General features: G+C 44.3%; 3 protein-coding genes across 3 annotated transcripts in view; 1 reads left to right on the top strand and 2 right to left on the bottom strand.

The window, feature by feature from the left end:
- LOC121577618 (rho guanine nucleotide exchange factor 25) overlaps positions 1 to 20,088 on the bottom strand; it is a 56,815-nt gene extending 36,727 nt beyond the window's left edge. The window contains exon 1 of the mRNA XM_041891358.2: positions 19,640 to 20,088. Within this exon, the coding sequence (XP_041747292.2) occupies positions 19,640 to 19,733 (94 nt within the window). The 5' untranslated portion in view covers positions 19,734 to 20,088. The remainder of the gene's footprint in view (positions 1 to 19,639) is intronic.
- A 62,896-nt stretch (positions 20,089 to 82,984) lies between these two features.
- Positions 82,985 to 91,105, top strand: LOC121577617 (potassium voltage-gated channel subfamily C member 4-like). Its single transcript, XM_041891355.2, has 3 exons — positions 82,985 to 83,740; positions 89,692 to 90,562; positions 90,663 to 91,105. The coding sequence occupies exons 1-2, from the start codon at positions 83,156 to 83,158 to the stop codon at positions 90,538 to 90,540; spliced, it is 1,434 nt and encodes a 477-aa protein (XP_041747289.1). The 5' UTR covers positions 82,985 to 83,155; the 3' UTR covers positions 90,541 to 90,562; positions 90,663 to 91,105.
- A 1,905-nt stretch (positions 91,106 to 93,010) lies between these two features.
- On the bottom strand, positions 93,011 to 141,650 carry LOC121578775 (sodium-dependent neutral amino acid transporter SLC6A17-like). The gene is given in 13 exon segments (XM_041893158.1): positions 93,011 to 93,020; positions 96,862 to 97,103; positions 97,243 to 97,405; positions 97,635 to 97,797; positions 98,932 to 99,000; positions 99,003 to 99,120; positions 101,638 to 101,830; positions 103,289 to 103,530; positions 103,705 to 103,815; positions 104,225 to 104,406; positions 113,725 to 113,851; positions 123,166 to 123,323; positions 141,304 to 141,650. Coding segments are annotated over 13 exon segments (2,058 nt in total). The 5' UTR covers positions 141,584 to 141,650.
- Positions 141,651 to 144,179: the final 2,529 nt, after the last annotated feature.

Genomic DNA, 144,179 nt, shown 5'->3' with positions numbered 1-144,179 from the left:
ATACTTATATAAATGTGATATTTCAGTTTTCCATTTTCTATAAATTTGCAAACATTTTTAAAAACCTGTTTTTGCTTTGTCATTATGAGGTATTGTGTGTAGATTGATGAGGGGAAAAAACGATTGAATCCATTTTAGAATAAGGCTGTAACATAACAAAATGTGGAAAAAGTCAAGGGGTCTGAATACTTTCCGAAAGCACTGCATGTCAGAAAGGCTCAGTGGAGAGAGGAGAGTGAGAGGGAAAGATGTGACAGGAGTGGGGAAGTGCCAGTGGATGGAACCATCTGATACCACTGAAACCTGTCCAGTCTCTCTTTGAGTCACAGAGCCACAAGGAACCCCAGGACAGAGAGAGACTCCAACAACTGACTCCATGACACACAGTATGATGAGCACACACACACACGCCTTTTTCAGATGCGGTGACTTTTAGCGGCGCTTAGAGCTGGTAGTGACTTCTGAAGCCTAGGTGAAGCGAGTGACCAGGATCATGGTGTTTGTTTGAGATGCTTACGTTGCATAATCAGCATTTGTGTGTGTGTGTGTGTGTGTGTGTGTGTGTCAGAATGTTTTAGTATTCCCTACTCCAGGTGTACACAGAGGAGTCTTAAATCCATCTTGACACACCTATCTAACACGTTCATCTATATATTTATATGAAGAGTACCACTGCCAACTCTAGTGCAATGCATCAAAAGATTGCTCGTTAAATGTATATGTGTGATGTCCTAAAGAATATATCATCAACTGATGATCAATTCATAAACATGCATTATCACCTATAGGCTATACTCAGAGCTCCACTGTGTGTGAATAGTTTCTATTCGATGTTATCCATATGTAGGCAGACAGTAGATAGAAAAACTATTCCACTTTCCCCTCACTTCTATATATAGAGTTTCTGTGTGATGTAAAGGTATGCAGAGGCCTTAACATAGATCAAATCACATATGTTTAGAAATAGTAGGTCTGCAGAGGGATAACTGGGGGATGAAAAAGTGTGTTCCATTTACATTAGTCACGCGCATGCACGCATTTACACACATTCGCAAACACACATTCGTTCCCGAGCACACACACACCGTATGGACCAGTAGGCGTATGTCTTTTGTGCAACAATCAAAAGCTCTCTCTGGCTGACTGCCATGATCTTCCTGTACCCAGTCTGCTGAGAATGTCTCTCTCACACCACTGCTCTCCAGTTGTGGTGGGTTTGATTTCCCATTGATTGAGCGACAGCTCAACTCATGGGGCGGGCGAGGTCTTGTGGGTTTGTGTGCTGTGGCTGAGTCCCAAATGGCACCCTACTCCCTACATAGTGCACTACTTTATAGGGAACAAGGTGCCATTTGGGACGTAGCCTGTGTTTTTCTAATCCCATTGGCCCAGTGCCTGTATCTGTCATGAGTGACTGTGTGTGACTGCTTACATCAGGACCTGCAGCACATCAGCAGCCAGACGGTTCAATCTCTACAGGATTAAAACTTGACCTCACCATCATGATAGACAGACAGGGACAAATCAACTGATAAAAGACAATAATAACATGTTGGCTACTGTGGTACTGTCAATCTTTCGGGAAGGAACTTGTTATCATCTCCAATCATGATTTACATTGAAGCATTGAATGATCCTACATTCTCACGTCCCCTGAATCCTGAATCCTAGTCTTGAGAATTAGAATTTCACAAATGGCAAAGCTCCATGGACCAGGCTGCTGTGGACAGGAGTGATCTGGCTCATGACTGCAGAAACAGGGCATATCAACAGGGCTTATCTGTTCCTGCTGGAAACTGGTCAGTCACACACGCACGCACGCACGTACACAACATACACACACACACACACACACACACACAGACAGATGAGATCCACTTTTGTGACCTACTTAAGGTAGAGCCCTGCTCTCAGACAGCCATGGTAAAGTGGGGTCTTCCCAGTCTAAAGAGAAAGATGGCGCAGGACAGGACTACTACCCATATAGAGCCCTGTGTTACTCAGCAGACAGCTACACATGGCTATGGTCACTTACAGCCAGGCCATGCACAACCCTTATCTATTGAGATAGGTGCAACAGTACACCTACTTACACGACAGAATGACACCACATGGATCCTCACAAGTGGAGAGATGTAGGCCTAAAGTGTACCTACTACAGACAGTAGCTATGGAAATATGTGACAAATGTCCCTTTTCAAAGGGCTATTTAGATCAGCCATGCTGGGTAGAGTTGAATTGGCTCCAAAGTCAAACCAAAACTCTTGGGAAATATGTGGGGTATGATAACAGGGTCAGAGACCAATGACTTATAACCCGTGCGGGCGGGCGGGCTTAGGGTCATGAAATATTGTGTGGCTGAAGGGCGGTTGGGTGGCGGGCGTGTTGAATAAAGAGAAAACAATGCATTAAAAAAACATAAATGTATAATTCTTGTGCAATTCATGTCTATAGGCTACAGGTTTTTCTTTCATTATTTTTATCTGGCGTTAGTGGGTAGCCTAAGCATTAGCTTTAGGGACTAACTGTAGCGCGCCAAATACACACAAATTGCAGGTGTATCATGCACCTAAAGAATCTGAGGGGGCACAAAGTATGTGAGGATGTCTGTGGGGTCGTCCGGAGGGGGGCTTTTTCCTGCAATCTAAAGCCATAATCATTATGCTTAATTCTATGTAAAAAATATGTTTATTTTTCTGCACATCTAAGCATATCTCTTGAGCTGTCTGTATCCTCCTGACAGGTATTTATTTTGCTAAAATCTGGTTAAAGTGTGAGTCTTATTCAGTACATTTAGTAATTGCTTGCTTTTCTAAAGTCTACCAACCTTGCCAGCAGGCATGCCAGCTAAGATAGTTATACAAGCTAGCTACACAAACTTGATTGATAGCCTTAAATGGCTTCTTGGTAGCTAGTTATGAGGTTGGCAGATTGGGAACCTATCTGGGCTAGCTAAAGCCAACTTCATAAAATTGCTAGGGGGCTAGTAGTATTACAAAAAATAAAAACATTTATATATATTTTTTAAACAGGACAAATCTGTGATTGTATGTAGTTTCTTGCAACAGCCGTCTGTGATTTAAATAATAATTGTACAAATTAAATGCCTTTTATGGTGTGACGGAGTTGGCATCAATCCAGTTAGTTGCATTTTATTATAATTAGGAGGTTGGTTTGATAGCTAATACTAAATGTTGTTACTATTACGACAAATATTTGAGATTGTCCCGTCTTTTAAGAATCCCTGAGCTCTAAAACCGCAACATTTTCTCTCAGCTTCAAAATAGCAGGAGATTAGCTATAAAACTGCACATTTTGTGAATTTCAATCACAGATAAAGACAGTAGGTTACTTAAGACAGAAACGATAGGAGGGAGGTTAGTCGGGGAGGATGGGTAGGCGCACAACACGAATGTCTAGCAACTCGAAGGTTGTGTGTTCGAATCTTATCATGGAGGATTTTAGCCAATTAGCAAGTTTGCAACTACTTACTACTTTTTAGCTACTTTGCAACTACTTAGCAGGTTAGCTAACCCTAACCCTAACCTTAACCATTTAACCTAACTCCTGACCCTAACCTTAACATTAACCCTTTAACTACTTAGCTAGCATGTTACCTAACCCTAACCTTAACCCCTAAACCTAACCTTAAAACCTTAATCTTAACCCCTAGCCTAGCTAATGTTAGCCACCTAGCTAGCCTAGCTAATGTTAGCCACCTAGCTAACGTTAGCCACAACACATTGGAATTTGTGTAATGTACACGAATGCGTTATGAAGAAAGAAAATTGTGTAATACACACAAAATACGTTGTGATGAAAATAGTGTAATACACCTGCCTGTTATGAATTTCAAATAAGTAATTTGTGTCTATTTCACAATAAGCTGTGATAGTGTGTTGGCCTTTAGATGAGGTCATCCCCACTGCAGTAAACTGTGGACCTTTGGGCTGCGATGGCTCCGATGGCTAGCTGCTCTAAACTTCCTGTTGGAAAGCTGCCAAGGCAAATACCTCTCAGTCCACACTGCTCTCTTCACCAAACTATAAATATGTTATAGAACAATTTAACCCTTTCCTATCCTCTCCCATCCGATCAGTATTAACTTTGCTTATAGGCACGACTGGGTACAGAAACTGGAAAGCGAGGGATTATACTGTGTTTTATACAGCGAACATCATCATTCTGGTTCACATGACCCTGAGTAATTTAATCTGATAATGATCCTTAATCTGGTACACCCAAATAAAGCAGGACTGTTTGTTTTTGTGACCTGGTTGAATGAACATTGTTTCCATGTCATTTCAATCCAAAAAATATATGTGATGACATTGAATCATCGTGGAAAACTGATTGGATTTGAAATGAGTCATCAATTTAAAGGAATTTCATATTTTTTTCACCCAACTTTTAACCTTTTTGTTGATTTCACATTGAATTCATGTTAGTTGCCAACTCAACCAAATGTAAATCAAAACTAGATGCTGAACTGACGTCTATGCCCAGTGGGTTCTCTAAATGTCATCTATCATAGATACAATGTAGGGCCAGGAATTCTGCCTGGTCAGGATCAGACGGTCAAGAAAAGGAAAAACTCCAGGCCCTGATCATAAACAGTTGGTGTGCGTTAGGAAAGTCTGTGGTGAATAAGTGAATACAACACACTGACTATTGCTTCATCTTGACATTCCATCAAGAGCAGCTGACCCAGAGGAACTCCCTTGGTTCCATCTAACTCACAGCAGAGGCTTTCACACTGACGAGACCAGCGAGGGAGCGCCAGCTCAACCACACTTCACCACCATCATTTCCTCTTTAGTTACTCTGTATCAGGTTTATTTTTACACTTACCGGCAGCGATGACTTCATACACACACACACACACACACACACACACACACACACACACACACACAAACACACACACACACACACAAACACACACACACAAACACACACAGATTGGGTAATTAGTAAGAGTTTATGTGCTGCAGTAGTTTAGGAGTCAGAGAGATGCTAAATTCTCTCTGAGGGCTCTGAGTGTGTTTCCGAGCACGTTTTCCCAAACATTTCCATAACATATTCAGTCTTTCTCACTTTGTGTTTATAAACAGATCACTGATTATTGAGCCTAGTGAAAAGATGGAAGAGAGGATGAGGAAGAGAGGAGAGGAGCGAAAGAAAGGAAAAGTTTATGTATGTGAGTGACAAAATTAGTGAGCAAGTTCGAGGAACAGTCAGTGGCCTGGATAAGTACAGTATAAAAATATCACCAGCCACCGAATTCAGTTGAATTGGCTTGAATTGCTTTCAATCGTGAGCTATTAAAACTATTAATACAGATTTTTCCATCATGAAACTTGATTCTGCCTTATAAGCTGATGACAAAGAGAGAAAACACAGCTAGCACATATCGTTCTGAGGACCATGTTTTTTAGAGCTTGGTGAGAGCTTGATTGTCCTATTTTGCGTACAACCTTCCTACAACTTTCTGGGAATGGTGCAGGATATTGCTTGGCTTTGGAACATTCTCAGCACATTTAAGGAACTTGACAAAATAACGCTATTTTCTTAGTATTTCATTACTTTAACAGAACGTTTCCTAAAAGTTCAAACATGGTTACATCAAGTTACATTTTTGGTAATGTTCTAGGAACGTTCTCCAACTGTTTGTACATTGGGAATATTGTCAAAAAGTTCAGAAAACGTTAAGAAACTACATTCTTCTGTGGGAATTTCAATAATTTAGCATAACATTTTCTACAGGTTTCCTCATGGTTCTATTTAAAGTCATGTTCTCAGAACATTCAGAGAATGTTAAGAAACAACGTTCTTCTGTGGGAATTTCAGTACTTTAGCATAACATTTTCTGCAAGTTCTCATTGTTCTATTTAAAGTAATGTTCTCAGAACATTAAGAAAAAGTTCCATAAAAAACACAAGAAAACATTAATATATGCATTCCTTTCTCAGCCTCAACAAAACTCTCTCTATCCTCTATATTGTTAAGTGTATTCAGGTGTGTTGGACGCACCCATTAATTGGCCACACCCGATCTTAATTGAGTGCTTGTTTCAGGAGGGGGTTGCAGTTCCGGAGCGACCCACTAGGTGTCATCCTCCGGCAACCTTAGGCAGCTCCTCACTCACAGTCTGGACTAATTATTACCCTATTGGTGTCACCTGTGTCTACCTGTTCACCTGTGTATTTATGCCCTCACTTCCCTGTGTTCCCTTGCTCTGTTTTCTTTGCTAGTTTCTCGATGCCAAACAGTACTAATCAATGTCTGATCGCAAGACGTATGTACAGGTACTTGAGAAGTGTTCTCTGTGTTTCATTGTTGTTTTCAGTCGTAGATAGTATTTTGTATGTTTGCTGTCAGCCTGTTTTTGGAGACCAATTTTCTCCTCCTTTATTTTATTGTGACAAGTCCGTTATTTTGTATCCTGGTTTTGGGACCACCAGTAAAGATCCTTGTTTCACCATCTCTGCCTACTGTCTATCCTGCACCGCACCTGGGTCACACCTCACACCAACCCTTACAGGTCTGTTTGAATAGACTAAAATGAACAGCTTTGTTTGAGTTTTAAAAAACATGGCACGCTAGCTCCATCCTGATGGTGCAGAACAGAATATAGAGAACAGAAGATCATAGGTTAGAATCTCACTGACGACCATGCCATAATAAAAAATGTATGTGTTTGCATGGTTAATGCCTAAGCAAATGAATTTCCATGTGTCCTATCTGTGCTTGGAGTTCAAAACAGTTAACCCAAACTAAGAAAGCAGTGTTATTGAAAGTCTTGTTGAAACATTCAGGGAAAGTTTAAGGAAGTTGTTAAAAAAACCTCTAACATTACACAATTTCGTTCAAAACATTCACAAGATTTAGAAAATGTTCTCAGAACATTATTTAATTATCTTCAAATAACTTATAATTTCTATTCTCAGAACGTTAATAAAACCTCGCAGAAAAACGTTCAGGGAACCATAGTAAAATGTTCTCAGAACCTCCCTGCAACCTAAAAATGTAAGTTCCCAGAACAGGCAAAATTATCACTTCCATTCTCAGAAAGTTAAAAGAACATTCAGTTTTACTGGTCAGGAAACTTATGGCTTCGTTCCCAGAACCTGTGGGAAGCCAAAAATGTACGTTCCCACAACTTCCAAGGAACCAAATGTACTAGCTGGGAATGCACTGACATCACTAGGCATTCCCGCCTATATATCCCCCCAAAATTATTGCATCTCTGACCCTGACGTCACTGATAGACAACAGCTGCTGAACAATGTTCACATCAACATATAGAAAGTCACATTACATTTCCTTAGATGAACTGGGAGAAGGGGGGGAGATAAAGAGAGAGACAAAGAGAAAGTGAGGGAGAGAGATGTAAAGAAGAGAGAATATGGTTCTGTTTTGACTCTCTGTCTCAGGTTAATAAACAAGGGAGACGGAGGAGGAACAGAACAGGTTGGGTCACTGGGGTGTTGGGGGAGATTTAATGGTTACAGAGAGAGGAGGTAGAGTGTAGAGAGATAATCAGAGAGATAAAGAGAGAGAATTGAATTTAATTGAATTGAGAGAGAGAGAGTTGAGGGGACTAAAACACGCACCGTGGGGTTGTGAAGGAAATAGAGGTCAAGAAACAACAGGAACACACAGAGGAAGAGGAAAGTAGGAGGTGGAAAGGGAGGAAAGGGAGAAGGTCTGACTGACTATAACCACTGTTCTCCCCTCATGTGTCCTAAGAGTGGAGGATGGTAAGACAGATGAGAGAGTAGAAAGACAGAGGAGAGCGAGAGTAGAAAGACAGAGGAGAGAAAGAGAGTAGAAAGACAGAGGAGAGAGAGAGTAGAAAGACAGGAGAGAGAGTAGAAAGACAGAGGAGAGAGAGAGTAGAAAGACAGGAGAGAGAGTAGAAAGACAGAGGAGAGAAAGAGAGTAGAAAGACAGAGGAGAGAAAGAGAGTAGAAAGACAGAGGAGAGAAAGAGTAGAAAGACAGGAGAGAGAGAGTAGAAAGACAGAGGAGAGAGAGAGTAGAAAGACAGGAGAGAGAGTAGAAAGACAGAGGAGAGAGAGAGTAGAAAGACAGGAGAGAGAGTAGAAAGACAGAGGAGAGAAAGAGAGTAGAAAGACAGAGGAGAGAAAGAGAGTAGAAAGACAGAGGAGAGAAAGAGTAGAAAGACAGGAGAGAGAGAGTAGAAAGACAGAGGAGAGAAAGAGAGTAGAAAGACAGGAGAGAGAGAGTAGAAAGACAGGAGAGAGAGAGTAGAAAGGGGGACAGACACTTACACCTGGCAGTGTTAATAAAGAGCACACACACACGCTCTAAATCAGAACCAGACTAGGTATCCTGTGTCTTTTTGTGTTTTTCCTCTCCTTCTGCCCTAATCACAGGTGTCCTGTATGTTCCTGATTGGTGGTCGTTGGGGTGTCTGCTGATTGCTGAGGTGGACCAATCAGTGGACATTATTGATCAAGCCTACGCGTCTCCAGTTCTGCCTCTAGTTCCATTTTACGCATCTCCAGCTTGTCTTGCCTGATTTGTGCCCGCTCTTCCTCCTCCATTTGGAGCCGTGTCGAGCGGACATCCATCCTAGCATCACTGTCGGACAGTGGGTCAAAACGGGGCAATGTGGCTGGAGCCTCGTCCTCAGACACCGACGGGCTTACAGGAGCAGCAACCACATCCCCTACAGGAGCAGCAGGGTCAGGCGGCGGTAATTCAAGCACTCGCTCGTTCAATAATATCTCTAACACTGCTTTCCTAACTTCTGCTTTCACTAAAACCCTTGATATGGGTACAGAAAAGTGGTCAGCCAAAGCCTGTAGATCCACTCTACGGCAATTCTCAAAAACCTCCCACGTAGGGTTTTCCAAAAAGGCATCCAACTCAAAAGTAGCCATCCTAAACTAGCACGAGCCGACAAATACTGAACACAAAACCAGTTAGTTACAGCTGCCAAGCTCAACACTGAACCAGACACTAACTAATTTGCATGAGTAGCATGGGTATCAATGAGAATGATCCCGGACGAGCCCCCACATTATGTCACGAACCCTGTGGCTTTAAACGTCTAGGGTGGATGGACAAGAGACCCGTAACATAATTCATGCAAATTAGAAGCGTGACATGGAACAGTGAGAACAAAAACTACACGACAACCATAAACTACCGTCAAACATAAAAGGTTTATTTTTGAACACACGGTAAAGGTTTGGAAAAAGGGCTGAGCAGGACCCAAGAAATGAAACAATAGTGTAAAAAAAACCTAAACTGATCTTGCCTGCCTCAAGAACTGCTAAGCTACTGCTAATCATACAAAAATGACAGTGGGTGGTCCGCTCAGGTCTAACTAGTGTTTTTAGACAGTTTTCTTCCTACGGGTAATGTACGCCCAAGGGCAACTTGCTTAAATTCCCCTTTTCCCAGAAACACACAAAGTTACCAAACAGAGTAACCAGCAAATGAGTGAGTACACAGAACACCACAGTATCCATACTCACATACGAAAATAGTCTCTAACAACTGACCGGCTTTTACACAATGGGATGTGTGATTGAAAAACCAGAAACAGGTGGTGCAACGCAGAGGAATGTCCACTGATTGGTCCACCTCAGCAATCAGCAGACACCCCAACGACCACCAATCAGGAACATACAGGACACCTGTGATTAGGGCAGAAGGAGAGGAAAAACACAAAAAGACACAGGATACCTGTATCCGTAACACCAATGGACAGAGAGAGACAGGGGGTAGGGGTATAAGGAGACCCATCCTCTCTCTCTCTCTCAGTATAACAGAGTATCAAACCACCATGATGATGGTGACCTCACTCAGACAGGGTTTATTTTAAAACGCCAAGCAGGCAGCGTTAATTATCACTGTCACATTAACATGAGCACTTTCTCACTGTCTGACAGGCTTTATGATAATTACAGTACAGAAAGATAGATCTTCCAAGAGGAATGGTGGTTGAAAATACACTGAGATCATCATCATGGCTTAGTCTATGCTGTGTGTGTGTGTGGGGGGGGTGCGTGCGTGCGTGTAGGTGGTGCAGTGGCCAGAACCAAAGAGACACTGGGTGTAAGAGATATGCTGTCACTTGCTTGAAAGAAAACGAGGGGGAAGGAGGGAGAGAGAGGCAGCATAATAAGAGTGCCATCCCTAACATAATGCTTTCCTAGTTTACCCATTTCACACATCTACTATTTGCAGTGTCTCTGTCTCTGCAGCATGGATAGAGCTGCACTTTAATCACTGCCTGAGCAACTGGAACAAGAGAGGATTTAAGGGGGGGGGGGGGATTGGGGGAGAAAGAGGGAGAGAGAGTGGTAATCTGTACCACCACAGTACTGACTCCCCAACTCCGTGCACACGCACACACCACTCTGAAACACGTGAGATAAAACTCACATGTGCAAACCAAACACTGTCACAGAAAAAGAGGAAAGGCAGACAGACACTTGCACATATCCTTGCAACCACACTGAGAGATGTGACACACACAGGCATACCCACACCCGCATGGAAACCCACACCCGCACACAGACACACAACCAGAGGGCATTAAACTCTCTGATTGATCAGTATTATCTTGTTGGTGCAGAAGGTATGGTCCCAGTCAGAAGTCAGATTATAACAGCATGATATTCTGGAGTCTCCATCTCCTTCTGGTATATCAGCTCTACTGCACTACGGCACAGAGCAGTTGTTCCTATGGCACTTCACTGCACTTTCATGAATAAAACTAGGTCCGTTCCCAAAAGGAACCCTATTCCTATGGGCCCTGGTCAAATATAGTGCACTATATTGGGGATAGGGTGCCATTTGGGACACAGCCCACTTATTTTATGACCCAAAACACCACAACCTAGCCTGTACTGTAAATGAGCATATTTACTGTCTTTCTGCCTTCTGTCTGTGTTCTCACCCTGTTGATTCCATTACTCTGTATCTATGGCTCTGCATTGGCTAGCTTAATGCTCCTGATGGCTCATACAACAAGCGAGAAGGCCTTATGATGGGAGCAACAACATATCACCCTCTACACTGACGCTGACACTGGACCAAATGTACAAATGTAGGCCTACTAATTCGGGCCAGTGCGAGAATAAAATAATATTATTTTGTCGCACACACAACAATAGAAATGTGTAAAAAAAAAAAATGGATGTTGATAAAGTACGTAGGTCTACAGTGAGGGAAAAAAGTATTTGAACCCCTGATGATTTTGTACGTTTGCCCACTGACAAAGAAATGATCAGTCTATAATTTTAATGGTAGGTTTATTTGAACAGTGAGAGACAGAATAACAACAAAATAATCCAGAAAAACGCATTATAAATTGATTAGCATTTTAATGAGGGAAATAATTATTTGACTCCTCTGCAAAACATGACTTAGTACTTGGTGGCGAAACCCTTGTTGGCAATCACAGAGGTCAGACGTTTCTTGTAGTTGGCCACCAGGTTTGCACACATCTCAGGAGGGATTTTGTCCCACTCCTCTTTGCAGATCTTCTCCAAGTCATTAAGGTTTCGAGGCTGACGTTTGGCAACTCGAACCTTCAGCTCCCTCCACAGATTTTCTATGGGATTAAGGTCTGGAGACTGGCTAGGCCACTCCAGGACCTTAATGTGCTTCTTCTTGAGCCACTCCTTTGTTGCCTTGGCCGTGTGTTTTGGGTCATTGTCATGCTGGAATACCCATCCACGACCCATTTTCAATGCCCTGGCTGAGGGAAGGAGGTTCTCACCCAAGATTTGACAGTACATGGCCCCGTCCATCATCCCGTTGATGTGGTGAAGTTGTCCTGTCCCCTTAGCAGAAAAACACCCCCAAAGCGCCACTCGAGTCTCCCGAGCAGTGGTCTAAGGCACTGCATCGCAGTGCTAGCTGTGCCACTAGAGATCCTGGTTCGAATCCAGGCTCTGTCGTAGCCGGCCGCGACCGGGAGACCCATGGGGCGGCGCGCAATTGGCCCAGCGTCGTCCAGGGTAGGGGAGGGAATGGCCGGCAGGGATGTAGCTCAGTTGATAGAGCATGGCGTTTGCAACGCCAGGGTTGTGGGTTCAATTCCCACAGGGGGTATGAAAAAAAATAATGTATGCACTAACTGTAAGTCGCTCTGGATAAGAGCGTCTGCTAAATGACTAAAATGTAAATGTTTCCACCTCCATGTTTGACGGTGGGGATGGTGTTCTTGGGGTCATAGGCAGCATTCCTCCTCCTCCAAACACGGCGAGTTGAGTTGATGCCAAAGTGCTCCATTTTGGTCTCATCTGACCACAACACTTTCACCCAGTTCTCCTCTGAATCATTCAGACGTTAATTGGCAAACTTCAGACGGGCATGTATATGTGCTTTCTTGAGCAGGAGGACCTTGTGGGCGCTGCAGGATTTCAGTCCTTCACGGCGTAGTGTGTTACCAATTGTTTTCTTGGTGACTATGGTCCCAGCTGTCTTGAGATCATTGACAAGATCCTCCCGTGTAGTTCTGGGCTGATTCCTCACCGTTCTCATTATCATTGCAACTCCACGAGGTGAGATCTTGCATGGAGCTCCAGGCCAGGCGAATAATCACACCAACTGTTGTCACCTTCTCACCAAGCTGCTTGGCAATGGTTTTGTAGCCCATTCCAGCCTTGTGTAGGTCTACAATCTTGTCCCTGACATCCTTGGAGAGCTCTTTGGTCTTGGCCATGGTGGAGAGTTTGGTATCTGATTGATTGATTGCTTCTGTGGACAGGTGTCTTTTATACAGGTAACAAACTGAGATTAGGAGCACTCCCTTTAAGAGTGTGCTCCTAATCTCAGCTCATTACCTGTATAAAAGACACCTGGGAGCCAGAAATCTTTCTGATTGAGAGGGGGTCAAATACTTATTTCCCTCATTAAAATGCAAATCAATTTATAAAATTTTTGACATGCGTTTTTCTGGATTTTTTTGTTGTTATTCTGTCTCTCACTGTTCAAATAAACCTACCATTAAAATGATAGACTGATCATTTCTTTGTCAGTGGGCAAACGTACAAAATCAGCAGGGGATCAAATACTTTTTTCCCTCACTGTATATACTGACATGCTAAAAGGTTAACATGCTCCACAAATAGGTTGTTCGATTGACAATCTGCGTGCATGTATGTTTGTGTGTGTGTTGGCTTGTATTTGAGGATGTGTGCAGGATGGATAGAGGATGTAATCCTCAGTCAGCCAGGCAGCAGATATGTCATTCAACAGGCCTCAAGCCACAGTATCTTTATATTTTGCCTGTGGTAAATTAGGAAATGAATCAAAACAGCGTCGGCAGAGAGAGAGGAGATTATCTCTACACTGTACAAACACACTTAAACATGTACACACACTTAAACAAACACACACACACACACACACACACAGCCGTGGTTACAAGAGTAAAAATATTTTGGCAGGGAGGGAGCTCTCTGATATCCCTAACTCATAGAGAGGAGAGCTCTCCTGTACAGCTCCTGTGCCAGGGCAGGATCACAGCACTGCTAAATTGTGCCAAAGTCAGAGCTTTGAGGAAATGAGAGGACCTCTAGTCAAAAAGAGGAGAGAGTTTCACAACGGTCAAATACCACAATGTTTAGACAAAGGTCTATGTTCTACATAAACTGTAGTAATGTCTACAGCATACTAATAGACCACAGTGGTCAGCAATCTATTATGTTATCTGCACCTAACAACCAACTCTCTGATGTAAAGATATATGTGCCACAGAACTGGACAGTTACCATACTACAGCACCTGTAGCCCCAAAGTTAGAGCACAGCAGCACTTTTCTATCCACCAGTCACCAGCTCTGTGCTTCTTTGAACAGACGATAATGAACATAACATTTCTTCACCACAGCGCCCCATAAATCCCCTTTCTATTCTCGGAAACAGGGTTTCTTTGGGGAAAGGATAGCTGCTCAGAGTTTGTGTGTGTATTGGGGGGAGGGGGGTCAGGGGGTTACTTAAGCCTAGCTTTTTGGGGGAAAGGAATGTTTGGCAGAGTGACTCAGTGACTCCAACGTTTCCATGATCCAATGATTCGAAAGCAGCACATTCCGAGACACTGCAAAGTTCCAGATGTGAGCGTATCGCTGACTCTCTCGGTATCTGTTAAGACCCTACATCATTGAGCAGAGTCACAGTGTCTATGTAAACCTAGCGTCTGCCGAGTCCCCAACTAGATGTTCCTGTTTTCAGGGGAAATGGAAAGAGAGCCTGCGACACGACTTCCGCTTTTGGACGTTAACAAGATGACACTCCATCTTAACTCCTCCTCCACATTTACTGGATTGGCTGAACAGTGCAGACAGTTTTTTTTCCTTCTCGCCAATACCAGTATGTAAGAGATCTAGGTTTCAGCCGTTTCTTTTAGGCCTGCTACGTTAGGTTAATGTAAACCCTACATCACTGAGCAGAGTCACAGTGTCTATGTAAACCTTACATCACTAAGCAAAGAGTCACAGTGTCTATGTAAACCCTATATCACTGAACAGAGTCACAATGTCTATGTATATCCCTACATCAGTGAGCAAATCAGAATCTATGTAAACCTTACATCACTGTGCAAAGTCATAGTGTCTATGTAAACCCTATATCACTGAGCAAATCAGTATCTATGTAAACCTTAAATCACTGTGCAAAGAGTCACAGTGTCTATGTAAATCCCTACATCGCTGAGCAGAGTCACAGTGTCTATGTAAATCCCTACATCAGTGAGCAAATCAGAATCTATGTAAACCTTACATCACTGTGCAAAGTCATAGTGTCTATGTAAACACTACTTCGCTGAGCAGAGTCACAGTGTCTATGTAAACCCTACATCAGTGAGCAAATCAGAATCTATGTAAACCTTACATCACTGTGCAAAGTCATAGTGTCTATGTAAACATTACTTCGCTGAGCAGTCACAGTGTCTATGTAAACCCTACATCACTAAGCAGTCACAGTATCTATGTAAACCCTACATCACTGAGCAGAGAGTCACAGTGTCTATGTACATTTTGCAACCTTAGTTTAAACCCAATAGTACTATATACAGTGCCTTCGGAAAGTACTCAGACCACATTACTTTTTCCACATTTTGTTAGGTTACAGCCTTATTCTAAAATGGATTAAATAAATAAAGATCCGGAGCAATCTACACACAATACCCCATAATGACAAAGCGAAAACAGGTTTGTAGAAATGTTTGCAAATGTATTACAAATTTAAAAAAGAAATAACTTATTTACATAATTATTCAGACCCTTTGCTACGAGACTCGAAATTGATCTCAGGTGCATCCTGTTTCCATTGAATATTTTACATTTACATCGTTTAGCAGACGCTCTTATCCATCCTTGAGATGTTTCTACAACTTGATTGGAGTCCACCTGTGGTAAATTCAATTGATTAGACATTATTTGGAAAGGCACACACCTGTCTATATAAGGTCCCACCGTTGACAATGCATGTCAGAGCAAAAACCAAGCTATGAGGTCGAAGGAATTGTTCGTAGCGCTCCGAGACAGGATTGTGTCGAGGCACAGATCTAGGGAAGGGTACCAGAAAATGTATTCTGCAGCATTAAAAAACCCCAAGAACACAGTGGCCTCCATCATTCTTAAATGGAAGAAGTTTGGAACCACCAATACTCTTCCTAGAGCTGGCCTCCCAGCCAAACTGAGCAATCGGGGGAGAAGGGCCTTGGTCAGGGAGGTGACCAAGAACCCGATGGTCACTCTGACAGAGCTCTAGAGTTCCTCTGTGGAGATGGGAGAACCATCCAGAAGGACAACCATCTCTGCAGCACACCACCAATCGGGCCTTTATGATGGAGTGGCCAGACGGAAGCACATGACAGCCCACTTGGAGTTTGCCAAAAGGCACCTAAAGACTCTCAGACCATGAGAAACAAGATTCTCTGGTCTGACGAAACCAAGATGGAACGTCTGAATGCCAAGCATCACGTCTGGAGGAAACCTTGCACCATCCCTACGGTGAAGCATGGTGGTGGCAGCATCATGCAGTGGGGATGTTTTTCAGTGGCAGGGACTGGGATACTAGTCAGGAACGAGGTAATTATGAATGGAGCAAAGTACAGAGAGATCCTTGATGAAAACCTGCTCCAGAGCGCTCAGGGCCTCAGACTGGAGTGAAGGTTTACCTTCCAACAGGACAATGACCCTAAGCACATAGCCAAGAAAATGCAGGAGTGGCTTCGGAAACAAGTCTCTGAATGTCCTTGAGTGGCCCAGCCAGAGCCCGGACTTGAACCCGATCGAACATCTCTGGAGAGACCTAAAAATAGCTGTGCAGCGATTCTCCCCATCCAACCTGACAGAGCATGAGAGGATCTGCAGAGAAGAATGGGAGAAATTCCCCAAATACAGGTGTGCAAACCTTGTAGCGTCATATCCAAGAAGACTCAAGGCTGTAATCGCTGCCAAAGTTGCATCAAATAAGTACTGAGTAAAGGGTCTGAATACTTACACTACCAGTCAAAAGTTTGGACACACCTAATCATTGAAGGGTTTTTCTTTATTTTTACTATTTTTTACATTGTAGAATAATAGTGAAGACATCAAAACTATGAAATAACACATATGGAATCATGTAGTAAACAAAAAAGTGTTAAACAAATCAAAATATATTTTATATTTGAGAATCTTCAAATAGCCACCCTTTGCCTTGATGACAGCTTTGCACACTCTTGGCATTCTCTCAACCATCTTCACCTGGAATGCTTTTCCAACAGTCTTTAAGGAGTTCCCACATATGTTGAGCACTTGTTGGCTGCTTTTCCTTCACTCTGCGGTCCAACACATCCCAAATCATCTCGATTGGGTTGAGGTCGGGGGATTCTGGAGGCCATGTCATCTGATGCAGCACTCCATCACTCTCCTTCTTAGTAAAGTAGCCCTTACACAGTCTGGAGGTGTGTTGGGTCATTGTCCTGTTGAAAAACAAATGATAGTCCCACTAAGCCCAAACTGGGATGGCGTATCGCTGCAGAATGCTGTGGTAGCCATGCTGGTTAAGTGTGCCTTGAATTCTAAATAAATCACAGACAGTGTCACCAGCAAAGCACCCCCACACCATAACACCTCCTCCTCCATGCATTACGTTGAGAAATGCACATGCGGAGATCATCCGTTCACCCACACTGCGTCTAACAAAGACACGGCGGTTAGAACCAAAAATCTCCAATTTGGACTCCAGACCAAAGGACATATTTCCACCAGTCTAATGTCCATTGCTCATGTTTCTTGGCCCAAGCAGGTCTCTTCTTCTTATTGGTGTCCTTTAGTAGTATCTTTGCAGAAATTCGACCATGAAGGCCTGATTCACTCAGTCCTCTCTGAACAGTTGATGTTGAGATGTGTCTGTTACTTGAACTCTGTGAAGCATTTATTTGGGCTGCAATTTCTGAGGCTGGTAACTCTAATGAACTTATCCTCTGCAGCAGAGTTAACTCTGGGTCTTCCATTCCTGTGGTGGTCCTCATGAGAGCAAGTTTCCTCATAGCGCTTGATGGTTTTTGTGACTGCACTTGAAGAAACTTTCAAAGTTCTTGAAATTTTCCGGAGTGACTGACCTTCCTGTCTTAAAGTAATAATGGACTGTCGTTTCTCTTTGCTTATTTGAGCTGTTCTTGCAATAATATGGACTTGGTCTTTTACCAAATAGGGCTATCTTCTGTATACCACCCCTACATTGTCACAACACAACTGATTGGCTCAAACGCATTAAGAAGGAAAGAAATTCCACAAATTAACTTTTAAGAAGGCACACCAGTTAATTGAAATGCCTTCCATGTGACTACATCATGAAGCTGGTTGAGAGAATGCCAAGAGTGTGCAAAGCTGAAGAATCTCAAATATATTTCTTTTTTGGTTACTACATGATGCCACATGTGTTATTTCATAGTTTTGATGTCTTCACTATTATTCTACAACGCAGAAAATAGTAAAAATAAAGAAAAACCTTGTTTTTGTTTTTGCTTTGTCATTATGGGTTATTGTGTGTAGATTTATGAGGTTGAAAAAACAAATTTAATCAATTTTTGAATAAGGCTGTAACTTAACAAAATGTGGAAAAAGTGAAGGGGTCTGAAAACTGTCACTGTTCTAACTTTATATAACTGTCTAGAGTGATACATTTTCACACACTGCACAGCTCACCTTATCCGCATGAGACTAGCATTGTGTCTGCTGCAAACCCCAGAGCAGAGTGAACACAACCAGGGCCAAAGACATTTCATTTAATTTCCTCTGGAGGAGTTGGAGTCTAAGCAAAACATCACTATCAATTCTCTTCTGCTGTCTCTCCCCGAGAGAGAACAGGAGAGAAGAGTACAAAGGAATGAGGAGTTAAGAGAGAGAAGGACAGACAGACTGATAAAAAAAAGAGAATGAAAGAGTGAGTGAAAGATAGAGGCTGGCGTTCCACACACCTCCTGGAGTTCACCCCCATAAAATTAGGAATTAGAATACTAGATTGGACATGAACCTTCTTATGATGGAATAAAGGTCAGACATTTTGGTCAGGGAGTTGGTCAACCATGGTTTTCCATTTCTGTGATAAGATATTTTGTAAAATAATGAATTTGAAGAATTTATCCGCACTAAATGTTTGTTGGCTAGCTAGCCAGACAGTTTTAGAGGAATGATTCCACAAATGTTTCAAATGAACTGCCAATATGCCAACATTCCATTCAAACAATGCAGTCAATCCACAGCCATACACTGGCTTAAAGCAGTAGATGGTAGGACAAGTTGTAAATGCAACAAGTACTGATATTGTATCATATAATAGCACTCTCAGCTTTCCAAGAAAACAACAATTTAGACATTTATGCATGTTTACATATATTTTTTAGGCTATTTATACAGAACATTTGTATAAAACGCATATAAACTGTATTTATGATTATATGAAATATTTTAGGTTGACAAAAATATTCGATTACACAATTTCTGATATATCACATGCCTTTGTTTTATTTTCCTGCATAAGTAAAATCAGGATTATGCATAGAGTACCGTAGTATGAGTCATAATACCCCAATAAAAATGCTAAATTCTCTCAGCCTCATTGCAAAATGTGTAGAGTAGCATGAGATAAGCTATAAAACTGCAAATTATGTAGAATTGTAGGAAGTTAGCTGTTTGGGGGGCGCTGTCTCAGACCTTGCGGGGGGCCCACGAAACTGTGGTACACCACTGGTTACACTCAGAGTTGGAGTTAGTAAAGTTCAGTCTGTAAGAGGTCCCATATCTGTTGCAGTGTCTCGGTCTCAATATCTGATCACAGAACAACAGACTGGGACAGTGAAGTAGAGTATAGGCTATACTTAATGGTGCCCATTCGCTAGTATTATCTGACCTAAAAACAGATTGAATATCAACCAACGAGCTCTGCTGATTCTCTCTCATCATCTGATCTCAGCCCATCTCGGACAAACCTGTGTAAGTTTACAGAAGCAAAAAACACAGACTTCACAACTGCACAGACCATCTGACCTACAGTATAACTGAGAAAGCAAACTAAACTCCCATCTCATCTGAGACCAGTAAAGTGAAGAGAAGTAGCTAGGTGAAAATGACGGACATAAGGCAGAGATGTACCAACCTCGGACTCGGGCATAGCAGCAGCCACACTTAGCCAGTACTTTTCGGAACAGGTGTTGACACCCACACCCCCGCTGATGGTGACCCCCCTTCATGCTGATCCACTGCCGTTAGTCCCAAAACGACCAGGAGCGGGCATGGCACAGGACACACACACTCACACACACGCACGCTCAAAAGCACACACACACAGGAGGTATTCCTGTGGTAATCCCCAGAAGAGATCAATATAAAAAATTCTGACAACAGGAAAGAAAGCTTGCTCTACTCTCAGTTAAATCCCAAAGCAGGAGGAGGATATCCAAAGAAGAGATAGTCCAGCCTTTTAGGATCCCATGTGGAAGAGTGAAATAGAGAGGAAGAGCGAGTGAGAGGGAGAGAGAGACGTGGAGAAACAATATGCTTTCCACAATTAACTGAGCTCACTCTGTGGTCAGATAGTGGGCTAGCATTCTGTGTGTGTGAAAGAGAGAGAGAGATAGAAATAGAGAGAGAAAGGGAGGGGGAAGGGAGGAAGGTGGAGTCAACAGCTCTGCTCGCTGGCTATTCCAGCATGTAGTTCACTCCTCCTGTTTTTTCCTCCCTTTTTTATCCTTCCTATTTTCCCTCACCAGGTTGAGCTTTCATTCTCATTTACTCATGGTGCTTTTCCAATGACACTTACCCCCACACTAGTGGGTCACCAGTGTTTATGTTAATGTCAGCTCTAGTGTAATTGTGTTTCTATCAGGATTGTGACACTAAGACTTGGGGCGAGCAGAATCAACAACCATCATTCAAGTCAGTTGCTTTGTGAGAAGGTGTTAAAGTTCAGAGTTAGCCATTGTTATTAAATTGAGGCTGAAAAGTACCCAGGGCCTGGGCTTGGCCCCTAGTCAGGGCAGGTTCGCTGGAGCCATGCCCCAGTGAGACATGGGTGCTGGTCCACATAGATGGAAACAGAAAAGTCTGAGTCTGAAATGCACCACCGGTGTCTGCATCTCTCACCCAGACATTATCCTGGCAACCCTGCCTCACTCTTTCTCTCCCTATGGACATTTTGTGGGAAAGTGTATGTTGTTTATAATACTCACTGTTAATTGACCTTATGGTATACCTGTTTACCTTCTGTTCTCCTTCATTCCTGGTAGTGTCGTTAAGGTCTCCATGTAAGTGCATATATATTTGCCTAAACATTTGATTGGAGTATTAGGAATGATACAGGTCAATATAGAATCGGGTGTATATCAAATGTTTAATCCAGGACGATATCTTTGAGGAGGTTCATTTATTTATGTAAACACATGTCCATATCAACAGTGTTCAGCAACACACATTCAAAACGCACGCACGCACGCACACTTGGGGTTAAAAGCCCCCCCTCCTGTAATTCTCACAGAAACCACTTTATGTCACCAACACTTTCCATCTGTCTAAATGTCATCTGTCTAATCTCAACATTTTAAGTCACTCCAACAAAAAGATTTTGAGGTACATTGATCTAATATTTTGTCATTTAGACATTTTGTCATTTACCAGTAATGGAGCCTAAAGATAAATAATCAACTTGGTTAGAGAGAAAGAATGTAATTAGTTTTTAATAAAGTAGTACAATTTAAAGTGAGTATGTTTGGGGCAAACATGTATTTACAGAGAAATTATACACTGCTCAAAAAAATAAAGGGAACACTTAAACAACACATCCTAGATCTGAATGAATGAAATAATCTTATTAAATACTTTTTTCTTTACATAGTTGAATGTGCTGACAACACAATCACACAAAAATTATCAATGGAAATCAAATGTATCAACCCATGGAGGTCTGGATTTGGAGTCACCCTCAAAATTAAAGTGGAAAACCACACTACAGGCTGATCCAACTTTGATGTAATGTCCTTAAAACAAGTCAAAATGATGCTCAGTAGTGTGTGTGGCCTCCACGTGCCTGTATGACCTCCCTACAACACCTGGGCATGCTCCTGATGAGGTGGCGGATGGTCTCCTTAGGGATCTCCTCCCAGACCTGAACTAAAGCATCCGCCAACTCCTGGACAGTCTGTGGTGCAACGTGGCGTTGGTGGATGGAGCGAGACATGATGTCCCAGATGTGCTCAATTGGATTCAGGTCTGGGGAATGGGCGAGCCAGTCCATAGCATCAATGCCTTCCTCTTGCAGGAACTGCTGACACACTCCAGCCACATGAGGTCTAGAATTGTCTTGCATTAGGAGGAACCCAGGGCCAAATGTACCAGCATATGGTTTCACAAGGGGTCTGAGGATCTCATCTCGGTACCTAATGGCAGTCAGGCTACCTCTGGCGAGCACATGGAGGGCTGTGTGGCCCCCCAAAGAAATGCCACCCCACACCATGACTGACCCACCACCAAACCGGTCATGCTGGAGGATGTTGCAGGCAGCAGAACGTTCTCCACGGCGTCTCCAGACTCTGTCACGTCTGTCACGTGCTCAGTGTGAACCTGCTTTCATCTGTGAAGAGCACAGGGCGCCAGTGGCGAATTTGCCAATCTTGGTGTTCTCTGGCAAATGCCAAACGTCCTGCACGGTGTTGGGCTGTAAGCACAACCCCCACCTGTGGACGTCGGGCCCTCATACCACCCTCGTTTGAGCAGACACATGCACATTTGTGGCCTGCTGGAGGTCATTTTGCAGGGCTCTGGCAGTGCTCCTCCTGCTCCTCCTTGCACAAAGGTGGAGGTAGCGGTCATGCTGCTGGGTTGTTGCCCTCCTACGGCCTCCTCCACGTCTCCTAATGTACTGGCCTGTCTCCTGGTAGCGCCTCCATGCTCTGGACACTATGCTGACAGACACAGCATACTTTCTTGCCACAGCTCGCATTGATGTGATGAGCTGCACTACCTGAGCCACTTGTGTGGGTTGTAGACTCCGTCTCATGCTACCACTAGAGTGAAAGCACCGCCAGCATTCAAAAGTGACCAAAACATCAACCAGGAAGCATAGGAACTGAGAAGTGGTCTGTGGTCACCACCTGAAGAACCACTTCTTTATTGGGGGTGTCTTGCTAATTGCCTATAAGTTCCACCTGTTGTCTATTCCATTTGCACAACAGCATGTGACATTTATTGTCAATCAGTGTTGCTTCCTAAGTGGACAGTTTGATTTCACAGAAGTGTGATTGACTTGGAGTTACATTGTGTTGTTTAAGTGTTCCCTTTATTTTTTTGAGCAGTGTATAATATATTTTATATAATAATGTATTTTAATAATCATAACACCATCTCTACTTCCACAGTCTCTTCCTCCCTCTCTCTGTTGTTAATCAAGGGGACAGCTGCCTTCTAAAGGGGATTTGTAGATGTGAATGGACATAGTGTGTAGTCTGTAATGTAGAGCGGCGATTTTAGCATGTAAATCTTGGTGGGGCAAACAAAATAATGTTTTGGGGGATACATGCCAGCAAAGCCACTACACAACACAACACAACATTAAATAATACATGAATTGCACTATAACAGTGACAAATGGTGCCCACAAACTGTTAGGGCCTACATAAAGCTGTCCCAACAGCAGAGTCCCAACAGCAGTCCCAACACCTTACCACTGCTACACCTGGCTATCAGCAGAGCCTTGTCTGGCAGCAAAACAGTTCATTTAGCCTCATTTACTGCCTTTTAAAAAAACATCGCTGATATGGCTGACTAGCTTAAACAAATGTGGTTTCTACTGACAATTGAGATGTACAAACTATGGCATAAGGGGATGACAAGCGGACAAGATGCAATCCGTAATTTCAATGAAGACATTAATGAGCGAGCTAGTACGGACGTAGTCAATATAACTATTTGTTCAGCACTTTTGAAATGTACAGCGACAGAATTCAGAACATGGGCCGTTCTTACAGTGTTCTCCCTGTACACCAAGTCAGAACCGTAGGATAAATAAAGGGGGCATATAAGCAGACAATGAAAGCTCTTACAATATTCAATGATTGCATTTCTCTAAAACAGGTTATTGGCTACATATGCACCACCAAGTCAGAACATTAGGCGAAATTAAGAGGGGAAAATAGATCAAATTATTAGGGTGAGGCACATGGGCTACTCACAGCTTACTACACAACATACACTTAGGATTACTTTCTTAGCTACAGTATACATATCTCCCTGGCATATTAAATCATTTATGCAGCAGCATACAATATATTTTTGGACTCACCTTGTTGTGCTGTGCTCACTTGAACAGGAAGGTGGCGCGACGTTCCTTCGTGCGAAAATTTTGTCATCAAACTTTGTCATCAAAGTCTGGCATTCTCTGGATTTATGTTGCTTTCAAGACAACTGGGAACTCTGAAAAAAACAAGGTTGAATCATGATGACGCCAGTGTTCTTCAGGTCGTAGCTCTAGAAAGAGGCCCGAGTTCCCGACTTACAATTCCGAGTTGGATGACTGTTCAAAACGTATTTTCCCAGTTGGAGCTCGTTTTTTCCCCGAGTTCCCAGTTGTCTTGAACTCACTGAAGTCAGATTTCCCAGTTCTGAGTTAACAGTTGTTTGGAGCGTGGCAGAAATCATGCTGGATTGACAGCATGGCCAATGTTGAATGTTTATCATTTTTAACTTGGAAAAGAGACCCTTAAACCCAGACTTGGGACCACACAGCCACTCCACTGAATAGCAGGCTAGTGATTGCTTTGCAATGCTTGCAGTTAGCCAATGATTTCTTCCAAACCACTCATTGTTGAATTTGCGATTTCCAACTTGTTGTGTAATGTTTATGTCCAATGAGCACCGATACGTTTTATCTATAATTTCTCTTCATTATTTCTCTTCATATGACAAGGATTAAAAAGGATTTGCCAGTAGATTGTCGACTTGATTCATGATGATGACTGCTACCTAAGATTTTGAAAGTATGATGTTGACATGATCAATCCAATCAAAGCTACTGTAGATATAACGTGATTTGAAGTCAAATTTATCTGTGGCCAATGATCTTGAGCCTTCTTGGATGGGCACTTCTAATGTAACTCTATGGCAGCACCCAAGGGGCTTGAATTTTCGAGCTCTACCCTTAGATTTGGCGGTGACGTAGTGTCCCCATGAGTGATAGAACACTGAGCCAATCACGGCGCAACTAGAGAACATTACCAACCCTACGCTTCGTATTTTCCGCTGGCTGCCCCACCACCACAGAAAGCACCTGCATTTTGGAGCTGCCTTACGCAAGAAAGCAAAAAAGAGACCATTTTTGTATGCGGCTTTATTAACTACATGATTATGTTGTTGTTGTTTTTTTTACATTGTTTGCAAACTGATATGTGACATGTATTAATGGCAAAATAACATGCAAAACAGGCAAAAAAATATTTTTTATTTTTTGTTTTATTTTTATCTAAAAATGTGGGGCTCAAAACAGGTGGGGCTCTGCCCTGAATGACAGGTTGCCACTGGTAATGTACATGTCTCCACTCTACAGTATTGACTGTAGATTCTCCACATGTTGGTGGCGGTACAGATGCAAATCACAATGGACTCCATTGCGTGTTTAGACCAAGGCTTATACTGTCAGTATAGAACTCTCTCAATTCAATTGACTTTATTGGCATGGGAAACATATGTTTACATTGCCAAAGCAAGTGAAATAGATAATAAACAAAAGTTAAATAAACAATCAGAAATTAACAGTAAACTTTGCACTCACAAAAGTTTCAAAAGAACAGAGGCATGTTATATTATGACGAAATAAATACAATGGTTTTAGTCTCTCTCTCTCTCTCTCTCTCTCTCTCTCTCTCTCTCTCTCTCTCTCTCTCTCTCTCTCTCTCTCTCTCTCTCTCTCGTAAGCAGCAATGTGCAGGTAAAATATTCCACACACATTAAATAACAAAGCTTGCCTGAGGCCTGGAGTCTTGTTTTCTCTAATCGCAGATAAAGTATTTATGACCAGATGATCTCAGCAGCACAGGTGCGTGTGGCCGTGGTAGCGTTTATTCCATGGAGAGTTACGTGTAAAATAATTTATATGAACCTAGAAATGGAGAAAGACTGCAGCAGGCTTACTGGAGCAGAAATGATAGGAAGGTTGTGAAGAAGCAGCATATTTGTCTCTCACTCTCTCACCCTCTCTGTCTCACCATCCATCTTGCTCTATCCATCCTCTATCTCACGCCCTCTCTCTATCCACTCTCTCGATCATGGGTGGACCAGCGCAACCCAGCAATCTCAATCCACCCAGGAGATTACGGCTATAAAAATATCTAAATACGCTTGGTCCCTTGGCCATCTACTTAAGCCCCTTTAAAAGCCCTGCTTAAATGACGAACCCAGTGAGCTGAAAAGCGTTGATCTTTCTCCAATGTGTGTGTGTGTGTGTTGCGTACTTGTGTATGTTGAAGTGTTGGATCACTGTGTTTCTGGTGCAGTGACCAACACCGAAGATAGGACAGAATTGTTGCTCAGAAGGTAGGTGTAGAGTAGACATAACTATGCTTCTGAAATCTTAACACCCTCAGATCAGCCTTTCCTTCCCAATCCAAACTGTGTAAACATCTGCACCCTGACTCAACCCCAGCCCCTGTACCACTTCTTCCTTTCTGCACTCTCCTGAAACCATTTCCAACTCCTGACCAAGGAAATGTGGCTTGATTTCTCTCCTCCTTCCTTCTGCTCCCTACCCTCTGCTCTGGTTGGGGCTAAGGAGCCGTCAGATGTTTGTTCCAAATTGCACCCTATTTCCTATATAGTGCACTACTTTTGACCAGGGCCTATAGGGCTCTGGTTAAAAGTTGTGCACTATGTAGGGAATATGGTACCATTTGGGTCACACTCTCAGACAGTTCCTCTGGTGGAGACAGGGGAAGGAGGGGGAGGGGGACTGGGGACAGACTGCAGAGCTCTGGCCTGGAGCCCTCCAGTTGCAGACAGACAGGCAGGCCTCGCTGTGTTCACCTGCCCTGTCTGCAGCAAGGAGGGACCCAGCCCAAGGCACAGAGACTGGGTCTGATACTGTCACCTAGTGGTGAAGAAAAGCACTGTATCATATAATCAATTTGGATCCCTGCAGTCCACTTGAAATACTTTTGTGTGACCACCTAGAGTTGATGGTTAATTTGATTCTGATTGACAGGTCAAACTGATCCTTAATAAAGGGATGCTATATTTAACAGCACACCTTCCCTTACCATCCCCACCCTCACCCCCAGTTCCTTACCTCTTCGGCCTCCCAGTTCCAGGATCTCACAAGGTCTCAGTGTCCATCTGAATCCCCTCTCTGGTCTCCTCTTCTGCTCACCAAGCAGCTACCGGTCGTCGTTGGTCTCGGAAATCTTCAACACGAGATAGATTTGGGACAGAGTAACTCCTACAGAATGAATTAAACCAAACACGCTGGATAATTCACGCAACGAAATGACTAAATGAATAAATGTAAAATTAAATAAGACTAAATTAAATCAGACTGGACACATGGCATATGGTCATTTGTAATAATTGTGGAAAGATTACATTTAACTGAGGGAATGTTTAAGCCACTAGGAATGTGTATGCCACCAGCCACCCTCTCTCCCTATCTCAGCCCCAGAATAAGTGGTCTCTTATGTCATCCAGGGGCGCAACTTTAATTCTGAAGTTGCATTTTTGTCCCCCACATTTTTTATCATTGGAATGTGATACAAAAAGAGGCAACGGTGTGCTTTAGGACCATGCGGATGCCTCCGAGCGGTCGGGTAGGCTGTTTGGAGTGTTTATCCGACTGGATAAAAAATACATTATTATTATTATTTCCCCCCCACTTCTAAAACCAAAGTTGCGCCCATGATATCATCTGTGGGAAATACGCTATCTGGATCTTAGGTAAAGTACAGTGGGGGAAAAAAGTATTTAGTCAGCCACCAATTGTGCAAGTTCTCCCACTTAAAAAGATGAGAGAGGCCTGCAATTTTCATCATAGGTACACGTCAACTATGACAGACAAAATGAGGAAAAAAAATCCAGAAAATCACATTGTAGGATTTTTAATGAATTTATTTGCAAACGTTTCTCAATACTTTGTTATATACCCTTTGTTGGCAATGACACAGGTCAAACGTTTTCTGTAAGTCTTCACAAGGTTTTCATACACTGTTGCTGGTATTTTGGCCCATTCCTCCATGCAGATCTCCTCTAGAGCAGTGATGTTTTGGGGCTGTCGCTGGGCAACACAGACTTTCAACTCCCTCCAAAGATTTTCTATGGGGTTGAGATCTGGAGACTGGCTAGGCCACTCCAGGACCTGCATGACAATGATCCCAAACACAGCGCCCGGGCAACGAAGGAGTGGCTTCGTAAGAAGCATTTCAAGGTCCTGGAGTGGCCTAGCCAGTCTCCAGATCTCAACCCCATAGAAAATCTTTGGAGGGAGTTGAAAGTCTGTGTTGCCCAGCGACAGCCCCAAAACATCACTGCTCTAGAGGAGATCTGCATGGAGGAATGGGCCAAAATACCAGCAACAGTGTGTGAAAACCTTGTGAAGACTTACAGAAAACGTTTGACCTGTGTCATTGCCAACAAAGGGTATATAACAAAGTATTGAGAAACTTTTGTTATTGACCAAATACTTATTTTCCACCATAATTTGCAAAAAAATTCTCATTTTGACAGGCCTCTCTCATCTTTTTAAGTGGGAGAACTTGCACAATTGGTGGCTGACTAAATACTTTTTAAGTGCCTCTAAGTGCCTTTCCAAATCATGTCCAATCAATTGAATTTGCCACAGGTGGACTCCAATCAAGTTGTAGAAAAATCTCAAGGATGATCAATGGAAACAGGATGCACCTGATCTCAATTTCGAGTCTCATAGCAAGGGGTCTGAATACTTATGTAAATAAGGTATTTCTGTTTTACATTTTTTATATACATTTGCTAACATTTTCTGAAAACCTGTTTTCACTTTGTCATTATGGGCTATTGTTTGTAGATTAAAGAGAGGAAACAAATAATTTAATCCATTTTAGAGTACGGCTGTAACATAACAAAATGTAGAAAAAGTCTAGGGGTCTGAATACTTTCCGAATGCACTGAGGGAAAAAAGTATTTGATCCCCTGCTGATTTTGTACATTTGCCCACTGACAAAGAAATGATCAGTCTATAATTGTAATGGTAGGTTTATTTGAACAGTGAGATACAGAATAACAACAGAAGAATCCAGAAAAACGCATGTCAAAAATGTTGTAAATTGATTTGCATTTTAATGAGGGAAATAAGTATTTGACCCCCTCTCAATCAGAAAGAGTTCTGGCTCCCAGGTGTCTTTTATACAGGTAACGAGCTGAGATTAGGAGCACAATCTTAAAGGGAGTGCTTCTAATCTCAGCTTGTTACCTGTATAAAAGACACCTGTCCACAGAAGCAATCAATCAATCAGATTCCAAACTCTCCACCATGGCCAAGACCAAAGAGCTCTCCAAGGATGTCAGGGACAAGATTGTAGACCAACACAAGGCTGGAATGGGCTACAAGACCATCGCCAAGCAGCTTGATGAGAAGGTGACAACACTTGGTGTAATTATTCGCAAATGGAAGAAACACAAATGACTGTCAATCTCCCTCGGCCTGGGGCTCCATGCAAGATCTCACCTCTTGGAGTTGCAATGATCATGAAAACGGTGAGGAATCAGCCCAGAACTACACGGGAGGATCTTGTCAATGATCTCAAGGCAGCTGGGACCATAGTCACCAAGAAAACAATTGGTAACACACTACGCCGTGAAGGACTGAAATCCTGCAGCGCCCGCAAGGTCCCCCTGCTCAAGAAAGCACATATACAGGGCCGTCTGAAGTTTGCCAATGAACATCTGAATGATTCAGAGGAGAACTGGGTGAAAGTGTTGTGGTCAGATGAGATGAAAATCGAGCTCTTTGGCATCAACTCAACTCGCCGTGTTTGGAGGAGGAGGAATGCTGCCTATGACCCCAAGAACACCATCCCCACCGTCAAACATGGAGGTGGAAACATTATGCTTTAGTGGTGTTTTTCTGCTAAGGGGACAGGACAACTTCACCGCATCAAAAGGACGATGGACGGGGCCATGTACCGTCAAATATTGGGTGAGATTCCCTCAGCCAGGGCATTGAAAATGGGTCGTGGATGGGTATTCCAGCATGACAATGACCCAAAACACACGGCCAAGGCAACAAAGGAGTGGCTCAAGAAGAAGCACATTAAGGTCCTGGAGTAGCCTAGCCAGTCTCTAGACCTTAATCCCATAGAAAATCTGTGGAGGGAGCTGAAGGTTTGAGTTGCCAAACGTCAGCCTCGAAACCTTAATGACTTGGAGAAGATCTGCAAAGAGGAATGGGACAAAATCCCTCCTGAGATGTGTGCAAACCTGGTGGCCAACTACAAGAAACGTCTGACCTCTGTGATTGCCAACAAGGGTTTTGCCACCAAGTACTAAGTCATGTTTTGCAGAGGGGTCAAATACTTATTTCCCTCATTAAAATTCAAATCAATTTATAACATTTTTTACATGTGTTTTTCTGGATTTATTTGTTGTTATTCTGTCTCTCACTGTTCAAATAAACCTACCATTAAAATGATAGACTGATCATGTCTTTGTCAGTGGGCAAACATACAAAATCAGCAGGGGATCAAATACTTTTTTCCCTCACTGTATGTTTACCTATTGCCTTGCAGTGCTATGATATGGCTCTTAGCCCTTTCCTGCAGTCAAATGACCAAATTGCCCTTTAGTGGCCTCATTGGTGGAATGTTATGAATATTTTTCATAATTAATAACGTAGTTATTTTTTTTACACAGAAAATCCGGTGTTTCTATGCCAAGCGGTTATGTTATATTTCAGTCTTCTGTGATGTATATTGTGTAATATTGGAATACATTTCAACTCTATATCTGACATGGTTCAGGTGTTTTCTTTTGTTTAAGCTCATAACCATGTGTGTGAGGTGTATACCTTTGTTTCAAAGTAGATTTGTTTAAGACTACCAAGAAACACTCTGTGTGACCATGATTTAGCCCACTGCAATAAAAGGTTAAGCCTACAGTAACGCTACCTTACAGCAGCTTACATGGATGAAGATACTCTACTAAATGACTCAAATGTAAATACGTCATTCATATACATTCTATGTTTTCTGTGTATCTTCTCTTCAAACCCTTAGATTATTTTTCCTTCCTTTTCCCAGAAGCCTCTTGCTCTCAGTAACACCACAGTTTCTTCTCACCTGCTCTTACACATATTATTTCCTCTACAGGAGGAACAGAGCAGCTTTTGAACCTTCAGTACAAGCTCTCTATCTCTCCTCTTTCTCTAACGCAGATGGATAATCCAAGAGATCCCATTTGTTGTCTGGGCTGAGTCTTCACTGTTGTATGTGGATCTGGTGGATCATGTTGTTGTCCTTGTCCGGAGAGGGATCTCTCCTCAGTCTGTCCCGTTAGAGAGGTGTCACTCTGCCCCTCTGACAGGCTCCATCAGCACTCACACAGAGATAAGAGTTTTAACAGAACAGGGTTCTCTTCCACTATGTACAAATGTCCATCTAACCAAGTCTATCCTATAAAACCCATTCAAAGTCTAAGAAAAAACAAAACAAATTCCTCTGTCATGTCAAAGTTGTGTAACAGATTTCCATTGGCTCCTTACCCACCCCAACTGCCTTCTTTGGTATTGGGTATCAGATGTCACCACCCATTTCATCCCATTCCTCATCCTTCCCCTCGCAACCTCACTCTTCTCATCGCCTTCTTCATGCCGTGCGTATGGCCCAGTACATCACTGGGGCCGAGCTCCCTGCCATCCAGAGGAAGGCCCTTAAAATGGTAAAAGACTCCAGCCACCCAAGCCATAGACTGTTCTCTCTGCTACCACACGGCAAGCAGTACCGATGCACCAAGTCTGGGACCAAAAGGCACCTGAAAAAGCTTCCACCCCCAAGCCATAAGACTGCTGAACAGTTAATCAAAAGTGAAATGAAAAAAATAACTTGTTTCAAAAAATTCTCAAAAATAAATAACGGAAAAGTGGTGCATGCATATGTATTCACCCCCTTTGCTATGAAGACCCTAAATAAGATCCGGTGCAACCGATTACCTTCAGAAGTCACATAATTAGTTAAATAAAGTCCACCTGAGTGCAATCTACGTGTCACATGATCTGTCACATGATCTCAGTATATATACACCTGTTCTTTCCATAGGACCACTTTAAGCATTACACTCCACAGAGCTGGGCTTTACGGAAGAGTGGCCAGAAAAAAGCCATTGCTTGAAGAAAAAAATAAGCAAACACGTTTGGTGTTCGCCAAAAGGCATGTGGGAGACTCCCCAAACATATGGAAGAAGGTACTCTGGTCAGATGAGACTAAAATTGAGCTTTTTGGCCATCAAGGAAAATGCTATGTCTGGCGCAAACCCAACACCTCTCATCACCCCGAGAACACCATCCCCACAGTGAAGCATGGTGGTGGCAGCATCATGCTGTGGGGATGTTTTTCATCAGCAGGGACTGGGAAACTGGTCACAATTGAAGGAATGATGGATGGCGCTAAATACAGGGAAATTCTTGAGGGAAACCTGTTTCAGTCTTCCAGAGATTTGAGACTGGGACGGAGGTTCACCTTCCAGCAGGACAATGACCCTAAGCATACTGCTAAAGCAACACTTGAGTGGTTTAAGGGGAAACATTTAAATGTCTTTGAATGGCCTAGTCAAAGCCCAGACCTCAATTCAATTGAGAATCTATGGTATGACTTAAAGATTGCTGTACACCAGCGGAACCCATAAAACTTCAGGGAGCTGGAGCAGTTTTGCCTTGAAGAATGGGCAAAAATCCCAGTGGCTAGATGTGCCAAGCTTATAGAGACATACCCCAAGAGACTTGCAGCTGTAATTGCTGCAAAAGGTGTGTCACGCCCTGACTCAGGGGACTCGTATTTGTTGAGTCAGGGTGTGTATTTTCTGTGTTGTGTTTTGCTATGTTGATTTTCTATCTAGGCTTGGTACGTCATGGGAGGAAGGAGAGGGGAAGCAGCGCTCCGAGGTCCAGACCAGACCAGGGGCGCAACAGGGAGGTGGAGAGTAAGTGGTGGTCAGGCCCGGAGCCGGATCCGCCTCCGAGGCGGAATGCCCACCCGGCCCCTACCCTGTTATGTTTATGTGGCGCGGTCGGAGTCCGCACCTTTGGGGGGGGGGTACTGTCACGCCCTGACTCAGGGGACTCGTATTTGTTGAGTCAGGGTGTGTATTTTCTGTGTTGTGTTTTGCTATGTTGATTTTCTATGTTTAGATCTAGAATGTGTAGATCTATGTTGGCTGGGGTGGTTCCCAATCAGAGGCAGCTGTAGCTCGTTGTCTCTGATTGGGGTCCATACTTAGGCAGCCTTTTGGCACTAGTTAGTTGTGGGATCTTGTTTCGTGTGAGGTATGTTGTTTGTCTACCTTGGACTTCACGTTTCGTTTCATTTGTTGTTTTGTCGGTTGTTTATTTATATAAATAAACATGAATGCATATCACGCTGTGCCTTGGTCCGTCCCGTCCTTCAACGAACGTGACAGAAGATCCCACCAAACGAGGACCAAGCAGCGTGCCCAGGAAGAGCGTATAGCGATGTCACAGGTGGGCAAATGGTGGTCATGGGAGGAGATATTCGTGGGGAAAGGGCCATGGGCGAAGGTAAATGCCCAGACAGGAGAGGAACGACGGCAACACGGAAGCCGGCCGAGGAGGAGGCCCGAGAAGCAGCCCCAATAATTTTTTTTGGGGTGGGGCTAAAGGGGTGGTTGGGGAGCGATAGAGAAGAGCCCCGACCACTGCACCCGGTTGGGTTTCGAATTGGGTCCCTACGACCTTGGGAAGAGGAGTGGGAACAGTACTACACTGAGGAGTCGGAGGATGACAACAACGATGAGTGTCTGTTCCCTAACTCGTAGGGGCTCCCGGAGGAGTCCTCACGGGAAGAGGAGTGCCGACGACGGAGACCCGAGAGGCAACCCCAAGAAAATTCTGGGGGGGGGCACACGGTGTGGATGACGAGGCAGCAGGAGGCAGCGACAGGGCGGATCTGCAGGTTAGGAGAGGAGGCCACCAGGTTACGGGGGCTATTGGTTCAGAGGGAGCAGGAGTTATTAGGTCAGAGGGAGGCGCTACAGGAGGCTATAAGGGAGAAGGAGGGTGTAGAGGCACGGCGAGAGGAGCTGGTTAGGCAGCAGAAGGAGCGGGGGTTTATAAAGGAACCCAGTCCCGCTCCTCGCACCAAGCAAGTGGTGCGTGTCGCCAGTCCGGTCCGGCCGTTCCTGCTCCCCGTACTAAGCCAGTGGTGCGTGTTCCCAGTACGGCCCGACCCGTTCCTGCTTCCCGCACTAAGCCAGTGGTGTGTGTTCCCAGTACGGTTCGGTCCGTTCCTGCTCCTCGCATCAAGCCAGTGGTGCGCGTCGCCAGCCCGGTCCGGCCTGTTCCTGTCCCTCGCACCAAGCCAGTGGTGCACGTCGCCAGCCCGGCCCGGCCTGTTCCTGCTCCTCGCATCAAGCCAGTGGTGCGCATCGCCAGCCCGGTCCGGCCTGTTCCTGTCCCTCGCACCAAGCCAGTGGTGCGCGTCGCCAGCCCGGTCCGGCCTGTTCCTGTCCCTCGCACCAAGCCAGTGGTGCGCGTCGCCAGCCCGGTCTGGCCTGTTCCTGTCCCTCGCACCAAGCCAGTGGTGCGCGTCGCTAGCCCGGTCCGGCCTGTTCCTGCCCCTCGCACCAAGCCAGTGGTGCGTGTCGCCAGCCCGGTCCGGCCTGTTCCTGCCCCTCGAACCAAACCAGCCAGTGGTGCGCGTCGTCAGCCCGGTCCGGCCCATTCTTGCTCCCCGCACCAAGCCAGTGGTGCGTGTGTCCAATCCGGCACGGCCCATGCCTGTTCCACCGGTGCAGCTGCTCCACTCCGGAGCCAGAGCAATCCGCTCCACCCGGGTCCAGTCCAGCTCCGGTCAGCGGCTCCACTCCGGAGCCAGAGCAGTCCGCTCCACCGGTGCCTGATCCAGCTCCGGTCAGCGGCTCCACTCCGGAGCCAGAGCAGTTCGCTCCACCGTCGTCGGGTCCAGCTCCAGTCAGTGGTTCCAGTCCAGACCCAGACCCAGACGTCAGCCCCTCTCCAGGTTCGGGGTCTCCCACACCAGGGTCCAGACAGGGCTTGGTACGTCGTGGGAGGAAGGAGAGGGGAAGCAGCGTGCCGAGGTCCAGACCAGACCAGGGGCGCAACAGGGAGGTGGAGAGTAAGTGGTGGTCACGCCCGGAGCCGGATCCGCCTCCGAGGCGGAATGCCCACCCGGCCCCTACCCTGTTATGTTTATGTGGCGCGGTCGGAGTCCGCACATTTGGGGGGTACTGTCACGCCCTGACTCAGGGGACTCGTATTTGTTGAGTCAGGGTGTGTATTTTCTGTGTTGTGTTTTGCTATGTTGATTTTCTATGTTTAGATCTAGAATGTGTAGATCTATGTTGGCTGGGGTGGTTCCCAATCAGAGGCAGCTGTAGCTCGTTGTCTCTGATTGGGGTCCATACTTAGGCAGCCTTTTGGCACTAGTTAGTTGTGGGATCTTGTTCCGTGTGTGGTATGTTGTTTGTCTACCTTGGACTTCACGTTTCGTTTCATTTGTTGTTTTGTCGGTTGTTTATTTATATAAATAAACATGAATGCATATCACGCTGCGCCTTGGTCCGTCCCGTCCTTCAACGAACGTGACAAGGTGGCTTTACAAAGTATTGACTTTGGGGGAGTGAATAGTTATACACGCTCAAGTTCGTTTTTTTGTCTTATTTCTTGTTTGTTTCACAATAAAAAATATTTTGCATCTTCAAAGTGGTAGGCATGTTGTGTAAATCAAATGATACAAACCCCCCCAAAATCCATTTTAATTCCAGGTTCTAAGGCAACAAAATAGGAAAAATGCCAAGGGGGGTGAATACTTTCGCAAGCCACTGTATTTCAGAGAGGCTTTATCCTCTCACACTCCATAAAACAGTGCATTTTTTTCTCTTATATTACAAAAAGGACATCCATCTCCAACATCTGAGTTAATATCAGATACAAAAGCATTAACTGCAATGATGCCATGCAAAACCCTCCATTGCATATCACCAGTACCCTTTTGTAACAGTAGCTTGTAAAGTGGTCTTGAATAAACTGAAAACGGAAGGCAGCAGCCCTAATAGCAAGATGTACAAAACCTTGTCCCCCCTCCTCTTTTGACAAATACAAAACACTTTGTGGAACCCAATGATATTTATCCCAAAAGAAATCTACAATAATCACCTGTATCTTAGCCAGAAGGCTCTAAAACTGACAACCGATGCCACAGTGCAGAGGCAACCACATTGTTAACCACTTCCACCATTTTAACCACCCCATTCCAATTTTTTCCCATAGTCCCCTCATCTCCTAGTTACACTCCAAGATACTTAAACCTTCCCTTATACCATTCCAGCCCCCCCTGGCAAAGCCATGATCCCTCCAGACCATTTTCCAATCTGTAAAACACAACTTTTTTCCCAATTTACCTTTGCAGAGGATATTCCCTTAAACAGATCAACCATGAGACTCAAACTATCCACCTCTGCTTGATTTTTCACTAAAATAACTACATCATCAGCATAGGCTGAAAGACGAATAGGAGGAATATCCTCTGAAAGGTACACCCCTTCAATGCAACTTCTAATGCTACTTAGTAGTGGCTCTATAGCAATTGCATATAACATTCCCGACAAAGAACACCTCTCCACACTTTAAAAGGAGTGCTCAAGCCACCGTTAACTTTCAATACACTTTCAATGTCACCATATATCACCCTGATCATGGCAATAAAACCAGAGCTGAAACCAAACGCCTCAAAAGTGCGCCATAAGTATTGATGTTCAACTCGGTCAAATGCCTTTTCCTGATCAATTGAAATTAGACCAGCATCCAACCCAATAGCCATAGAGACGTCCAACAAATCCTGAATCAGTGAAATGTTATCCCCTATCTGCCTGTCGGGAACACAGTAGGACTGGTCCGTATGATTTGCCCCATCACCTTCCTCAGCCTGTTGGACAAAGCCTTGGACATGATCTTATAATCAGTGCACAATAAAGCCACCGGCCTCCAGTTCTTCACCTCCCTAGGGTCACCCTTTTTTGGCAGTAGGGTGAGGACAGCCCTCCTGCAGCTTATCGGTAGTAACCCTCCGGTCAAACTATCGTTAACTACTGCTAGCCAATCCTCTCCCAACATAGCCCAAAAAGACTTTAAAAAGTCAACGGGAAGCCCATTAATGCCTGGTGCCCTTCCATTTTTCATGCATTTTAATGCAGTGTATAGCTCCTGCAAAGACAATGGTTGCTCTAGCTCAACCTGAGCTTCTGCAGCCACCTGTGGGAGCCCATCAAGGAACTGCTGTGTCACTGTTTTCTCCTCTTTGTACTCATACTTGTAGAGCTCAGCATAGAACTCTACTGCCCTCTTTCTAATTTCACTAGGGCTAGTGAACTCCTGTCCAACAGCTTATTTGAGGTAATGAAAAATTCCTCTTTGTCCATTATTTTTCTCTAAACCAAAGAAAGATTTGGATGAGGCATCCATTTCAGAGATTCCCTGAAACTTACTTCTCACCAATCCCCCTGTTCTCTGATACCCAGCAGGTCTGCCAATGTGGCTTTTTTCCTCTTGAGGGCCTGAGTATGGCGTCCATCTCCTGTGATCTCAACCAACGTCAGGAGTTCCACTATTTCTTCCAGAAGAAACTACAACATTTCCTGAAGTGAGCATCACTAAATAAAGTTATATTAAAATGCCAGTATGCACTTTGGGTTTTACAGCATTAATGTTATTAAACAATTATCCTGAAAATCCCACTGGGGTTATCACACTTGATTTACAGACCTGAGATTGATGCTCAAAACAATAAAACCTATCTAAACTGACCAGAGAAATGGTGTTCTCTCTCACATGGTCCCATGTGTACTGTCTCGTGCCTCCATGTTGACTCCGCCAAATATCTGTCACGGTCGTCGTATGAAGCAGACCAAGGCGCAGCGTGATATGCGTACATCTTTTAATGAGTACTTTATACACTACAACAAAACAAGTGCAAAACAGGCTGCCTAAGTATGGTTCCCAATCAGAGACAACAAGCCACAGCTGCCTCTGATTGGGAACCACCCCGGCCAACATAGAAACACATGAACTAGAACATGAACATAGAAAACTAAACATAGAAACTAACACCCTGGCTCAACATATACGAGTCCCCAGAGCCAGGGCGTGACAATATCACACAGTTCATGTGTTACAATAAGACAGTTTTAAAAAGTCCTTGAGGCTATATGAGGTTCTTTGTGATTTATATCTAAATCACTGACTGTGTAGTTAAAATCCCCAGCAAATACAGAGGAATAGAGGAAGAGACAGAAAACTCTTTACAGAGTTAAGGCTGCGACTGAACTCTTTCATTTCCTTTAGAATTGACATCACTTGTCACTCTAGTGACCACTTTCTTGAGTCTAGCGATTTCAGCGCTTGTCAAACCTCCCCCCGTTATTTTTGACATTCAATAAACAATTCACTTTCAGGAAAAAAAATCTGTTACATTATAATCCATCATATATTTCTTCCCTTTTGTCAAATTCAGAAATTGATGTACCTTCTCAATCCCATACATCCCTTCCACCCCATTTCTCTCGCTATTTTGTTGTGACGCGTCAGCTGACTCACCCTCGCTATCCTCCCCAGAAGAAAACTCCACCATCTCTACAACCTGTTTATCCTCAACTGATTTATCAATCTCTACCTTCCTCTTAGAATTAGAACCTTCACCACCCCGTAAATTCTTCCTCTTACTCCTCGGTACTTTGAAAACAGCCGCTTCCTTTTCCATTATTTCAATCTCCTCTTGAACTCCAATTACATTTTCCAGCACCACCTCAGCGAACCCCAAACGCAGTCTCACCGACTGTTTCTCCTCCCTCTTTGTTCTGATCTACCATAATTGCCCCCGTAGCCACACTGCTTTCCTTTCCTACTTTTCCAACCACATCTGCCCACCTTCTCCCTTCCCCTGAACCCTTAGTATGTTAATCCCTTCGCGGTGGTGCATTAGCTGAACCAGCGCTAGAGCTGCTACCGGGCTCTGCGCGCTCGTTCTCAAGACAATAATGTACCAAATGCCCCTCTCTTCCACAGCCATAGCATTTCATTGATTCAGTAGAAGCGTAGAACACAATCAAATCCATCAATCTTAAAACGGAACGCTAAATTCAGTTCGTCAGTGTCCTTCTTTAAAACCATATGCACTTGTCCTCTATGAGACACGACATGTTTCAGCAAAGGAGATTTGCATCCAAAAATAACATTCTTTATTGTAGATACAAGTTGACTATGACGAGAACTCTCGCTCCAACACTTCATCTTTAACAAATGGTGGCACGTTAGAAAGTATAACTTTCTTCGCCAGATTCATAAGAGGAAATACCGACGTCTGTGTCTCCCGCAACACAACACCACTCTCAACTATCGTATTCACCTTTTCAATGGAATCTGTTAGAAATTGCGTAATTCAAATCTGGTATTGGAATAAGAATCAAGAGATCTTCAATCCAAGCTTAATTTATTATATGCAAAATGTATGTATGATAAGTATGAAGGTTCGTATATACGGGTCCACTGAAATACCACGCAGGGCACTCAGAGAACTAAAACACCGCTCACAGGTTCCCCCCCAAATACTCTGACAGATAGTTCCCACCTCTTCTGTTGGCCACTCAGAGTAAAGGACTGAGTGTGGTTCAGCCAATCCGTTGGCGCAGGGGTTGGTCCCAACTCCTCTTCTCCATTTATTGCACACTGTTGCCAGGCATAAGTTGCTATCACAATAACCTGGGGAGTCAGCACCCAAAAGACACCATTCCACTGTACTCCATGTACCCACGTTCAAGGACGGTTTCACAGACAACAAAGAGAGAGTGTTCGTATCTGTGAGAAATACAAGTCTTATCTCATCCTAGCCCCTAAAGTTCCCCACATGAATCACAGGCTGTTATGTGAAACAATCCATATCAGTACAGTGCTCCTCATTAATGCATTCCTTCCAAGATATTCATCACATACAGATCCAATTATGAGAAAAATAGAACCCAACAATCCCCCTTTTGACGCCCTCTAGGGTGTCACTCATTAAAATACAATACAAACAAAAAGAATCACACTTTTATTAATAGACAAATTTATAATAAAAGGCCTTCAGTCCTTCCATCTACACCCAACTTGCAAACGGTTGGCTACAAGTCACCCAGGCACTTCAAACCTTCACATAAGGAAAGACAAACATTCTCAATGGTTAACTTGATTAATAAAGCATAAAACACAGGATTAATAGAACACAAAACATAACATTATTAAAACATAAAACACCAACAGGGAAGTAAATTTTGGCCCCCTTTAGACACCCTCTAGAGTGTCACTCCACCAAGCCTGGTAGGTCATATCCTTCATTCCTTAGGTCGGAGTCCGGGATTGGGCCGTATCTCACCATCTGTTTGGAAACCACCTTCTCCATCTCCTTTTCTCACCAACCCTCAGACACAGGAAATAAGACAACATCCACAAAGAACAAGTATACCCATAGAAGCTATAACTTCACCCAGAATAGTCACAACAATAGTTTTCCATTCACCAAATATGTTATCAAACCAACCGTTTATGGAGCTATCAATACCAGAGTTCTCAGCCAGTTCGTTCGCCAGCGTGGTGAGTCCCTGTAGCGCTTTGGTCACGGACCCGTCCGGTGCTGTGTTGTTGGAGATGAAAGTACAGCACATATATCCAAACAGAACACAAACCCCGTCCCGCTCAGCCACAAGCATATCTAAAGCTATTTTATTCTGCCATGTCATTAAGCTAGTTGCCACTGTCTGCTCAGCTAATCTTTGCTGGTTATAGTAAATATAATTCATCCAATCTATGTTTTTATTAATTGTTGACCACCAGAAAATACTTAATTCAAACCCAGCTGCGATCTGATTCCTAGCTTTGAATTGTTCTGGAACCCCTCGGGGTACTCCTATCCCATCAATATATATCCTTTCATCAAAGGATCCCAGGAGGAGGTCCTACTTTCTATGTGACAACTCACCAGTCTCTGACACGTTTGATCGTTTGCATATGTAGGTGAGTTCACAATCAGTTATCACCACACAACCATCAGATGTCAGCACGGGCCTGGTTTTTGTTCCTAAAATCCTCTGGCTGCAACAAAGAGGAGAGATTAGTCATGGTCTCTTTTAGTTGTGACATTCTCTGTGTGGGAGCAGGAGCTAAGATGCCCTACCCTGTATCCTATCATATTAGTCCTAGAAAAACAATAAGAATCCCCTGTGACTTCAAACTGAGGCAACCCAGGTTGGGATGACTTTGTTATCGGGGGATACAGATAGTGCAAGTTACCATAAGACTCTTTCACCACATCCCCAGGTGGCTTGCATGGAGGATAAACCTGACAGAGAGTCAAAGCCTGTCAAGGGGAACGGAGTAGTTGTTAACCTTGGTTTGGCTGTCCTACAGGCATAACAGTCCTCTTTAGACCGTATACTGAACCCATTCCAACCACAGGTTAAAATCTATTTACTCCGTCTCCATCTGTACTACTTCCTTCAGGTCTATAGTTTGCACTGTCTCACTACCTCCCTCAGAGAGGTTTACTCTATAGGGTGCCCCAGTTGAAGAAGATATCTCACTTGTCAGGTCTGTAATCTGTTTTAGCATAATTCAGACTTTCAGACTGTACCTACCCTCATATGGGTCGCACTGCCATTTCTGATAATTCCCTACTTTCACAATACTACACCTGTCCCTAAACTGTATATGGAGTTTGGTGATGTCCTTCCCTAAAGTCCCTAGTATTCCCCTTTCCCTATGTCTAGCTGTCTCCTATGCCTTTTCAACTTGTGTTAGGTTAACTACCACTTCTGGCTGAAACAGGAGGGTCCGTGTGTGTTAGGAATATGGCCCCCACAATCAGACAGCTACCTACCGTCGGGAGACCTGTGAATCCCCACCCTCGCCCTGAGAACATGTCAGACGCCAGAGGCCAACCCATTGCTTCACCTTCTACCGAACTCACACAGGGATGATCAGACAGGGTAAGGGAATCTTCGTTAAGGAGCCAACCCCCGAGCCCTAGTGGTGATCGGTTTTTTCTCCTAACTCTGTGTTTGTTCGTCAGGTGTAGCTGGGTTTACCTTTTTGCAGTGAGTGACATGCACCCAGATGGATCTCTCAGCTATTCTGCTGGCAAAGGCAGTACTTGGTAGGGCCCTTCCCGCCAGGCCTGCTTCAGTCTCCTGGTTAGATAGAGTGGGTCACCTTCTCCTTTAGTTCACCTGTGGGGCACAAAACCTCTGACATACAGGTGTGGTTAATAAACTATCATACATGTTTTTTTGTTTTTTTTTAGTATTTTGTCCTCTCCTTCGTATATATTTAATATTTAATCCAACCATCCCCCTTTTTGACACATGATTTGGCCATGTGTCAATATTACCACCTATCTAAACAATCACTTTAGTTAATATTGGTAATTCATTATCCAATTGCCATTCCTCCACTCTCTCTTCTGTTATTTTATGGTTCAAATCAAATATACTATTACCAAACTATAATCTTCTTCACAATTTGCACAGTATTACAAATTACCCTCAACTTAGTAAAATAAACTATCTTAAAGTCCTCCTCTCATGCCTTTAGAATTTACTAGTGTGGATGATTAAAATAACACCAGAATGTTAAAACAGAGTTCAGAGGCAATTGAAATCATTTAACGAACTGTTTAATCCCATAGTATACTAAACATTACCATTATTCTAAATATTTCATAAATGTTTGTTATCCCAAGTGTTCATTAAGTCCTCATGACATTCATTCTCATAAGAAATCATATATACCCCAAACTCAGCCAAAAGCTAAAAAACTCCATAAAATTCACTGTGTGCTCCTCTAAGACCTATCACCCTTGACCTGCTGAAACCCCCCCAAAATTGAAACAACAAGGCTTTATAAACATATACTAGGTGTGTTGTTTTTTGTTTGAAAAACCCCATTTGAAAAACAACCACAAATAGCCAGGCCTTAATTTGGTAGCTCACTTTTATGACCTAAATACTGCCTAACTCCACTACTGCTCCCCTAGCCCTTGGCAACATTCCAACGAGATGAGCTAATCTCTTTCTCCTGGTTATCCCCAGTCTTAACCCATCAATAATTGTTTGTATCAATCTAATTCCTCATTTCCCGCTAAACCATTTCAGTTCGCTATTCAATTTATTTAACTGTTCTCTCTGATTATGCCCTAATTAATAAAACAACTACTTGCTATCATTGATTAGCATACATTTAATGATGTTCCTACCATCTGAACTGTACTGTCTCTCACCCTCCCCTTGCTCCTTCGGGGAGAGCGCATGGTAACCTTATAACATATTTTCATAGACTTTTCTAGAATACTTCTATTTAAGCTATCTAATTCAACCTTTCACATTTCTCAATCCACATAGTAATCTAGGTATATAGCCCCACTGCGAAAGCTTTGTCTACTGTCCCTACCTGTGTTCGAACCAGGGACATCGCCAGTCACTCCACACCATCTGCGATGCTCTCAAAGTAACTACTCCCAGTTCATAGAGCAAGTGACGTCACCAAATGAAAATCGCAGTAGCTTTCACCTCAGCAAAAAACTCTCTCTCCCTTTGATTCCCTATTGAATAAGTTAGTTTTTCTATTTAACCCCAAAACACGCTACAAATAGTCCATTCAACATTACCAAACTAAATACTCAGTAGCATCCGGTCACCACCCACACCAGCCGTTGACTTCGCCTCATGCCACCGAAATGCCAAATAAACCATAATAGTTCAATGGAGCCCCCTATTGGCTCTCCCCTACCTATACATTACTTCCATAACCACATTAGTTATGGTCCGATTAGCAGTTAAACCTTATCACATGATCAAACAACGCCACAACCTTAAACTCATATGGGGCGGCAGGCAGCTTAGTGATCAATAGCGCCGCGCCAACAACCGAGAGGTCGCCGGTTCCAATCCCCGAGCCGGCCAGGCGAAAAAATCTGCCGATGTGCCCTCGAGCAAGGCACTCAACCCCAATCGCTCCTGCAAGTCGCTCTGGACAAGAGCATCTGCCAAATCACCAAAAATGCAAAAGTAAATATTCTCCACTTTCTCACCCATGACGCACGTCTACGCTTGGATGAGCAAGTTCAGAATATCCATCGTCAGAAACCCCCAGGCACCTCTCAAATAATCACCCCGTGGTGTTCCCAGCCAACTGGGCTCCAAAAGCCACAGTTTCGCTCTCTCCAGCCCCTCCCCTCGCAACTCTCTCTTCCTCTGGGAGCAGGCTCTTTTGAGGAGCTGTGTTAGTGTTTCCAATATTCTGTCGTTATTTAAAGTACTTTAATCTAGTTATTTAAATCAAATTATTCCCACCTAATTAGTTAAAGTTGGTGCATGTTTATATTTCAACGATAAACCGAATTATTTCAGTCTAATTGTTTAACCAGTATTTTGCAGGGTCAAACATCAAACGCCACAGTTCAATCATATCAGCTCAAACGTTTCAGTTCAGTCACACTAGTCATTCATCACTTTAGCTTTATGTTCCTAATTGTTATTAACGGGTTATATGGTTTAAGCAACCACAAACCCAACAGTTATCCCCAAATTATACAGTTTGGACAGCCACAGACGTTTTAATTCCCAATTAGTTTTCTATCAAGGTATACAGGGTTTTTTGTTTAAAATAAATGCACTGTTGGTTAAGGGCTGTAAGTAAGCATTTCGCTGTAATGTCTGCACCTGTTGTATTCGGCGCATGTGACCAATACAATTTGATTTGATTTGATTTGACTGTGCCTTTAAACAGCTTGAAAATGATGTCATGGCTATAGAAGCTTCTGATAGGCTAATTTAAATCATTTGAGTCAATTGGAGGTGTACCTGTGGATGTATTTCAAGGCCTACCTTCAAACTCAGTGCCTCTTTGCTTGACATCATGGGAAAATCAAAATACATCAGCCAAGACCTCAGAAAAAAAATTGTAGACCTCCATAAGTCTGGTTCATCCTTGGGAGCAACTTCCAAACGCCTGAAGGTACCACGTTCATCTGTACAAACAATAGTACGCAAGTATAAACACCATGGGACCACGCAGCCGTCATATGAAGGAGACGCGTTCTGTCTCCTAGAGTTCTGTCTCCTAGAGATTAACGTACTTTGGTGCGAAAAGTGCAAACCAATCCCAGAACAACAGCAAAGGACCTTGTGAAGATGCTGGAGGAAACAGGTACAAAAGTATCTATATCCACAGTAGAATGAGTCCTATATCGACATAACCTGAAAGGCCGCTCAGCAAGGGTCAAGCCACTGCTCCAAAACCGCCATAAAAAAGCCAGACTACGGTTTGCAACTGCACATGGGGACAAAGATCGTAATTTTTGGAGAAATGTCCTCTGGTCTGATGAAACACAAATAGAACTGTTTGGCCATAATGACCATCGTTATGTTTGGAGGAAAAAAGGGGCAGCTTGCAAGCCGAAGAACATCATCCCAACCGTGAAGCACAGGGGTGGCAGCATCATGCTGTGTGGGTGCTTTGCTGCAGGAAGGACTGGTGCACTTCACAAAATAGATGTCATCATGAAGAAGGAAAATTATGTGGATATATTGAAGCAACATCTCAAGACATCAGTCAGGAAGTTAAAGCTTGGTCGCAAATGGGTCTTCCAAATGGACAATGACCCTAAGCATACTTCCAAAGTTGTGGCAAAATGGCTTAAGGACAACAAAGTCAAGGTATTGGAGTGGCCATCACAAAGCCCTGACCTCAAGCCTATAGAAAATGTGTGGGCAGAACTGAAAAAGCGGGTGCGAGCAAGGAGGCCTAAAAACATGACTCAGTTAGGGCTCCCGAGTGGCACAGCGGTCTAAGGCAGCGGTCTAAGTCACTGCATCTCAGTGCTTGAGGCGTCACTACAGAACCCCTGGTTCGATTCCAGGCTGTATCACAACTGGCCGTGATTGGAAGTCCCATAGGGCGGCGCACAGTTGGCCGGTGTAGGCTGTCATTGTAAATAAGCATTTGTTCTTAACTGACTTGCCTAGTTAAATAAAAAATTAATAAAAAGAAAGAAAGTTAAACCAGCTCTGTCAGGAGGAATGGGCCAAAATTCACCCAACTTATTGTGGAAGGCTACCCGAAACGTTTCCCAAGTTAAACATTTTAAAGTCAATGCTACCAAATACTAATTGAGTGTATGTAAACTTCTGACCCACTGGGAATGTGATGAAAGAAATAAAAGCTGAAATAAATCATTCTCTCTACTATTATTCTGACATTTCACATTCTTAAAATAAAGGTGTATGTAAACTTCCGACTTCAACTGTATCTCACATGTATTATCAGAGGCACATCAGTGTTCATAGTAAGACACACAACAGTGTGTCTGCTGCCATCTAAGGTCCCGCAGGGTACCTTAATTCAATTACTTTAGAGATTCCAAAGGGCATACCTCTAAACAGATTTGGAAAAAAGGCCCAGAGAGGGAGAGAGGAGGAAGAGATAGTTGTACACACAGAATTATGGTAATATCCTATGTTTTTCTCCCCAGTCAGCAATGTTCCTGACTCAGTGAATTGGCAATTATTAAATCTCTGTTCTATTTGGGGTTGAGCATTAACCCACAGATTGAAGGTCTAAGGGTATAGGACGTGTGTAGTAATGTGGTTGGGATGGATGGATGTACCTGTGGTGTGTCTGCCCATGTTTGCAGTCAGCTTTCTCTGGTTGAGAGCATGTGTTAGTGACGGCTGCCAGGTTTAAGGGATTAATTTGGGGACTCTACTCCAGCTATTTTGTCCTCTTTTCAGAAGATCAGTAATATCCACTGGAGTCACGGTCACTCACTGCCAGTTCACATTTGTCAATATACTAAAAGAGTTGAGGAAAACATGCTCAGCTAACTGAAGCCTTTTCTTCATCACATTAAAGATAATTACTTCTCCCCTCTATCCATCATTGTCACGTCACCTCCCGTTGCTCCCCTCCGGCGCTCTGATTCGCCGGTCTACTGAGCCACCGGTCTGAGCGCACCACCTCGGCAACACCGGAATGGAAACCCAACGCACCCTAATCCCCTCCAGCGCACCTGCACCTCATCATCTCATTACCACCCCTATATAGCCCTGGACTGTTCAGTGTTGTGTGGTGTGTGATTGTTAGTGTCATGTCGTGTACTCACTCTTTGTTGTTCTCTTGCTCAGTGTTAAGTAAACCTTTACATTGTTGATTCCTGCATCTGCGTCCTGCCTCTTCGTATCCTCAGTACTCGTCACAGAATCACACACCTATCATGAAGATGAGACAGCCTATAGGGAGGAGGTCAGAGACCTGGCCGTGTGGTGCCAGGATAACAATCTCTCCCTCAACGTGACCAAGACAAAGGAGATGATTGTGGACTACAGGGAAAAAAAGAGGACTGAGCACGCCCCCATTCTCATCGATGGGGCTGTAGTGGAACAGGTTGTGAGCTTCAAGTTCCTTGGTGTCCACATCACCAACAAACTATCATGGTCCAAACACACCAAGACAGTCGTGAAGAGGGCTCGACAAAGCCTATTCCCCCTCAGGAGACTGAAAAGATTTGGTATGGGTCCTCAGATCCTCAAAAAGTTATACAGCTGCACCATCGAGAGCATCCTGACTGGTTGCATCACCGCCTGGTATGGCAACTGCTCGGCCTCCAACCGCAAGGCACTACAGAGGGTAGTGCGTACGGCCCAGTACATCACTGGGGCCAAGCTTCCTGCCATCCAGGACCTCTATCAGAGGAAGGCCCTTGTCGTATCGGGTGAATGCTGGCAATTATTGCTGATAAACAAAGGAGTCTGCTCATACTGAACTTGGATCATAAGGTTTATTCATATCACAAGCTTCAGCATAAGTGACAGATGTCATGACATCCGGAGAGCGACGGCCCGGATTGCAATGCAAAAAGATGGGTGCTCTCTCTTCTGGCCAATCACCAATCTCCCCTGGGGCGTCACCCCACAAACGCCACATTTGACCTAACATAAACAACATTCCATTTCTTCATGAAAAACATTTAACAAAGGCATAATCCTAATACACGACATTTCCCCCCTTCGAGACTAAACAGTCTCGAAAACAAACAGAATAGGATTATGACAAGTAACAATTTATCTTATTGAGTATCTTTAACATTAAACCAAAAACATTCTTCTCTAGAGTGTAAATACCTTTCTATGAAATATGAATAACTGTTTATGAAGTGTGAATACATTACTATGAAATATGAACAAATCTTTATGGAGTGTAAATACATTACTATGAAATATGAACAAATCTTTATGGAGTGTGAGAGCGAAAAACTGTCCGGCAACCTTCGTTCCAAATCCATCCATCCATCAATCAAGACAGTAAAATTCTCTCACGGTCCCTCTGCCCCAGGCAACCACCTAGATACTCCAGATAAACTCATAAACCATGTAAATGCATTTGAAACTATGATGCAATTAAATACACATGTAAGCCCCTGCAAACAAAATCCTATCCAAAAAATATCCACTCTAAGGCTGGTCAACCCATTGGACCCTACAGTGGACCTCTCCCTGCCTAGACTCCCTGTCCCTAAGCATCAACGAAATAAACAAAAACATCTAAGATCCTCACATGTATTCAAAAACATCAAATATCATTCTACAAAAATTAATACCTAAGAATATGACACAAATTATGTATTACACATGCAAATATGTCTATATTTCATTGCAGACACTGGAATGTAGTCCACTACACTTCATCTCCCCGTAGTCTCGACTTCCAATGGATTGTTGATGATGGAATCGGAATCTCTCCACACCTTCTTTGTTTCATCTCCTCCAGTCATTGTCCTTTCACATTGTCCCTTCATATTGTCCTTGTTTGAGTATTTCAATCTCCACATGTTCCCCCAATTGCTTCTGGAAGAAAAGAAAAGACCAAACAGTATCTTTTGCAAAACAAACACTTTCAAATTAAACATCAATATCAACTAAGAATATAAAAATGATATATAAATGATGTATGAATCACATTAACCATTTCCCCCATTTGATTCATAAAATCATACTAAAATCACCCTAATATTGAAAAAAAAAATTTGAAAAATGATCAAATTATCAAAAATGATATTTATCCATTCAGTTCCACTTGTCCATCTTCATCCAGATCAGGAACAGTCAACACCGGCATCTGAGTGTTGTCTCCAGGCATCACTCTCCAACCTATCTCAATATCATAGCTTTCTCAAAGGTCAGTAACAAATTACAAACATCACACACAGTGCTATCAAAGCTGCAACTAAAATCTGAACCATCACTGCCCCTACTGGGCCTACCTGATCTTGCAACCAAGTCTTCGCTGACTTCCGCTCCTTCAGATCTACCAAATGCATCCCTTATATTCTTCAATGCATATATAACCCTAGTGATAATATCTGAACTATCTGGACTCAAAGTATAACTAACATTATCAATAGGATCTTCCCAAATGTTACACCATACCATGGAAAAAGTCCCCCCTTCTCCCTTAGATTCATCCTTCAATGATAGACTTGAAGACTATAACATGTCTCTTTTCACCCTTTTAACCCTAGATTCAGATTTATCTGTGTCCGGTGCTACCCCTCTTTTAATGGTAGAAACCTCATATGGAAGCTTCAACGTTGACATGTAACAACATCCTGTCTATCCATAGGGTAAGAATATATACGTTTTATCACCACAAACCCTCCAAATATCTCTAAAATTCTCAATAGTCACATTGTCAGGCAAAAGCTAATCTTTTAACCATCAAAGTCCTGCTCTTCTTACTAACTGGAACATAAAAAGTAACATTATATTTCTCATTACTACCCTTAAGGTCATGCTTACCCAAAGTTATCATATAATCATCACAATCTGATATTCCCATAAACATACCCCTTACATCATATGTTTTATTAGAACAAAACAACTTTTAGCCCTCACTGCTTTCACCTCAAATGCTTCAGGGTTCGCTGTTACCTGAGTTTCCTTCCCATCTAACAAATGCACCCAAGTTAATTCACTTAACCCAATAACACCTAACCCTAGGCTTAAACAAATGTTTTGACAACGACATTATTTTATCGGTTACTGATTGTTGCTGATACCACAGTCATGACAAAGCATAAGATTGACACATACTTGATAGAGGTCGAGCGACCGTCTCTAAAATGTTTGGTGCTGGAATTCTCAACAGACATGGACCCTCAAGATTCCTGACTGATCTTACAGAATGAGCTGCTGGAACCAAAGATTCCTACCTGCTATCTTTAATTTTTCACAACAGAAGAATCAAACCACATGCATATAGTTTCTCTCTTCCCTAACGAGCGGTACTGATCAGATACCTCTCCTTGTCTGTCATTAAAATTAAAGACCTCATCCTGTACCTCCATGATAGTACCCTTCACTACTTCAGATGAATCTATATTGCTCTCTACTACTATCTGCTCTCCTATTTTAACCCCATTCGTACTATCATTGACAGCACTCTCCATCCGTAACATAAACCCCTGAGTCCTTCTTGCTACCCCCTTTAATTTCAGAAAAGTTGTTGTCGGTGTCATACTTCCTACATTTGCTATTGCCATCGTATCATTAATCCCTTCCAAAGTTACCATTAAAGTAGTTGATCTAGTTGATGTATTAACACTCTTAACTACTTCTAGTGTGAAAGTTCCCGATATCCTCTGTGTATTATCTACTGTTGGAGTGACTACTGCAACATATTCTTCCTGAACTCCTTTGGTGACTGTGGAAATTTCAACAGACTTCAAATCTTCCATTATAAGCATCACTTTACGAATTACATAGCCTTTTAACCAATAATTCTTAACCGGAACAAATTTTAATGCTTGCACTAGATAAGTACACATATATTCTCCCTGATCTTTCTCTGTAACATTACGCAAAATAAGTGAACAATCACTCATAACCTCTTCCACTTCATATTGTTGTACAAACTATACCTCCTTTGATTAGGGGGCACCGCTTCTACATCTGGTCCTGATAACAATACTTCTTCTCCATAATTATCTCTCCATGTGGGAGGAACGTCCCCATCCTAACCCCAATAAGTATTTTTCCTCTAAAATTGGTGCTGAAGCCATTGGCTCCCTTATAATCAAATGCGATATATTTATGGCTTTAATAACTATCAATGTTGAAAGAGTTAAATTGCTTCTCACTGTTGTTTTAATAGACTGAAGTGTTGATGTCATTGTTGTTACTTCATCCATTTTCCCCAAAGCTTTGAACTCTTTGCTTGTACTTCCATCTATCACCACTAGTGTCACTTTTTCCCAACTCTCAGTCCTACCTCTAATCCCTGACTTTCAAACTTTTGATTATAAAAAATACACCTATAATTACCTTGATCTCCCTGCTGGGAACTGTAAATATAGATACTCAATCACCCTCAATCTTCTCTTATTATTCAGCAACACATACTTTCTCAATGCATCTGCTCCTAACAGATCTAAACTCCTACCATATCTTCCCACTAAACTCTAAAATGTCCTTCACCACTGTTCTCTCTCTCTTACTACTAACTTTGAAACTTAGCTTACTGTCTTAGAGTTCCTTCAACCTAGTTCTCCTAACTTATTTTAATCTAATCTTTTCTCCTAACCTTTAAAAACCTTTTCCACTGATTTATTCACAAAATCCCTTTACCACCAAATTTTAGAATATGTGATTGGGAAAGTCCCCACCTGCTTCTGACTTCTTTACACACAGACTTGGCAAACGACTAAACACCTTTTAGCCTAGCCTGAAATCTCTTGGTGTAAGAATGTAACCCAGAATAACAGTCACCCCTTTTAACTTTATTTTCCAGACAGATTGTCTAATAGGCAGTCTAATAGATTATCATCCTTCCTATGATATTATCTTTTGAAGCAAATATGATTCCCAAAAACCCTACTTTTTAAAATCTTCTACCAGACAGCCATTTAGTGTACATCTTATTGTACAATTCAATTTAAACAATGCATCTCTTCCCAACAATGCAATAGGTATATTTTTTAATATTAGTATGTCTACTTTAATTTCTCTTTGATTTTTATAGCATAGCTCAATTGGTTCCCTAAGAGTAATTAACTGTTTTACTACCTCAAATCCCTATCCTAATTAGTTAATTTTACATAGTGAGATGTTTAACCTCTTTAGGCTGAACACAGAAGTTTTTCCACTATTCACCATTATTTCTCATAGTCCTCTGGTTTTACTTCAATTGTTGGATATTTTCTCTTCTTCTCTAATCGGTGCTATCAGCTGACACCCCCCTTTCGGATCTTCTAGGCACCTCTAGAATCCTTAGGGTTCACCTGGAGAACAGGTGATCTTGACTGGCCCCTGTATCTTCCTTAAAAATGTTCTCTGTTGTTTCCTCCTGACGCATTGCACTCACAGGTAAAGTGACCAACCTCCACAATTATAACAGTCTTCTGAAAGTTGCTGGAAGTGTAGCTGAAATCTTCCTCCTCCTTCTAAGCCTTCTCGTCCTCTTCCTCTCCAATTCTGTGTCTGTCCAGAAGCTGGCTGTGGATATGGAACACCTGGTACCCCCCTTGGTGGCTGGTACAATTGCATTTGATATTGTTCAGTTGAAGCTGTAACAGTGATTGTTGATTTGGTTCACTTTGATTCTTCATAACCAAAGCTTCTCTTCTCCACCAGTTGTATGCTTGAGTTTTCTGAGAGTTTCTTCGTCCTGTTCTTTCTTGCTGTTGACATATCAGGATTCTTCAAAAGCTTATATTCTAAGTTCTGTCCTCGAAATATCATCTTCCATCATCTTCTTACTTTTCTTCTGTGCCAGTCCTTGTAGGATAAACTCCTTTTGAATACACAGCACCTTTAGTCTCCTCTTTATCGCTGTCTTCATCTGAACTCGAATCTCTTGTATCCTTCTTCCTTCAACTTCCATCAGAGATCAAATCTCTAGTATCCTTCTTTCCTCTCTTGCCAACTTCCTTCTGATCACAGAGTCATATCCACCCATGATCTCTTCTCAATCACTCTGATCTTCATCTTCATCATCTTCTTCAAGTTCCATCTTCCTTAACCTCACTCTTCTCTTTCAGACATCTCATTTTCTTCCTTCTGGAGTTTTGGATTCATCTTTCTGGTCTTTTCTGCTTGTCCTCTATCTATTATTCGTTCATCTTCCTCTCCGATGCAACAATCACCCTGCTGGATGATCACTGGAAGCTGAGGATAAACATCCCTAAGCTCTACTTCCTTCTCGTAAGGTGGGTGTCTTTTTGCTGAATCCGTATGTGAGAAAGGTGTACTAACTTCTGCCATTAGTTTTCCTGTCGCCTTCTCTATACCTTTATCTTATCGCTGGAATCTTTTATCAGTTTTTGTTTGAGAATGAAGGGCAACTTTTGTTTCATTTGCCGGATAACCTAGCAATACTTTAGTTAAAGGATTACCATTTTGTACTATATCAACCGGTGTAATGACTTTTTATAGCCTTGATGTCGTTTTTCCCCATTGTAACAACCCTTTTATTCCTTTATCGTGAATTATTTTATTTTAGACTATATAGCCTATGGCTTCCCCCCTTTAATTATTAATATAACCTAACAACCCAAAAAAAATATCAATAAAATATGACTATGAAATAATTCAATTAAAATTTCTATTCAAAAACCATTTCTAATTAAAATAAAAAAACAATTAAAAAATCAATTAAAAATTATGAATAATTAAAACCAATTTTTTATTTCTACATCCTATATCACCAATTTATCAATTAGTGGTGGCTATCTTACCACAACCCATCAAATGCAAGTAGTCAACTTCAGACTACAATACCCATAAACAAAGCCTGTAACCCTACCATTACTACAATTCCCATAACCCCCTTGTTCTATAAGCACCTAATTATCTTAATTTTACAGAATAATGTCAGTCCTTGATTCCCAACACAACTCCAATCAACCCCAGTGATGCACATAACCTCCAAAATGCAATTTTTTAATGAAATAGTATTTGCCAAGCCTATGTGAAATTGTCATAACATCAGATATCCTGTAGGGGAAGATTTTGTAACCAGACCAGTCTCAAATCCTTGACTCGATCCTCTGTCGCGTCACGTGACGTGTACGTCAGCACCCCCTCTCTTTCTCTCTCCATTGCTCCTCTCATATGACAAAAGAACAGAGACACAAAAAGATTTTAGTAGTTACTGCAATCACTGAGTTATCTCAACCATATTCAACATTCCCCCACTCATATTCGCTCTAAGACTAAACTCAGGACTAAATAGATCGCTCAAAAACATTTTTATTTACTTTTTATTTATTTTAATCGTCTTTTAATTTAATTTATTATAGTCCGCCAACATATATCTAATTTATAAATTCACTACATCTCAACAAATAGTTTCATTTTCGAACAACAGTTACTTTAACGATTAGAAGATTCGTGTCCAAATATCTCTTGTCTGTGGCTATTTCTCTGTCTCCCCCTGCCGCGTAACAGATGTGTTGTTTAGTAAAATCCCACGCATGCGCGATACATTCAAAAATACTTTTTCACCGTGGAAGGGAGATTCTTAGATCTCTCCCCAACCCCAAATAGACGGTTAACAGTCCTGCTGTACCTCCGTTTTCCCCTCATAGTCAAACAACATTTAACAGCGCTCACAAAACATAGAACCGAAATTCCACATACAAACATAATTTAAGAGGCTTTATCCCATCGCAGTGGACCTCCACGGTCACATGTTAGCATGCAGCATATTAGCATTTAGCATTAGCATTTAGCCTTAGCCTGTATGCACCATGTAGCATAAAAACAATGCACCTGACATTGCGTCTTTAATTACTTTTTCATTTTTTCTAACTTTAGGCTGCCGTGAGTTCTGGATATTTTATGAGCGGTCCCCCCCAAGCAGATATCCCGTCGGACAGAAGATGGGCAAGCAACCCCCACTAAATCTACAACCAAACTCCAGTCCAAGACTGACCTGACAACACATAGCGCGTTACCAGGATTTATGGCCCACCATAGGGGTCGCCCCGTTTGTTCCGAGGGCTTATCAAATCCTGCAATGTCCTAACTTGTATACATATCTTGGCCCCGATTGTTCTTGACTTACTATTCAAGCAACACATCTCTATAAACAATCCATAAGCTCTACCCACTTTTGCGCTGGTTTACATTTTTTATAATGATTAGCCAGACCCCCAGTTATCAGCAATAACGCCACACGAGGCACGGTCGTAATGGTACATTCCTCCAGTGTACACTCACATAGCATCCAAACTAACAATCTCCAAAGCTGTGAGGAAAACTCACCCTTTTCTGGCACTTCAAAACGAGTTAGCTTGGCGGCAACGAATGCAACAAAGAAGATTTGCAGACCAGCCCCACGTTGGGCGCCATTTGTCGTATCGGGTGAATGCTGGCAATTATTGCTGATAAACAAAGGAGTCTGCTCATACTGAACTTGGATCATAAGGTTTATTCATATCACAAGCTTCAGCATAAGTGACAGATGTCATGACATCCGGAGAGCGACGGCCCGGATTGCAATGGTCGCTCTGCCCTTTCTTTGTCTAGCCCCTACTTATAAACAATGCAAAAAGATGGGTGCTCCCTCTTCTGGCCAATCACCAGTCTCCCCTGGGGCGTCACCCCACAAACGCCACATTTGACCTAACATAAACAACATTCCATTTCTTCATGAAAAACATTTAACAAAGGCATAATCCTAATACACGACACCCTCAAAATTGTCAAAGACTCCAGCCACCCTAGTCCTAGACTGTTCTCTCTGCTACCGCACGGCAAGCGGTACCGGAGTGCCAAGTCTAGGTCAAAAAGGCTTCTCAACAGCTTCTACCACCAAGCCATAAGACTCCTGAACAGCTAATCATGGCTACCCGGACTATTTGCACTGCCCCCCCACCCCCACCCCATCTTTTTACGCTGCTGCTACTCTGTTAATTATTTATGCATAGTCACTTTAACTCTACCCACATGTACATTTTACCTCAACTACCTCAACTAGCCGGTGCCCCCGCACATTGACTCTGCACCGGTACCCCCCTATATATAGCCTCCCTACTGTTATTTTATTTTACTTCTGCTCTTTTTTTCTCAACACTTTTTTGTTGTTGTTGTTTTATTTTACTTTTTTATTAAAAAATAAATGCATTGTTGGTTAAGGGCTGTAAGTAAGCATTTCATGGTAATGTCTACACCTGTTGTATTCGGCGCATGTGGCAAATAAAATTGTATTTTATTTTATTTGAAGATGGATGCAGCAGGTAATCCTCCTGGAGTTTCCCAGCGCCTTGACCAGCACCAGCAGCAGATTGCCCAGCTGAACGCCGCCATGCAGGAAGTGCTCCAAACGCTGCATAAACTGACCATCGCTCCGGTTCCACCTCAGGGAGCGGCGAGTGCACCCAGTCCACCTCCTCCCATGCTATCACCAATGTCTGAGGGACCCCTCGCCCTGCCGGAGCGCTATGACGGGAAAACAACGAAATGTAGAGGCTTCCTGCTACAGGTTTCACTGTATCTGGCGCATCAGCGTGGGGCATCTCCATCGGACCAAGCCAGGATGGCGCTGGTGATTTCGCTACTGAAGGGAAAGGCGCTGGATTGGGCCACGGCAGTCTGGGAAGGAGGTGAAGCCGCGGCGCTTCCCTACTTCACCTTCCTCGCTCGGTTCAGGGCGGTGTTCGATCATCCCACGGAGGGAAAGGACAGGGGTGAGCGTCTCCTCTGGCTACAACAGGGAGAGGAGGCCGCGTTCGAATACGCCCTGAGCTTTCGCACGGTGGTGGCGTCTTCCGGATGGAATGAGCGTGCTCTGCGCACGGCCTTCAGGAGAGGCTTACGGGAGGACATCACGACGGCACTCGCATGTCGGGACGATGAGATGGACCTTGATACCCTCATCGCCACGTCCATTCGTCTTGACGACATGTTGAGAGACCGACGCGTTCCCAACACCACCCGGAGCCTCAACACTCACCCCATCTGAGCTATGGAAGCTGCCCTGCCTCCGAGTCCTCACCCATGGAAGTGGGCAGCACTCCCTACACCACCACGGACCACAGATCTCCTGGCAGCTCCCTATCTAGGCGGTATGACTCCCGTCGCCGCTCCGTGAGTGTTCCGTTATCACCTGTCACCAAACCATTGTTTTTAGTTCCCCTAACGGTGAATGGTTCTTCCTTCTCTTCGCTTTCCACGGCAATGATAGATTCCGGATCAGCGGGGAACCTTATCGATAGGGAGCTGGTCTCTGAATCGGGGTTGCCCACTGTGCCACTGTCTTCTCCACTACACGTCACCTCGCTGGACAATAAACCACTTGGATCAGGCACCATTACGCACGTCACTCTCCCCATCACCATTCCCACACTACCGGAGCATCACAAGGAGCTGTCCTTCCACATCGTCACGTCACCCCTTCACCGGATCGTCTTGGGATTGCCCTGGCTCAGACTACACAACCCCACCATCAATTGGATCACCAAGAGGATGACAGCTTGGTCCCCCTCATGCCGGAGGACCTGCCTGCCGGTGGTTTGTTGCTCCACGTCAGTGGAGAGTCCGGAGTCCGCCCTCCAGCCCAACATTCCATGTGTTTACGCAGATCTCTCCGATGTCTTCTCTGCCTCCAAGGCTACGTGTCTCCCTCCTCACAGGCCCTGGGACTGCGCCATTGCCCTGCTGGAGGGACAACACCCCCCAACAAGTCACATTTACTCCCTCTCCATAGCGGAGACTGAGGCCATGGAGAAGTATGTGGCGCAGACCCTGAAACGGGTTCATCAGACGCTCTATCTCTCCTGCCTCCGCCAGCTTCTTCTTCGTGGCCAAAAAAGACGGAGGACTGAGGCCGTGCATTGACTACCGGGGGCTGAACGCAGTCACCACCATGTACCGGTACCCCCTCCCTCTGGTTCCGTCGGCCATCGAGCAGCTGCGAGGGGCCCGGTACTTTACCAAGTTGGACCTGAGGAGTGCCTACAACCTCATCCGAATCCGGGAAGGAGTCGAGTGGAAGGCGGCATTCAGCACTACCTCAGGCCACTATGAATACTGCGTCATGCCCTATGGCTTCGCCAACGCACCTTCCGTGTTCCAGTCCTTCGTCAATGACGTGTTCCGAGACATGCTGAGTAAACAGGTGGTGGTGTACATCGACGATGTCCTGATCTACTCGGCTACGTTCGAGGAGCACGCCTTAAGGGTGGGCCTCAGAAGCTGGCTTGGAACCCGGAGGCTGACGCTGCCTTCAAGAGGCTGAAGGAGAGGTTCACCACAGCGCCCCTCCTAAAACACCCAGATCCAGCTCGTCCTTTCATCCTAGAGGTGGACGCATCTGAGGAGTGCGTGGGTGGGGTCCTCTCCCAGCGGCAAGGTAAGCCAGAGAAAATGTATCCCTGTGCCTTTTTCTCAAAAAGACAGGGAGCTGTTGGCGGTGGTCCTCGCTCTGGAGCAATGGAGACTGGCTGGAGGGCGCAGTCCATCCATTCCGGATTCTCACTGACCACCGGAATTTGGAGCACATACGGGCAGCGAAACGGTTGAACTCTCATCAAGCCAGGTGGGCCCAACTTCTTACTCGCTTTCAGTTTATTCTGTTCTACCGCCCAGGATCCCAGAATGTGAAAGCTGACGCACTCTCCAGGATGCACCATACCGGAGAAAGGAAGGATCTGGGGGGTCCTATCCTGCCTCTGTCTCTCATCGTGGCACCTGTCGTTTGGGATGTGGACAAAGACATCCGCCTGGCGGCTCAGGAGGACCCAGCGTGTATGCACCCACCAGGGTCCGTGAGCGCCTGCTGATCTGGGCGCAAACCACCCTTACGGCAGGGCACTCCGGTATTACGCGCACCCTACATTCTCTCTCACAAAAATACTGGTGGCACACCTTGGCTACTGATGTCTCCCGTTATATCAACTCCTGTTCCGTATGTGCCCAAACGAAGGCACATCAGAACGCCCCGGCAGGCAAACTAGTTCCTCTCCCAGTGCCTCAGCGACCTTGGTCACACCTGTCCATAGACTTTGTCACCAACCTCCCACGTTCTGACGGCTTCACCACAGTCCTGGTGGTCGTAGATCGGTTCTCCAAATCATGCCTTCTGCTCTCCAGGTTGCTGAGGTCCTGTTCCAACAGGTCTTCCAGCATTATGGACTTACGGAGGACATCGTCTCGGACTGGGCCCCCAATTCACCTCCAGAGTGTGGAAGGCTTTCCTGGAGAAGATCGGGTCCATGACCAGCCTTACTTCCGGGTATAGGCCTCAGTCGAATGGGCAGGTGGAGCGCATGAACCAGGAGCTGGGGAGGTTTCTTCGTTACCACTGTCAGGACTGGCAGGGTGAGTGGGTGAGGTTTCTTCCCTGGGCAGAATATGCCCAGAACTCCCTTGTTCACTCCTCCACGGGGCTCACTCCCTTCCAGTGCGTCCTGGGGTACCAGCCGGCGCTGGCCCCTTGGACACCCAGCCAGACCGATGCGCCCACTGTCGACGAGTGGTTCCGCAGGGCCGGACAGGTCTGGGACGCCACCCATGTCCATCTCCAGAGGGCCATTAGTCGGCAGAAAGACCAAGCTGACTGCCACTGCAGTGAGGCCCCCATATTCCAGCCTGGTGATCGTGTGTGGCTGTCCACTAAAAACCTCCCTCACCGCCTGCCCTGCAAGAAACTGAGCCCCCGGTTTGTGGGGCCGTTTAAGGTCCTCCGGCGGATAAATGAGGTACCGTACCGGCTGCTCCTTCCCCCTCACTACCGTGTCTCACCCACTTTTCATGTGTCTCTCCTCAGGCCGGTGGTTCCTGGTCATCTGGCGGATGCCGTCCCCCGGGGTACGCCCCCCGCCCCTGGACATTGACTGGCGTATGCGGTGAGGGACCTGCTGGACTCCAGGTTCCGTGGGGGGACGGCTCCGTTACCTGGTGGACTGGGAGGGGTATGGTCCTGATGAGCTGGGTTCCGGCTGGAGACGTTCTGGATCCCAACCTAATTCGGGACTTCCACCGTCGCCGCCCTGACCGGCCCGCTCCTCGGGGTTGTCCTCCTGGCCGGCAATGTCCTGCGGTGGGAGCCGCGTGTCCGGTCGGTGGGGGGGGGTTGCTCCCCTCCGGCGGTCTGTTTCGCCGGTCTACTATTGTGCATGACACAAGTAATTTTTCCAACAATTTTTTACAGATAGATTATTTCATTTAGAATTCACTGTATCACAATTCCAGTGGGTCAGAAGTTTACATACACTAATTTGACTGTGCCTTTAAACAGCTGACACCTGAAAATGATGTCATGGCTTTAGAAGCTTCTGATAGGCTAATTGACATCATTTGAGTCAATTGGAGGTGTACCTGTGGATGTATATCAAGGCCTACCTTCAAACTCAGTGCCTCGTTGCTTGACATCATGGGAAAATCAAAAGAAATCAGCCAAGACCTCAGAAGAACAATTGCAGACCTCCACAAGTCTGGTTCATCCTTGGGAGCAATTCCCTAATGCCTGAAGGTACCACGTTCATCTGTACAAACAATAGTACGCAAGTATAAACACCATGGGACCACGCAGCCGTCATACCGCTCAGGAAGGAGACGCATTCTGTCTCCTAGAGATGAACGTAATTTAGTGTGAAAAGTGCAAATCAATCCCAGAACAACACCAAAGGACCTTGTGAAGATTCTGGAGGAAACACGTATAAAAGTACAGTGAGAGAAAAAAGTATTTGATCCCCTGCTGATTTTGTACGTTTGCCCACTGACAAAGAAATGATCAGTCTATAATTTTAATGGTAGGTTTATTTGAACAGTGAGAGACAGAATAACAACAAAAAATCCAGAAAAACGCATGTCAAAAATGTTATAAATTGATTTGCATTTTAATGAGGGAAATAAGTATTTGACCCCCTCTCAATCAGAAAGATTTCTGGCTCCCAGGTGTCTTTTTATATAGGTAACGAGCTGAGATTAGGAGCACACTCTTAAAGGGAGTGCTCCAAACTCAGTTTGTGACCTGTATAAAATACACTTGTCTACAAGACCATCGCCAAGCACCTTGGTGAGAAGGTGACAACAGTTGGTGCAATTATTCGCAAATGGAAGAAACACAAAATAACTATCAATCTCCCTCGGCCTGGGGCTCCATGCAAGATCTCACCTCGTGGAGTTGCAATGATCATGAGAACAGTGAGGAATCAGCCCAGAACTACACGGGAGGATCTTGTCAACGATCTCAAGGCAGCTGGGACCATAGTCACCAAGAAAACAATTGGTAACACACTACACCGTGAAGGACTGAAATCCTGCAGTGCCCGCAAGGTCCCCCTGCTCAAGATAGCACATATACAGGCCCGTCTGAAGTTTGCCAATGAACATCTGAATGATTCAGAGGAGAACTGGGTGAAAGTGTTGTGGTCAGATGAGACCAAAATCAAGCTCTTTGGCATCAACTCAACTCGTCGTGTTTGGAGGAGGAGGAATGCTGCCTATGACCCCAAGAACACCATCCCCACCGTCAAACATGGAGGTGGAAACATTATGCTTTGGGGGTGTTTTTCTGCTAAGGGGACAGGACAACTTCACCGCATCAAAGGGACGATGGATGGGGCCATGTACCGTCAAATCTTGGGTGAGAACCTCCTTCCCTCAGCAAGGGCATTGAAAATGGGTCGTGGATGGGTATTCCAGCATGACAATGACCCAAAACACACAGCCAAGGCAACAAAGGAGTGGCTCAAGAAGAAGAACATTAAGGTCATGGAGTGGCCTAGTCAGTCTCCAGACCTTAATCCCATAAAAAATCTTTGGAGGGAGCTGAAGGTTCGAGTTGGCAAATGTCAGCCTCGAAACCTTAATGACTTGGAGAAGATCTGCAAAGTGGGACAAAATACCTCCTGAGATGTGTGCAAACCTGGTGGCCAACTACAAGAAACGTCTGACCTCTGTGATTGCCAACAAGGGTTTTTCCACCAAGTACTAAGTCATGTTTTGCAGAGGGGTCAAATACTTATTTCCCTCATTAAAATGCAAATAAATTAATAACATTTTTGACATGTGTTTTTCTGGATTTTTTTGTTGTTATTCTGTCTCTCACTGTTCAAATAAACCTACCATTAAAATGATAGACTGATCATGTCTTTGTCAGTGGGCAAACGTACAAAATCAGCAGGGGATCAAATACTTTTTTCCCTCACTGTATATATATCCACAGTAAAACTAGTCCTATATCGACATACCCTGAAAGGCCGCTCAGCAAGGAAGAAGCCACTGCTCCAAAACTGCCATAAAAAAGCCAGACTACAGTTTGCAACTGCACATGGGGACAAAGATCGTACTTTTTTGAGAAAAGTCTTCTGGTCTGATAAAACAAAAATAGAACTGTTTGGCCATAATGACCATCGTTATGTTTGGAGGAAAAAGGGGGCAGCTTGCAAGCCAAAGAACATCATCCCAACCGTGAATCACGGGGGTGGCAGCATCATGCTGTTGTGGTGTTTTGCTGCAGGAGGGACTGGTGCACTTCACAAATTAGATGGCATCATGAGGAAGGAAGATTATGTGGATATATTGAAACAAACATTTTTTACATTTTAGTCATTTAGCAGACGCTCTTATCTCACTGTTCAAATAAACCAACCATTAAAATGATAGACTGATCATATCTTTGTCAGTGGGCAAACGTACAAAATCAGCAGGGGATCAAATACTTTTTTCCCTCACTGTATATATATCCACAGTAAAACTAGTCCTATATCGACATACCCTTAAAGGCCGCTCAGCAAGGAAGAAGCCACTGCTCCAAAACTGCCATAAAAAAGCCAGACTACAGTTTGCAACTGCACATGTGACAAAGATCGTACTTTTTTGAGAAAAGTCTTCTGGTCTGATAAAACAAAAATAGAACTGTTTGGCCATAATGACCATCGTTATGTTTGGAGGAAAAAGGGGGCAGCTTGCAAGCCGAAGAACATCATCCCAACCGTGAATCACGGGGGTGGCAGCATCATGCTGTTGTGGTGTTTTGCTGCAGGAGGGACTGGTGCACTTCACAAAATAGATGGCATCATGAGGAAGGAAGATTATGTGGATATACTGAAACAAACATTTTTTACATTTTAGTCATTTAGCAGACGCTCTTATCCAGAGCGACTTACAGTTTGTGAGTCCCCCGTGGGAAACGAACCCACAACCCTGGCATTGCAAACACCATGCTCTACCAACTGAGCTACACGGGACCTGGCAACATCTCAAGACATCAGTCAGGAAGTTAAAGCTTGAACGCAAATGGGTCTTCCAAATGGACAATGACCCCAAGCATACTTCCAACGTTGTGGCAAAATGGCTTAAGGACAACAAAGGTATTGGAGTGGCCATCACAAAGCCCTGACCTCAATCCTATAGAAAATGTGTGGGCAGAACTGAAAAAGCGTGTGCGAGCAAGGAGGCCTACAAACCTGACTCAGTTACACCAGCTCTGTCAGGAGGAATGGGCCAAAATTCACCCAACTTATTGTGGGAATAATAATAATATGCCATTTATCAGACGCTTTTATCCAAAGCGATTTACAGTCATGTGTGCGCATACATTTTTACGTATGGGTGGTCCCGGGGATCAAACCCACTACCCTGGCGTTACAAGCGCCATGCTCTACCAATTGAGCTACAGAGGACCAATACGTGGAAGGCTACCCGAAAAGTTTGACCCAAGTTAAACAATTTAAAGGCAATGCTACCAAATACTAATTGAGTGTACGTAAACTTCTGACCCACTGGGAACGTGATGAAAGAAATAAAAGCTGAAATAAATAATTCTCTCTACTATTATTCTGACATTTCACATTCTTAAAATAAAGTGGTAATCCTAACTTACCTAAGACAGGGAATTTGTACTAGGATTAAATGTCAGGAATTGTGAAAAACTGAGTTTAAATGTATTTGGCTAAGGTGTATGTAAACTTTCGACTTCAACTGTATATGCAATGGAATGTGAATGAAAGTGTTTCAATGGAGACATATTGTGACTTGAAAGCTTTTTTTTTTTTTTTCCTTTCACTGCTATTTCTCTCCCAGGTGCAGACCTAAATGCGATAGACACCCCGAAGCAGAAGTGTGCGCGGGACTGGGCCCTAAAGACGGGCCGCTACGAGACCTTGAACCGCCTCCGCCGCCTCAACCTGCGGCCTAGAGCCGAGCAGTTTACTGAGAGCTACATCCCTGAGTGGCCAGAACTGAAAGTGCTGGTGGCCAAAGCCACGGCCAACAAGAGCGCCGGCCAGATGATCACCCAGCGCATCAAATCCACCTTCAGCTTCAACTTTCCCCGAGACCCCCAGGACAACGGGGTCTTGGACCATATGCTGCGTATCACCACCAGCATCCACAGCCCTTTGGTGGCCACCGGCTGCCGGCCGCTATGCCCCACCAGCCCCCCTGAGGTGGGGAAGAGGCGCTTGGCCGTGCCTGAGCTGATGAAGAAGCACTCGGAGAAGAAACTGGAGGAGAGCTCTGTGTGCCACAGCAACGGCTCCGTCTCCTCCATCATTCCCTACATACACTCGGCCGAGACCATCACCACGTCCTGCTGTGTGGACACAGAGCGCAGGGGCAGCATTATCGCTATAGCCTCCACCGGGGTGCGCACCTTCATCCCCAGGAACATGGCCCACAGGAACAGTGTGTTCCCCTCTGGCTGCATCCCCAAGATCCAGATAGTGAAGTCTGGAGAGCGCACGCCTAAGAAGGAAAAAAAGAGGAAAAGGCACAAGGGTCACCTGGAGCTGCCCGTAAGGAAGTACAAGGCAGAGAAGCAAGAGAAGAAGAAGGAGAAGAAGAAGGCAGAGAAAGAAAAAGAGAAGGAAAAGAAAGAGAAGAAAGAGAAGTAGTGAGATTTATTTCGATGCCACACATTTCCAATATCTTCCAATATATTTTTCCTGGAGTTATACTCCAAACGTTATGTCGCGTTCACACTGTGAGCTTGTTTGCATCTGAATTATGAAGTACTGCTCAAATTACTCAAAGGGCTGGACTTTTTCCAGATCTCTGGATCTCGGTTTTATGCCCACTACCCTCAGCACCCCTACTTCCCGCGGCTATGTATATATACAGAACCAGTCAAAAGTTTGGTTTTTCTTTATTTTTTACTATTTTCTACATTGTAGAATAATAGCGAAGACATCAAAACTATGAAATAACACATATGGAGTCATGTAGTAACCAAAAAAGTGTTAAACAAACCAAAACATATTTTCTATTTTAGATTCTTCAAAGTAGCCACCCTTTGCCTTGATGACAACTTTGCACACTCTTGGCATTCTCTCAACCAGCTTCACCTGGAATGCTTTTCCAACAGTCTTGAAGGAGTTCCCACATATGCTGAGGACTTGTTGGCTGCTTTTCCTTTACTCTGCGGTCCAACTCATAATAATAATAATCAACTCATCCCAAACCATCTCAATTGGGTTGGGATTGGGTGATTATGGAGGCCAGGTCATCTGATGCAGCACTCCATCACTTTCCTTCTTGGTCTAATAGCCGAAACCAGATGGGATGGTGTATTGCTGCAGAATGCTGTGGTAGCCATGCTGGTTAAATGTGCCTTGAATTCTACATAAATCACAGACAGTGTCACCAGCAAAGCACCCCCACACCATCACACCTCCTCCTCCATACTTCACGGTGGGAACCACACATGTGGAGATCATCTGTTCACCTACTCTATGTCTCACAAAGACACAGTGGTTGGAACCAAACATCTCAAATTTGGACTCATCAGACCAAAGGACAGATTTCCACCGGTCTAATGTCCATTGCTTGTGTTTCTTGGCCCAAGCAAGTCTCTTCTTATTATTGGTGTCCTTTAGTAGTGGTTTCTTTGCAGCAATTTGACCATGAAGGCCTGACTCACGCAGTCTCCTCTGAACAGTTAATGTTGAGATGTGTCTGTTACTTGAACTCTGTGAATAATGTATTTGGGCTGCAATCTGAGGTGCAGTTAACTCTAATGAACTTGTCCTCTGCAGCAGAGGTAACACTGGGTCTTCCTTTCCTGTGGCGGTCCTTATGACAGCCAGTTTCATCATAGCGCTTGATGGGGTTTTTTCTTGAAATTTTCCGTATTGACTGACCTTCATGTCTTACAGTAATGATGGACTGTCGTTTCTCTTTGCTTATTTGAGCCGCTCTTGCCATAATATGGACTTTTACTAAATAGGGCTAACTTCTGTATACCACCCCTACCTTGTCACAACACAACTGATTGGCTCAAACACATTAAGAAGGATAGAAATTCCACAAATTAACTTTTAACAAGGCACACCATTAATTGAAATGCATTCCAGGTGACTACCTCATGAAGCTGGTTGAGAGAATGCCAAGAGTGTGCAAAGCTGTCATCAAGGCAAAGGGGGGCTACTTTGAAGAATTACAAATATAAAATATATTTTGATTTGTTTAACACTTTTTTGCTTACTACATTATTCCATGTGTTATTTCATAGTTTTGATGTCTTCACTATTATTCTACAATGTAGAAAATACTACAAATAAAGAAAAACCCTGGAATGCGTAGGTGTGTCCAAACTTTTGACTTTTGATACTACTGTATACACCACTGTTCAAAAGTTTGGGGTCATTTAGAAATGTCCTTGTTTTCGAAAGAAAGGTACTTTTTTTGTCCAATAATTATTTGTAAAATAACATAAAATTGATCAGAAATACAGTGTAGACATTGTTAATGTTGTAAATGGCTATTGTGGCTGGAAACGGCTGATTTTTAATGGAATATCTACATAGGCGTACAGAGGCCCATTATCAGCAACCATCAATCAGTCCTGTGTTACAATGGCACGTTGTGTTTGCTAATCCAAGTTGATCATTTTAAAAGGCTAATTAATCATTAGAAAACCCTTTTGCAATTATGTTAGCACAGCTGAAAACTGTTGTGCTGATTAAAGAAACAATAAAACTGGCCTTCTGGAGACTAGTTGAGTATCTGGAGCATCAGCAATTGTGGGTTTGATTACAGGCTCAAAATGGCCAGAAACAAAGAACTTTCTTCTGAAACTCGTCAGTCTATTCTTGTTCTGAGAAATGAAGGCTATTCCATGTGAGAAATTGCCAAGAAACTGAAGATCTCGTACAATGCTGTGTACTACTCCTTTCACAGAACAGCGCAAACTGTCTCTAACCAGAATAGAAAGAGGAGTGGGAGGCCCAGGTGCACAACTGAGCAAGAGGACAAATACATTATTAGAGTGTCTAGTTGAGAAACAGGCGCCTCACAGGTCCTCAACTGGCAGCTTCATTAAATAGTACCCACAAAACACCAGTCTCAACGTCAACAGTGAAGAGGCGACTCCGGGATGTTGACCTTCTAGGCTGAGTTGCAAAGAAAAAGCCATATATCAGACTGCCCATCTTAATCTTTTATTTTTATTGGCCAGTCTGAGATATGGCTTTTTCTTTGCAACTCTGCCTAGAAGGTCAGCATCCCGGAGTCGCCTCTTCACTGTTGACGTTGAGACTGGTGTTTTGCTTTTCTTTCAAAAACAAGGACATTTCTAAGTGACCCCAAACTTTTGAACGGTAGTATATATATATATACAGTGCATTCGGAAAGTATTCAGACCCATTGACTTTTTCAATCTACACACAATAGCCCATAATGACAAAACTAAAACAGGTTTTTATAATCTTTGGCAAAAAATAATAATAATAACTGAAATACCTTATTTACATAAGTATTCAGACCCTTTCCGATGAGACTCGAAATTGAGCTCAGGTGCATCCTGTTTCCATTGATCATCCTTGAGATGTTTCTACAACTTGATTGGAGTCCACCTGTGGTAAATTCAATTGATTGGAAATTATTTGGAAAGGCACACACCTGTCTATATATGATCCCACAGTTGACAGTGCATGTCAGAGCAATATCCTGTTTTTGCTTTGTCATTATGGGGTATTGTGTGTAGATCGATGAGGATTTTTTTTTTCATCCATTTTAGAATAAGGCTGTAACGTAACACAATGTGGGGAAAGTCAATGGGTCTGAATACTTTCCGAATGCGCTGTATATATATACACACTACCAGTTAAATGTTTGGACACACCTACTCATTCAAGGGTTTTTCTTTATTTTTACTATTTTCTACATTGTACAATAATAGTGAAGACATCAAAACTGTGAAATAACACAAATGGAATCATGTATTAACCAAAAAAGTGTTAAACAAATCAAATTGTATTTTATGTTTGAGATTCTTCAAATAGCCACCCTTTACCATGTTGACAGCTTTGCACACTCTTGGCATTCTCTCAACCAGCTTCATGAGGTAGTCACCTGGAATGAATTTCAATTAACATGTGTGCCTTCTTAAAAGTTCATTTGTGGAATTTATTTCCTTCTTAATGCATTTGAGCCAATCAGTTGTGTTGTGACAAGGTAGGGGATACAGAAGATAGCCCTATTTGGTAAAAGACCGTCCACATTATGGCAAGAACAGCTCAAATAAGCAAAGAGAAACAACAGTCCATCATTACTTTAAAACATGAAGGTGAGTCAATATGGAACATTTCAAGAACTTTGAAAGTTTCTTCAAGTGCAGTCACAAAAACCATTAAGCGCTATGATGAGACTGGCTCTCAAGAGGACTGCCACAGGAATGGAAGACCCAGAGTTACCTCTTCTGCAGAGGATAAGTTCATTAGAGTTACCAAGCTCAGAAATTGCAGCCCAAATAAATGCTTCACAGAGTTCAAGTAACAGACACATCTCAACATCAACTGTTCAGAGGAGACTGTGTGAATCAGGCCTTCATGGTTGAATTGCTGCAAAGAAACCACTACTAAAGGACACCAATAATAAGAAGAGACTTGTTTGGGCCAAGAAATACGAGCAATGGACATTAGACTCGTGGAAATGTGTCCTTTGGTCTGGAGTTCAAATTTTAGATTTTTGGTTCCAACCGCTGTGTCTTTGTGAGACGCGGTGTGGGTGAACGGATGATCTCCACATGTGTATTTTCCACCGTAAAGCATGGAGGTGGAGGTGTTATGGTGTGGGGGTGCTTTTCTGGTGACACTGTCTGTGATTTATTTAGAATTCAAGACACACTTAACCAGCATAGATACCACAGCATTCTGTAGCGATATGCCATCCAATCTGGTTTGGATTTAGTGGGACTATCATTTGTTTTTCAACAGGACAATGACCCAACACACCTCCAGGCTGTGTAAGGGCTATTTTACCAAGAAGGAGAGTGATGGAGTGCTGCATCAGATGACCTGGCCTCCACAACCCCCCGACCTCAATTGAGATGGTTTGGGATGAGTCGGACGGCTTAGTGAAGAGAAAGCAGCCAACAATGCTCAGAATATGTGGGAACTCCAAGATTGTTGGAAAAGCATTCCAGGTGAAGCTGGTTGAGAGAATGCCAAGAGTGTGCAAAGCTGTCATCTAGGTAAAGGGTGGCTATTTGAAGAATGTCAAACATAAAATACAATTTGATTTGTTTAACACTTTTTTGTTTACTACATGATTCCATATGTGTTATTTCATTGTTTTGATTTCTTCACTATTATTCTACAATGTAGAAAATAGTAAAAATAAAGAAAAACCCTGGAATGAGTAGGTGTGTCCAAACTTTTGACTGGTACTGTATATATATATATATATATATATATATATATATATATATATATATATATACACACAGTCGTATGAAAATCTTTGGGCACCCCTGACAATTTCCATGATTTCCATTTATAAATAATTGAGTGTTTGGATCAGCAATTTCATTTTGATCTATCAAATAACTGATGGACACAGTAATATTTCAGTAGTGAAATGAGGTTTATTGGATTAACAGAAAATGTGCAATATTCATCAAAACGAAATTAGACAGGTGCATAAATGTGGGCATGTCAGGGCCGTGTAGAAATGGTGTGGTGTGGAATCAGGTGCAGAAGCAGATTGATAGTCCAATAATCTTTACTGGAAAGTGCGAGGCAATAATCCAAAAAACAGCCAGAGGCAAAACGCACACAGGCGTAAAATACAAGCGCGCATAAACAGGCGCGCAAAACTCTTCTCAACCGAGAAGTAAGCAATACAGTAGAGGCGTACCAAACACAGGTACGAAAATGACACCTAACACGAAACAATTACACACAACACTACACTAACAAATAGGAAACTAAATAGGGTGCTTAATTAGACATAACACAAGACAGGTGTGGCTAACAGACAAAACTAGTCAAACAGAAAACATAGAGCGGTGGCAGCTAGTACTCCGGAGACGACGACCGGCGAAACCCGCCCGAACAAGGAGGAGGAGCTGCCTCGGCCGAAACCGTGACAGTACCCCCCCCTTGACGCGCGGCTCCAGCCGTGCGCCGACTCCGGCCTCGGGGACGCCCAGGAGGGCGCGGCGCCGGGCGCGTAGGGATGACCACGATGGAATTCGGTCATCAGGGACGGATCCAGAATATCCCTCCCTCGGCACCCAGCACCGCTCCTCCGGACCGTACCCCTCCCACTCCACGAGATATTGGAGACCCCATCCGGCGTCTGGAATCCAGGATGGTCCGAACAGTGTGCGCCGGAGCCCCCTCGATCTCCAACGGGGCGGAGGAGTCTCCTCAATCTCGAAGTCCTGGAGTGGACCAGCTACCACCGGCCTGAGGAGAGACACATGGAATGAGGGGTTAATATTCTTGTAATCAATAGGTAGTTCTAACCTGTAACACACCTCATTCAATCTCCTCAGGACTTTAAAAGGCCCCACAAACCGCCGACCCAGCTTCCGGCAGGGCAGGCGGAGGGGTAGGTTTCTGGTTGAGAGCCAGACTCGATCTCCAGGTGCGTACACTGGCCCCTCACTGCGGCGTAGGTCGGCGCTCGTCTTTGTCGACGTATGGCACACTGCAGATGGACATGAGCAGCGTTCCACGTCTCCTCCGAGCGCCCTACCCACTCATCCACAGCGGGGGCCTCGATCTGGCTCTCATGCCACGGTGCCAGAACCGGCTGATACCCTAAGACACACTGAAAAGGGGGTTAGTCTAGTGGAGGAGTGGCGGAGAGAGTTCTGTGCCATCTCGGCCCAGGGCACATATCTCGCCCACTCCTCCGGCCGGTCCTGACAATATGACCTCAGAAACCTACCCACATCCTGGTTGACTCTTTCGACCTGCCCATTGCTCTCCGGGTGGTAACCCGAGGTAAGGCTCACCGAGACCCCCAAACGTTCCATAAATGCTCTCCAGACTCTGGAGGTAAACTGGGGGCCTCGATCAGACACTATATCCTCGGGTACCCCGTAATGCCGGAAGACGTGAGTAAATAGAGCCTCAGCGGTCTGTAGGGCAGTAGGAAGACCCGGCATGGGAAGGAGACGACAGGCCTTAGAGAACCGATCCACAACGACCAGGATGGTGGTATTCCCCTGAGAGGAGGGAAGATCGGTAACAAAATCCACCGATAGATGAGACCAGGGTCGCTGTGGAACGGGCAGGGGCTGTAATTTACCCCTGGGCAAATGTCTGGGTGCCTTACACTGGGCACATATTGAGCAGGAGGAGACATAAACCCTCACATCCCTGGCTAATGTTGGCCACCAGTACTTCATACTAAGGCAGTGCACCGTCCGGCCAATACCCGGATGTCCAGAGGAGGGCGACGTGTGAGCCCAATAAATCAACCGATCCCGGGACCTCGAGCGGGGACGTACGTCCGACCCACCAGACACTGTGGAGGACTAGGGTCGGGCACGTAACGCCCGCTCGATCTCCGCATCGACCTCCCACACCACCGGTGCCACCAGACACGACTCCGGTAGTATGGGAATGGACTCCACGCACCTCTCCTCCGCGTCATACCGGCGGGACAGAGCATCTGCCTTCCCGTTCTGGGACCCAGGGATGTAAGTGATCTTAAACACAAACCGGGCGAGAAACATAGTCCATCGAGCCTGGCGAGGATTTAGTCTCCTAGCGGCCCGAATATATTCCAGGTTACGGTGATCGGTCAGAATAAGGAAAGGGTGCTGAGCCCCCTCAAGCCAATGCCTCCACACCTTTAGGGCCTGGACTACGGCTAACAGCTCCCTGTCCCCTACGTCATAATTCCGCTCCGCCGGACTGAGCTTCTTAGAATAAAAAGCACAGGGGCGGAGCTTAGGTGGTGTACCCGAGCGTTGAGATAGAACGGCCCCAATACCGGCCTCGGACGCGTCTACCTCAACTTGAAACGGTAAAGTGGGATCCGGGTGCGCCAACACCGGAGCCGAGGTAAACAGGTCCTTCAGTCTCCCAAAAGCCCTGTCCGCCTCAGCCGACCACTGCAAGCGCACCGGACCCCCCTTCAGAAGAGACGTAATGGGAGCTGCCACCTGTCCAAAACCCCGGATAAACCTCCGGTAGTAATTCGCAAAACCCAAAAACCGCTGCACCTCTTTAACCGTCGTTGGGGTTTGCCAATTACGCACGGCGGACACTCGGTCCACCTCCATTCTCACCCCTGACGCAGACAACTGGTAACCCAAAAGGAAACTGACTCCTGGAAGAACAGGCATTTCTCAGCCTTGACATACAGGTCATGCTCCAACAGTCTCCTCAATACCCTGCGCACCAGGGCTACATGCTCGGCCCGAGTAGGGCTGTACACCAGAATATCATCGATGTACACCACCACTCCCTGCGCCTGCATGTCCCGGAAAATTTCATCTACAAACGATTGGAAGACTGATGGAGCATTCATTAACCCATATGGCATGACGAGATACTCGTAATGGCCGGAGGTAGTACTAAATGCTGTCTTCCACTCATCGCCCTCCCTAATGCGCACCAAATTATATGCGCTCCTGAGGTCCAATTTTGTGAAGAACCGTGCCCCGTGCAATGACTCCGTCATAGTCCCAATCAGCGGAAGTGGATAACTATATTTAACAGTCACCTGATTGAGACCGCGGTAGTCAATACACGGACGCAGACCTCCATCCTTCTTCTTCACAAAAAAGAAGCTCGAGGACGCGGGAGAAGTAGAGGTCCGTATGTATCCCTGTCTCAGAGACTCGGCAATGTAAGTTTCCATTGCCCTTTTCTCCTCCTGTGACAAAGGATACACATGGCTCGCGGAAGCGCGGCTCCTGTCTGGAGGTCTATCGCACAATCCCCCTGTCTATGAGGTGGCAATCGTGCCGCTCGGGTTTTACTAAACACGAGTGCCAAATCCTCATACTCAGGAGGAATGTGCAGTGCGGACATCTGGTTCGGACTTTCCACCGAGGTCGCCCCTACGGAAACACCCAGACATAACCCCTCACACTGAGCAGACCACCCTTTAAGAGCCTTCTCTCGCCACGAAATAGTAGGATCATGGGTAGTCAACCAGGGAAGCCCCAGTACCACCGGATACGCAGGAGAGTCAATCAGATAGAGTTGAATCATCTCCTCATGACCCCCTGCGTCATCATCCTAAGTGGCGCTGTGAGCTCCCCAATCCACCCAGATCCTAACGGACGACTATCTAAGGCATGTACGGGGAAAGGCTTATCGACTGGAAGGAGGGGAATCCCTAACTTAACACAGAATTTACGATCTATAAAATTCCCAGCTGCGCCTGAATCGACTAGCGCCTTATGCTGGGAACGACGTGCAACCTGTGGAAAACAAACAGGTAATGTAAAGTGGACGACAGAAAGCTCTGGGTAAGTAGGGCGCCTACTCACCTGGGAGAACTCCCCACTGTATGGCCTGCCATCTCCCTCCTCAGGGAACCCTCCCCAGCACCTAGCCGCGGTGTGCCCTCCGCGGCCACACTTGGTGCAGGAGACTGCTCCCCCTCGGGTTCCTTCCTCTTTTCGTTCTAGCGCCAGCCCCTCCGAGCTCCATCGGACTCGGCTCGGAGGTGCTGGAGGGTGGAATGGGAGGCCCCCCATCTGGGACGCCCGCGGGTCGTGAGTAGGTTGTCCAGACGAATAGCCATGTCCACAAGCTGGTCAAAAGTTAAAGTAGCGTCCCTACACGCTAACTCCCTGCGGACGTCCTCCCTAAGGCTACACCTAAAATGGTCTATGAGGGCCCTCTCATTCCACCCCGCGTCAGCCGCTAGAGTCCGGAACTCCAGTGCGAATTCTTGAGCGCTCCTCATCCCCTGTCGGAGGTGGAATAGACGTTCCCCCGCCGCTCTTCCCTCTGGTGGATGGTCAAAGACCGCACTGAAAGCGGGCGGGAGAACTCCGCATAGGTGACTGTGGCGGAGTCTATTCCCCTCCATTCGGCGTTGGCCCACTCCAACGCCTTGCCGGTGAGACAGGAGATGAGGGCGGAAACGCTCTCGTATCCCGAGGGCGCCGGGTGTATAGTGGCCAGGTAGAGCTCCACTTGCAAAGGGAAACCCTGACACCCGGCAGCGGAGCCGTCGTACGCCCTCGGGAGCGAGAGCCGAATCCCACTGGGTTCCGGTGGATGAGTAGGCAGGTTCTCTGGTGGTGATGGAGCGACCGGTGGGGCTGTGGGAACACCGCTGATCTCCCAGCGCCGAAGAGTGTCCATGACGCCCTCCAACGCGTGCCCGATCCGATTGATGCGATGTTCCTGTCCCTGGAGACGGTCCTCCACGCTGTCGACTTGTGCTCCTGCTGATTCCATCGAAGTGGTGTGTAATTCTGTCAGGGCCGTGTAGAAATGGTGTGGTGTGGAATCAGGTGCAGAAGCAGATTGATAGTCCAATAATCTTTACTGGAAAGTGCGAGGCAATAATCCAAAAAACAGCCAGAGGCAAAACGCACACAGGCGTAAAATACAAGCGCGCATAAACAGGCGCGCAAAACTCTTCTCAACCAAGAAGTAAGCAATACAGTAGAGGCGTACCAAACACAGGTACGAAAATGACACCTAACACGAAACAATTACACACAACACTACACTAACAAATAGGAAACTAAATAGGGTGCTTAATTAGACATAACACAAGACAGGTGTGGCTAACAGACAAAACTAGTCAAACAGAAAACATAGAGCGGTGGCAGCTAGTACTCCGGAGACGACGACCGGCGAAACCCGCCCGAACAAGGAGGAGGAGCTGCCTCGGCCGAAACCGTGACAGGGCACCCCAACAGAAAAATCACATCAATATTTAGTAGAGCCTCCTTTTGCTAAAATAACAGCCTCTATTCTAAACCATCTGACCCAGATGATTTTTGGGGGTCAAGTTTAAGGAGCTCCTTTAGCACCTCAGACTCAGCCATGTGCTCCTTGTCAGTAACAACCACATCAACATTAAGGGACATAGGCAGCTGTAAGGAGGAGGGTTTATTTTCCAGGTCTTTAACCGTTTTCCAGAACTTATTGGGGTTAGACCCACAGAGAGAGAACTGCTCCTTAAAGTAACTAACTTTGGCCTTCCGGATAGCCTGAGTGCACTTATTTCTAATTTGCCTGAACGAGAGCCAGTCGGCCGGAGTATGCGTGTGCCGAGTGCGTGTGCCGATATGTTGGATTCACGTCTCCATCTCAACCAAGAGTCAAAGTTAAAGAACAGAAATGAATCAAATCAAACTTTATTTACAGTGCATTTAAAGTTTGATTAGATTTAGTCCTATTCTTTAAGTAACATTTTTGGTTGAGATGGAGATGTGAATCCAACATCAATTATTTGTAGATCAACTGGAATAAAAGCAGACTAAGTCAGTGGCACAGATGGAACTATCCAAGCAGAAGACGCATCTCCTTCAAATGTTGATATTTGGTTGCGTTGAAAATATTCAGCTTGTCTACAAATTAATAATTGACTAAATCTAATCAAATTTTAAATGCACTTTAAATAAAGTTTGATTTGATTTAGTCCTATTCTTTAACTTAGATTTTTGGTTGAGATGGAGACGTGAATCCAACATATTAATGATTAACTTGAAGATTACATTTGAAATCAACCAAAGCTTGAAACCATAGGCCTATATATATTGTCTATTTTTAATTGAACCCTGGGTTGAATTGAAACAATAGTTGTTGATGCTATATAGGCCTAAATCACTCGAGGCTCCTGAGGGGAGGACGGCTCATAATAATAGCTGGAACGGTGCTAATGGAATGGCATCAAACACATAGAAACCATGTGTTTGATACAACTCCACTTATTCCGCTCCAGCCATTACCACAAGCCTGTCCTCCCCAATTAAGGTGCCACCAACCTCCGGTGGCCTAAATAGTATCATTGATGATTTATAAAGTATGGTTATATTTCATTTGCTTTGTTAAACCTACCCTTTGGAATGGCTTTGCTAGCAACAGTGAATATATTTTGTTATTAAGAGATCTCTCAATAATCATTCTTATGGTAGCACATTGGTAGTAGTCAGTGACAAATATCAAAGCTGGGCTTGTTTAAAACCCTGGATGGGAGACCAAATGAATAGCTGTACATACAGTGCATTCGGAAAGTATTCAGACCCCTTGACTTTTTCAAAATGTTGTTACGTTACAGCCTTATTCTAAAATTGATTAAATAGTTTTTTCCCTCATAAATCTACACACAATACCCCATAACGACAAAGCAAAAACAGGTTTTTAAAATAATAAAACTGAAATATCACATTTACATAAGTATTCAGACCCTTTACTCAGTACTTTGTTGAAGCACCTTTGGCAGTGATTACAGCCTTGAGTCTTCTTGGGTATGATGCTACAAGCTTAGCACACCTGTATTTGGGGAGTTTCTCCCATCCTTCTCTTCAGATCATCTCAAGCTCTGTCAGGTTGGATGGGGAGCATCGCTGCACAAGCTATTTTCAGGTCTCGCCAGAGATGTTCAATCGGGTTCAAGTCCGGGCTCTGGCTAGGCCACTCAAGGACATTCAGAAACCTGTCCCGAAGCCACTCCTGTGTTGTCTTGGCTGTGTGCTTAGGGTCGTTGTCCTGTTGGAAGGTGAACCTTTGCCCCAGTCTGAGGTCCTGAGCGCTCTGGAGCAGGTTATCATCAAGGATCTCTCTGTACTTTGCTCCGTTAATCTTTCCCTAAATTCTGACTAGTCTCTCAGTCACCACCGCTGAAAAACATCCCCACAGCATGATGCTGCCACCACCATGCTTCACCGTAGGGATGGTGACAGGTTTCCTCCAGATGTGACGCTTGGCATTCAGGCCAAAGAGTTCAATCTTGGTTTCATCAGACCAGAGAATCTTGTTTCTCATGGTGTGAGAGTCATTTAGGTGCCTTTTGGCAAACTCCAAGCGGGCTGTCTTGTGCCTTTTACTGAGGAGTGGCTTCCGTCTGGCCACTCTACCATAAAGGCCTGATTGGTGGAGTGCTGCAGAGATGGTTGTTCTTCTGGAAGGTTCTCCCATCTCCACAGAGGAACTCTGGAGCTCTGTCAGAGTGACCATCGGGTTCTTGATCACCTCACTGACCAAGGCCCTTCTCTCCTGATTGCTCAGTTTGGCCGGGCAGCTAGCTCTAGAAAGAGTCTTAGTAGTTCCAAACTTCTTCCATTTAAGAATGATGGAGGCCACTGTGTTCTTGGGGACCTTCAATGCTGCAGACATTTATTGGTACCCTTCCCCAGATCTGTGCCTCGACACAATCCTGTCTCGGAGCTCTACGGACAATTCCTTTGACCTCATGGCTTGATTTTTGCTCTGACATCCGCTGTCAACTGTGGGACCTTATATAGACAGGTGTGTGCCTTTCCAAATCATGTCCAAACAATTGAATGTATCACAGGTGGACTCCAATCAAGTTGTAGAAACATCTCAAGGATGATCAATGGAAACAGGATGCACCGGAGCGCAATTTCGAGTCTCACAGCAAAGGGTCTGAATACTTATGTAAATAAGGTATTTCTGTTTCTATTCGCCTGGGCAGCAGGTAGCTTAGTGGTTAAGAGCGTTGTGCCATTAACCGAAAGGTCACTGGTTCTAATCCCCGAGCCGATAGGTGAAAAATCTGTCGATGTGCCCTTGAGCAAGGCACTAAACCCTAATTGCTCCTGTAAGTCGCTCTGGATAAGAGTGTCTGCTAAATGACGTAAATGTATTTGTAATAAATGTGCAAAAATGTCTAAACCTGTTTTCACTTTGTCATTATGGGGTATTGTGTGTAGATGAGGGTATTTTTTAAAATCAATTTTAGAGTAAGGCTTTAACGTAACAAAATGTGGAAAAAGGGAAGGGGTCTGAATACTTTCCGAATCCACTGTATATCAACTCTCCAGTAGGACGTGCTGCCCAGCCTATAGTTTTTTCCGAATGTGGATCTGACTTTGTTTCAAAGTACAAATTCAACATATATTATACAAGGTTTGTCTATGTTGAAAATTGCTTACAAACATTTAAAATCCAATGTATTTTCCATGTACATTCCACATCACAATAAGTTGACAAATTACGTTGAAATAACGTTTATTCAACCAGTTTGTGCCCAGTGGGGTAGGGTCTGGTTCTGAAGGTTTGCAACTGTGTGCATGATGACATGGTGAATTTTCACGATTAATAACTCTTTCATTTTTATGTCTCTCTATCTCCCTCTCTCTTATTACTAAAGAGTTGGCCCTCACTTTCTACCCTCCCAGAGCCCCATGACTTGTCCAGTGTCTCGACGGATCCACACCTCCCCTTTGAGGCCATAAGAACTGCCGTCTCAGAGTTTGGGGATAGGCTGGAGGCGTTCTGTGAGGAGGAAATCAATACAGTGTCTCAAACTGGTCAGTTGAAGAGAGAAATGCGGCAGACAGACAGGCAGACAGGCAGACAGGCAGACAGGCAGACATGCAGGCAGACAGACATGCAGGCAGACAGACAGGCAGACAGACAGACAGACAGACAGACAGACAGACAGACAGACAGACAGGCAGGCAGACAGGCAGGCAGACAGACAGACAGACAGACAGACAGACAGACAGACAGACAGACAGACAGACAGACAGACAGACAGACAGACAGACAGACAGACAGACAGACAGACAGACAAGCAGACAATACATTTGTAAAGGATTTTATGATCTGTCTCAACAGTGGCTGGTAATGGAGGTTCGCAGTCTCCAGTCAGACCTGAGCAGCTTCCAGGTGAGTTATCCTTCTTTTTGTGTCAGTCACAGTTTACTTGACCTTAAGTAATGAGAGTTAGTAATTAACTACAACCTTAACCACAACTGAGCATGATTAATTACGCCTGTTCTGCCTTTCTCCTGACCTACACAGTTATCCAGGCTCTGTCGTAGCCGGCCGCGACCGGGAGACCCATGGGGCGGCGCACAATTGGCCCAGCGTCGTCCAGGGTAGGGGAGGGGATGTAGCTCAGTTGGTAGAGCATGGCGTTTGCAACGCCAGGGTTGTGGGTTTGATTCCCACGGGGGGCCAGTATGAAAAATACAAAAAATAATGTATGCACTCACTAACTGTAAGTTGCTCTGGATAAGAGCGTCTGCTAAATTACTAAAATGTAAATGTAAATGTTATCTGCAGTGCACAGACCCTAGAGCCTACGACCAGACCAGAGTTTCTACAGTATAAGACCTAAGTCCTTTAGTCACACACACAGACATGCAACCCAACTAAAATTCCCTCAACCTGTACAACAACAACTGTAAAGAAACATAATAATAATAAAGATATTTTTGTTTTAAATGGGGCTGAACCAACCTCATGAGAATGCTGTTTGAACATGATCATGAACATAATTATACGATCCTCTTTGATTCTTCAGATGCCTGTGAGCTCACTCTTGACCCCAACACTTCCCACAATGACCTGTCCCTCTCAACGGATGGCAGAATGGTGAGGTGGGACCCTAAAAAGCAGAAGGTGCCAGTCCAACCTCACCCTGAGAGGTTTACAAACCGTCACCAGGTGATGTGCAGGGAGGGGCTAGAGGCAGGGCGCTGCTACTGGGAGGTGGAGATGGTTGGGAACAAGGCTGAGATTGCCCTGGCCTACTGGGGCATAAACAGAAAATCACGCTCTAAGACATCTGCTTTTGGGGGCAGCGACCAATTCTGGAGCCTCGACTGTTCCAAAGGCTATTCTGTGTCCCACAACAATAAAGGTATTCTACTCAGTGCAACCCCCAGCCAGCACAAAATAGGGGTTTACCTGAAATTCAAGGAGGGCACCATAGCGTTTTATGAAGTCTCAAATAGGATGAAGTTCCTCTACAGAACCCAGAAATGCACATTCACTGAACCCCTCTACCCAGGTTTTTGTCTTGGGGACGAGAGTCCCATCATACTATGTAATCTGAGGCATAAGAGATTCTAACCATGAGATAGAGAATAAAACACCCAGGAAGAGTAGGCTGTGGGTATAAGTTTAAAATAAAGCTATGTATTCGGAATGTATTCAGACCCCTTCACGTTTTCCACATTTTGTTAAATTACTGCCTTATTCTAAAATTGATTTAATTAATTTTTTTCCTCATCAATCTACACACAATACCCCATAATGACAAAACCAAAACAGGTTTTTACACATTTTTGCAAATGTATAAAAAAACAACAAACATAAGTATTCAGACCCTTTGCTATGAGACTCGAAATTGAGCTCAGGTGCATCCTGTTTCCATTGATCATCCTTGAGATGTTTCAACAACTTGATTGGAGTCCACCTGTGGTAAATTCAATTGATTGGCCATGATTTGGAAAGGCACACACCTGTCTATATAAGGTCCCACAGTTGACAGTGCAAGTCAGAGCAAAAACCAAGCCATGAGGTCGAAGGAATTGTCCGTAGAGCTCCGAGGCAGGATTGTGTCGAGGCTAAGATCTGGGGAAGGGTACCAATAAATGTCTGCAGCATTGAAGGTCCCCAAGAACACAATGGCCTCCATCATTCTTAAATGGAAGAAGTTTGGAACCACCAAGACTCTTCCTAGAGCTGGCCGCCCGGCCAAACTGAACAATCGGGGGAGAAGGGCCTTGGTCAGTGAGGTGACTAAGAACCAGATGGTCACTCTGACAGAGCTCCAGAGTTCCTCTGTGGAGATGGGAGAACCTTCCAGAAGGATAACCATCTCTGCAGCACTCCACCAATCAGGCCTTTATGGTAGAGTGGCTGGACGGAAGCCACTCCTCAGTAACCGGCACATGACAGCCGGCTTGGAGTTTGCCAAAAGACACCTAAATGACTCTCACACCATGAGAAACAAGATTCTCTGGTCTGATGAAACCAAGATTGAACTCTTTGGCCTGAATGCCAAGCGACACGTCTGGCGGAAACCAGGCACCACTCATCACCTGGCCAATACCATCCCTACGGTGAAGCATGGTGGTGGCAGCATCATGCTGTGGGGATGTTTTTCAGAGGCAGGGACTGGGAGACTAGTCAGGATTGAGGGAAAGATGAACAGAGCAAAGTACAGAGAGATCCTTAATGAAAACCTTCTCCAGAGCACTCAGACTGGGGCGAAGGTTCACCTTCCAACAGGACAACGACCCTAAGCACACAGCCAAGACAACGCTGGAGTGGCTTCGGGACAAGTCTCTGAATGTCCTTGAGTGGCCCAGCCAGAGCCCGGACTTGAACCTCATCAAACATCTCTGGTGAGACCTGAAAATAGCTGTGCAGTGACGCTCCCCATCCAACCTGACAGAGCTTGTGAGGATCTACAGAGAAAAATGGGAGAAACCCCCCAAATAGAGGTGTGCCAAGCTTGTAGCGTCATACCCAAGAAGACTCAAGGCTGTAATCGCTGCCAAAGGTGCTTCAACAAGGTACTGAGTAAAGGGTCTGAATACTTATGTAAATGTAGTATTTCAGTTGTTTTGTTTTATACGTTTGCAAAAAAATCTACAAACCTGTGTTTGCTTTGTCAATATTGGGTATTGTGTGTAGATTGAAGAAAAAAAAACAATTTCATCAATTTTAGAATAAGGCTGTAACGTAACAAAATATGGAAAAAGTGAAGGGGTCTGAATACTTTCCGACTGCACTGTACATCCCGGAGAACAGTTGAAAGGTTTTAGATTGCTGTTTAGGTTTTGGGGAATCTTATTGTCTAAATAGCTTGTAAACCTCTAAATGGTTTCATGGTTACCCTCTTTACATTTGTAATATTGACTTATTTGTAATATCTACGGAAACATCGTTTTTCATTTTTTTTAAATAATTGTTTGTTTTAAATATGTGAATAAAGTGCAAAAGTGTTGGTTATTATACAGCTTTTATGTCATACTTTCTCTGACTATTTCTCTTGGAAACACACTAGAGGGCAGTGTCATGTCCCTTACACAGCAGGATGACACGAGGAGGTCATTAGCCCAATAGATACTGCTTTACATTTGCACTTGGGGCTGAACCAAGTCAATGTTGAGGATCAAAGAATGTGAAGAGTTAGTTAACCATTTACACTTCAATTAATTTTCTATTAGTTAATCCTTACAGTAAAGGTGACAGTGACCGCAGTTGTTCACTGATGGAGAAACTGTCTTAAAACTGTCTCACATATTGTGAGGTTGTTCTTTGCCACAGATTTGTGTTTGGATGTCTTACCTATTTTGAAATCTATTGATATAAACGTTAAGATGTAAAGAAACTTAGCAATAGGCTAAAATTAAGCTGTACCCCTAACCAGCCTGGTTTCATAGACTAGACGTAACATACTAAATGAATGATATGTACTCAAGTTAGTATGTTATGTTTGGTATGGTTACATAAGACAGATGGTTACTTAAGGCAAAAAGAAAAGTAGGGTGGTTAGTCAGGGTGGGTGTATAACACGAACGTCTAGCAACCCAAAGGTTGCGAGTTTGAATCTCATCCCCTAACCTTAACTCTTTTAGCTAACCCTAATCCTAGCCCTGACCTTAACCCTTTAACCTAACTCCTAACCCTAACCCCTAGCCTAGCTAACATTAGCCAGCTAGCTAACTTTAGCCACCTAGTTGGAATTCGCAACATATCATACATTTAGCAAAATCGTAACATATTGAACATTCGTAACGTATTGTACGTTTTACAAATTCGTAACATATAATACACATTTTTGATTCGTAAAATATCATATGAAATGGGTGATGGACATCCACAAATTAATACATACCATACGAAATGTAACATATCATACTAAATGGAGTATCTCGGATTTACTTACAGAATAATACGAAATGCTCGGAGACCAGGTTGCCCTAACTGACAGAAGTGGACAAAAACTTTGGAATGCAGAAAGGGTGCGGCCTACAGGGAGGGACTGCTCTGAAGCAATAAAGAGAAGGAAAGACCATGATTTCTTCCCAAACTGAACTACCAAAGGAGAGAGATGATAGCCTGCCTTAATGCTGTTTTTCTTTACCCCTGGGCCTGAGAAACCTTTTAAATCTCTTCAAAAAATTTTGCCACAGATGAGGACCGTAGGCTAAACAACATTCCTGGAAGTGCTATTCTCTCCACTCCAAGTCATGATCAGCTCAATGTGTGTGTCCTCTCAGGGCCATACTTCAGCCCATGACAGGACGTCGTCGAAAACATGTCTAAGGGAAGACTGGGACAAAAAAGGGGATGTCACAAAAAAGGTTGTGATCAACGTTGGTGGCATGCGTCATGAAACTTACATGGGCACTCTCAAGAGCTTGCCTGGTACCCGTTTGGCTAAACTGATGGACCATGACCCCAGTGGTGACCCTGAAATATTCTTTGACAGACATCCAGGTGTTTTCTCCAATGTTCTGAATTACTACAGAACCGGTAAGCTTCACTGTCCAAAAGATGTCTGCGGTCCCCTTTTTGAAGAGGAGTTGGCTTTTTGGGGGGTCGACGAGGCGGACGTGGAACCTTGTTGCTGGTTAACATTCTGCCAACATAGGGATGCCGAAGAGGCCCTTGCAGCGTTCGGGTCATCTGACTCAAATGTGCACCACAATGAAGAGTTTCCAGAGCCATTCGATATTGAGGACAACCCAGATAATTCTCAGAGCTGCTTCAAAAGGTGGAAACCGAAAATATGGGCTTTATTTGATGACCCGTTCTCGTCTAAGGCTGCCAAGGTTTGTATTCTTTATTCTCTCCCAATGAAAAAAAAAATAGTAGTTTTGATAGGGACTGAATCAGGCTAGTCAGTGTGAGGCTGGCAATTCCCTCTGGGCATTCCTACCATGCTGTGGAGAAGGTGGTGTGGTAGCAGGCTGGCTCTGTTTACTGCAGTTAAAAACCATATGGCTTTTCCATAAACCAAACAGCTCTAATGACTGTCCAGAGCAGGCAGCAGGCATAGAAACGGATCACAGCATTGAAACAGAGTCACTAATTTTAAAGAAAAATAAACACTTGCAATGGCTTGGAGAAGCATGTGGAAGCAGCTCTGAAAGCCTGAAGCATGTCTGATATATCACACCCCTTTAAAGGCTGTGGCTGTGAATATTGAGTTTTGCCCCTGCTCTGCCCCTCTGGAAACCGCTTTCTCAAAGTTATGGATCCGGATCATGTTCTGCGCATGTGTTATTTTACGCAAACATTTTTTCCTATGTAGTTGCAGCTCACTTGCCACCAGTCCCTTCACATTTCTCTCATTACTCACCCTCTTCTGAACCATGATGATGTAGTCTATGTCACTACCTCATATTTCTGAACAGCTGAAATAAAAACCTTGCGGTGATTTGAACGAACATTCAAGGCCATTATGAAGGCTACAACCTTCTCTGTCTGTTGGAATGGATATTGCAGTTCCACAAGCAGGACAGCGTACATACATGTTGCATTGGAGCAAAAACGATCTGCGTTTTGTGAGATGATGTAGGCTAATCTTTGTAGTTGCTGCCATATCGTTGCCACTGGCCAGAGTTGCTGAAATAGAACTTTGACTGCCTGTCCGCCTCCTGCTTAGCCAATGTTTGCAATGATGATTAAAAGATAACATTAAATCACTAATTAGACTGTAGCTCTGTGTCTTGCTTGTGTTTGATATGCTGCCTAAATAGCTGCATGTAACTCCCCACTTGAGATTTGCCTTGGGGCAAAAAACTATCTGCAAGTTTGTACGAACATGTTTAATCGTCTTTTGTGTACAATATGTAAATAGCTGCATGTAGCCTAATTCCCCTCCTGAAAAAATAACATGAAATCATGCATATGCTTAATAGCCTACTGAGGCATGGAATGCAATAAATAGTTGGAACATGTCAACCATGCCCTTTGTGTTCAACATAAGATTTGTAGGCTACACCCCAGGCAAAGGTGTTCAAGGAGGGGGAAGCGGCAGCGGAGCACTGGGCAGCAGCTACTGTAAAAAAATGCGCAGAAATCTCCATGTCTTTAGCCATGGCAAATCAGGTTCCCAAAAAATCCGGAACCGCAGCCACTCCATTAATTAAATGGAAAATGCCGGAGACCACAAGAACAAAATCAAATCAAATCAAACATATTTCTATAGTACATTTCATTGCTGCCTTGCAGCAACACAATGCACTTCACAAATAAAAATAGAAAACAAAAAGGAATAAGAGATAAATAAAAGTAATCACAGACAATAAAGGGCAATAAAAACGAGTACAAAAGGTAGAAGTATAAACCACATTTTACAAATAAGTAAAGGCTAAAAGGTGTGTGCAAAAATAAATTAAAAATCCACTGTTTCTACTACCTCAGATTCTCAGGTAGGCTGTTCCATAGGCTAGGACTGTAATCATAAAAGCAGCTTCACCAGAATTGAAGCTTCAGGGTGAATCTAAATTCTATCTTCTTGATATCTTACATACGTTTTCCTTTCCTCCTTCTTAAAACAGAGAAGATTAGAGTGCAGGAACTTCAGATCTTCTGCTCCGATGTGCTTTGATAAGGAGATGGGCAGAGAAGATGTGAGGAATAAAAAAGTCCATTGAGATTCACCCTCAGAGTCCCTTGAATCTATGCAGCCTACTCAATCACTTTTTATAGCTACTGTTTACAGGCCTCCTGGGCCATATACAGCGTTCCTCTCTGAGTTTCCTGAATTCCTATCAGACCTTGTAGTCATAGCAGATCATATTCTAATTTTTGGTGATTTTAATATTCACATGGAGAAGTCCACAGACCCACTCCAAAAGTCTTTCGGAGCCATTATCGACTCAGTGGGTTTTGTCCAACATGTCTCTGGACCTACTCACTGCCACAGTCATACTCTGGACCTAGTTTTGTCCCATGGAATAAATGTTGTAGATCTTAATGTTTTTCCACAAAATCCTGGACTATCGGACCACCATTTTATTAAATTTGCAATCGCAACAAATAATCTGCTCAGACCCCAACCAAGGAGCATCAAAAGTCGTGCTATAAATTCTCAAACAACACAAAAATTCATTGATGCCCTTCCAGACTCCTTCTGCCTACCCAAGGACGTCAGAGGACAAAAATCAGTTAACCACTTAACTGAGGAACTCAATTTAACCTTGCGCAATACCCTAGATGCAGTTGCACCCCTAAAAACGAAAAACATTTGTCATAAGAAACTAGCTCCCTGGTATACAGAAAATACCCGAGCTTTGAAGCAAGCTTCCAGGAAATTGGAACGGAAATGGCGCCACACCAAACTGGAAGTCTTCCGACTAGCTTGGAAAGACAGTACCGTGCAGTACCGAAGAGCCCTCACTGCTGCTCGATCATCCTACTTTTCCAACTTAATTGAGGAAAATAAGAACAATCCAAAATTTCTTTTTGATACTGTTGCAAAGCTAACTAAAAAGCAGCATTCCCCAAGAGAGGATGGCTTTCACTTCAGCAGTGATAAATTCATGAACTTCTTTGAGGAAAAGATCATGACCATTAGAAAGCAAATTACGGACTCCTCTTTGAATCTGCGTATTCCTCCAGGGCTTAGCTGTCCTGGATCTGCACAGACTCTGCGAGGGCCTGGGATCGGGAGAGACACTTAAGTGTTTTAGTACTATATCTCTTGACACAATGATGAAAATAATCATGGCCTCTAAACCTTCAAGCTGCATACTGGATCCTATTCCTACTAAACTGCTGAAGGAGCTGCTTCCTGTGCTTGGCCCTCCTATGTTGAACATAATAAACAGCTCTCTATCCACCGGATGTGTACCAAATTCACTAAAAGTGGCAGTGATAAAGCCTCTCTTGAAAAAGCCAAACCTTGACCCGGAAAATATAAAAAACTATCGGCCTATATCGAATCTTCCATTCCTCTCAAAAATTTTAGAAAAAGCTGTTGCGCAGCAACTCACTGCCTTTCTGAAGACAAACAATGTATACGAAATGCTTCAGTCTGGTTTTAGACCCCATCATAGCACTGAGACTGCACTTGTGAAGGTGGTAAATGACCTTTAATGGCGTCAGACCGAGGCTCTGCATCTGTCCTCGTGCTACTAGACCTTAGTGCTGCCTTTGACACCATCGATCACCACATTCTTTTGGAGAGACTGGAAACCCAAATTGGTCTACACGGACAAGTTCTGGCCTGGTTTAGATCCTACCTGTCGGAAAGATATCAGTTTGTCTCTGTGAATGGTCTGTCCTCCGACAAATCAACTGTACATTTCGGTGTTCCTCAAGGTTCCGTTTTAGGACCACTATTGTTTTCACTATATATTTTACCTCTTGGGGATGTTATTCGAAAACATAATGTTAACTTTCACTGCTATGCGGATGACACACAGCTGTACATTTCAATGAAACATGGTGAAGCCCCAAAATTGCCCTCGCTAGAAGCCTGTGTTTCAGACATAAGGAAGTGGATGGCTGAAAACTTTTTACTTTTAAACTCGGACAAAACAGAGATGCTTGTTCTAGGTCCCAAGAAACAAAGAGATCTTCTGTTAAATCTGACAATTCATCTAGATGGTTGTAAAGTCGTCTCAAATAAAACTGTGAAGGACCTCGGTGTTACTCTTGACCCTGATCTCTCTTTTGACGAACATATCAAGACTGTTTCAAGGACAGCTTTTTTCCATCTACGTAACATTGCAAAAATCAGAAATTTTCTGTCCAAAAATGATGCAGAAAAAGTAATCCATGCATTTGTTACTTCTAGGTTAGACTACTGCAATGCTCTATTTTCCGGCTACCCGGATAAAGCACTAAATAAACTTCAGTTAGTGCTAAATACGGCTGCTAGAATCCTGACTAGAACCAAGAAATTTGATCATATTACTCCAGTGCTAGCTTCCCTACACTGGCTTCCTGTTAAGGCAAGGGCTGATTTCAAGGTTTTACTGTTAACCTATAAAGCGTTACATGGGCTTGCTCCTACCTATCTTTCCGAGTTGGTCCTGCCGTACATACCAATACGTACGCTACGGTCACAAGACGCAGGCCTCCTAATTGTCCCTAGAATTTCTAAGCAAACAGCGGGAGGCAGGGCTTTCTCCTATAGATCTCCATTTTTATGGAACAGTCTGCCTACCCATGTGAGAGACGCAGACTCGGTCTCAACCTTTAAGTCTTTACTGAAGACTTATCTCTTCAGTAGGTCATATGATTGAGTGTAGTCTGGCCCAGGAGTGTGAAGGTGAACGGAAAGGCTAGAGCAACGAACAGCCCTTGCTGTCTCTGCCGGGCCGGTTCCCTCTCCACTGGGGGTTCTCTGCCTCTAACCCTGTTGCAGGGGCTGAGTCACTGGCTTGCTGGTGCTCTTTCATGCCGTCCCTGGGAGGGGTGCGTCACTTGAGTGGGTTGAGTTACTGACGTGATCTTCCTGTCTGGGTTGGCGCCCCCCTTGGTTTGTGCTGTGGTGGAGACCTCTGTGGGCTATACTCGGCCTTGTCTCAGGATTGTAAGTTGGTGGTTGGGGATATCCCTCTAGTGGTGCGGGGGCTGTGCTTTGGCGGAGTGGGTGGGGTTATATCCTTCCTGTTTGGCCCTGTCCGGGGTTTCTTCGGATGGGGCCACAGTGTCTCCGGGACCGCTCCTGTCTCAGCCTCCAGTATTTATGCTGCAGTAGTTTATGTGTCGGGGGGCTGGGGTTAGTTGGTTATACCTGGAGTACTTCTCCTGTCTTATCCAGTGTCCTGTGTGAATTTAAGTATGCTCTCTCTAATTCTCTCGTTCTCTCTTTCTCTCTGAGAACCTGAGCCCTAGGACCATACGTCAGGACTACCGGGCATGATGACACCTTGCTGTCCCCAGTCCGCCTGGCCTTGCTGCTATTCCAGTTTCAACTGTTCTGCCTGCGGCTACGAAACCCCTACCTGTCCCAGACCTGCTGTTTTCAACTCTTTAATGATCGGCTATGAAAAGCCAACTGAGAGACCTGAGCCCTAGGACCATACGTCGGGACTACCGGCCGTGGTGACTCCTTGCTGTCCCCAGTCCGCCTGGCCTTGCTGCTATTCCAGTTTCAACTGTTCTGCCTGCGGTTATGGAACCCCTACCTGTCCCAGACCTGCTGTTTTCAACTCTTAATGATCGGCTATGAAAAGCCAACTGAGATTTATTCCTGATTATTATTTGACCATGCTTGTCACTTATGAACATTTTTGAACATCTTGGCATGGTTCTGTTATAATCTCCACCCGGCACAGCCAGAAGAGGACTGGCCACCCCTCATAGCCTGGTTCCTCTCTAGGTTTCTTCCTAGGCTTTCGCCTTTCTAGGGAGTTTTTCCTAGCCACCGTGCTTCTACACCTGCATTACTAGCTGTTTGGGGTTTTAGGCTGGGTTTCTGTACAGCACTTCGAGATATTAGCTGATGTAAGAAGGGCTATATAAAATAAAATTGATTGATTGATTGATTGAATGGTTCAGTCATGTAACTCCCATTGAGTCATGTCACCCAAACGGAAGGTAATGTGGCTCCATATGAAACAGCGACCATGGGATTGAGCCAGTTTAGGAGACAGCACACAAGCCTAATAATCTCACCGACCAACAGCCTTTTTTATACAGTACCATTGTATATCCAACACGTCAATCAAACCGCAAAGACAAATAAATGAGTGTGTTGTTTGTGTCTTTAATCATTATGAGATGATCCACTCAGTCATATGATGCCTCTTGTCATTTGCAGGTCATTGCGTTTCTTTCCCTCTTCTTCATCCTCCTTTCCATCACAGCTTTCTGTCTGGAGACACATCAGAGCTTCCAAACGTTAGAGAACCGCACAGAGCTGGTCATAGATGGGAACCACACCGAAGAGGTGACGTACTATGAGATAGTGACCGAACCTGCTCTGACCGTGGTGGAGGGCGTCTGTGTGGTGTGGTTCATATTTGAGTTTCTGGTACGTTTCACCTGCTGCTCCAACATACTGGTGTTTGTGAAGAACATACTGAACATCATTGACTTTGTGGCCATCCTGCCCTTCTTCCTGGAGGTGGGGCTGAGTGGGAAAGCCCTGGGCTTCCTGCGTGTGCTGCGCTTTGTGAGGATCCTGAGGATCTTTAAGCTGATGCGCCACATGGTGGGCATCCGTGTGTTAGTCTACACACTAAAGGCCAGTGTTCCAGAGTTCTGCCTCCTCGCTGTCCTCTTTGGAATTGGAATACTAATTTTCAGCACCCTGGAATTCTATGCAGAGCGAGTACATGGTGACCCTGAAGACCCAACTTTGGCTGCACACACCAATTTTAAGAACATCCCCATAAGCTTCTGGTGGGCGGTGGTTACCATGACAACCCTGGGCTATGGGGACATGTACCCGGAGACCTGTTTCGGCATGGTAATTGGAGCCCTGTGTGCTCTGGCAGGTATTCTGACCATAGCCATGCCTGTCCCAGTCATAGTCAATAACTTCCGCCTGTACTACTCCCTGGCCATGGCCCAACAAAAGCTCCCAAAGAAGAAGAAGAGGCAACACCTGCCCTGTCTGGAGCGCTTAGCCACCCATCCCCAAGAGCAGACAGAATTATGCCTGTAATCAGGGGTGCGGTCTTATTCAGGTATTTTATAATATTTGTATATTCATATTTGATTATATTAATATGCCTATTTTTGTTGCTCAGAAACCAAGCTCAATTTTTCTCTCTCTTTCCCTCTTAGAGTCCAACGTGCCTTTAATTGAATCCCAGCCTAAGTCTGACTATGAGACCCTGGAGGTAAAGACTGGATCCTGATTGTACCATTACACCGGATTGGGACATTATAGTTATGTTATACCATGAATAACATTATAACATGTTACATTTTATCATCTTTATAGCCCATCACATGGTATAACAATATTTGTTTGTGTGTATTCAAAGTACTACATATTATTGGTTTATTGGTTTATTCAGATCCCCATTAGCTTTTGCCGAAGCAGCAGCTATTCTTCCTGGGGTCCACACAAAAACATAAAACACGACAAGTAACAAAACACTGATATACTGATAGACAAGAAGAGTCACACAAATGTAAAATGATACGATATACAGTGAGTATACCAAACATCAGGAACACCTTCCTAATATTGAGTTGTCTGCTCTGGTGGACATTCCTGCAGTCAGCCTATGCCCTCCCAGGCCCACCCATGGCTTTGCCCCTGCCCAGTCATGTGAAATCCATAGATTAGGGCCTAATGAATTTATTTCAAATGACTGATTTACTGTAACTCAGTAAAATCGTTGATATTGTTGCATGTTGCATTAATATTTTTGTTCAGCTATACTCATTTATTTTACATGAATTTAGCATTGATTTAGACATGTTTTTTTCGATATGTGAAAGAATGAGCTGAAACAATGCAATTTTTGTAATTTTATCAGTACTTACCTGGTTACTTCTTATTCATGATTTGTTATGTTCTGTTTAGGTGAGAGTGTGAAATCACATTGATATTTAAAACAAAATGGATGATTTATCAGGGGAAATGGAAACACAGATGAAATGTATAATTTTTTATATAAAAACATTCAAACCTCTAACAATATTAACACTACAAATTAAAACATGCAATTATAGTTACTGTATATTCTATAGTTTTAAGTTTCTGTTAAGTAATTTTCTCATTATATGTCACAGTTGGGTTGAGAGCGTAATATCACCACAATATCTGTTTGTTATAATAATACACAACAGAGTAAAAACAAGTCTAATAAAAATGTCTAATGCCTGTGTTCTGATGTGTCCTCTTGCACAATCTTGTTGAAGGGTTGTACATGGGCTTCTGAGAAGCCATTTAGCTGTTCTCTGCCAAAACATCCGTTATGACGCCACAGTGAGGGAGGACAGCACCATTTCCTCTGCCAGAATAACAACAGCTCTGTTCAAATATGTGTCATCTGTTGGCCTCTCCAAGTGATTGCTTTACAAATCTGTACAAAGGGCGTATTTACATTGAATTGAAATGTGAATGAATTATGATCCTTGTGGACCATGACAATACTTTCCTCTGTGTACAGTATGTAGTACTTAATGAGAGTGAGGACATGTGTGAATGTGTTCTGCTGCAACCATGGTTATGTCCCAATGTGGGATATGTTGAGTGTCAAATGGCTGAACTGCGTAATGCTAGGAAGCCTTATGCTCCCATTTGTAAACAGAACAGCACAGTGTTCCAGGCCACCCAGACTACATGTATCTTATCTAGATATCTAGCTTGCCCTAAAAGTTAAACACAAATCACTTGACAGGTTGTTTATGGTTTATTTATCTTTTTGGTGATATCCAAAAAATATCTTTACTCTTTTCACATGTAGCTTCAATACTGTACAATCATAATGATGGAAGAGAGAGTAGGTTCTGGTTGTGTCTCCGATTCAATGTTCAAGTTGTGCTTGGTAAGGCCCTGCACCCACTTATTATCAGAAGGAAACTACAAACTCACTAACACACATTCATAGACACAAATACACATAACCACACTCACACACTCATATTATGTTGAGTCACTATAACACTTTAGCTACAAAGGGGCAGTTCCTAACCACAACTCATTTTCCCTACAGAGGTTTTAGCCTCCCATCCCTCTACTGTTGCTCCAGCAGATAATATAGTACAATAATGCTTTAACACAGACTGTACAGAAGCTTGGGCAAACATTGAGCATACCAATATGCAGACAACAAAACAGAAACATAACAATACTCTTTTGGAGTTTTCACCACATTCAATAGTAATTTCTTCCACATGAACTCTTATTAAAACAGTTCTGCAGTGTTAAGACATTTATATACTTCACAAGTTTTGCTCTATCTTTAGAATAATTTGATTATTATTTGTTGTAAAATCTTACAGACATAAGAATATTTACAAACTTTCAAAGTGAGGGATTTCAACATGGTACAATCATAAGAGGGACTGGCTCCAGGCCAATGACTAAAACAAATCTTGACTATAACTTCAAACAAAGACTGGTGACTGCATGGATATGCTTATCCATATGTTCTTATCTGGAGGGCCACGCCTCTCTATAAGCAGCTGAGAGAGGAACACATCAGAACCAGAGTGCTGCACATGCAGCTTGTCAGTGTTCGACAATACACGTTCACAAAACGAGGCTACATTGGGATCACACAAGGTTAACATACTGTACCCCCCTCCCATCTTCCCACTCCTTTTAAAGTCCCATAGTCATAGATAAGGTATACCAACTACAAAATAGAGAAATCTTCAAATATACAATAAAATATACACAGGATGAAAACATACAACTGGTCACCTTTACAGATAAAATCGTAATTAGTCTTTAAACATTATGCGCACCAACATACACAGATAGTATATTATACAGTAATATAAATATAGTCAATTTAATCATCAACACCATGCATGGCTTTGAACATTGTGATACAAATCTAAATAAAGGAATCCTCTTCAAAAAATAAAGTTAGCTAAATGGAATCATTTTGACTTCACAGCTAGCTGTAAATCAATTGATAAGAGTGACAGGCCAAGTGGGTCATGTTGCTTTATGGGTCATGTTGATTTTATATATATTTTCTTTTTTGGGGGGGGATTTTCTTCCTTCCCTGTCATTTCAGATTGTCAGGTGTGCTTTTTTTTTGTTACGGTAACAACGTACGGTAAAAGCTTTGCTATCTGTGTGATGAAGGTGTGTAAATACTTGTGGGAAAAGGTCTTGGCAGATATTAAACTAACACTGTATGCTTGTGTGAGTTCTCTATCTGGTTTTAATACTTCACTTCTGTAAGAGGGTTGAAATAGTCCAATGGAGAACTGTGCTCTTGGTTTAAATTAAGACACACTTACATGAAGCACTGCCGTTCTGCTCATGAGTATCAGTAAATAGAGATTTGAGGATCAACCATGGGAAGGTTTATATTCCTCAGTAAAATGGAGATTGCTTTACAATCAGACTTCGATCTGATTTGGTCAAAGCTCCTTAATCATCACATTTGCTGTAATACATTCCTATTTGTGCCTATACATACTACAATCTTTCTTGTGCTGATGAATTATTTGTAACAAGGTTATGTCAATACATTTTTATGTGCTTGGTAGTAATTTATTGCAAAAACTTCTCATAATATGAGATCATCAAAAACGTTTTGTGCCCGGGAGGGACTCCTTTTGTACTCTTCATCTGTGCTATTTATAATGACTGGACAAGTCCTCTTTCATCTTCTACATCAATAGCAGCACATTATACAGTGCGTTTCTTCCTGGATTTCTGCTCTGAAAGTGATGGTGATCTGTTAATTCCGCTCTATGGTGTATGTACAGAACGTAGTCGACATGCAGACTCTTTGGTGGAGGTACGGAAGTTTCTAAGACACTAGCTACTGTATGCGTGGCCTGAAGTATCACAATATATAACTCCTACATGATGAACAAGGACAGTATTGGCTTAAAGTACACAAGATACAGTAGGAGACTGACACTAGATGAGACAGTGGTGCTTATGTGAAGAGCATGAATGCTAGCAAATAGAAAATGAAGACAGTGTCACGCCCTGGCCTACAGAACTCTAGCTAGTTTGGTCAGGGTGTGAATATTCTAGATTAGTATTTCTATGTTGGCCGGTGTGGTTCCCAATCAGAGGCAGCTGTCGCTCGTTGTCTCTGATTGGGAATCATACTTAGGCAGCCTTTTGGCACTGTCTAGTTGTGGGTTCTTGTTCCGTGTAAGGTTTGTTGTGTTGTACCTTTGGACTTCACGTTTCGTTTCCTTTGTTGTTTTGTCGTGTGTTTATCGTTAATAAACATGTACGCATATCACGCTGCGCCTTGGTCCGACCCTTCTTTAAACGAACGTGACAGACAGTGTCTTTACAGCAGCCTTGCACATAGTCTTTCAAAATATACAGAGCCCTCTGGAGTTGGCACTGTAACCAATGCCAAACAATATTGTTCCTGCCTCTAAACACTTAGCTGAAACAGGTAGAGCATTGCAGCGAAAGGAGGTGTGTCAAGAGCAGTGGTCTGCTCAAGTGCTTCAGTGGCACACTAAATTACAAGGAAATGTTCTACATAAAATCTAGGGAAAGCATTACTACACTCTATTTGATATAGAGGACTGATATGGAGGACTGCAAAGCGTAAAAGGCTTCAAACCTGCCACAAATATATACATTGCATTCGGAAAGTATTCAGACTGTCACGATCGTCATAATGATTGGACCAAGGCGCAGCGTGATATGCGTACATCTCTTTAATAGTGTACTAGCAACACGATACAAAATACAAAACAACAAAACGAAACGTGAAGTCCTCGGTCATGAACACAAACCAACACGGAACAAGATCCCACAAAACACAAGTGCACAACAGGCTGCCTAAGTATGGTTCCCAATCAGAGACAACAAGCAACAGCTGATTCTCGTTGCCTCTGATTGAGAACCACCCCGGCCAACATAGAACCACATAACCTAGAACAGAACATAGAAAACGAAACATAGACACTACACAAAGAAACTAACACCCTGGCTCAACATACAAGAGTCCCCAGAGCCAGGGCGTGACACAGACCCTTTCACTTTTTCCACATTTCGTTACGTTACAGCCTTATTCTAAAATGTATTGAATAGTTTTTTCCCTCATCAAGCTTCACACAATACCCCCTAATGACAAAGCAAAAACAGGTTTTTATTTTTGCAAATGTATTAAAAATAAATAACAGAAATACCACATTTACATAAGTATTCAGACCCTTTACTCAGTACTTTGTTGAAGCACCTTCGGCAGCGATTACAGCCTTGAGTCTCCTTGGGTATGACGCTACAAGCTGGGCACGCCTGTATTTGGAGAGTTTCTCCCATTCTTCTCTGCAGATCCTCTCAAGCTCTGTCAGGTTGGATGGGGAGCATCGCTGCACAGCTATTTTCAGGTCTCTCCAGAGATGTTTAATTGGGTTCAAGTCCGGGCTCTGGCTGGGCCGCTCAAGGACATTCAGAGACTTGTCCCGAAGCCACTCCTGTGTTGTCTTGGCTGTGTGCTTAGGGTCGTTGTCCTGTTGGAAGGTGAACCTTCGCCCCAGTCTGAGGTTTTCATCAAGGATCTTTCTGTACTTTGCTCCGTTCATCTTTCCCTCGATTCTGAATAGTCTCCCAGTCCCTGCCGCTGAAAAACATCCCCACAGCATGATGCTGCCACCACCATGCTTCACCGTAGGGATGGTGCCAGGTTTCCTCCAGACGTGACGCTTGGCTATACTATAAATGCCTGATTGGTGGAGTGCTGCAGAGATGGTTGTCCTTCTGGAATGTTCTCCCATCTCCACAGAGGAACTCTGGAGCTCTGTAAGAGTGACCATCGGGTTCTTGGTCACCTCCCTGCCCAAGGCCCTTCTCCCCTGATTGCTCAGTTTGGCTGGGCAGCCAGCTCTAGGAAGAGTCTTGGTGGTTCCAAACTTCTTCCATTTAAGAATGATGGAGGCCACTGTATTCTTGGGGACCTTCAATGCTGCATACAATTTTTGGTACCCCTTCCCCAGATCTGTGCATTGACACAATCCTGTCTCGGAGCTCTACGGACAATTCCTTCGACCTCATGGCATGGTTTTTGCTCTGACATTAACTGTCAACTGTGGGACCTTATATAGACAGGTGTGTGCCTTTCCAAATCATGTCCAATCAATTTAATTTACCACAGGTGGACTCCAATCAAGTTGTAGAAACATCTCAAGGACGATCAATGGAAAGAGGATGCACCTGAGTTCAATTTCGAGTGTCATAGCAAAGGGTCTGAATACTTCTGTCTGTTTTTTTATTTTTATACATTTTCAAACATTTCGAAAAACCTTTTTTCGCTTTGTCATTATGGGGTATTGTGCGTAGATTGATGAGGACAGGGATGGGGACTTGGGCGAAGGTGTCTCTCCTGGGTTCTTGCCCAGGATGAAGCGTGTCTCGTCCACCTCCAGGTTGGAGATGTCCTTCATCATGCTCTTGCGGTAGGAGACGGACAGCTTGTTGGAGCCGTCAGACATCAGGTTGAAGTGGCGGGCGATGAAGACGATGGGGAGAGGAAGCATGGCCACCACGATGAGGGAGAAGCACATGGCCAATGCCCAGGGAGGGTAGCTCTGGAAACGCTCCTGAGCCTATAGAGAGAGAAACAAGGGACATAAGGTGAAAAAGAAATACTCCTGGTGCTGACTGCAAACTCTGTAACAAGGCTAGTACACAAAATGTCAAGTGTCTATATGAAACTTTTGACTGTTTTGCAACAGGTTGACTGACCAGTTCCTCCACCCATGCATTGTACCCTGGCGGGCTGATGGCCATCTCGATGACAGTAGCCATAATGAGAACGATGAGACAACAAGGGGAGACGTACTTCCACATGTAGAAATAGAAGGCATTGGGCCGGAAACCCAACATGTCCTCCAGGTCCTGCATAAACCTGACACACACATACAGGTGGGTTTAAAATAGGTCCAGCCAACTCCTTCAGTTTACAGTTTACAGTATTCACATTTTCCTTGACTCTTTCTCAATCTTCATCCTCTTATCCAACTTTCCTCTTAATTCATATAAAAACACACATTGCAATATCAGTGATGATCAGTGTGTTCACTTTACAAAGCTACCTCTGACACTATAGGGCTCTCTGAGGAGACGCCATCCTGTACCTCTTGGTGCCGTAGATCCAGGCCACTGACACATTCTCTAGGATGACCACGACAGTGAGTGGCAGACCAGCGGAGTAGTCATCAAACATGGTGACAAAGTAGTTCCCAGAGCGCTGGACGAAGAGCAGGCCACAGAAAAAGGCTATGATGCAGCAGCACACTGAAAATAGATAAACAGATAAAACGACACTTTATGGAACAACACAGACTATGAAAAGACACACACACAGGCACACACACGCATACGCACATTGTAATGTTGTAATATTGTTGTATTGTGGTATTAGACACAGTGGTGTAAAGTACTTACTGTAAGTACAAATACTTTAAAGTACTACTTAAGTAGTTTTTTGGGGGTATCTGTACTTTACTTTACTATTTATATTTCTGACAACTTTTACTTTTACTTCACTACATTCCTAAAGAAAATAATGTAATTTTACTCCATACATTTTCCCTGACACCCAAAAGTACTCATTACATTTTGAATGCTTAGTTGGAAAGAACATTTTTCCAATTCACGCACTTATCAAGAGAACATCCCTGGTCATCCCTACTGCCTCTGATCTGGCGGACTCACACATGTTTCATTCGTAAATGATGTCTGAGTGTCAGAGTGTGCCCCTTAATATAAGGAATTAGAAATGATTAATACTTTTACTTTTGATACTTAAGTATATTTTAGCAATTACATTTATTTTTGATACTTAAGAATATTTAAAACCAAGTACTTTTAGACTTTTACTCAAGTAGTATTTTACTGGGTGACTTTCACTTTTACTTTTACTCAAGTATAACAATTGGGTACTTTTTCCACCAATGATTATACATTTTGTATTGTAGATATGTAGTGGTTGAGAGAATGCCAAGAGTGTGCAAAGCTGTCATCAAGGCAAAGGGTGGCTACTTTAAAGAATCTAAAATATATTTTGATTTGTTTAACACTTTTTTGGTTAATACCTGATTCCATATGTATTATTTCATAGTTTTGATGTCTTCACTATTATTCTACAATGTAGAAAATAGTAAAAATAAAGAAAATCCCTTGAATGAGTAGGTGTGTCCAAACTTTGGACTGGTAGTGTATGTATGCAACATTGCTTTTATTGCTATTACTTTGTAATCAGCCCTGAAAGGACTACAACAATAGTATAAAAAAGTAGTCATCCTTAAAAATCTCAGAATTTGTGAGTCTTACCTAGTTCCCCACTCTGTCTTGGTGAAAAGTGCTGAATTTGTGTAAGAAACTATGATAGAGGAGAATGGGAGAGCCACAGTGGATTTTAGGGCTGAGCTGTGAAGAGCTCCTTCTGGACCTTGTAGGTGTCAAGGACGGGCATGGTGATGCCTGTCATGGTGCCGATCAACTGCCCAGGCCCAGGTTGATGAGCATGAAGAAGAACATGACGGACCAGAAGGGAGAGGCCGGGAAATGAGTCATGGCCTCTGTGAAGGCAATGAAGGCCAATCCTGTACCCTGCACTGACTGCAGAGAGAGAGGGATGGATAGAGAGAAAGAGAAAAAAAGAGTGAAGGAGAGAGGGAGCAAAGGAGGACCAAGAGATTGTGATAGAGAGAGGGAGAGGGGACAGAAGAGCCAAGAAGGAGTTTAGTTAAAACTAAAGCAGGAAGCACCAGTGACTCGGTCAATAAAGAAGTGGTCAGATGACGCAGATGCTAAGCTACAGGACTGTTTTGCTAGCACAGACTGGAATATGTTTCGGGATTCTTCCGATGGCATTAAGGAGTACACCACATCAGTCACTGGCTTCATCAATAAGTGCATCGATGACGTCGTCCCCACAGTGACTGTACGTACATACCCCAACCAGAAGCCATGGATTACAGGCAACATCCACACTGAGCTAAAGGGTAGAGCTGCCGCTTTCAGGGAGAGGGACTCTAACCCGGACGCTTATAAGAAATCCCGCTATGCCCTTCGACGAACCATCAAACAGGCAAAGCGTCAATACAGGACTAAGATTGAATCGTACAACACCGGCTCCGACGCGCGTCGGATGTGGCAGGGCCTGCAAACTATTACAGACCACAAAGGGAAGCACAGCCGCGAGCTGCCCAGTGACACAAACCTACCAGACGAGCTAAATTACTTCTATGCTCGCTTCGAGGCAAGCAACACTGAAGCATGCATGAGAGCATCAGCTGTTCTGGACGACTGTGTGATCACGCTCTCCGTAGCCGATGTGAGTAAGACCTTCAAACAGGTCAACATTCACAAGGCCGCAGGGCCAGGCGGATTACCAGGACGTGTACTCCGAGCATGTGCTGACCAACTGGCAAGTGTCTTCCCTGACATTTTCAACCTGTCCTTGACTGAGTCTGTAATACCAACATGTTTCAAGCAGACCACCATAGTCCCTGTGCCCAACAACACTAAATGTAACCTGCCTAAATGACTACAGACCCGTAGAACTCACGTCTGTAGCCATGAAGTGCTTTGAAATGGTGGTCATGGCTCACATCAACACCATTATCCCAGAAATCGTAGACCCACTCCAATTTGCATATCACCCCAACAGATCCACAGATGATGCAATCTCTATTGCACTCCACACTGCCCTTTCCCACCTTGACAAAAGGAACACCTACGTGAGAATGCTATTCATTGACTACAGCTCAGCGTTCAACACCATAGTGCCCTCAAAGCTCATCACTAAGCTAAGGACCCTGGGACTAAACACCTCCCTCTGCAACTATATCCTGGACTTCCTGACGGGCCGCCCCAGGTGGAAAGGGTAGGTAACAACACATCTGCCACGCTGATCCTCAACACAGGGGCCCTTCAGGGGTATGTGCTCAGTCCCCTCCTGTACTCCCTGTTCACCAATGACTGCATGGCCAGGCACGACCCCAACACCATCATTAAGTTTGCCGACGACACAACAGTGGTAGGCCTGATCACCGACAACGATGAGACAGCCTATAGGGAGGAGGTCAGAGACCTGGTTGTGTGGTGCCAGTATAACAACCTCTCCCTCAACGTGATCAAGACAAAGAAGATGATTGTGGACTACAGGAAAAGGAGGACCGAGCACGCCCCCATTCTCATCGACGGGGCTGTAGTGGAGCAGGTTGAGAGCTTCAAGTTCCTTGGTGTCCACATCACCAACAAACTATCATGGTCCAAACACACCAAGACAGTCGTAAAGAGGGCACGACAAAGCCTATTCCCCATCAGGAGACAGAAAAGATTTGGCATGGGTCCTCAGATCCTCAAAAAGTTCTACAGCTGCACCATCGAGAGCATCATGACTGGTTGCATCACTGCCTGGTATGGCTACTGATCGGCCTCCGACCGCAAGGCACTACAGAGGGCAGTGCGTACGGCCCAGTACATCACTGGGGCCAAGCTTCCTGCCATCCAGGACCTCTATACCAGGCGGTGTCAGAGGAAGGCCCTAAAAATTGTCAAAGACTCCAGCCACCCTAGTCATACACTGTTCTCTCTGCTACCGCATGGTAAGCGGTACCGGAGCGCCAAGTCTAGGTCCATAAGACTCCTGAACAACTAATCAAATGGCTACCCGGACGCTGCTGCTACTCTCTGTTTATTATCTATGCATAGTCACTTTAACTCTACGTACATGTACATATTACCTCAATTACCTCAGCTAACCTGTGCCCCCGCACATTGACTCTGTACCGGTACCCCCTGTATAAAGCCTAGCTGCTGTTATTTTACTGCTGCTCTTTAATTATTTGTTATTTCTTTGTATTTGTTATTTAATTTTTTACTTATCTATTTTTTACATAACACTTATTTTTCTTAAAACTGCATTGTTGGTTAAGGGCTTGTAAGCATTTCACCGTAAGGTCTACATCTGTTGTATTCGGCGCATGTGACAAATACAATTAGATTTGATTTGATTTATAAGGATGACTAGAAAAAGCCTAATTGGTTTGGTGTTGTGAAGATGGATTATATTCAGACCCAGTTTCGGTGATGTAGAGCTCAAAGCCCAGACAAACAGACCCACTGTACCTTGTTGAGCTCATCCTCCAGGACACAGGGGTCCAGGCCCAGCTCGGCGAAGCTGCCCTCCTTCACAGTCTTGATGACGCCGTATATCTCAGCGTAATCTACGGTGGACAGCTGGGAGAAGTTCACGTGTGACGGAATGAGGTCATGACTCAGCACGTTAGAGTTCAGGTAGCCAAGGATCTTCTCTGCATTCCTGAAAACACCACAGGGAAACATGTTAGAGCACAAGATGAAACGTACTGCAAAAGTCCTGACTCTGATCACAGAGAGGGCATGATAAAAAATGTATGGCGTGAGCAAAGAGTCATTTCATTCTGGATTAGACAGCTTAAATTCCCTCCACTATCACTAGGAGAGAGTGGGGTAAATTGAGCCATTTTTTACATTCAGCATCACTCCGTCAAAGGAAATATAGTTTTCTTTCTAACCAAGATACCTACATATATTTTAAGATGTTGTGTATCCCTGGAAATAATCAGAATTCATGTAAACATAACAGTTTTGAAAACATAGCTTGTCCAAAAAAAGTGGTCTCTTGGCAGAATCTATCCCGGGTATTGGGTAAATTGAGCATAGGGACAAGGTAAATTGAGCAGACTTGGGGTAAGTGGGTGATGCTGTCCTGTGACAGTGTGTGATGGTGCTGGTTGGTCAAAGTTTAATTCAAGGAATGGGGGGGGTGTGGTATATTGAATAACTTAAATGCATAGATTCTCTGTTCAATATCACTTACCCTTCCATTTATTGACCACTTGTCTGGGACAGGGATATTGTTTGGATGTGCCAATTCGTAGGTAAGTTCTCTGCATTTGAGGCTACTAAGCCCATGAAACTGGTCTGCAAGATTCTTGATATGTTTAGCAAGCTCAGACTCCATGTCATCAGATAATACTTTGTGTGCCTCTGCTACTCTATCACAGCCACTCTTTTGCACAGGTACAGGTATCGTTTTCTTTTTTGTCAATGTACCTCTTTGGTGTCATTCAGTCAATTTTTTCATCCCTTGCTCCTGCTCGAATGGACTTCTTCCTTTCTCTCACTTCCTTGGCTGCTCTCTCAAGAACCTCAAGGGGGGCTAGACCCCTGCCCTTTTTATGTCTGTATGCACAGGGCATGATGATGTCTTGTCTGTAACAATAAACATGCACTTGAGTTCATACGCATGACTGCAAAAATAATATCAGTTTTATGTATAAAACGGACAAAATGTAATCATTGTTTGTATGGGGTATGGTGGCCATTGGCTCTACTTACCCCAATGCAAACATTTGGACTATATTAACTCACACATCTACACTTTCATGCTAGGTTTAGGACCTCATGTTGTAGCTTATAAAGACCCCAACTGATGTATAAAACAATCTTAAAATGATCTACTTTGGTTTAGATAAAAGCATCATGAAACTTAGAACACAATACATTCATTTGACTTTGTGAAAATCAGTTTTCAGTTTTTTGGACCTAACTTTTTCCATGTGGTTTCTTCATTCACAGACTCCATGAAATGATGACCTCCTCCAAAATATTTGGTCACATGATTAATTTTATGTATGGTTTCCTAGAAACAAGGCTGGCTCAACTTACCCCTTTGGCTCAACTTACCCCACTCTCCCCTACTAGATGGCCGATAGGGCAGTTGATTTGAACTCACTCTATGACACACTTCTCGTTCATAAGGTTTGCCTTGAAGCCCAGCACAGCGAACACCACCAGAGTAGCCAGGATGGAGGTGACAAAGTTGATAATGGAGACGAGCACGGCGTCAAAGTGGCAGTTGTTGTCTATCTTGTTGTAGCTGGAGAAGGTGATGACTCCACCGAAGCACAGGCCAAGGGCAAAAAACACCTGTGTGGCTGCCTCCCTCCAAACCTGGGGCTCCAGCATCTTCTCCAGCTTGAACACACAATAACACATTGACTGACTAGTTGGTTTTAATTATTAGAAATGTTTATAAATTATATAGGGGTAGTAGCTGTCTTTTCCCATAAATGACAGCATGCAACTGCAATGGAAGCTTCTCTGTGCATGCATGCGCGCATGTGTATAACGGCCTTCTCTGAATCTCACCTTGGGAGTGAACATGTGTGCGATGCCATCAACAGCGCCCTTCAACAGCAAACCTCTCACCAGGAAACAGAAGAGCACCACGTAGGGGAACAGAGAGCTGAAGTACATCACCTGTCAGACCACAGGAAACAACATTCAGTCACACGTTCTGTATTATAGCTACACCATCCATGCCAGAGGAAGGAAGGACACCAGTTCAGCAGCACTCCAGTTCAGTAGAACTCCAGTTCAGTAGTGCAATTTTTAGTCATGTCATGTTCTTTAAAAAGTGTGGACCTGTCATATATCTTCCCTACACTCTTTTGACTCTCCCCCCATGCCCCCTGCCCGTCTCCCCAGGCATCCTGCCCCTCTCCCCCACACCCCTCTCCCCCACGTCCCCTGCCCCTCTTCCCGACGCCCCCTGCCCCTCTCCCCACACCCAGTTTCCCTTTCCCCCCACACCCCCTGCCCCTCTCCCCCATCCTCCTTGCCCCTCTTCCCCACAAACCCTCCACTTTCTCCCCACAGCACTCCCTACCTTCCCGGAGGACGCGATACCTCTGATGACAGCCAGACAGACGATGATCCAGGCCACAAGCAGAGACAGGGTCATCTTGACGTTCAGGCCGCCGCTATCTGCGATGGTGCTGATGGTATTCAGGGTCTGGCGGTACCAAAAGTAGGTGGTGGCCGAGCTTTTCTCACACTCAGGCTCCATGACTGCAGAGGGGTGAGGGGGAGGAGGGTGGTCAGTGAGGGGGGAGGGAGAGAGAGAGGGAGGGTGAGAAGAGTGTTGGTTAAAAGGGAGGGAGGTCAGAGAGAATGAAAGAGAGGGAGAGAAAGGGGAGGGAGGTATGAGATAGGGGGAGTAAAGGGGGAGTAGAAGGGCGAAAGATAGAGAACAAGATAAATATAATAAGGGAGAGAATATTTACACAGGGACCAAATCCCCTCCCCCCTCTGGATTGGCTCTCCCAGACTGACATTAGTAAGGTAAACCAACCTGGAGTCAGGGGTAGACGTAACATAGTAAACGAAGATCTGGGACACTCCAATTAGTATGATATGTTACGTTTGGTATGGTATGTATTAATTTGTGGATGCCCATCATCCATTTCGTATGATATGTTACAAATTACAATTCGTATGATATGTTACGTATTGCAATTCGTACAATATGTTACGAATTTGCAATTCATATGATATGTTATGAATTTCAATTTGTTGTGGCTAACGTTAGCTGGATGGCTAGGTGGCTAATGCTAATGTTAGCTAGGTGGCTAACGTTAGCTAGGGGTTAGGGGTTAAGGTTAGGGTTAAGGCTAAGAGTTAGGTTAAAGGGTTAAGAGTTAGGGTTAGGCTTAGTTAACATGCTAAGTAGTTGCAAAGTAGCTAAAAAGTAGTCAGTAGTTGCAAATTTGCTAATTAGCTAAAATGGTAAAGTTGTCCAAGATGAGATTCGAAGACGCAACCTTTGGTTTGCTAGACATTAGCGTTATACGCCTACCCATCCACCCTGACCAACCACCCTCCTTTCATTTTTTCCTTAAGTAACCTCTGTCTTATGTAACCATCCTAAACGTAACATATCATACTAATTTGAGTGTCCCGGATTTTCATTTACTATGTTATGTTTAGTCTATGAGACCAGCCTGGGTAAACAAAGTCATCCTTGTACTTGGCATGCACAGTGTGAGCACTCATTCAGGACTCTCATATTTTCACCTTTAATAGTTCAACCTTGAGGAAAATATACATGGATCTAAGTCTGGAGAAAGCATTCTTACAGATGTACTACAGAAATACACACACATGGACACACATGCATGCACGCACAGAAATGGCCAGCTCAACTAAGTGTACCAGTCTCTATTTATGTCAAGTAGATGGCAATGTTCAGCAGAGGAAATCAAGATGGCCTCCATAATTCTCTTTTTATCCTCTCTTGCTTCCTCTCTCTATGAGTGATTGCATTCAAGCTTATATGCAGTAACTCTGTCTATCTGTGCCCCTCTCTCTCTCCCTCTCTTATCTCTCCCATCTCCCTCCTCTCCTACATGTCGCTCCAGCATGACCGAACTGTATTAAAAGTGAAAGCTACAGTAGGTCTGAATGACCTTGGTCTCTGTGTTCTTTAGCTGATCGGTGCCAATGTGAACCACAGTCTATCTGATGTGGTTAGTGCAGACATGTAACCATGGGGCCAGGCCAGAGTGGGTGCAAAGCAGTGTGGTCCTGGGGTCCCACAACCCTGCATGAATTATGGGGTCTACCGTTCACTATGACCATGGTGAGAGGTCACTTTTTAACACAGGATTAAAGACAATGCTACAGACAACCTGTAATGCCACTGTGGAAAACCTCATTTACCACTATACTGTAGTGTAGGAGGTTACCTGGCACGGTGTAGTAAACCACCATTAGCAGTAATGTACAATTAAACCTATGGGGAATCACATACAATACTAGCATTTGTGTGAAGTACCGTATGATTACACAATAACATGATGACTTGCTACACCATGCCTTATGCCTCTGTCTCTCAGTGTAAGAACCCTTCTGTTGGAGCAGAACTATCTGACCAGCTGCAGCTGCTCTCCTCCATGCTCACTGGTGGCTGACTGTCTCATACTGCTGTGACATGTGAGGGGCAGAGGAGAAGAGAGGAGACGAGAAGAGAGGAAAGGAGATGAAAAGAGAAGAGAGGTCAGGCGCTGAGTGATTTTATTATCACCACTTCTAATCTAATAGAGCCTCAGAGGACTTTAATCTGGAGTATCTCCATCTGAGTCATGAAGGAGTCTCGTAAGTAAACTAACACCATCAGCTGATCGAGTTAGATGTGTGATTCAGCGCCTGCCCTGGTCGACACTGGATTGAACTGGGAGATTGAACTACGAAACACAAATGTGTTTCTCTCAGACTGATCAAAAATGATTGTGCAAGTATGGATTAATTCTTATTCTACAGGGCAAAATGAGTGTGTATAACCCGATGGAAATGAGTAATATCTGAGTAATTGTTATGGGAATTATTTAACAAACTATTTCAGTGTCTCTGTACGTCTCCCAAAAGGTTGTAAGTCTTTTGGGATTTAAGTAACGGACAGAGTCCCGGTCTGCATGGTCAGAGATTTATTCATTGAGAATTCTGCCATCACAATTTCAGAGTCCATCTTTTATAGTCATACGTCATACAAAAAAATCCCTCCCCTCTGTAGGCGGGCTGTAGTTTTCCACTCTAAAACTGCTCTCCTGACCATCAGTTCACACACACACACATATACTCACATGCATACACACATACATACACACACACCTTCTTATCATAGCCTACTCCCTACATTCCTCAGTTATTGCCGTTCTCACAATATTCTGCACCATACTCATTAAAAAGCCTATCAGTTGCCTGTAGGCAGTTCTCCTTGTCCTTTGTTGTCTGGCCTAACTCTTACTCACATTGCTAAATAGTGGCTCAATGCCATAGCCTTTACTGGTCCTACACTCACACATTTCTAACACATTATACACAGTTTCAGGGTAATTAGTAATTAATAATTAATCTATCAATTCCACCCTTTGACAAAATATTACACACATACAAAATATATGTTGTTATAGAAATGAATCACACTCATTGAAGTATATAAGTTGGTTTGCATATAAAAACATTACAGGTTCATCAGGGTTACCCCATGATTAAAAGCGTAACGTTACTTTTTAGCAATGGTAACTAGTACTTGTACCCTTATATGGCTCGCACTGCCATTTCTGGTAATTCCCTACTTTCACAATACTCCACCTGTCCTTAAACTGTGTATGGAGATTGACATTTTATGAACTTGTGTTAGGTTAACTACTACTTCTGGCGGATCAGGAGGGTTTGAGTGTGTTAGGAATATGGCCCCCACAATCAGACAGCTACCTACCGTCAGGAGACCTGTGAATCCCCACCCTCGCCCTGAGAACATGTCAGACGCCAGAGGCCAACCCATTGCTTTACCTTCTATCGAACTCACACAGGGATGATCAGACAGGATAAGGGAATCTTCGTTAAGGAGCCAACCCCGAGCCCCAGTGGTGATCGGTTCTTTCTCCTAACTCTGTGTTTGTTCGTCAGGTGTAGCTGGGTCTACCTTTTTACAGTGTGTGACATGCACCCAGGTGGATCTTTCCGCAATTCTTACAGCGAAGGCCGTCACCAACAGGACCTGATATGGACCTTCCCAACGGTCTAGGTAATAGCTGTTTCGCTTTAGATTGTGCCTTCCTCTGATTACTGCAGCTCATTGCATAAATTTAGTTTCAAATACCAACTTGTTGTTTATTAAAGCATAATAAAAATGAAATTTGAATGACAACATTTGATAATACCTCAATTTACTTATATCCCGTAAAAGTAATCCAAGATTAGTACAATTTACTAGCAACAGGTATCCCTCATTCAGGGAAAGCTCTCTCTTTCTTCTGTTGTTTTATGGTTCAAATTATATATATTATTACCAAATTATAATCTTCTTCACACTTTTCACAGTATTATATAAATTACCCTCAACTTGGTAAAATAAACTATCTTAAAGTCCTCCTCTCATGCCTTTAGAATTTACCAGTGTGGATGATTAATTATCACCAGAAAGTTAAAACAGAGTTCAGAGGCAATTGAAATTATTCAACGAACTGTTCCATCCCATAGTATACCAAACATTACCAACATTCTAAATATTTCAAAAATCTTACTTATCCCAAGTGTTCATTAAGTCCTCATGACATTCATTCTCATAAGAAATAATATATACCCCAAACCGAAAAACTCCATAAAATTCACTGTGCGTGCTCCTCCAAGACCTATCACCCTTGACCTGCTGAAAACCCCCCAAAATTGAAACAACAACCCTTTATAAACATCATACTAGGTGTGTTGTTTTTTATTTGAAAACCCCAATTAAAAAACAACAACCAAACAGCCAGGTCATGAGGACTCCTGATTTCTCTCTTCCCCTTCTGCCTACAGTTTCTTAACTGGTGCCCTTTCCTTGCACAGTAACTACACGGTTCCTCACATTCTCTAGCAAAATGTCCCGTTTTGTCACAATTGTAACACTTCCACTCACTCCTGTCTCCACTATTACCATTTCCTTCTTGTCGGTCTTTGCTACCGTAACCTCTCTTCTCTCCTAGGTATTGACTAATAGTCTCACTGTCTCCCTGCTTACACTCGTGGACTTTGGAGAAGTCGGCATGTCTGTGATAATATTCTCTCAGATTATCACAGAGTTGTGCCAATTTATCTCCATAAGCCCCTCCTTCTGCCCACTCTAGAACCCCTGTATTCAGCTTAAAGCTGGCGGTAAGCACTTCCATATCTCTTCTGAACTGGTGTACCCCCGTCTTAGGGTGGGGTATCCCTTCCACTGCTCTCACTACATCTCTCTGCTTCGTTTACTAAATCCTGGCATTAGTAAATTCTATCCACACACCACCAAAAATGAATAACATATTTGCATACACATAACTAGAAAGCATGAATATAATGCCATTCTTGCATAAACAATGCAATTCAACCTTTCTCAAATCTAATTACCTCTGTTATCAACAAAAATTATAGCCACCTCTTATGAAACCCCCAATCTGTCATTGTTTAGAATACAGCAGATATAGGTAACTGTCCTTTCTAAGTAGGCTACAAATAACACCAAACACATGCCGTAGTTGACCAGCATATATTGAATTTATCTCCATAGTATTAATATCCAATGTAGTGATTGACGTTCCTTAATGGAAACCCTAAATTGGCTTTGTACAATATTATATTAATTATGTCTCACCCATGACGTATGTCTATGTTTGGGTGAGCAAGTTAATATATAATTATTATTCCAATTATTATTTTATGAAGTCTCTAGCTTCTAATTCAACACAAAACCCCATCATCAAATGTACTCCCAGCAGAACTGAAAAAAACAAAACAGACTGTGATTTCCAGGACACTGCACCTTTGTTTCTGGCCTCACTATCTCCCCGAGAATTGGCCCTCCCTCAAGGTCCCTCCCAATCTGCTCTTGGTAAACTGCAAAACTTTTATTGCTTCTGGTTTCATAGCGTATTGCTTCTGATATGGCCTATGATTAGATTTGGGTATCACCTGTACTGGAATTACCCTTTTTATTAATCCTACGTCTGCTGGACCCCGGGACCACAAATGCTCTGGGACTTCTTTTAAGTCTGACTCCTGTTGTTCTGTCAACAGGTATTCCTCTCCTCAGCATCTGCTATTCTCATCTAAATGTACTCCGGGAACTGAATTGGCTCTCCAATTCAATTTCCGACGATACCTATTTGTGGATGGGCTGTGTTGATCTCCACTCACAATATTGACCCAATCAGTGATCCTCTTACCCTTGGATACCCACTGGCCCATGTCTTTCCAGTCCTCTGCTGGCTCCTTTGCTAGGGACACATGTGGGCTCCATCTTTCCCTGAACTTTGGGGCTCTAGTTCCACCTCCACTGCTGCGTGGGTGTTGTCATAGTGAAACCATTTCAAGGCTATAGTCCTTTCTGTGGTTTTAAATAATGCTTCCTCATAGATTGCATCTGGACCTGGGTGTTGGTTATACCAGAGAGTACAGTGTAGGTCATCGGGGGACATTTTAGTGGGGCCTGGTACTACATCATCAGCAAGTTCCATCAAGGTTCGGGGGAATATCAGTTATTCCCCCCCTTAACAAATCTTGACTATACCAATAACATGGCTCCCCTTCCCCACAGACCACCATATTGTCTCTGACTATGTGTGCTTTCATTCCCCTCTCAGTGGAAATGACGGCCACATTCAATTTAGTCATTACATCACGTCCTAGTAAATTTACCGGACACAGCTTAGATATCAGGATGGGTAAGGTTGCCTCTCCTCCTGATTGGTCATGTTTTAGGGTTATTGGGGCTGATAACCTTTCAATAAATTGATGACCAGAGGCAGATCGCATGATTTTCTCCCCATCAATCCTGACTCCATCTGGTTTCTATTCCTGTTGAAGTGCTAAGTCAATAGTAGCCAATTCAAACACTTCAGAATTTGGATCAATGGTTTCCGTAGTCTCCCCCTCACTAGAGTCTACTCTTTCTCCCTCAAGGACTAGTCACGCCTTATCTTCCTCTTCCTCACGCTCAAAGCTGGGAAATAGACGTCTGTTAGGCTTCTCTCTTTTTTCTTTCTTTCCTTTTCCTTTGGGTTTGCATTGAAAAGAGTTAGGGCCTGTCTTTCCACAGTATCTGCATGGGGCCTCACACTCTCTGGCGAAATGCCCTCCTTTGTTACAGTTGAAGCACCGACCTCCCCCGCTGTAGCCTTCACTTTTCCCTGCCTTTACCCGCTATTTCCCCAAGAGTGGGCATTAGGTACTCTGCTCCTTTCTGCTCTTTCTTGGCTCTGTCCTGTCTGTTATTCTGCTCATGATGAATTGCATATCGTTTAACCTCAGCTAGCGATGCCACCCACCAAAGTCCTTTTAATGGTTCTGCTTATCTCTGGTCTGGTTCGGGTATGCCACTGTTTGCGTTAAACACATCTTTAACTCTCTCTAAGTACTGGCTGACAGTCTCACTATCCTCTTGTTTTCACTCATGTGCTTTAGAGAAGTCTGCATGAGAATGGTAATGTTCTCTGAGGCTATTACACAATTCAGTTATTTTCCCAACATACTCTTCGTAATCGGCCCATGGCAAAAGTGCCCTCTGGGCATCCCCTGAAACCCACTGCCCTCTAACGGCAGCCCAAACCTTACTATTCCTGTTTTGGGGTGGGTCATTCCTTCTACCGCTCGGGCCACGTCCTCTGTGTTCATGGCCTGTCTGCTAAATGGCATATTATTATTATTATTACTGTATACATCTAAGGTTGCTGGGGCCCCTTTCATTCCCCGCCAATAGATTAGGTAAGGCTATCAGTGGGTACTGGCCCCCTCTTACTCTCTCTCTCTCTCTCTCTCACTGCTTCTTTCTCCTTTACACAACTTATGTATCTGTTTAAGCATGGATTCGAGTTTATCTGCGTCTAGACGTCCCTCAAAACCATACCTCTCCCTCCACCTGGTTACATAATGGAGATTTCTTCTATCCCTGGATTCCATTTTAATTACATCAAGTATTTCTCGTCCCCAGTAAATTCTGGGACCTCTTGTGAGGATTTGCCCCCCATGGTTGGTACTGTTAAAAATCCCTTAGCCACCTCTTCCATATAACAAGTCAATTTAACAAGTAATTCAAAACAGCTTCACACAACAACACCTTGAATCACCCCTTCCTGTATATGTAATATTGACTAGTCCCCCAGAATGATCTCATACTTTACGGAGGAATTTATCCCCACAATGTAATCTTGATAATTCCTGACAGTCTCATACAACAGCAATGGGTTCTCCCTCTTCTCTATACAACCACCTGGAACCACCCCTTCCTGTATATGTAGTCTTGACTAGTCCCCCAGAATTATCTCATACTTTACGGAGGAATTTATCCCCACAATGTAATCTTGATAATTCCTGACAGTCTCATACAACAGGAATGGGTTCTCCCTCCTCTATACAACCACCTGGAATTAGTTTGTAAGGCTCCAGAACGGATAGAGTTACAGCAAAATCTACAGTTGTTTGTGACTTTTGACTTTACTAATATTCTATTTCTCACACATGCTATTTTAATTCCTTCTAGTGTACTTTTTGTATTTGTTTAACCCGGATTATTTGTTGACTGTTCTATAATCTCTTACAGGTTACATCCCATAGGTGTACTTTTAATAGTTCCTTCTATTTTAACACCGGGTAGTTTCTTTTGGTAATGGCCTATTACCGTGAATCGTTACGGACCCACCAACCTTAAATCGGCTACCGGCTACAACCTTAAATTGGCTACCTTAAAATGGCTACGCATTGATCAATTTGCTACTTTAAATTATGACGTTACCCTCAGTCAATATTTTAGCAAGTTCTCAAATCAATTTAACCAAGTAATGAATAAAGACTACTGACCTTATCCTTGCAGCCGAGATTCAATGTAGGTTTGGATTCCGTCACCGTCTCTGTCATTAATCAGGTGTCCTCTGGCCTGTTTTAACCCTTAATGTCAAAGGGCAGGACTTTCTATTTACAAATGTATCATTCGCCCGTCGACGGTTTTCAGAGTTACCTGGAATGACAGAAGCAGGGTATTGGAATCCGGCTCAGAAGGACCAAGCTGTTATGGGAATTATTTAACAAACTATTTCAGTGTCTCTGTACGTCTCCCAAAAGGTTGTAAGTCTTTTGGGATTTAAGTAACGGACAGAGTCCCGGTCTGCATAGTCAGAGATTTATTCATTGAGAATTCTGCCATCACAATTTCAGAGTCCATCTTTTATAGTCATACGTCATACAAAAAAATCCCTCCCCTCTGTAGGTGGGCTGTAGTTTTCCACTCTAAAACTGCTCTCCTGACCATCAGTTCACACACACACACACATATACTCACATGCATACACACATACATACACACACACTTTCTCATCATAGCCTACTCCCTACATTCCTCAGTTATTGCCGTTCTCACAATATTCTGCACCATACTCATTAAAAAGCCTATCAGTTGCCTGTAGGCAGTTCTCCTTGTCCTTTGTTGTCTGGCCTAACTCTTACTCACATTGCTAAATATATAAATAAAGGTGAAATAAAAAAAATAAAAAAAATAGTGGCTCAATGCCATAGCCTTTACTGGTCCTACACTCACACATTTCTAACACATTATACACAGTTTCAGGGTGTAATAATTAGTCATTAATAATTAATCTATCAGTAATCAAATACAGGCCTTGTTAAAAAAGGAGAATGGATTCAAAATCCATTGAAGCCTTTCTAGTTTGTGTGACAAAGTGTGACAAACCACATTGGTCATGGCCACCCTGCTGCTTGGGCTTTATCAAACATTTCAGAGGAGTAATATGACAAAAAAAATTCTGTGCCCTCTGCATCTCTCCTCTGTCCCTCTATTCAGATCTGGCATCCACTCACTTGCTAATGATCCATTCCTCCTGATAGGGCATTCGGCCCATGGCAGTGGGTACTGGAAGGACTGGAAGAAGTAGAATATGCTCCAGCCGATGATTACATTGTAGTAGAGCCCCACAAAGCCACACACCTGGAATGGAGGAGAGGCAGAGTCTGTTAGAGTAAGAAAGTCCATTGAAACTGAGATGCTCCTCAGCACGAGTCCATCTCACTGCTAGTTGATGCCACACTTTCAGTCAAATGGCAGAGTGTGTGTGTGTGAATGTTCATACATACACACTACTAAGAGGCAATGTCAAATATCTTTCTCATTCAGATGGTCTTGCAAAATTATTCATCCTCCTTGGCGTTTTTCCTATTTTGTTGCATTACAACCTGTAATTTAAATTGATTTTTATTTGGATTTCATCTAATGGACATACACAAAATAGTCCAAATTGGTGAAGTGAAATGAAGAAAATAACTTGTTTCAAAAAATTATACAAAATAAATAACTAAAAAGTGGTGTGTGCATATGTATTCAGCCCCTTTGCTATAAAGCCCCTAAATAAGATCTGGTGCGACCAATTACCTTCAAAAGTCACATAATTAGTTAAATAAAGTCCACCTGTGTGCAATCTAAGTGTCACATGATCTGTCACATGATCTCAGTATATATACACCTGTTCTGAAAGGCCCCAGAGTCTGCAACACCACTAAGCAAGGGGCACCACCAAGCATTGGCACCATGAAGACCAAGGAGCTCCCCAAACAGGTCAGGGACAAAGTTGTGGAGAAGTACAGATCAGGGTTGGGTTATAAAGAAATATCAGAAACTTTGAACATCCCATGGAGCACCATTAAATCCATTGTTAAAAAATTGAAAGAATATGGCACCACAACAAACCTGCCAAGAGAGGGCCGCCCACCAAAACTCACGGACCAGGCAAGGAGGCTATTAATCAGAGAGGCAACAAAGAGACCAAAGATAACCCTGAAGGAGCTGCAAAGCTCCACAGCAGAGATTGGAGTATCTGTCCATAGGACCACTTTAAGCCGTACACTACACAGAGCTGGGATTTACGGAAGAGTGGCCAGAAAAAAGCCATTGCTTAAAGAAAAAAATAAGTAAACACATTTGGTGTTCGCCAAAAGGCATGTGTGAGACTCTTTAAACATATGGAAGAATGTACTCTGGTCAGATGAGACTAAAATTGAGCTTTTTGGCCATCAAGGAAAACGCTATGTCTGGCGCAAACCCAACACCTCTCATCACATGAGAAGACCATCATGAGAAGACCACCATGTTTTTCATCGGCAGGGACTGGTCAGCATTGGTGAATAATTATGCACGCTCAAGTTTTCTGTTTTTTTCGTCTTATTTTTGCATCTTCAAAGTGGTAGGCATGTTGTGTAAATCAAATTATACAAACCCCCCAAAAATCCATTTTAATTCCAGGTTGTAAGGCAACAAAATAGGAAAAATGCCAAGGGGGGTGAATACTTTCACAAGCCACTGTAGGCAGGAGAAGTATGTTATTGTCTCATGTTCCTGACTGTCTTCTGAGCCTTCATGTCAACGAGGACAGGCAGAAGCTAAACAAGGTCGGGAAATCCATGACTTATTAAAGTGCACTCTTTCATCCGTTTTCACTGTGATCTCTTAAGAGGTAAAAAATAGCCATCCCTTGCCTCTCCCACGCTACTCTCAGTCACGTGCAACTCCAACGGGGGGCTGTCTCTCTTTCACACCCTAACCCCCCGATTACACAATCCAGATCAACAGATTTACACAAGGTCTATTTCCATTCCATAAAGCAACTGAGGAAAAACAAAATTGCTACTGTGTATACCACTTAAATGAAGAAGAAAAATGCCATTTTTGACAACTCAGTAAAACATCAACTCTGTCAGATTTTATTCTAACATTCAACTCCGTCAGAGTGCTGACAGTTGTAATAGAATGGTTATGTTTTTATTGGGGATTTTCAAATGAATAATTTTACAAAGTTTAGAATTGTTTGTATTTAACTTGTATGTTCTTGTCAACATTCTGAAAAAATATTTGAATCACTGTTCTGCAACACAAGCTTAAACAATTGAAGGATTTGCTGTGCTAAGCCTGAGGGATAATGTTTGATTTATAAATGTTGTTTTATGTTCTAAATCTAGAAAATCATCACAGAATGCTAACAAAATTTGCCCTGAAGCATTTAATTGTACTATAAAACAAAACAAAAATAAATTTGGAGATTTGTATTACATATTTGAATAATCTAATGTTAGAATTAAACAATCAAGGCCTTTAAAAACTTGTTGGACAATAATTCTAAAAAAGAAATGCCTTTTATGGTGTCTGACGGAGTTGACATACAGTGCATTCAGAAAGTATTCAGACCCCTTGACTTTTTTCACATTTTGGTACGTTACAGCCTTTCTAAAATTGATTAAATGGTTTTCCCCCCTCATCAATCCACACACAATACCCCATAATGACAAAGAAAAAACTGTTAGAAATGTTTGCAAATGTATTAAAAACAAAAAACTGAAAAATCACATTAACATAAGTATTCAAACCCTTTACTCAGTACTTTGTTGAAGCAGCGATTACAGCCTCAGGTCTTCTTGGGTATGACGCTACAAGCTGGGCACACCTGTATTTGCGGAGTTTCTCCCATTCTTCGCTGCAGATCCTCTCAACCTTTGCCAGGTTGGATGGGGAGCGTTGCACAGCTATTTTCAGGTCTCTCCAGAGATGTTCGATCAGGTTCAAGTCCAGGCTCTGGCTGGGCCACTCAATGACATTCAGAGACTTGTCCAGAAGCCACTCCTGCGTTGTCTTGCCTGTGTGCTTAGGGTCGTTGTCCTGTTGGAAGTTGAACCTTCTCCCCAGTCTGAGGTCCTGAGCGCTCTACAGCAGGTTTTCATCAAGGAACTCTCTGTACTTTGCTCCGTTCATCTTTCCCTCGATCCTGACTAGTCTCCCAGTCCCTGCTGCTGAAAAACATCCCCACAGCATGATGCTGCCACCACCATGCTTCACCGTAGGGATGGTGACAGGTTTCCTCCAGACGTGACACTTGGCATCCAGGCCAAAGAGTTCCATCTTGGTTTCATCAGACCAGAGAATCTTGTTTCTCATGGTCTGAAAGTCTTTAGGTGCCTTTTGGCAAACTCCAAGCGGGCTGTCATGTGCCTTTTACTGAGGAGTGGCTTCCGTCTGGCCACTCTACCATAAAGGCCTGATTGGTGGAGTGCTGCAGAGATGGTTGTCCTTCTGGAAGGTTCCCCCATCTCCACAGAGGAACTCTGGAGCTCTGTCAGAGTGACCATTGGGTTCTTGGTCACCTCCCTGACCAAGGCCCTTCTCCCCCCATTTGCTTAGTTTGAACGGGAGGCCAGCTCTAGGAAGAGTATTGGTGGTTCCAAACATCTTCCATTTAAGAATAATTGAGGCCAATGTGTTCTTGGGACTTTCAATGCTGCAGAAATGTTTTGGTACCCTTCCCCAGATCTGTGCCTCGACACAATCGGAGCTCTACTGACAATTCCTTCGACCTCATGGATTAGTTTTTGCTCTGACATGCACTGTCAACTGTGGGACCTTATATAGACAGGTGTGTGCATTTCCAAATCATATGCAATCAATTTAACTTACTAAAGGTGGACTCCAATCAAGTTGTAGAAACATCTCAAGGATGATCAATGGAAACAGGATGCACCTGAGCTCAATTTCAAGTCTCAGAGCAAAGGGTTTGAATACTTTCTAAAAACCTGGTTTCGCGTTGTCATTATGGGGTTTTGTGTGTAGATTGATGAGTGAAAAAAATAATTTAATCAATTTTAGAATAAGGCTGTAATGTAACAAAATGTGGAAAAAGTCAAGGGGTCTGAATACTTTCCGAATGCACTTTATATACAGCACCCGTGAAAATGTTGGACACACCTACTCATTCAAGGGTTTTTCTTTATTTTTACTATATTCTACATTGTAGAATAATAGTGAGAACATCAAAACTATGAAATAACACATATGGAATCATGTAGTAACCAAAAAAGTGTTCAACAAATCCAAATATATTTTATATTTGAGATCCTTCAAAGTAGCCACCCTTTGCCTTGATGACAGCTTTGCACTCTCTTGGCATTCTCTCAACCAGCTTCATGAGGTAGAGACCTGGAATGCATTTCAATTAACAGGTGTGCCTTGTTAAAAGTTAATTTGTGCCAATCAGTTGTGTTGTGACAAGGTAGGGGTGGTATACAGAAGATAGCCCTATTTGGTAAAAGACCAAGTCGATATTATGGCAAGAACAGCTCAAATAAGCATAGAGAAACGACAGTCCATCATTACTTAAAGATCCGGAAAATTTCAAGAACTTTCAAAGTTTCTTCATGTGCAGTCGCAAAAACCATCAAGCGCTATGATGTAACTGGCTCTCATGAGGACCGCCACAAGAAAGGAAGACCCATAGTTACCTCTACTGCAGAGGATAAATTCATTAGAGTTAACTGCACCTCAGATTGCAGCCCAAATAAATGCTTCACAGAGTAACAGACACATCTCAACATCAACTGTTCAGAAGAGACTGTGTGAATCAGGGCTCCATGGTCGAATTGCTGCAAAGAAATCACTACTAAAGGACACCAATAAGAAGAAGAGACTTGGTTGGGTCAAGAAACACGAGCAATGGACATTAGACCGGTGGAAATCTGTCCTTTGGTCTGATGAGTCCAGATTTGAGATTTTTGGTTCCAACCGCCGTGTCTTTGTGAACCGCAGAGTAGGTGAACGGATTATCTCTGCATGTGTGGTTCCCACTGTGAGGCATGGACGAGGAAGTGTGATGATGTGGGGCTGCTTTGCTGGTGACACTGTCTGTGATTTATTTAGAATTAAAGGCACACTTAACCAGCATGGCTACCACAGCATTCTGCAGCGATACGCCATCCCATCTGGTTTGTACTCAGTGGGACTATCATTTGTTTTTCAACAGGACAATGACCCAAAACACACCTCCAGGCTGTGTAAGGGCTATTTGACCAATAAGGAGAGTGATGGAGTGCTGCATCAGATGACCTGGCCTCCACAATCACCCGACCTCAATCCAATTGAGATGGAGGACCTCAGAGTGAAGGAAAAGCAGCCAACAAGTGCTCAGCATATGTGGGAACTCCTTCAAGACTGTTGGAAAAGCATTCCTCATGAAGCTGGTTGAGAGAATGCCAAGAGTGTGCAAAGCTTTCATCAAGGCAAGTGTCTAGTTTGAGAAACAGACGCCTCACAGATCCTCAACTGGCAGCTTCATTAAATAGTACCCGCAAAACACCAGTCTCAACGTCAACAGTGAAGAGGCGACTCCGAGATGCTGACCTTCTAGGCAGAGTTGCAAAGAAAAAGCCATATCTCAGACTGCCCATATTCAAATTTTATTTTTATTGGCCAGTCTGAGATATGTCTTTTTCTTTGTGAGGCGCCTGTTTCTCAAACTACACACTCTAATGTATTTGTCCTCTTGCTCAGTTGTGCACCGGGGCCTCCCACTCTTCTTTCTATTCTGGTTAGAGCCAGTTTGCGCTGTTCTGTGAAGGGAGTAGTACACAGCGTTGTATAAGATTTCTTGGCAATTTCTCGCATGGAATAGCCTTCATTTCTCAGAACAAGAATAGACTGACGAGTTTCAGAAGAAAGTTCTTTGTTTTTGGCCATTTTGAGGCTGTAATCGAACCCACAGTTGCTGATTCTCCAGATACTCAACTAGTCTCATGAAGGCCAGTTTTATTGCTTCTTTAATCAGCACAACAGTTTTCAGCTAACATAATTGCAAAAGGGTTTTCTAATGATCAATTAGCCTTTTAAAATGATAAACTTGGATTAGCAAACACAACGTGCCATTGGAACACGGGACTGATTGTTGCTGATAATGGGCCTCTGTACGCCTATGTAGATATTCCATAAATATTCAGCCGTTTCCAGCTACAATAGCCATTTACAACATTAACAATATCTACACTGTATTTCTGATCAATTTTATGTTATTTTAATGGACAAAAAAAAATGCTTTTCTTTCGAAAACAAGGACATTTCTAAGTGACCCCAAACGTTTGAACGGTAGTGTATTTTGATTTGTTTAACACTTTTTGGGTTAATACATTTTTACATTACATTTACGTCATTTAGCAGACGCTCTTATCCAGAGCGACTTACAAATTGGTGCATTCACCTTATAGCCAGTAGTACAACCACTTTACAATGTTTTTATTTTAATTTTATTATTATTATTTTTTTTTTAGGGGGGTGGGTTGGGGTAAGGGGGGGGGGTAGAATGATTACTTTATCCTATCCCAGGTATTCCTTAAAGAGGTGGGGTTTCAAATGTCTCCAGAAGGTGGTGAGTGACTCCGCTGTCCTGGCGTCGTGAGGGAGCTTGTTCCACCATTGGGGTGCCAGAGCAGCGAACAGTTTTGACTGGGCTGAGCGGGAACTATGCTTCCGCAGAGGAAGGGGAGCCAGCAGGCCAGAGGTGGATGAACGCAATGCCCTCGTTTGGGTGTAGGGACTGATCAGAGCCTGAAGGTACGGAGGTGCCGTTCCCCTCACAGCTCCATAGGCAAGCACCATGGTCTTGTAACAGATGCGAGCTTCAACTGGAAGCCAGTGGAGTGTGCGGAGGAGCGGGGTGACGTGAGAGAACTTGGGAAGGTTGAACACCAGGCGGGCTGCGGCATTCTAAATACATCGTTTTAGCCTTACTCGACAAAGCCCAAACTATGTATAAAGCCAAGCTTACCCGACGACCTCACCCGACGACCTCACCCGATCTACATGATTCCATATGTGTTATTTCATAGTTTTGATGTCTTCACTATTATTCTACAATGTAGAAAATAGTACAAATATAGAAAAACCCTTGAATGAGTAGGTGTGTCCAAACTTTTGACTGGAACTGTATATTTTCTGGACTCTGACATTGCTCGTTCTGATATTGCTTGTTCTGATATTTATTTACTTTTTGGATTATGTGTATAGTGTTATTGCATTGCTAGATATTACTGCACTGTGAGAGCTACAGATGTAGGATCTTCATTTGATCACTCTTTTGTTGCTGAGAATGTTCCTGCACAGGAAATAGTGGTGCTATTTGTCAGCTGTTTGTTCACCAGCACCCGCCCACAATTGCTAATAACCCATCCACAACCGCCCGACTATATGTGATTAAGTGAAAATCTGAGGCCCACACCCGACCCTAACCCGACCCTAACCCGCAAATATAAAAATGTGCTATAGGTTACAGTCAGACAGTGGAATTATTTTTTGAGAGGTGGTGCAGGATTTTTTTGGGCCCGACATTTTGGTACGCTATTTATTAGTCAACTTGTCTATAATTTAGATACATACAGCTTCTCCTCTGTCATTATATGCAGCCCTAGAAGACAAAAAAATAACCTTGCTCACCAGAATAATGTAATAAATCGATAGAATTATTGCTTCAATCTAGTTGACATTGATAAAGTTTTCTCTGTCATCTTCTTTTGTGGAGCAAATACGTTTAGGGACCGGGGAGAAAATGCAATAACTATACAAAAAATTTAAAGATTTTCTGTGCAAAATTTCCAAATAATATCAGTTTCACCAGTTGTAAGGAAATAGATAGCTGTGAAAACGTCCCAACAAGTTTCTGATAAGATTTCAGTTTGGCATGGATGCATATTTATGTGGTTGAAATACTATAAGCTTTTATGATGCTGATAAAGATAGCACCTCTACAGATGGTATCTAACTGAGCATTTGCATTCTCTCAAGATGCTGAAATAAATAAATAATATGTCTCCACTCCTGGTCCCGAGTAAAAATTATACATTTGGTGTATCATTTTACTGCATTTTACTGCAAGAAATGCTTAACTCTGCAGGAGTTAATATTAAGGCTATAGACCTACAGTCAGTGTCCAGATTTAATTTCCATTTAACCCATCTGAACAGTAGGCTGCAGTTCCCTTGACATTCCATAGGCCTATTGGAGTCCCTGTCTTGTGACTGTCTGATTTGTATAGAGCCCAATCATCACACATAACATATCTGGCACTGCTTTTATCCTCTTTCACCACATCTTTCCCAAACATTACTTTTCTGACCCTCCCTTCAATTTCAACTCTCCTTTTTTTCTTATTTTTTTCTATATCCCCTTTTTCTCCCCAATTTTGATCTTGTCTCATCAATGCAACTCCCCAACCGGCTCGTGAGGTGAAGGTCGAGTCATGCATCCTCCGAAACTTTACCTGCCAAACCGCGCTTCAGGCCCACTTAACCCGGAAGCCAGCCGCACCAATGTGTCGGAGAAAACACCTTTCACCTGATGACCAAGGTCAGCCTGCAGGCGCCCGGCCCGCCACAAGGACTCGCTAGAGTGCGATGAGCCAAGTAAAGCCCCCCTGGCCAAACCCTCCCCTAACCCGGACGACACGGGGCCAATTGTGCGCCACCCTATGGGACTCCCAATTACGGCCGGTTGTGATACAGCCCGGGATCGAACCCGGGTCTGTAGTGACACTTCTAGCATTGCGATGCAGTGCCTTAGACCGCTGCGCCACTCGGGAGGCTCAACTCTCCTTTTGCAGCTTTTGTCTTATTGAATTCAACTCTGACATTGCCCTTTTTGCCTCTGTGGATTGATGTTAACTTTTACTGCCCGTTCCGAAAAGCATTTGGCGATTGGCGTGTAGGCTATTTGGCTCCCGTATACAGTTAAACCTTCGGCTTATGCTCTGATGCCAGATAGCCTAAAATAATGAAAGAAAAACCTAAATGTAGCCTATAGATATAAACTGAACAAGAATGATACATTTATGGATTGTTTAAGGTGTTGTTTTCTCTTTATTCAACCTGCCACCCAGCCACCCTTCATACACACAATATTTAATGACCCTAAACCCGTCCGCCCTGCGGATATAACTGCGGGGACTGCGGGTTATGAGTCAACAAGCGCATCACTAGCAGGAAATGCTAACTTGTAGTGTATTCGAGGTTTAAAAAGGCTTCGAAAGTTTGTAATTTCCACTTTAAAATGTCAGACTTGATTTGCCCTAACGAAAAATTAATCAATCCCTACAAAAAATGTCCATTAATTATAATCCACATAATAATTTATTATTTTCCTGCTGTAGCAAACTGGTTAAAATTAAGATCCTACATAAGTGTTTTGCTGCACCTGCGATAACGTCTGCAAATACTGTATGTGTACTGTAAACGTTGATTTGATCAAAATACTGTATATATTTAAAATATTGTTCATTATTAAGAACAATATTGGTGAAAAAAAGTTGAGATTGTCCCGTCTATCAAGAATCTCTGAGCTGATGATTGGAGTGTGATCACATAACAAACTGATTTCCAGCCTCCACTTCAACCAAGAGATTATATAATAGGCAACTTAAAACCAAAGACACCATCCTCACTGTCACTCACCATTAGACTGGACACCCCTATCCCGCCCAGGCGGGGGCACACATAGTTCCACACCCCGATGCTCCCACGACGGATCTTCTGGCCCACCGCCAGCTCCAGGAAGAAGAGTGGGATGCCGATGAGGATGAGGAGGATGAAGTATGGGACCAGGTAGGCACCTGAAAGAAAGTAGTCAAAGTGTTCATGCTATATTTCTTACAATTGACTATTAGGTACATGAGTAGTACACATATGTGTGATATTACTGTAATAAGCATTGTGTAAAATGTGGAACACCTTCCCTATGAAAAAATTCACAAGTTTCGATTGGCTCCCCTGTTGAATCAATGAGAGACGTAATATTTACTGTGGACTCTGGCTCTGTTTCTCTGAGCTGTGTCTCATTACAACGGCTGTGGGGAAGGGGAGAGGTGGACAGACTGGGTGACAGACAGACAAACCGTCTAGTTGGTGGTCATGAAGTATCAGGCCCACTCAGTGAGTCAGTGGAGAGGCCAGAGTTCGGAGCCTCAGGACACTATGGTGTCTGTGTTTGTACTGGACAGTTCTGCATCACTTCAATATGCAATAGCTTTTCATTTGCTGACACCTTCGAAAGTGTTCTATATTACTCTCTCTCCTTGCAAGCCAGAGCCCATCCAACCATTGATTTATTAAGGTCTATTTTATTATTTGATTTGAATTATGGGGGATGTCTAAATTTGGTCCTTCCCAGCTTAATCCAGGAGAGGTTTAATCAGGATGCTACTGTGTTTGATGTGCTGTGGGTGAGTCATCATCAACAGGATGAAAAGACTTACGCTGGAGCACTATCACTAATACTCATCCTTCAGGAATACCAGTTACATAGCCCAGAGCTCATAATGGATTGAATATTACAGCACACAAAAGAATAGAATGAAGGAAGACAGAAAGAAGTACAATCAACCATGTACAATGTAGTTCAGGAAAGGAAAAGTAAATCCTGTGTGCTGCTCTTGGCCCCGAGCCAAAGTGTCCTCAGATCAGTTGACAAACACTGTCCCCCTTTAGTCAGATCCAATCAATCACAGCCTATCTGAACTGGGGCCAACTCACAGCCCTGATATATAGCATGCTCACTGAGGTAAAGACGTGTGCAATCCGAGAGAGAGGTGGAGGGAAATAAGGAGAGAGAGAGGAAAAGGGCAGGAGGCCCAGAGCGTTAACTACTCAACACCATGGAGCCATTTAATGTGGCTGTAATTGGCTGTCAAGAGGCAAATTAGGGGTTGAAAGATGGCCATCCTTCTGGTCACACGACTGAGCTGCTTGGTTATAGGAGCCTTTAAATCCTGCCTATTAGCAATAAATCAGGAAGAGAAGGCACGTGAGCGACAACCCAGTCAGCACTATCCATGCCAATGTCCATGGACGTTGAAAAGACGTTGACATTTGGTCCGACCGCCCTGGCCTTGATTTCAACGTCCACGGATGTAGTTTTTTGGACCGGCCTAGATTTGGCCCAAACATAGACGTCTATGATGGTTCAGATTTGGTCTGGACCGGACGTGATTTGGCTGAATATAGTGGTCTCCCACTGGGCACAGACGTCAGTTCAACATCTAGTTTTGATTTACATTTGGTTGAGTTGTCAACTAACGTGAATTCAACATGAAATCAACAAAACATTTCAAATCCAATCAGGTTTCCACATTGATTCAACATCACATTGACATGGAAACAACGTTGACTGAACCAGTTTTTGCCCAGTAGGCTATGATTATAGATGTCTATGTTTCGCAAGTTTGTACAGTACAGTACAGTACAGTACAGTAAAGCAGAGTATAGTTCAGTACAGTAGAGTACAGTAGAGTATAGTACAGTAATGTACAGTAAAGTAGAGTAATGTATAGTCCAGTACAATACAGTAGAGTACAGTACAGTAGAGCACAGCAGAGTACAGTACAGAAAAGTACATTACAGTACAGTAGTACAGTAATGTAAAGTAGAGTAGAGTATAATTCAGTACAATACAGTACAGTAGAGCACAGTAGAGTAAAGAACAGTATAATGTACTATATTGTACTGTACTGTACCCTACTGGACCTTACTGTACTTTACTGTTATCTATTGTACTGTACTGTACTGTAGTCTACTCTACTGTACTAAACTAAACTCTACTGTGCTTTAATGTACTGTACTGTACTGTACTGTGCTGTACTGTGCTGCCCAAACTTGTGAGACATTGACGTCCGGTACGGACCGACTGTCACACTCTGGTTCTAGGACTGTGTGTTAGAGCCAGGGTGTATCTCATTTGGTGGTGTTGGGGTTGGGTGAGTTTCATTTTGTTTGTGTTTAGTGGTGATTGGTCAATGACTCCCAATCGGAGGTAACGAGTGTCAGCTGTCGGCTCGTTATCTCTGATTGGGAGCCATATATATACTGTTGTGTTTCACTGTTTGTTTGTGGGTTTTTGTTCTATGTTCAGTTTATGTACTGAGGATGTTACGGATCGTGTTTTGTTTTGTCGTTATTTCAACATTAAAGTCATGTTCACTCCCAACGCTGCGCTTTGGTCGTATTTCATAGGCGATCGTGACAGAAAAACCCACCAAGACCAGACCAAGCAGCGTGTCCAGGAGCTGAAGGGCGATAATTGGAAACAGAGGAGCGAGAATTGGGCGAGAATGATGGAGGCCTGGTCCACGGAGAGGAGAGACCCCCAGAAATTTTTTAGGGGGGGGCTCACGACGTCGGGGCAGCAGGTGTACGGGTTGGAGGAGTGCAGGAGGTTGGCAGATATGGCCGCCAGTTTAAGGGGGCCACTGGTTACGAAGGGGATGGAAAGTGTGGAGGCACGGCGAGAGGTACTGGGGGGTGTTTCCAGTCCGGTCCGGCCCGTTCCTGATCCCCGTGTAGGGCCAGGGGTGTGTGTCCCCAGTGCGGTTCTGCCTGTCCCTGCTCAACGCACCGAGCCTACGGGGTGCGTCGTCAGCCCTGTCCAGCCAGAGCCGTCCGCCAGACAGGATCAGCCAGAGCCTTCCGCCAGACAGGATCAGCCAGAGCCTTCCGCCAGACAGGATCAGCCAGAGCCTTCCGCCAGCCATGAGCAGCCAGATCCTTCCGCCAGCCATGAGCAGCCAGATCCGTCAGCCAGCCATGAGCAGCCAGATCCGTCAGCCATCCACGAGCAGCCAGATCCGTCAGCCAGCCATGAGCAGCCAGATCCGTCAGCCAGCCATGAGCCGGCCAGCCAGGATCCGTCAGAGCCGTCCAGCCAGGATCCGCCAGAGCCGTCCAGCCGGGATCCGCCAGAGCCGCCCAGCCGGGGATCCGCCAGAGCCGTCCAGCCAGGATCCGCCAGAGCCGTCCAGCCGGGATCCGCCAGAGCCGTCCAGCCGGGATCCGCCAGAGCCTTCCAGCCGGATCCGCCAGAGCCGTCCAGCCGGGATCCGCCAGAGCCTTCCAGCCAGGATCCGCCAGAGCCGTCCAGCCGGGATCCGCCAGAGCCGTCCAGCCGGGATTCGCCAGAGCCTTCCAGCCAGGATCCGCCAGAGCCGTCCAGCCAGGATCCGTCAGAGCCGTCCAGCCGGGATCCGTCAGAGCCGTCCAGCCGGGATCCGCCAGAGCCTTCCAGCCAGGATCCGCCAGAGCCGTCCAGCCGGGATCCGCCAGAGCCTTCCAGCCAGGATCCGCCAGAGCCGTCCAGCCGGGATCCACCAGAGCCGTCCAGCCGGGATCCGCCAGAGCCTTCCAGCCAGGATCCGCCAGAGCCGTCCAGCCGGGATCCGTCAGAGCCGTCCAGCCGGGATCCGCCAGAGCCGTCCAGCCGGGATCCGCCAGAGCCGTCCAGCCGGGATCCGCCAGAGCCGTCCAGCCGGGATCCGCCAGAGCCGTCCAGCCAGGATCCACGCACCAAGCCAGGGGCGCGTGTCGTCAGTCCGGTTCCGGCCAGCGGGGCTAGACAGGCCCAGGGGTACTTTGGGGGGTTGGAGAGGAAGTGGGGAGGAAGCCCGGAGCCGGAGCCTCCGCCGAGGAGGAATGCCCACCCAGCCCTCCCCTGTTTGCTTGTAGTTAGGCGCGGTCGCAGTCCGCGCCTTTGGGGGGGGGTACTGTCACACTCTGGTTCTAGGACTGTGTGTTAGAGCCAGGGTGTATCTCATTTGGTGGTGTTGGGGTTGGGTGAGTTTCATTTTGTTTGTGTTTAGTGGTGATTGGTCAATGACTCCCAATCGGAGGTAACGAGTGTCAGCTGTCGGCTCGTTATCTCTGATTGGGAGCCATATATATACTGTTGTGTTTCACTGTTTGTTTGTGGGTTTTTGTTCTATGTTCAGTTTATGTACTGAGGACGTTACGGATCGTGTTTTGTTTTGTCGTTATTTCAACATTAAAGTCATGTTCACTCCCAACGCTGCGCTTTGGTCGTATTTCATAGGCGATCGTGACACCGACCAAATTTGTTCTTGTTTGAGAGTTCATTAGAATAAAACCCAGCATGCTTTGCAAGTGTTCCTTTTTTACATTTACATTTTGGGTTTTTAGCTGACATTCTTATCCAGAGCGACTTACAGTCAGTGCATTCAACTAAGGTAGATAAACAACCACATATCACAGTCACAGAAAGAAAAACTTACTGAGAATGTTACTGTAGTTGAAGTGTTCTGTTTGTTTTTTCTGTTGGTCTGAAAACCATCACTGCCAGTTCAAAAACTTTTCAAAAACTGACAGATGGGAGGAATAATAAATATTCCATACTGCAATCTTCAGTTTGCTCCATTTTCCTGTTTTAATTGGACATTTAAAAAAATATGTGAGATAATGATTTCTTCATTCACATGTGGATATAAGTGAATGTATGTATGGTTGAAATTTGGCCATAGAACAAAGGCCCAAAAAGTATGTATTTTCAACATCCGTAAAATACGTCTTTTCAATGTCCGTAAATGACGTCTTCTGGATGTCTTTTCAATGTCCAGAAAATACGTATTTTCAACATCCATAAAATTATTATTTTCAACTTCATTTAGAACCGAAAATGAACCTAATTTCAATGTCTGGAAAATACACTATATATACAAAAGTATGTGGACACCCCTTCAAATTAGTGGATTCGGCTATTTCTGCCACACCCGTTGCTGATAGGTGTATAAAATCGAGCACACAGCCATGCAATCTCCATAGACAAACATTGGCAGTAGAATGTCCTTAATGAAGAGCTCAGTGACTTTCAACGTGGCACTGTCATAGGATGCCACCTTTCCAACAAGTCAGTTCATCAAATGTCTGCCCTGCTAGAGCTGCCCCGGTCAACTGTAAGTGCTGTTATTGTGAAGTGGAAATGTCTTGGAGCAACAACGGCTCAGCCGTGAAGTGGTAGGCCACACAAGCTCACAGAAAGGGACCGCCGAGTGCTGAAGCGCGTAGCGTGTAAAAATGGTCTGTCCTCAGTTGCAACACTCACTACAGAGTTCCAAACTGCCTCTGGAAGCAATGTCGGCACAATAACTGTTAGTCGGGAGCTTCATGAAATGGGTTTCCGTGGCCAAGCAGCCGCACACAAGCCTAAGATCACCATGCACAATCCCAAATGTCGGCTGGAGTGGTGTAAAGCTCGCCAGCATTGGACTCTGGAGCAATGGAAATGCGATCTCTGGAGTGATGAATCACGCTTCACCATCTGGCTGTCCGACGGACAAATCTGGGTTTGGCGGATGACAGGAGAATGCTACCAGCCCCAATGCATAGTGCCAACTGTAAAGTTTGGTGGAGGAGGAATAATGGTCTGGGGCTGTTTTCCATGGTTTGGGCTATGCCCTTTAGTTCCAGTGAAGGGAAATCTTAACGCTACAGCATACAATGACATTCTAGCCGATTCTATGATCCCAATTTTGTGGCAACAGTTTGGGGAAGGCCCTTTCTTGTTTCAGCATGACAATGCCCCTGTGCACAAAGCGAGGTCCATACAGAAATTGTTTGTTGAGATCGGTGTGGAAGAACAGAGCCCTGACCTCAACTCCTTCGAACACCTTAGGGATGAATTTGAATGACGACAGCGAGCCAGGCCTAATCGCCCAACATCAGTGCCCGACCTCACTAATGCTCTTGTGGCTGAATGGAAGCAAGTCCCCGCAGCAATGTTCCAACATTGGAAAGCCTTCCCAGTAGACTGGAGGCTGTTATAGAAGCAAAGGGGGGACCAACTTCATATTAATGCCCATGATTTTGAAATGAGACGTTCGACAAGCTTTTGGCCCATGCTTTTGGTCATGTAGTGTATGTTTAAAATATGAATTTTCAACATCATTTCGCTCACTGAGAACAGGGCTGGTGCAACAAATACATCAGTCATTATAAGGAGGTTTCGGAGTTGAATTGAGCATGTTTAATAGTCATTTCTATGGCCAGGGGTAAGAGATGTGGTCTTGTGGTGACGCTCAAGTGGTGACGCTCAAGAGGTGTGACGCTCATTAAAACTGATGGGGCATGTTTTTATCCATTTATGGTAGTGCTGTTAGGTTATGTTAGCACTGGGTAGTGCAGAAGCTACATTTACCAACTTCTGCAAAACACTGTCAATTCCAAGAAGATACAATAGAAAGATCACTGTGCCTGACATTGCTGCGCGGATGCATAGTAGTTCTTCAGAACTTCATGGAGGCTGCTGAGAGAGGACAGCTCATAATAATGGCTGGAACAGAGCAAATGGAATGGCATCAAACACATGGAAACTATGTGTTTAATGTATTTTATACCAGTCCACCTATTCCACACCAGCCATTACCACGAGCCCGTCCTCCCCAATTAAGGTACTCCCAACCTCCTGTTATGAGGTTACAGAAATGAGGTTTCCACTCCAGTCACTGTGTAACAGTTCTTAGATGTTTGCCTGACACATTGTGGTTCTGAACTACTATACCAGCACAGATTTACACTGTGCATCTGTAACTACAGACTCATGACAAAAAAAGTAATCATCAAGAAACGTTTAATTGAGAGTATCTCTTTCATGTTGATCAGAATATCAATTGAGCCCCAGCCTGCCCCAATGCCAGTATTAAATGACTATAAATAAATGGCACAACTATATTTAGAGTGGTGTTTGTGGAGCTGTGCTCCTTTCTTGGTAGCCCAGTCTGACTGTGATGGCAGGCCAGTGTAGTTGTCATGTTGTTCCTTCAGTCTGGGTCACTGAGCTGCCAGGTGAGCAGACGCCGCTAGACTCTTCATCAGACAGAGGTAGACAGGAAGAGGAGGAGGAAATGACCTCATAAAGGAGAACTTTCCTGCAACGCAGAACATAAAAAAATTGTAGTGTATCTGAGGTTTAAAAAAGCTTCTGAAGTTTGTAAATTCCACTTTAAAATTTCTGACTTGATTTTCCCTTACGAAAAATGTATAAACTCCAAAAGAAATGTCCACTACTCATAATCCACATAATAATTCACATTTCTTGTTGTAGCAAACTGGCTCAAATTAAGATCATATTTCTGTACAATACATATTTATAGTTCTACATTCAGTGACATAACGCAGTATCGCAAATATTTGTCTTAATACTAACACAATTTGAAATATATATTTTGATAGAGCAAAGTATCAGCTATCACCAGTGGTGTAAAGTACTTAAGTAAAAATACTTTAAAGTACTACATATGTAGTTTTTGGGGGTATCTGTACTTTACTATTTATATTTTTGACAACTTTTACTTTTACTTCACTACATTCCTAAAGAAAATATTGTATTTTTTACTCCATACAGTTCCCTTGACAACCAAAAGTACTCGTTACATTTTGAATTTTCAACAGGTGTCACGCCCTGACTCAAGGGACTTGTATTTGTTGAGTCAGGGTGTGTATTTTCTGTGTTGTGTTTGGCTATGTTGATTGTCTGTTAGATTCTAGTATGTCTAGATCTATGTTGGCCTGTGTGGTTCCCAATCAGAGGCAGCTGTCGCTCGTTGTCTCTGATTGGGGACCATACTTAGGCAGCCTTTTGGCACCTGTTAGTTGTGGGATCTTGTTCCGTGTAAGGTATGTTGTGTGTATACTACCTTGGACTTCACGTTTCGTTTGTTGTTTTGTCGTGGTGTTTATTCGTTAAATAAACATGTATGCTTATCACGCTGCGCCTTGGTCCTTCTCGTTCGTAAACGATCGTGACAGAAGATCCCACCAAAATAGGACCAAGCAGCATATTCAGGAGCAAACGCCGGGAATTCAACGGGAGGTTACATTAGTTGATGTCCTCCTCGGTTGGGGGAGTATTACGGAGGAAGAGGCCGTCCGTTACCGGAGGGCGATGAATGAGGATGCACAGGTAGGAGAGGAGAAACGGCGCCAACAGTGCCGACGACGGAGACCCGAGAGGCAACCCCAATAAAAAAAATTTGGGGGGGCACACGGTGTGGACGACGAGGAAGCAGGAGGCAGCGACAGGGTGATTCTGCAGGTTAGGAGAGGAGGCCACCAGGTTACGGGGGCTATTGGTTCAGATGGAGCAGGAGTTATTTGGTCAGAGGGAGGAGCTACAGGAGGCTATAAGGGAGAAGGAGAGTGTAGAGGCACGGCGAGAGGAGCTGGTTAGGCAGCAGAAGGAGCGGGGGTTTATAAGGGAACCCAGTCCCGCTCCTCGCACCAAGCAAGTGGTGCGTGTCGGCAGTCCGGTCCGGCCCGTTCCTGATCCCCGCACTAAGCCAGTGGTGCGTGTTCCCAGTACGGCCCGACCCATTCCTGCTTCCCGCACAAGGCCAGTGGTGTGTGTTCCCAGTACGGTCCGGCCCGTTCCTACTCCCCGCACTAAGCCAGTGGTGCGTGTTCCCAGTACGGCCTGACCCGTTCCTGCTTCCCGCACTAAGCCAGTGGTGCGCGTCGCCAGCCCGGTCCGGCCTGTTCCTGTCCCTCGCACCAAGCCAGTGGTGCGCGTCGCCAGCCCGGTCCGGCCTGTTCCTGTCCCTCGCACCAAGCAAGTGGTGCGCGTCGCCAGCCCGGTCCGGCCTGTTCCTGCCCCTCGCACCAAGCCAGTGGTGCGCGTCGCCAGCCCGGTCCGGCCTGCTCCTGTCCCTCGCACCAAGCCAGTGGTGCGCGTCGTCAGCCGGGTCCGGCCTGTTCCTGCCCCTCGCACCAAACCAGTGGTGCGCGTCGCCAGCCCGGCCCGGCCTGTTCCTGTCCCTCGCACCAAACCAGTGGTGCGCGTCGCCAGCCCGGCCCGGCCTGTTCCTGCCCCTCGCATCAAACCAATGGTGCGCGTCGCCAGCCCAGTCCGGCCTGTTCCTGTCCCTTGCACCAAGCCAGTGGTGCGCGTCGCCAGCCCGGTCCGGCCTGTTCCTGCTCCCCGCACCAAACCAGTGGTGCGCGTCGCCAGCCCGGTCCGGCCCGTTCCTGTCCCTCGCACCAAACCAGTGGTGCGCGTCGCCAGCCCGGCCCGGCCTGTTCCTGCCCCTCGCATCAAACCAATGGTGCGCGTCGCCAGCCCAGTCCGGCCTGTTCCTGTCCCTCGCACCAAGCCAGTGGTGCGCGTCGCCAGCCCGGTCCGGCCTGTTCCTGCTCCCCGCACCAAGCCAGTGGTGCGCGTCGTCAGCCCGGTCCGGCCCGTTCCTGCTCCCCGCACCAAGCCAGTGGTGCGTGTGTCCAGTCCGGCACGGCCCTTGCCTGTTCCACCGGTGCCTGGTCCGGCACCGGTCAGCCGCTCCACTCCGGAGCCAGAGCAGTCCGCTCCACCGGTGCCTGATCCAGCTCCGGTCAGTGGCTCCACTCCGGAGCCAGAGCAGTTCGATCCACCGTCGTCGGGTCCAGCTCCAGTCAGCGGTTCCAGTCCAGACCCAGACGTCAGCCCCTCTCCAGGTTCGGGGTCTCCCACACCAGGGTCCAGACAGGGCTTGGTACGTCGTGGGAGGAAGGAGAGGGGAAGCAGCGCGCCGAGGTCCAGACCAGACCAGGGGCGCAACAGGGAGGGGGAGAGTAAGTGGTGGTCACGCCCAGAGCCGGATCCGCCTCCGAGGCGGAATGCCCACCCGGCCCCTACCCTGTCTGTTAGGTTTATGTGGCGCGGTCGGAGTCCGCACCTTTGGGGGGGGTACTGTCACGCCCTGACTCAAGGGACTTGTATTTGTTGAGTCAGGGTGTGTATTTTCTGTGTTGTGTTTGGCTATGTTGATTGTCTTTTAGATTCTAGTATGTCTAGATCTATGTTGGCCTGTGTTGTTCCCAATCAGAGGCAGCTGTCGCTCGTTGTCTCTGATTGGGGACCATACTTAGGCAGCCTTTTGGCACCTGTTAGTTGTGGGATCTTGTTCCGTGTAAGGTATGTTGTGTGTATGCTACCTTGGACTTCACGTTTCGTTTGTTGTTTTGTCGTGGTGTTTATTTGTTAAATAAACATGTATGCTTATCACGCTGCGCCTTGGTCCTTCTCGTTCGTAAATGATCGTGACAACAGGACAGGAAAATTGTGAAATTCACGCACTTATCAAGAGAACACGTGGTCATCCCTACTGCTTCTGGTCTGGCAGACTCACTAAACACAAATGCATCTTTTGTAAATAATGTCTAGTGTTGGAGTATGCACCTGGCTATCCGTACATTTTAAAAACATGAAAATGGTGCTGTCTGCTTTGCTTAATATAAGGATTTTTAAATTATTTATAGGTTTACTTTTACTTTTGATACTTAAGTATATTTTAGCAATTACATTTACGTTTGATACTTAAGTATATTTAAAACCAAATACTTTTAGACTTTTACTCAAGTACTATTTTACTGGGTGACTTTCACTTTTACTTGAGTAACTTTCTATTAAGGTATCTATACTTTTACTCAAGTATGACAAATTGGGTACTTTTTCCACCACTGGTTATCACACCATGAAAAGGAACAACCCCCTTTTTTCTTTTCCATAAAATGAAAATTACTGGATTTATGTAAACTCCGTCAGACACCATAAAAGGCATTTCATTTTCACAATTATTGTCCAACAAGTGTTTAAAGGCCTTGATAGTTTTTCAGGTTGTATTTTGGTATGTTTTTCTAGATTTAGAACCTAAAACATTTATAAAGCAAACATTATCCCTTAGGTCTAGCACAGCAAATACTACAATTGCATACAGTGCCTTAAGAAATTATTCACACGCCTTGACGTTTTCCACATTTTGTTGTGTTACAGCCTGCATTTAAAATAGATTAAACTGAGATTTCTTTGGTCACTGGTCTACACACAATACCCCATAATGTCGAAATGGAATTATGTTTTTCAAAATGTGTACAAATTAATAAAAAATGTTAAACTGAATTGTCTTGAGTCTATAAGTATTCACAGTGGTGTAGTGGAGGGTATACGCAGGTATACACCATATACCCACTTATTTTTCAGTGGGCATTGCATATACTCACTTCTTAATCCCCACTGATACATATTAAAGTAGTGTAATGAAGGTATAAGCCATATCAATTAATAAGGCTGATGGAACAGATCAGAATGTTTAGCTTAAAATGTTGATAAACTATTATTAAATCACATTTTAGGCACAGTAATGTCCACACGTTGTTAGGCCTACAGCTGAATGTTCCAAAATGCAATTTGTAGGAAAACACTGTTTTAAAAAGCTCACCGCACACGCGAGCGGTTTCATGGACAGATGGAAATATCCTTTAGAAAAGTAAAAAGAGGGCAGATTTAAAGATGCAACAACTATCTTGGGTTGCTAATATGACTAGGATAATGCCTTTGGCTGCTAGAAAATGAAAGAAAGTTTAAAGAAAATGATGGAACAGGTTAGTATTAGTATTGTAGGTTTCCGTAGGTAATTGTAGGTTAGTATCGAAGCACGAGGCTAGCTAGCTAGCGGGTAGCTACTGGTAACGATTAGCAACGACTAGCAACGGTGGAGAGCTTCTCATATGGTGTTGAGTAAAGCTTAACCATATATTAGATCGTAGGTTGGTAGTTAGTTGTAGTTAGGTATTGTATTTATTATAGGTTAGTATTGTTGTTATTGTAGGTTTCCGTAGGTAATTGTAGGTTAGTATCGAAGCACGAGGCTAGCTAGCTAGCGGGTAGCTACTGGTAACGATTAGCTGTTTCCAATGTTAAATGTGCTGCTAGCCAACGTTTAATTTTTGCTGCGTTATGCGTTATGAAAGGAACTAGACACGGACATGAATTATCTGTTTAGTGTGCTAACACACTCTTGGCAGTTTGTTGTAACCAAGTATTGGTGCTAAATTGTGTGTTAATGGATGCTAGCTTGCTAGTTAGCTACGGCGTCATAGCTAGGTATCGTGGGTAGTTACTGTGTCTTGGCAGTGTCTTCCGCCGTGCCGGCTGTAGCACGAAGCGAGCTAACTAGCCGTTTTTTCGAACAGAGTCAGAGTCAACACAGTAGCCATTGTGTGCCGGGTGTAGCACGAAGCTAGCTAGCTAGCCGTTCTTCAAACAAAGTCAACACAGTGGCCATTGCTAGCTACCCAACACGACCAGCGAACTGTACGGTAGTAGCTAATTACAATATACTTGTCCTAGCTAGCCAACGTTGAATCATTGCTGCGTCATGAAAGGAACTTGACACAGACACGAATGATCTGTTTAGTGTGTTATCACACTATTGGTGGTTTGCTGTGACCAAGTGTTTGTGCTAAACTGTGTGTTACTGGATGCTAGCATGCTAGTTAGCTAGTTAACACACTATTGGTGGTTTGTTGTGACCAAGTATTGGTGCTTAACTGTGTGTTAAACTGTGTGTTATTGGATGCTAGCATGCTAGTCAGCTATGGTGTCATAGTTAGCTAGCTGAATAAAGTGGGTTGAGTCTATTCCTTTAAACATTGAACAACTGTGGTTCACAACAATTTCTGATTTCTAAAGGTGGAAGTTGGGAGAGTTTCTTGTTCGGGTGGTTCAGTGAAACAATTTTAGTTTCTGAGGTAGAAGTTTTTGGTGAGGGAGGCCCCCCTCTCTCCTCTCCCAGATGCTTAGCTCATTTCATTCCGATCTCCTCTGCATTTTTGTAGCCATTTGCTACAGCCTGTCAACTATGCCTCTGCCTATACCTGTTCTCTCCTCTCTGCACAGGCTACACAAACAACGCACCACACCGCGCGGCTGCTGCCTCTCTAACCTGGTGGTCCCTGCACGCACCCCTCACCTGGAGTTCCAGGTCGCAGGCAGCCTCTGGAACTGCCGTTCTGCTGCCAACAAAGCTGACTTCATCCCAGCCTATGCCAACCTCCAGTCCCTCGACTTCCTGGCGCTGACGGAAACATGGATCACCACTGAAAACACGGCTACTCCTACTGCTCTCTCCTCGTCTGACCATGTGTTCTCGCATACCCCGAGAGCATCTGGTCAGAGGGGTGGTGGTACAGGAATCCTCATCTCTCCCAAGTCGACATTCTCAATTTTTCCCCTAACCCATCTGTCTATCTCCTCATTTGAATTCCATGCTGTCACAGTCACTAGCCCATTTAAGCTTAATATCCTTGTCATCTATCGCCCTCCAGGTTCCCTTGGAGAGTTCATCAACGAGCTTGACGCCTTGATAAGTTCCTTTCCTGAGGATGGCTCACCCCTCACAGTTTTGGGGGATTTCAACCTCCCTATGTCCACGTTTGACTCATTTCTCTCTGCCTCCTTCTTTCCACTCCTCTCCTCTTTTGACCTCACCCTCTCACCGTCCCCCCCTACTCACAAGGCAGGCAATACGCTTGACCTCATCTTCACTAGATGCTGCTCCTCTACTAATCTCACTGCAACTCCCCTCCAAGTCTCCGACCACTACTTTGTTTCCTTTTCTCTCTCGCTCTCCTCCCACACTACTCACTCTGCCCCTACACAGATGGTAATGCGCCGCCGCAACCTTCGCTCTCTCTCTCCCACTACTCTCTCCTCTTCCATCCTATCATCTCTTCCCTCTGCTCAATCCTTCTCCCTCCAATCTCCTGATTCTGCCTCCTCAACCCTCCTCTCCTCCCTTTCTGCATCCTTTGACTCTCTGTGTCCCCTATCCTCCCGGCCGGCTCGGTCCTCCCCTCCAGCTCCGTGGCTTGATGACTCACTGCGAGCTCACAGAACAGAGCTCCGGGCAGCGGAGCGGAAATGGAAGAAAACTAAACTCCCTACCGACCTGGCATCTTTTCACTCCCTCCTCTCTACATTTTCTTCATCTGTTTCTGCTGCTAAGGCCACCTTCTACCACTCTAAATTCCAAGCATCTGCCTCTAACCCTAGGAAGCTCTTTGCCACATTTTCCTCCCTCCTGAATCCCCCCCCCCCTCTCTCTGTGGATGACTTCGTCAACCACTTTGAAAAGAAGGTTGACGACATCCGATCCTCGTTTGTTAAGTCTAATGACACTGCTGGTCCTGCTCACACTGCCCTACCCTATGCTTTGACTTCTTTCTCCCCTCTCTCTCCAGATAAAATCCTGCGACTTGTGACTGCAGGCCGCCCAACAACCTGCCCGCTTGACCCCATCCCCTCCTCCCTTCTCCAGACCATCTCCGGTGACCTTCTCCCCTACCTCACCTCGCTGATCAACTCATCCTTGACCGCCGGCCATGTCCCTTCCGTCTTCAAGAGAGCGAGAGTTGCTCCCCTTCTCAAAAAACCAACACTCGACCCCACTGATGTCAACAACTACAGACCAGTATCCCTTCTCTCTTTTCTTTCCAAAACTATTGAGCGTGCCGTCTTTAGCCAACTCTCTTGCTATCTCTCTCAGAATGACCTTCTTGATCCAAACCAATCAGGTTTCAGGACTGGTCATTCAACTGAGACTGCTCTCCTCTGTGTCACGGAGACTCTCCGCACTGCTAAAGCTAACTCTCTCTCCTCTGCTCTTGTCCTTCTAGACCTGTCTGCTGCCTTTGATACTGTGAACCATCAGATCCTCCTCTCCACCCTCTCCGAGCTGGGCATCTCCGGCGCGGCTCACTCCTGGATTGCGTCCTACCTGACCGGTCGCTCCTACCAAGTGGCGTGGCGAGAAGCTGTCTCCGCACCACGTGCTCTCACCACTGGTGTCCCCCAAGGCTCAGTTCTAGGCCCTCTCCTTTTCTCCCTATACACCAAGTCACTTGGCTCTGTCATATCCTCACATGGTCTCTCCTATCATTGCTACGCTGACGATACACAACTAATCTTCTCCTTTCCCCCTTCTGATAACCAGGTGGCGAATCGCATCTCTGCATGTCTGGCAGACATATCAGCATGGATGACGGATCACCACCTCAAGCTGAACCCTGGCAAGACGGAGCTGCTCTTCCTCCCGGGGAAGGACTGCCCGTTCCATGATCTCGCCATCACGGTTGACAACTCCGCTGTGTCCTCCTCCCAGAGTGCGAAGAGCCTAGGCGTGACCCTGGACAACACCCTGTCGTTCTCCGCCAACATCAAGGCGGTGACCCGCTCCTGCAGGTTCATGCTCTACAACATTCGGAGAGTACGACCCTGCCTTACACAGGAAGCGGCACAGGTCCTAATCCAGGCACTTGTCATCTCCCGTCTGGACTACTGCAACTCGCTGTTGGCTGGCCTCCCTGCCTGTGCCATTAAACCCCTACAACTCATCCAGAATGCCGCAGCCCGTCTGGTGTTCAACCTTCCCAAGTTCTCTCACGTCACCCCCCCCTCCTCCGCACACTCCACTGGCTTCCAGTTGAAGCTCGCATCCGCTACAAGACCATGGTGCTTGCCTATGGAGCAGTGAGGGGAACGGCACCTCTGTACCTTCAGGCTCTGATCAGTCCCTACACCCAAACGAGGGCATTGCGCTCATCCACCTCTGGCCTGCTGGCTCCCTTCCTCTGCGGAAGCATAGTTCCCGCTCAGCCCAGTCAAAACTGTTCGCTGCTCTGGCACCCCAATGGTGGAACAAGCTCCCTCACGACGCCAGGACAGCGGAGTCACTCACCACCTTCCGGAGACATTTGAAACCCCACCTCTTTAAGGAATACCTGGGATAGGATAAAGGAATCCTTCCCCCCAATTGTAAAGTGGTTATCCCACTGGCTATAGGGTGAACGCACCAATTTGTGAGTCGCTCTGGCTAAGAGCGTCTGCTAAATGACGTTAATGTGCCCTTGAGCAAGGCACTTAACCCTAATTGCTCCTGTAAGTCGCTCTGGATAAGAGCGTCTGCTAAATGACTAAAATGTAAATGTAAAATGAGAACGCATATGAGGAAATCTATAAAAAATTATTGCCTCCACGTTTCTATGGTGGGATTTTGGCTATAACCTACTCTGAAGTAAGGTAAGAAGACATACCTCATAATATGAAGTAAAACGTCAGGTTTCAAACAATTAAGGAACAGGAAAAATATAGCAATGCTAATGATAGGCCTAACTGTCTTCTGGTAGATGAAAATACTTTCCCAAAAACCTTAAATGTTAACTAGCTACAAAGTAGCCTATGCCTACCTGGCAGAATAATATCATGATTATTTGCATCAATCCAGTAGCCATTTATTTTGCAAACTCAATCTCATGTGCTACAGAAATACTGCTAACCAAACAACAGTGCTAGGTGTCTGCACACTTGAATTAAAGGGTAACTACACAGACCTCAAAAGTGATCTCCTGATGTGGTTTCAGCATTGTTATGGACTTAGAAACATACAATGATGTTGTTTTTATGAGAAAAAAACTCAGGAAAATAATGTCTGACTCAGTTGACAGCCTTTTATCTGTTTCAACAGTAGGCTTACTATTAGCCTACTGCATAGTAGAGCTTGGGTTGGCCTGACTGTGAAAGACCAATATGGGATTTGTCATTTTAGGTCATTCAGAGTGTATGTCACTGTTTCTTATAGAGACCAGGGAGGTTTTCCAATGCCTCACAAAGAGCACCTATTGGTAGATGGGTAAAAAAAAAACTAAAAAAACAGACATTGAATATCTCTTTGAGCATGGTGAAGTTATTAATTACACTTTGGATGGTGTATCAATACACCCAGTCACTACAAAGATACAGGCGTCCTTCCTAAATCAGTTGCCGGAGAGGAAGGAAATCACTCAGGGATTTCACCATGAGGCCAATGGTGACTTTAAAACAGTTACAGAGTTTAATGGCTGTGATAGGAGAAAACTGAGGATGGATCAACAACATTGTAGTTACTCCACAATACTAACCTAAATGACAGAGTGAAAAGAAGGAAGCCTGTATAGAATCAAAATATTCCAAAACATGCATTCTGTTTGCAATAAGGCACTAAAGTAAAACCGCAAAATAAATTGGCAAAGCAATTAACTTTTTGTCCTGAATACAAAGTGTTATGTTTGGGGCAAATCCAATACAACACATTACTGAGTACCACTCTCCATATTTTCAAGCATAGTGGTAGCTGCATCATGTTATGGGTATGCTTGTAATCTTTAAGGACTGGGGAGTTTTTCAGGATAAAAAAGAAACGGAATGGAACTAAGCACAGGTAAAATCCTAGAGGAAAATCTGGTTCAGTCTGCTTTCCACCAGACACTGGGAAATGAATTCACCTTTCAGCAGCACAATAACCTAAAATATGATTTATTTGTGTGCTTCTACAGTTCTACTTAGGAGCACTTCATGTATGTCAGCGTAGAGCCCTGAAATTTTATAATAAATAAGCCGTATCACTCAGTATTTTGTGGCAGGGCAGGCACTTTGTTGATTCTTGGTGTTCAGTTGTAGAACTGTTTATCTGTTTTTATTATTGGATATAAATAGTTTATTTTAAAAGTTGCAGGTCACAAAAATAAAATGGAATTAAGCAATATACCCCATTACTTCTTACTAGTGATACATTTCTTGTTTTTGAAACATTAGACAGCATGCTCATCTGTTGTTGTTTTTGTGTGTGTGTGTGTGTGTAATTATGGTGAAAAAATATTTTGGCTGGTAAAAAATCTGAGTGCTGGTCGATATTTTGGTCTACCTGCCACAGTGGCAGGTGGACCAAAAAGTTAATTTCCCACCCTGATTGTCCTTCTTGACTTTCAAGAATCCATGAGCAAATTTCCTGCTATTCTACAAATTGAGAACATTTTGCAGTTTTAAAGTAAATGTACTGTAATTTTAAAGATTATTGGGAGGGGGGTCAAAGCTCGTGGGGCCCCCCACCTTGAGGGAGCTGTGGGGGTGTGTGCTACGCCAGTGTCTATATTCTGTTTACAAGTTATTCAGTGGTGCTGTCTCCTACTCACCTCCTCCATTCTTTTGGCACAGGTAAGGGAAGCGCCAGACGTTTCCTAGCCCCACAGAGAAGCCCACCTGGGCCAGGATGTACTGCAGCTTGCTATTCCAGGCCGGGCGGCCATCGTTCTCTGGGGGCTCAAGAACGATCTTCTTCCCGGGGACCCCTCCAACATTCAGAGAGCTGTTCTTGTAGTCGAGAGGCTCTTCGTGAGCGAGCAGGTCTGCCACCGACTCTGTGACATGCTCATTGGTGTGCTCACGCTGCGTCACCTTACTGTTCGTACGCATCAGGAATGCTGAGGGGGGAGCTGGGAGGGGAGTGGGAGGCGGAGAGAGAGAGAGAGACAGACAGACAGAGAGACTGAGAGAAATGGGGAGTGAAGGTTGTACTGTAGGCACAAAGTAGAGGGGTTGAATGCTAGGTGGCAGATGTTGAGAAGAGAGCGCGAGTGCAGTGTTCCTGATTTGGGCTTTGGTGCTGTGAGAGAAAAACAGAAATGAAATCTGTCAGTGTGAGTCACTTGAAAGCTTTTACTATTTCACAAAAAAAGTAAGGTCAAAGCAATATAGCCAACAGGGAGGACATTTAACAGATTGTCACATTAAAACTGTCCTTAATAGATGACAGCATTAATTTCCTCTACAATCATTGACTCCTGACAAGGTGCTTGTGTTTCATTAGAAGTTAAGTTGGCATATCTTTCTGTGTTGCTGTGGGCCTCAAGTAACACTTCAGTCACAGGATCACTGACACAATGGCCCTGTTCCATTTAGTGCTTAGCCAGGCTTGTAATAAGATGCAGGTCTATAACACAGTCGAGTCTCTCGATAGAGCAGGGGTGTCAAACGTCCGGCCCGCGGGCCAGGTCTGCAAACGGGTTTAATCGGGTTGGACGTCATCAGAGCGCGCAACAGAACCGTGTAATGCCTACACTCGGTTTGTTGTTTTTATGAAATCGTTTTTAAAATCATAGCTAAAGTTTGCATTGCTACTGATTCCACAACGCGGTCAGCCTTTACGGCTGGGACCGCAAGTTTGTGTCCCAGATTCCTGGTTACCAACAACGACGAGACGACCTACAGAGAGGAGCAAGCTGAAAGTTGGATGTCTCTCATGGCTTCGCTCACCCCTGGATGTACCACCTGCCAGTACCTGAGCCGGAGAGTCGCTGAGCTGGAGGGGAGAGTATCTGTCTTGCGCCAGATCAAGGAGGACGAGGAACTCCTGGACTCCATGGTTGCACAAACCACCTCCAAAATCGACGACGTCACCTGCCCCTGGCTCGGCACCTCCACTTCTGGGGAGCCTGTAATGGAGAAACTCCATTCGGTTCCCTTAAATGAGCCTTGGCCCAGGCTAGGAGCTAAACCGAAGGGCCCGGTCTGTTCCACCCCTTCTGCTCCGCCTCAGGATGCCTGGATTGCTGTCCGGGGAGTAAAGCACTCCAGGAAACGGAATCCATCAAATGTTTCGGAAGTGCTACAATTGGGGAGGAGATTCAAGGTCCTGGAAGACCTGGAAGTGCATTCCAATCATACTGTACAGGGTCCCTCCACTACATCTCTACTGCTGCCGTCTCACTCTCAGGTGGAAGTGCCCAAGCACACTCATCTGCGCTCCTTGCCTACCGCTAGATCGTCAGTCTCAGCTACTAGCCCCCCTCAACCTGCTAGGAGGCAGATCACCCGGGAGAGGCCCCGTCATTTACCCAATAAACCCATCTGTAGTCCTTCCGTTCTCGTGGTGGGTTCATCCATGGTCCGAAACGTTTCAATCCGGAAAGCTGAGACTTTCTGCTACCCTGGCGCTAGGATCCCTGACCTAAATTCCATGCTACCGCTACTTATTAGCAAGCACTCCGCCGCTTCAACTGTCATTGTCCATGTTGGGTCAAATGACATTAAACTCCAGCAGTCAGAGAAATTGAGAGACGATTTTAAAACATTGACAAATACGCTGCTGGAATCTGGGAAGCAGTGTGTTGTTTCTGGTCCTTTTCCATCCCCATGCTACACGGATATGGTTTTAGGTCGTATACGCCAATTACACACCTGGCTTAAGGGATACTGCTGCATGATGGGAATTCCTTTTGTGGATAACTTTGCAGCTTTTACAGACCGACCAGGTCTATTTCTTCGGGACAATTTACATCTTAACAGGTATGGCTCCAGCATCCTCTCCACCAACATGTCTCTTACTCTTGCCTCATGTAGAGCCTTTGATTCCTGACGTTGTGTCTTTTCGGGGGTTGACTTTTGGGATTATACGCTCCCCTATCAGACTATGTTCAATGCTCCTCTCCCAGTTTCATTAATTACTCCCTCAATTGCAAATATGGAACAAACTTCAGCTAACAACCTTTCTGCAATTCCTAGATTATTGTCCAATCACCGTATTGCGAATACTACTTACATGCAGAGAGGTATTGTTAGTAGTAATCTTGTCCCCATAAAATTGAGCTCTGTCAATAGCCCGAAAATGGTTTATTGCTCATTCAGTGCAGCTTCAGGTGCTACCTTGGATACTCCATCTGATATGAATTCCCGTAGCAATGGCATTGGAATAATTCATTTGAATGCTAGAAGCCTGCTCCAAAAGTTGGACTTTATTTAAATTTTGGTCTCATAATCAAATGTTGACGTACTGATTGTATCTGAATCGTGGCTGTGTGATTCTGTGCCTGATTCAGATGTTCAGTTGATTGGGTACAATATTTATAGAGCTGGTAGAGTTGGTAGAGGTGGTGGTATCGCGATTTATGTAAAATGCTGCTTAAATGTTTCTGTGTCCATATCAACCTCTGTCCCAAAGCAATATGAATGTCTAGTTTTAAATGTGGTACTTGGTAATAATGCTCTTTTAACTCTAGCAGGGGTATATCGC

Source organism: Coregonus clupeaformis, chromosome 12 (assembly GCF_020615455.1).
Source record: "Coregonus clupeaformis isolate EN_2021a chromosome 12, ASM2061545v1, whole genome shotgun sequence".
Lineage (NCBI taxonomy): Eukaryota > Metazoa > Chordata > Actinopteri > Salmoniformes > Salmonidae > Coregonus > Coregonus clupeaformis.
Note: the sequence above shows the minus strand (reverse complement) of the source record. Positions and strands in the feature narration are given on the sequence as shown.

Bases quoted from the DNA above. Each gene is read 5' to 3' on its own strand.
- LOC121577617 (XM_041891355.2), top strand. From the start codon at position 83,156: ATGATCAGCTCAATGTGTGTGTCCTCTCAGGGCCATACTTCAGCCCAT. The intron at 83,741-89,691 runs GTTTGTATTCTT...TGTCATTTGCAG, and splicing joins TCTCGTCTAAGGCTGCCAAG to GTCATTGCGTTTCTTTCCCT.